Source organism: Macaca thibetana, chromosome 7, assembly GCF_024542745.1.
Source record: "Macaca thibetana thibetana isolate TM-01 chromosome 7, ASM2454274v1, whole genome shotgun sequence".
NCBI lineage: Eukaryota > Metazoa > Chordata > Mammalia > Primates > Cercopithecidae > Macaca > Macaca thibetana.
Genome location: NC_065584.1, coordinates 64,134,763 through 64,278,941, shown reverse-complemented (window position 1 = coordinate 64,278,941; position 144,179 = coordinate 64,134,763). Strand labels below are relative to the sequence as shown.

Below are 144,179 nucleotides of genomic sequence, written 5' to 3'. Positions count from 1 at the left end.
ACTGTCACTCATGAACTGGGTGGTCTTATAAAAGTTAACTTTTGTGACTCAGTTTCTTAAAAAAATATGGATGCAATATTGCCTACGTATAGGATTGTTATAAAGATTGAATTAAAAACTGAATTTAAAATGCTTAAGACAGAGGCAATTATAATATAAATGTTATATTTATTATTCACTCGAAACGCTTTCCTCCCAAGATAATTCAACTGGAGTATTAGACGTTCTAGTTAGTATAGACCTTGCTTTACCTGTATGCAGTCAATCCTCATTATTCATGGATTCTGTGAATTGGCCCACTCACTAAAATTTATGTGCAACTTCAAAATCAATACTCATGAATTTTCTCAGTCTTTTGCAGACATGCTCATAACCTCAAAAATTTTGAATCAGTAAATGTGCTTATTCTCAACTGAAATTGAACAAGGCAACACTCTGCCTTCTTGTTTTAGTTCTCATACTTTAAACAAGTGTCCCTTCTACAGTCTATCTGGTACTACATTTTGTGCTTTTTGTTGGTGATTTTGCTGTTTAAAATGGCCCCCAAGCATAGTGCTAAAGTGCTATTTGATGTTCATATATATCCATGTGTGCCATATGGAGAAAATATATGTTTGATAGTTTTCATTCAGGCATGAGTTATAAGCTGTTGACAGTGATCTCAATGTTAGTAAATCAACACTATGTACACCCAGAAAAATAAAGAGGAAATTAGCTCATCTATACATGAGGCTGCTCCATAAAGTGCTAAAATAACATCTACAATGCATGATAAAGACATGGAAAAGATGGAAAACCTGCCAAATTTGTAAATTCATGAGATGACACATATAAAAATGTGTAGTGAACAGCATTGTTGTCATGCTTAAAGCCAGATATATATATATATATATATATATATATATATATATATATATATATATATATATACACAGTCATGTTACTCAGGGTCAGGAAAACGCTAAATCCTTCTTGGCCGATGCTGACTGTCTTACATGTTTTGAAAGCAGCATGGTCTGAAAAATGTTAAACTTGAAGGTTTAACAGACAGGGTGGGTTCTACAGATCTGGAGACTTCAGAAAATAATTTAGAATGCCTGCTAAATATTATACAGGAGGAATATTAGGTAGAAGATCAGGTTTTCAGTGCTGATGATTAAATACTGACTTGTTTAATAAGGACATAGTCAAATTAACCTGTATAACACAAATGACATTTTGGTTGAGGAACACATTGTGACCCAAGGCTTGCATAAAATTAACCCTGCTTTTTCCCAGAAGCAGTCATTCAATATTTTTAAATTCTGTGTTCATGGTGACTTCATAAAACATAACTACCATGAGTAATGAGAGCTGACTACATCTTGAGGTGTTACCAGATCTACTGAGAGAAGGACGTAGGAATTCACACTGAAAGATAGTAGACCTGTACTATCTCAAAAACTGGCATAACAAGAAGAGTTTTATTTATTATTTTTAAATGAAAGTCTACCTTGTCACTGCCTTAAAAAAATTATTGACAAATTTAAAGTTGATTTTTATATTGGGAGTTCTGGTTTAAGGTAAGTATATTAAGTGCACATATTTGTGTTCTTATTTACATAAGGCAGTGTTAGCCAAGAATGGATAATTGGGTTGCAGGTATTGCTTTTGTGCCGGGAGCTAGTAAATGATAAAATACAGCACTCTGATGTCAATGGTAAAGAATTTCAACACTTCATTAAATTTAAAATCATACATCAATACATATTTTACTGAAAAGAAATTGGGAACGCCTTTTGCTGGGAATATTTTCTTAACAGCGATGAGATTTTCTACCCTTCCATTGAGAAATGTATCAGTCACTACTTTGATAAACAGTAAAATCATGTAAACCATATTCAGGGAAAACACTATAATTGGCTATTTTATTTTAAAAATAAGTTTGTATTTGTTGGTGTAATTGTGCTTGTGTCAAGTCAAGCACCTAAAGTCTTTATATATTAACTCATACTAGAATTTGCTCTAGCATTCACTAATTTGATGCTATGTCTGTATGAAGTGAGTTCAACCAAATGTACATAAAAATAAATTAAGTTTGGATTTACTTTAAATAACATGGTTTGTTTCCCAGTATGGCTTTTTCTTATGATTTGTTACATTTAGATTATGTTTTATTTCTTTCAATGCATGATGTGTAGAGTCTTTTCTTTTTTAGTGAATACATTTGATGTTAACCAATAAGCCATTACACTAGTGATCTCTTTCCTATTTTTTTATTTGTATGTAGATAAATACTCCTTGTCTCACATGACTCCTATAACATTTTGGTACCACTATAACTCATAATCAAATCCCCAATCTGAATATAATATAAATGAATATTGTTCTACATATCTTTCCATTATGCTATTGAGAAATAGCCTGCTTTGGGCTTTAGTTTTGGGGATTTGGTATTGGACATAATTACCTAAGTCTGCAAGAAATGCAATATTTGAATAATTTGTTTTATGATTTAGGAACAAACTGCCATATGTCAACTGTACTAAAATCTGGGAATTGTGGAGTACAGATATAAGTGGTCTTGAATTTTTAAAAATAAGGTCATAGCTTGGGGGAGAATTTTAAGGTAGTGGAAGAAAATATAACCTGTAAGCATTTCTGAACTTTATAGTGAGCAAGAAAATTTAGGGAGATCTTAAACAGTACTCAGATTCATGAAAACTATGACTAGAGAAAAATATGAAGAGGTAGTATATTTTGATGTGAAAATATTGGAAGGGAGGTCAAAATTATAGTGTTATCAATTTATTCCTGAATTAATATAATAAAGTCATGTCTTTTCTCTTGCTTCCCTGTTTCTCTTAGTTTCTGTTTATCTTGCCCAGCAAATTGCTACAAATGAATCTTTCTGAAATATCAATTTTATTAGTTTTATTTGACATTCCTATAGCTCAAAGCTGCCCTAATATGTCCTTATTGTGATTAAATTGTGTATGAAGTAGAAAAAAAATGTAATACATTGATCTAGGATTTATAGAAACTTTATGTTAATGTTATAGTATGGCAACCTATAAGTCATATATTACAGTTATTTCATTAGACATATAGCTTTAGTAATTTTATAAAACCATTGCCTTATTTTGGTTGTACTCTACCTAAATATTTTACCTAATAACTTTTCCAAAAAATCAACTAATTTCAAATCAATTTATAGTATTAAAACAATGAACAAAATAGAGACTATCAAAAAGGCAAAGTAGGTTGTAAGTATTTAGTTTTTAATTTATGTGTCCTAGTTTAATTGACAGACCTGTACATAAAATATAGCTCAGTATTACTTTAGGGAAACATTCTTGGTATTGTATTAATAACAAAGTATAAATCCAAGTAGAATTTCCAGAATCCAGGTTTATAACAGCTAGAATATATTTTAATCCATCTTTTTAAAAAACAACACATATTTCTCAACAGATCAAAAAACAAATATCTTAATTGTTGCTATTGTTGTACTTGTACATAAATCTCAATAAATCAACTGTTATTATACTTTTTGATTTCACCTAAGTTTGGGGACACTGAGCTGAATTAGGCATAATTCCAAACACTGTAAATTAATTGTTTCATATTTTCTCCACAATCTTCCTCTGACATTGCCATCTGCTGTCACTAGAGAGTGTGGTTAAAATAAAACAAAATTACCCAGGAAAATCATAACAGCCCTGGAGGAGAGAGCTGAACAAACAACATGGGTATATGTAGTTAAGGTATCATATACAGGAAAATCAATTGAAAAAAATGTTACAGTGCAAATCCACAATGCAGGAGAACTTAAGTGAACAAAAGTAATGTTTAAGGAGCATACAGGTTTTAGGTAAGAACAGAGAAACAAGGATTATCACTGGGGTGCAGAACTTCTGATAATCATCAACATGTAGTAACCTTATATTGAGGTCCAGTTGTCCCAATTTTTCTTGAATCAAATTTTAGGAAGAAAATCTACTTAGTACTTAACATTGGTAAATGGTATTTTTAATTTAATATGCAAAATAGTAGTATGAAAGGATAATACCTCTTGGGACTCCAAAATCACTAAACCAGAGAAAAATCAAGCTGGGAACTGCATCAGGCAAACATTCCTCCCATTTTATTAAGGAAATTTCTTGTGAGCCTCAAGATTTTTACTCTAAAAATAGTTTTGTTGAATTTCATCCTGGTAAATTGATAGCTTATCTTCACAGGTCTAGGACAGAAAGTCATCCCTCTGCTCACCTGAGATAAATGCATATCTAATTGCTTTCTCAGCCCTATTGTTTATGTAAAAATGCAGATTCATTGAGCCGGATTAAGGCATCAGTGACTATTCCTTTACCCTCCCCCTCAATGCCCACTGTCACATGTAAATTGCATATTCATTGAAAGGCTAATCAAATAGCCAAAAGAATGCAACCATTTGTCTCTTATCTACCCATTCCCTGGAAGCCCCACTTTGAGTTGTCCTGCCTTTCTTGACTGAATCAATATACACCTTACACATATTATTTAATGTCTCATGTCTCCCGAAAATGTATAAAGCCAAGCTGTGCCCCAACCACCTTGGGCAGATGTTCTCAGGATCTCCTGACGGCTATGTCATGGGCCATGGGCCAGTCATATTTGGCTCAGAATAAGTCTCTTTGAATATTTTACAGTTTGACTCTTTTTATCAACAGTAGAGATATTTTGTCCAAAATGATACAGTCTAAGGGCACTAAAAAAGTAAGCAGTGTTAAATAGAGTTTAGTCTAAAGCTGTATCATTACATATATTAAGTTCAGACTAAAGGTTTCTTTGTACATTGTGCACTAAAAGCTAAATGGAGTCGCAAACACGCTGTAGATTAATTTTGTACCAATCACTGAATATTGATCAATCAAAGGTGGCCAACAATTCAAAACGTATTCAAATAAGTCAATGCCGAGCTGTAATCAATCTAGCTGTTTCGATACCTCACTTCCATTTTCCATACACCACTTTCCTTTTTCTGGCCATAAATATTTTTCTACCACATGGTTGTGCTGGAGTCTCTGAGCCTCGTCTGGCTCAGCGGGGTTCCAGATTTGTGAATATTGCTTTGCTCAATTACACTTTTTAAAATTTAATTCAGCTAAAGTTTTTATTTTTATGGCGTCAGAATTGGGATCCAAAGTAGAGCTTCTAATGACCCCCATGAGCACTGAGTGACCATCCGAGGTACCCGCTAGTCTCACTGTGTCCTTTGGTCTCTTGGAGCAGCTGGGGATTATGGTAAGTTCTCTCTCAGATTCTGAGGTTGAATTGAGTGTGTTCTCTGAGTTTCTTTGAGCAAAATTCTGATCCAAACTGGGTTTGGAAGTCATAATAGAAACTGGACTGGGTCCAGGATCAGATTAGACCTGATAATTAACTGGCTTGGATCCAGTTAGAAGCCTCTTATGTCTGACTGGATTACAAACAAACTGGTAGTAAATGGCAATACTGCAGGGGGTGTAAAATTTGTCTTTTGGACATTTGTAGGAATTTTTGTGTTCTATCCACTTTGTTTCATTTTTTCTCATACACTTGGGTAGGGAAAAGTTGAGCTTTGGCTAATTGATCATTGGCCAATATTTGTGGTAAAAACAGGATCCTTAATTTCTAAAGAACTAAGTTTCTTCCAGCTTATACATGCATAGGTATTAGGCCCTGGATACAGCAAGGTCTTATAGAGATGACAAAATCTTACTAAAGATTAGTTACAGTGGAACATTCCAAATGAACAGCACTGCACTAAAGAAATGCATTTGAAAATGAGGGCTCCCACATTAGTCTCATGTAAGAATGACTATTGATATGCAGAAGCTTCTAAAAATATACCAGCATTTTCATGCAAAGACTTTATAAAAGACAAATAAGAAGCTAAAGTGACTAATTGATAAGAAAAATTAAATCTGCTAAACTTTTGACTTATTACTATCCCACCACAAAGGTGGAAAGCAAGCTATCCTAAGTGTTAATAAAATGTAGTCTCTCAGGTGAAGAAGGCTTGCCTCTTTTTCAGATCTATCCATGCTGAGTCCAGGCATAGAAAATGCTTCCTTGGCCCTAGTCCTTAATGGACTCCACCCTGAACTCAGTAATTTTAGATAAAAAACAGTAGCTAAGTTTAAAGGAACACCCTGTTAATGTAAAACACATGTTTCGGAATTTAATTGGTTATCCTGAAAAACTTTTGTAAAAGAAATTTACATCTATAAAGGAAATCTCCACTTTTAAGGATATCTGCCCAAGTATATTAGAAACTCGTAAGATTATTTTAAATTTACATAATAAGTCATACCTTTGTTTAAGGTGCTTTTCTGGCCATCTTGTCTTAAGTGACCTTTTGTTTGAGCCATGTTTTCCTTTGGTTTGGGCAAATGATGGTAAAATATTTAGGCTTAAAATATTAGCTCTGTGCTTACAAACTTACATATATATGTATTTGTTTCACCTAAGGGCTGTCCCTTTAGAAATCCAAATTGTTGCCTAGTTAACAATAGCTTAGGGCAAAGAAACAGGTAATTGGAAGACTGATAGACCAAATGGGGTGTAAGCATAGGAACTATTTAAAAGCCACCAAATGAAAATCCTTTATGAAAGCTTCTGCATGTTTGTATGTCTATACGTGTTATATATGTGTGTCTATATGTGTTATGCTATATGTTGTGTGTCTATATGTGATAATATTTAGTAAATAAAGCTAGTTTTTAAATTGTTGGTAAAATAAAAATGGCTTCAAAATTATCAGTTAAATAGAGATACTGGCTTCATTTTACTGTGAGCTTATGGCTTTGGTTTAGAGTCTCTGGATTCAGGGATCTGAGTAGGTAGTCATGATGAGGTATGAAGACATTTTCTTAGTGCCTATACCAGCCAGAATCAAGCCCAATATGGCTGCTTCCTCCTCTGTTTTTTCTGTTTGCCTCCTGGCTATTTTGGGACGGTTGGATTCTCCAGGTATAGTCTTCATGGCTCTGTTCTCTGTCCTTATGGATTCAGAAAGGCCTTGAATTTCATAATCCTCTTGGGTCCCCTGTGGCTATCTGAGACCTAGAATGCCTGAAGGAACATTAGAAAGGCTACCTGTGTCAATTTCAAGATTATTTTCAGTAATTTAAACTTTTAGAGTCATGTTATGTAAAATTAAGTAGCAGATAATTAGAAAATGTCTGAGTCATCTGTAAGCTGATATTGAAATATAGATATTGAACATGAGTTTAAGTCTATATACCTTCCCATGTTATTTTTACATGATATAGAAAAGTTAAATAGACTTCTCAATAAACAATAATTTGAGGAGCTACTTTTCTTAAAAAATATAAAATCGTTTTTATCTACAAATACTGATATAAAACCGTTCAAAAATACTTTCTAGGTTTTTCACTAAAAAATAGAGATAATAAAAGTTAGAAACTACTAGATATGAGACAATTCTGTATACAGAGTGTATAAATAAAACCAAGATATGTGTTCAATGGGGAAAGTTATAAAGGCATAAAAATGTGTGTTTAAAATATTGTCTGGTTTAAAATTACTTAAAAGTTTCAAGTTGAAAGAGTAATAAAATAGATAAAACACAATGAACAAAGAAAGTTGGGGGAAAATGTAAAACAAAAGGTTTATGGAAATCTTGTATGGTTAAAAGATGACAAATTTGATACATTAATTTATAAGGTTTTATTAAAATTAATTTTGGTATTGATAATACACTAATACAAAAAGAAAATTTGGTTTTCTCTTTTGAACAAAAATTTTGTGTAGTTTTAATAACACATAGTAAAATATTTTCATTCACCTTTTGAGTAAACTGCCAAAAAAGTGAAAAAGACAGAGGAAAGAAGAGTCAGATTCTGTCGCATGCTGTCTTAGGTCTTTTGATTGTTTGGAAAACTGGGTCTCTTTTATCAGAGTACAGGTTTTTGCCTTTAAAAATCTTTAAAATTATCACTTTGGTTAAATGAACAACTATTGTTTTATGGTGACCAGTGATCCTATTTTGTTCAATGTTTTAAACCTTTAACATATTTGATAGGCTTCCCAAAATCATATTTCAGCCTCAAAATTAAGTCTTCTTTGACCTCTAACTTTGGGATGCTAAAGAGCGCCACTGAAGCCCTCTGTAGGGAGGTAAACAGGATTATTTGACATGTTAATTTACATGGGAAGCATTGTCAAATAAGAAATAATGTTTAACCTTCTTCAGGTTATATTTAATGAATGTCATTAATATATGTTCCAAAATTATATGGGCTTTCTAAAATTCTAGTATGTCTGAGTATATGCTATCAATCATACTTATGGTTATAATGTTGTTATTGTAGACCACAGAAATAACCAATTTTTTTTTATCAACTGTGTCTTTAAAATTCTTGTTTAAAGTTATTTCCACAGTTAATTGCTTAATTTTTATGCAGTTTCTGAAAACTTCACAAGCATGCAGAATTCTAGAATATGGAGGCTTTAAGGAGGTTCATGAAAGAATGAAAACAACCCTAAAAAGCACTCTTGAGTGCAGGTTTCTATTAACTTTAGAATCATATCATTTGGTTTGGGTAAGAATTCCTAGGACTTTAATGAAGAGACTGACTGGTTTACAAAACTGCTAACTGAAGTAGAATAAAAATTAATTGAACACCGAGAAAATACTTTGGCAGATTTTCATGCTGAATCAGCCAGTACTGAAATTGTTTAGATATACAATCTGAATGAACTCCATGGTATAAGTCAGATTACCTATGATAACCCATCAGTTATCAGTGTTATACCCCTAAATTGGAAAAACAACTGGTATTCAAGAGGACGTAAGTACAATGTTAAGCATGGACTCATGGAGGACCAGGATGGCTGCCTTGTCCTTCCTGAGTCCTTAAAACTTTTGTTATTAAAAGTTCTGCATTTCATGACTGATCATGGAATAAGTAAAATGATCCAAATTAAATAGTGACTTCTAAATTGCTAAAATAGTTTGAATAGTTTATGACCAATGTTTGGTTTGTCAAACTCATATTCCTGGGAAGACAATCAAAATTTCGTGTACAATCTGCTACCTGATGGGCCACTTAAACAATTAATATAGAGGAGTTTCATTCAATTGTCTTTTTTTTTTTTTTTTTTTTTTTTTTTTTGAGACGGAGTCTCGCTCTGGCTGGAGTACAGTGGCGCGATCTCAACTCACTGCAAGCTCCGCCTCCCGGGTTCAGGCCATTCTCCTGCCTCAACCTCCCGAGTAGCTGGGACTACAGGCATCCGCCACCACGCCTGGCTAATTTTTTTGTATTTTTAGTAGAGACGGGGTTTCACCGTGTTAGCCAGGATGGTCTCTATCTCCTGACCTCGTGATCCGCCCCCCTCCGCCTCCCAAAGTGCTGGGATTACAGGCGTGAGCCACCGCGCCTGGCCTCAATTGTCAATTTTAATGCATGTTTTCTGGTTGTATTAAAGCTTTCTCATGCAAGAAGACTGACATAATAGCAGCTCATTATTCCACAGTGTATTTTCACCAGGTAAAGAGAGCTTTTCATGGTTTACTGACTGAGGACAATTGTCCCCTTCACAATCTAGAACGCAAAGACTGGATCTTTGGAGAACATCGGAGAATGACCACCCTTGCTATTCACACTGCAGCAAAACTTCAGGACCTTGAACCTTGGATTCATAATCTCTCAACTGAGAAGGGTCCCCCCACACTCTTGGAACTGTATACCCACTGGAAAACTTAAGGTAAAGCTAGCCAGGGAAGTTTCTCCCCAGAAGAATGTGACATCCTTGATTTGAACAGCTTTTTCCCAAGATCAAGAATCAAGATTTCTCTACTATCATGAGACTCTTATCTTTCTTTTTTTTTCTTTTTTTTTTTTTTTTTTTTTTTTCATTTGTGAACAATAGAAGTAAAAAGGGTGCTGTTGGATGTACTCATGGAATATATATATATAATGGAGTTTGCAGCCAGCTTTATGCATGAATAGCTTTATACCTTGATGGAAGATGAAGGCCTATGGTAGGTGAAAAGCTTTAATAGTACATATGTTGCCTAATAATCAGTCAGAAACAGAACATTGCTCCACTTCTCTTAACCTACATCATGCGTTAAAGAGAACATTGTCAGGAGGTCTTCACTATTCTAGAAGGGCATCATTTGTGTTTTTGTTTTTGTTTTTGTTTTTCCCATGGTTAGGAGTAAATGAGGCAATGATTGAAAATTTACCACTGATGATAGGCTTTACAGCAGATTCTACTCTAAAGGTTATGGTTACACAACACACTTTAAATTATCTTGTGAAAGTTATGCTAAATAATAGAGTTGCTCTGTTGCTCTAGATTACTTACTGGCTAAACAGAGAAGTATCTGTGCAGCTGGTGGCACTTCTCGTTGCCCATGGAGAACTACATCATAGGGCATATTATAGAGATTCAGTTGTACGGGATTAATGAAGAGACTGTTTAATTAAAGTGAGTAGAATCTTTAGCTTATTCTTTGATCTATTTGACTTTAGTTGGTTTGGTTTATGGGGACCCACTGTAAGGAGCATACTCCAAGCTCTTGGTATTATTCTCCCAATAGTCATAATAGTAATCTTCCTGATGCACTGTATTCTCCCAAAAGTATTAAATGTTTGCATACAGACATCTCTAAAAGGTCAAATGGTCTCTCTTTAATGGAAATGACAAGAGCCGAAAAAGATGTGTGATCATGAGGGCACTGTAATCTATGAATGACAGGCTGAGATCAGAAATCCAAAATGATGGTAACTGACAGTGGTGCTAAGGCCCTAAGTTTGAATCACACTCTCACATAAGTGAGAACCTGACCAAAAGGGGAGAATTTTTAAACAAAATAGTGGGAGCCCATTGTTTTGGACTAATCACAGGCACTAGACCCCAGTAGACCAGACCAAACCAAAATGGAGTCACTCATGCTAAATGTGACATAATCAAGCTAAAACTTTAAGGAAACATGTATATCCTAGAACAAACCAGGTTTTGTTTTCTCCTGTAAACAGGCCATTCCAACATAATGAGCTACCCTTTACTGTAACCCTTACGAAAAAATAACCTGAAGTCCTTGTTCCCCTTACCAAATCCACTGATCTGCTATTTCTCAGTGGGTTTCAAGATTGAATAAGTACATTTACAATGGCGAGAGTGACATTAATGATTAAAGTTTTGTTCAATCTCTCATAGTTGAAAAAATTGACCAAAGCGGGGGAATTACTAAATCAAGTATAGCCTAAAGCTGCCTCCTTACATATTTTAAGTTCAGCCTAAAGGTTTCTCTTTACATCATGAACTATAACCTAAATGGAGTTGTAAACACACCGTAGCCTACTCTTGTGCTAATCACTGAGTTATATCCAATCAAAGGTGGCCAATGTTCAAACTGTGTTCAAATAAGGCAAACATCAAGCTGTAACCAATCCAGCTGTTTCTGTTCCTCACTTCCATTTTCTGTATGCCACTTTCCTTGTTCTGTCCATAAGTCTTCCACCACTTGGCTGTGCTGAAGTCTCTGAGTCTAATCTGGCTAGGGAGGTTGCCCGATTCGCAAATTGTTCTTTGCTCCATGTAACCCTTTTAAATTTAATTTAGCTAATGTTTTCCTTTAATAGGAGAAAAAAATGATGGACATGAAAATATATCCCTAAAAGTGTTGTAACACACATAAATATATCAGGAAAGCCTTACAGATTCATGAACTGGTAACAAGGGAATAATTCCTATAAAATAATAGAACTCCGGTTTTCAATGTCTATACTTGTAAAACAATTTTAACTATCCCTTAGATACCATGCCTCTACTTCCTTCCTTAAATTTCTTAGGTCTACATGTCACGTATAATACTAAATTTGAACATATATTTGCACAACAGATTAAAAGATTTCATGTAATATTGTCATGCTTTTTTAATACTTAAATGATGAAGTTCAATGTTCAACATGTTAAACTTTCTAATTCTGGTAAAACTAAATTAATATTTCTCTTCCTATGCTTTATTATTTAGGGTTAGAAGCAGTTTCATGTGCAATTTCACCATACCTTACTGCACCCTAAATAACCCCATACCTTCAGATGAAATTAATAAGGAACCAGTGAAGCTTCAATGCAGATTACGATGTAACTTACTGTCTACTTAGAATTTCATCTTGCAATTTTTTTATCAGAAGAAATTGAAAAAAAGCTATTCTGGACAGAGCAATTTCACTTTTGCAAAATATTTCAGAAATGTGAGACTTAGAGCTTTATGGTAATTTATAGAATTTGAAAATAATATTTAAAAGAGCTTATAAAATGATAGTGACTTTTAAGGAAAATTTAGTTTTCAATCTGCATTTTGATTGCAGATTTTATAGGAAAAGAAAACACATAACTCCAAGTACTCTAAACTTCTGGGAGTTCTGTCCCCAGGCATGCTTCCATTACCAGAGCCATCTCCATATGGAGAAGAGGAGCAGCTCAGTTAGTATTTAATTCTTGTTAATTCTTGCCCTTCCTTTGAGAGTGTCATGGCTACAACTTTGTCAAGCTGTAGAGAGTAACCTCATCAATGAAAAATCAGAAAAAAATGACTATTTCCAGCTGTTTAAAAAAATGGTAAAGTGTGGCATGGAAAGAAAATGAGAAAACAAAATAAAATTTAATATATTTTTTGGAAAGCTCTAGACTTCTGAAAAAATTATACTTCTTTTTAATAAACATTGGGTTCTTTATTATGAAGTCTTATATATCACAGATTTTTATACTTCATGACTGCTCTGAAAATGTGAAAGCCACTTTTATGCTTTCTGCTATATTCCATCTTTTTTCTTCTTCAAAGATGAAAATATATTAAAGTTTGTATTATTTTTCCTATCATAAAACCTGAACCAGAAGAAATCTAATGGAATTTGAAGTTTTATAACAGGGGTAAGATTTTTGGATTGTCTTTCATCGAATGAAAAAATTAGCTATCTAATATTTTAATCCCATTGGTTTCCTAGCCTAGTATTTAAATATTATGCTATTCATGGGTAGTTATTACTTCTCTGATAATGTATATCATAGTTATGATTTTGCCTAAATTTTATAACTAGAATAAATATTTTTGCATTTTGTCTTTCTTATCTTTTAGTTTCACCTCTTCATTATTTTACAGTTATGCAATTATTTAGAATGTCTAATATGCAAAGAAATGAAATCAAAATGCATGCATAATTATGATAAATGTTGACATATATCTACATTATTACTATAAATATCAATGTGCATTACAGTAATATAGGTACTAGCCAGCCATTATATGTAAAAAATTTATGTAAATGCTGAATCTTCCTGTTAAAAATACCAAGTAATGATCTTCAAGAGTATGGTTCTTAAAAACTTTTGTCAGCATGTGCTTTCTACTAAAATCAGTAGTAATGAATTATTATAAATGTGTAGAAACATAACCTTGTTCTTTTTATTTGGTCCAAAATTTTTCTAATATAAAATAATTTCTGCCCTCCTTATTATTCAAGCATTTGAATCAAAAGAAATAGATACATTGATTGTGACCCCTCAATATTGAGTTTGTTCTCTTCCTTACTATGTTGATAACTACTAAAATATTCTCAGGGTTTTTAGACACCAAATATAATAAAAGGTAGAATGAAACGCCTACTGCCTTTTTTTCCCCCAAACTTCAGTCAGGATCATTAAAACTGTGTTTACACAATTGCACACACAAATATATGTGTAGATCAATAAATAGATAGATAGATATCTGCAGTAGATTTTTTTAATTGTTCTTAATTTTTGAGGTAAGGTCTTAATCTGTACCCAGGCTGGAGTGCAGTGGCACAATCACAGCTTACTGCAGCCTTTACCTCCCAGGCTCAAGCAAACATCCCACCTCAGCCTTTTAAGTAGCTGAGACCACAGGTGCACAACACCATGCCTGGCTTACTTTTTAATTTTTTTTTTTTAGAGACAAAATATTTTCTCTGTTGCTCAAACTCCTGTTCTCCGGGAATCCTCCTACAATTCCCTTATGGAGAAAAAGAAACCTTTATATACTATTGGTTGGGGTATAAATTGTTATAGCTATTATGATGGAGAGTCTTAAAATTTAAAAAAAAAAAACAAAAAACAAACTAAAACTAGCATATGATTCAGCAATTCCATTTCTCCATATTAACCAAAAGGAAATAAAATCATTATGTCAAAGAAATACCTATACTCCCATGTTTATTGTGGTATGATTTAGAATAGCCAAAACACAGAAGCAATCTAAATGTTCACCAATGGATGAATGAAGAAATTGTGATATATATATATATATATGTATATATATATGTACATACACACACACATACACACACACAATAGAATACTATTGAATCTTACAAGAAGACAATCTTTCCATTTGTGACAATGTGGATGAACCTGGATGACCTTTCACTAAGTGAAATAAGCTAAACCCTGTAGAACAAACACCACATGATGCCACTTACATGTGCAATATAAAATAGTCAAACTCATAGAAGCAGAGAGTGAAATGGCAGTTGCCAGGATCTGGCGAAAGAGAGAAATGGAGGGATTAGTCACAGGGTATGCGGTTTCAGTTGTACAAGATGAATTAAGTCCTAGAGATCTACTGTATACCATAAAGTCTGTAGTTAGTAATATTATTTTGTATACTTAAGATTTACTAAGAGGGTATATCTTATGTTAGGTGTACCTGTTATAAACCAAAAGGTATCTGATGCAGTTCTCAATCAATTTAGATGTTTTTCTGCCAAGGTTAAAGACCATGGCCTGTGACACAGCCTCAGTAGATCCTGAGAACATGTGCTCAAGTTAGTTTGGTTACAGCTTGATTCTATACATTTTAGAGAGACAGAACTTATGCTCAAAGACATAAAATCAACACATGTATGGTATATATTTGTCTGGCAGGGTGGGCTTCCAGGTCACAGGTGGATATTGGCAATTGGTTGAAAGACTTTATCTCTGTCTGAAGTGTTGAAATCAGCTTGAGTTAAGGTAAGGGGGAGGATGTCCATTCAGTTGTTCAGGGGCTTAGTATTTTATTTGTGGTTTACGCTATCATAAATCAATAATAATGATCATAAATTTAATAAATAGGGTGGGAGGAAACTTTTGAAAGTGGCATAGATTGTGGTGGTGATTTCATAGGTATATATTTATCTCCTAATTAATCATATTGTATACATTCAATATGTACACCTTTTTAAAAGTCAGTCATACCTCAACAAAATAGTTTCAAATAAAAGGCTACAACCTGTAAATTTATATTTATGTGGCCTCTTGAAAGTCAAAACTATGGAGGCAGAAAACAAAAAGAGTTTTTAGGAGCTGCAGTTGGATGAGGAGGTGTTGACTACAACGAGACATAGAGAATTTCTGGGGATAATGCAGCAGCTCCTACCTCGATTATGGTGATCGTTACACAAATGTGTGAATTTGTCAGAACTCATAATATTTTACTAAAAGATGTAAATTTAAGGTAAACAAAAATACTAACTTGTTTGCATACACAATCAAAGTTAATCTGCTCATGGTGTTGTCTCCTGGGATCTTTCACTCAGGCATAAATATAAATAAATCCTTATGTAGGGAAAGGTACCATATACAGAAAAGTTACTATAGAAAACAGATATGGGTACTGAAGGCTCAGCTCTATGCCAAATATTGCCCTTATGCTCCTTACACATTATATTATTACAGCAGAACTGTAGCTATTTTCCTGGTAAGAAACCGGCATCTTAAATAGGTTAAAGTAACTTTATAACTTCAATGGTTAGACAGTGGCAAGACAGAGACTGATGCCAACCTTACTGACAGCCTTGTTTTTATCTCCTTTACACAGCACATTTTCAGAAAATATCTTGCATGTTGTAGCTAACGGTTGAAAGAGAGAATGAAATGATCTTTTAATTTGGGAGGACTCCACTGAAATTGTGTTCATAAATAAACTGTTAAAACAAGACTCAAATAAATTTTTGAAAATTTCTTAATATGAAAAACAGAAGAGGGAATAATTAACAACATGGATTAAGTATGTAGTTACTTTTTTGTGTAAAAAAATAAGATTTTCCAGTGTGATCAATATTGGCTTTTAATGGAATTCACACAATATTTCCAACAGTTCATTAAATGCAAAACACGGGCAAAGATTTTGCACTTATCAGTTAGATTAGGGTAATAATAATATGTCAAGTCGATAAGCTCTTGAATAATGAGGGCGAAGTAGAGAGGATAGTGCAAAGCAAATTGCAAGAATAACAAACGCATATACATTCAAATGAAATTCTGACAGGCACTATAAGTGGATCAATATTGTAATTTCCAAATTTTATTTGTAACCTATTGGAAGCTTTCTATTTTTTTCTGAAAGATAAGGATTTGTTATTCATTGTTTGTAAACATATGCTTAAAATATAATTAAAAGCATGCAAGATTGGCCAGGAAAAGTCAAGGTTATCATTACAAATTACTATTATTAAATAAAGTTTATGATGCTGGAATGAAAAGTTTACATATCTTCATTTTCATTAGTAACTACTGTTAATTTTATTTAGTATTAAATAGATACTAAAATAAAATTCATACACATGCCTGGAGATAAATGGAATACATTTATTTTCATGACTAATATTTTATAATGTTTATATCTTCCTTTAACAAACATTAAAGAAATTATCTACAATGATATTTTCTCAGCCTATCATACATATGATAAAAAAAAAAAACATAGTTGGGCGTGGTGGCTCACGCCTGTAATCTCAGCACTTTGGAAGGCCTAGGAAGGTGGATCAAGAGGTCAGGAGATCGAGCCCATTCTGGCTAACATGGTGAAACCCCGTCTCTACTAAAAATACAAAAAAATTAGCTGGGCGTGGTGGCAGGTGCCTGTAGTCCCAGCTACTCGAGAGGCTGAGGCAGGAGACTGGTGTGAACCCTGGAGGTGGAGTTTGCAGTGAGCCAAGATTGCGCCACTGCACTCCAGCCTGGGCAACAAAGCGAGACTCTGTCTCAAAAATAAAATAAAATAAAATAAAATAAAATAAAATAAAATAAAAAATAAAAAACAAAAAAATTTGTCAAATAAATAAATGTTGTAGGGTAGTGAAGTGATCTAAGCTTTTACAGTCTTATACAACTTTGTATTTTTCCTAAAAATTGTAGCAACAGAAAATTTTTGAGGACATTAATAATTAGCTACTTTCCTCTAAATGTTTTCTTAATTATAGTAAAAATAAGCCTCAGAGTATTCTGACATCATACATTTAATTAACTAAATTTACTAGCAGGCAAGCACAATACTTCATGCAGCCTTTTCACTAATCTCAAGCAAATGCCAGCTCCTTGTCTTTTCAGGTGATATACTACCACTTACGTAAATGGTTACTCCACACCAACCCAATTTCCCAAGGCAGAGTTTGGCTACACTTCCTAAAAAGAATCAGACATCTAACAGGTATGAAGTGAAAGCTTACTTTGATTTTTATTTACATTTCCCTCATGATTAGTGATGTTGAGCACCATTTCATATACTAGTTGCCATTTTTACATCTTCTTGAAAAGTGTCTATTAATGCCCTTTGCTGATATTGTGATTAGATTATTTGTTTTTTGTCTTGTTTTTGTTTTGCCATTGAGTTGTGTGAGTTCTTTATGTACTTTGAATATTAGCTGCCTTTTCATTTGATTATTTCCTTTACTGTGCAGAAGCTTTTTTATTTGATGCAATCCCATTTGTCTATTTTTAATTTTGTTTCCTGAGCTTTTTGTGTAATATCAAAAATATAATGACAAAGACCAATATTAAAAATATTTTCTACTATGTTTGCTTTTGGTAGTTTTCCAGTTTCAAGTCTTGTGTTTGGGTCTTTAATCCATTTTGATTTGAATTATATATATATAAGGGTTTAGTTTTATTATTTTGCATGTGTATGTGCAGTTTTCCCGTCATCTGAAGAGGCTATCCTTTCCCCATTCTGTCTTCTTGGTACCCTTGTGGAAAATTAGGTCTGTACACGCTTGAGTTTATTTCTTGGCTCTCTATTCTGGCTCTCTATTCTGCTCCATTTGTGTATTTGTTTATTTGTCTCTCTATTTCTTGGCTCTCTATTCTGTTCCATTTGTGTATATGTCTATTTTTATGTAAGTACCATATTGTTTTAAGTACTATAGCCCATAGCTTTGCAATATAATTTGAGATCAGAAATTGTGATACTCCAATTTTGTATTTTCTTTTTCAAGATTTTTTTGGCTATTAGTGGTCCTTTTGTAGTTTCATACAAATATTAGAAGTTTTTTTTCTATTTCTGTGAAGAGTACCATTAGAATTTTGATAGGAATTTTATTGAATCTGTGTATCACTGGGTAATATACAAACATTTTGACAATGTTAAATCTTTTAATTTATGAACATGGGATATATTTCCATTTTCTTTTGCAATCTTCAATGTCCTTCATCAACGTTTTATAGTTTTCAGTGAACAGATCATTCAAGTACTTGGTTAAATCTACCTCTAAGAATTTTGTTTCTTTTTCATACCTTTTAAGATAGCAGCAAAAGACAACAAATGTTGGTGAGGGTGTGGTGAAAAAGGAACAGTGTACACTGTTGTTGGGATGTAAATTGGTACAGCCATTATAAAAACAGTATGGTGAGTCCTTGAAAAATTAAAAATAGAATTACAATATGACCCCAAATTCTCACTTTTGGGTATATACCCAGCCATAAAATAAAATCAATATATTAAACAGATATCTGCACTCTCATGTTTACTATAGCATTATTCACAATGGCAAAGGTATGGAAACAACATACGTGTTCAGTGTTCGTCTCAGGAGAATGGCTAAAGAAATTGTGGTACGTGTGTGTGCACACACACACATAATGAAATATTATTTAACTTCTATTTGTGACAACATGGATGAACCTGGAACACGTTATGTTAAGTGAAGTAATTCAGACATAGAAAGAAAAACACATATAAGTGATCTCACTTGTTTTTGAGAATGCAAATAAGTCAAAAATATGGAAACAGAGAGTAGAACTGTGGTTACCAGGGGATCTGGGGTGGGAGAGGAGAGAAAATGGGGAAATGTAGGTCAAAGGATACAAACCTGCAGTTGTGTAGGACAAGTAAGTCTAGAGATCAAATGTATATTTTGAAGACTACAGTTAATAATATTGTAATTTATTCTGAACATTTTCCAAAGAAGTAGATTTGAGGTGCTCTTACCACATAAAAAAGGTAACTGGGAAGGTGATAAATAGGTTAATTTGCTTAATTGTAGTAATCATTTTATAATACATATATATGTATAGAACAGCATGACATAGGCATTAAATAAACACATTTTTAAAAGAAAAAAAATTAGGCAACCCCCAGGATCAAGGGTGGCAAAGAACTTCTTAGAGGATTAGCCTAAGCCATTGTCTATAAAGGTAGTATCTATAGGTCTTGCTGTTGTATAATCTATTCAGCCAAGGGCAATGAAAATCTCTAAAATATTTTACCCAACTTTTTTTATTGACTTTATCAATAAAAACCCATTTTTAATACAGAAAACACCTATTAACCTGTCACTATTTGTACCAATAAAACCCATTTCTCATATTTACCATGTTAAGTAAGAAAGTGCTGAACAAGGTAGTCAAAATCCCTTTTTAATCACACCGTGTGCAATATGAACTATCTGATGGGAAAGTGTATTCTTTGGAATACTTACTGCTCTTTGTTTATAGCTTAACCTAAGGAACATGCAATATCATAATCTATGCTGAAGCGTCATAATATGGTGGGAAAATTAATATTAACCTAATATTAATCATATTTTGTTTTGTTCTTATCAACTGTTTTGTAACTTTAGGTCTATTCCTTTTATAAGCAATGGCTATTCTTATTCTGCATAAAATTAGAAAATCTTCCTGTCTTTAAAAAAAAGTTTGAACAACAAGCTATACTTACATAAGTGGACATGATAATATATCCAGACTATATATTGCATTACTTAAAAATTTCCTGATTTCTTCAAAGTATTATTTTTTTAATCTAAAAACTATGAAAGTAAGTAGATTTACCATGAACTTATACTAAAATATTGTTTAAATATGCATGATACATGTTCCAAACTATGTTTTATCTAATAAGCTGATTATTAATTTAAGACTTATCTAAGATAATCACTGGCATTTTAAGCTTTTGCAGTTTTTTGCAACTTAGAGAAAATATTAGAAATGGAAGCAGCTATTTTCAGTCTTTTATAGCAAATGATAAAAGAACCAGAGAAATGAATAGTTTCTTATAATAGAAATTTTATGCTAGTGTATGTAGCTTTACTGAAGGAATCACACTGCAGGAGGAAAGCAAAAACAAAAAATGTACACCTAATAAATAACATTTTCTCTTATAGGTTTGTGTAATTAGATCAACCACCACAAGAGGAAAATAACTTGGCAAAGGTATTCAATTCTTGATAATAGAAGAACAGCCAGAGGTGTAGTAAATTGCCCTAGATATATGTGCCCCAGTATTATTTCTTCGTAATTTCTAATTAGTTCTAAGTAATTCTCCAGTAGAAGCCTTAAAGAAAAGCACATATTCAAGTACAAGATGTGACATAGCATCATTAATGGCTGATTCATTATAAAAATCATCTCTCTAGACTTTAGTTTCATCCTTCGCTTAAAATATGAAATGTTGATCAAAGTAACTCAGGAAGTCCTCACTTTTCATGTACCCCTTCACTTCTAAACACAAATAAATGATTAACAAAATACACAAAAATAAAAAGACAGACATGGGCACAATATAAGATGAATAATACCAGACAATATGTGGAATCAGAACACCTCACAGTGATTAGGGCTGAAGACATGCCTGCTTTGCTCTCATTCTAGAAGTAGAGGTATGCGGGAATTCAATGAGAATGAGGACTAAAACCTCATCTCACTATTTGAAAACAAGTGGTGGGGAGTGAGATGAAAGAAAAGTTCCCATTTGTGAAAGAGGACCAAAAAACAAACAGATACTGCAAAGCACCATACTCCCGCAGGCCTGGGGTGGGGCCGTAGGACCGTGTCCTGCAGTGCTACATTAGAACCTGAAGCAAAAGGAAAAATATGTGCCCATATGTGCACTTAGCAAAACGTTGTCCTATATTTTGGACCTGATGAAAAAGTGAGTTAATATTTAACAATTAAAAAACATTATTAGTCTGGGTGCAGTGGCTCACGCCTGTAATCCCAGAACTTTGGGAAGCCAAGCACGAGGTCAGGAGTTCCAGACCAGCCTGGCCAATATGGTGAAACCCTGTCTCTACTAAAAAGTACAAAAAATTAGCCGGGCATGGTGGTGTGTGCCTGCAGTCCCAGCTACTCAGGAGTCTGAGGCAGAAAATCGCGTGAACCCAGGAGGTGGAGGCTGCAGTGAGCCAAGATCACGCCACTGCACACCAGCCTGGGGGACAGAGCAAGTTTCTGTCTCAAAAAAGAAAACCGAAAACATTATTACATATAAAGCCCCTTGTTGCTCAATCCATTCTCTAGTCACTGTCAGCCCTTATAAATTTAGAATTATGAGATTATTGGACAGACTGTTTACAATGCACAATAATTTCAGGTACACAAGTAAACAATACACTGCCATTATTTACAATTTTTATATTTTCTTCAAAAATATTTTGCATCAACTTTAAGTTTTGAAATGCTGCATTAAATATTTTTCTGGATTACTGATTTTTGGCACTTTCTTAAATTTCAGATTCAAGGAGCATGCCTCAAATTCTTCTACCAGTCCTAATTTTGGTGCATTAGTAGAACATAGATGCATTTCAACCATAAATTGTTGAAGTAGAGAAATCTTCAACCAGTTCTGAGACAGGAGCTCAGAAATGACCTTTCCATGACCTTATGGATCTCCATGGTGCAACTGCAGGCAGATCAAGTTTAGTGTTATAGTTGCATGGTTTCTGAAAACTAGGGTACTTCTAGTTTTTCAGTTACTTAGACTAGTATATGGCTCTCATTATCATTATACAAAATAGTTTTCTAGCTATCACATCAACGATCCAAGTAGCAGCCTAAGAAAAGGAAGAAGATGCATTTGCCTTTCTTCTTCCATTAAAGATACAATCCTCATATCCCATTGAGTAGAGTATATTGGTAAGATCACAACTACCTACAGGCTATGTGGCCACATATAGTCTACATTCCAGCTGACCATATGCCCAGCCACAATGTGGGAGTTGTATTGCTATATAAAAGACATACTAGATCTGTAGAACAATCAGTAATCTCTGCCACAAATTTTGAGCAAGTAATTAATAGATATGGTAAAAATTAAATTATATAAATATAAAATATTGTGTAAGAAACACTAAAAAATACTAGATGATACTAAACAGACAGAAGATTAAATTTGCAACATAAACAAAGTATCTGTGAGTTAAAGGGACTAACCTATTATTTTAAAACATGGAGGATTTAAGCAGAAAAATGCATGGATTTATTTTATTAACATATAGAAAATTATTCATCTCTTACATAGAGGATATGTATTACTTCCAAGGTATCAAGCAATTATCACAAAAAAATGACCACTTTCTAATTTAAAATGAATATATGGGTCATTTTCAGTTGGATGTTTAACATTAGAACAATTGAAAATAAATACTACTGTGTATGCTTACAAATCAGGATGTACATGCCTGAAGAAAGGCATGAATAATATGCAAATTTCAACTAAAACAAGAAACTTTGTAGTTAAGATAAACAGCTTTTTTGTCCCTTCTCCAAGAAGATGCCCAACTCCTAATGCTGGAAGCTTTGTGAATTTGTTAGTTTACATGCAAAGGGGAATTAAGTTTGCAGATGGAATTTTTTTCTAAACAATTGAAAATACAGAGATTATCCTGAATTATCTATGTGGCCTCAGTGCAATCATAACAAGTAAAAGTGGAAGAGAGGCACAAGAGAAGTGAGAATCAGTGAAAGACAGGTAAAAATGAAAGGAAGTCGGAAGGATGTTGTCTGGCTTTGAAATGGAAAAAGGAGCCAAAAGCCAATGGATGTGGACAGCTTCTCAAAACCAGAGAAAGCAATGAAATAGAATCTCCCCTAGAGCCTCCAGAAAGAAACATAGCTTTGTAGATGCTTTGATGTCAACGTGGTGAGAAAGGTGTTGGGTTTCAGACCTCCAGATCTGTGAGATAATAAATGTGTATTGTTTTAAGCCACCAAGTTTGTGTAACTTGTAAGTGAAGAAAATGGAAAGTTAATAAACTATTTTGAAATGATTTTAAATCAGTTTGCAGTATATCAATATTATTAATGATACCAAAGCAGTACTTAGGTAAAAACAATTAAATGTGGTTAAAAAAAGAGTGAAAAGGTAGATATTAAATGCATTGCATTTATCAACACAAAAATTAGATAAACTGTGATTTGAAGAAGGCAGCATTTCCTTTTCCTCTATAGACAATTACATAAAGATTATAAGAAAGCTGAGAAATTGAAACACAACTTGCATTTTTAGAAAAATTATGACACAGCTAAACAACCCCTGAAAAACACATTAAAAATTAGGTAAAACTGCAGCCATATGCAATGGGGCTCAAATATTAGTAATTGCTCTAAGAACTTGAAAAGACAATGGAAATTAGTCTCAGAAGTCACCAGAAAATAGGCTCCTTGATTTGGCCATGCGTCCGGTAAATCTCTTTTATTTAGTAATGAAAAAGCATAGCATATAGTGAGCATGGCTTCTTTGGAACCAGTTTTCTTCCCAGAAATGGCAAACAAAGGAATCATACAAGCAGGTCATATATTCAGGATAAAGCCATCTCTACATCAGGAGGGAATGAAGAGTTGCTATCCTCTAGAACTAGTGAGAACTAGGAATAAACAAATTTACCCTCAAAACCAGGGAGCAAAAGAAAAAAATTATAAGTAACTAGCATCTGGAACTAAGTGTTTTCCAACATGAAACTCCTTCAAACAGATTCCCTAAAAAAATGAAAGACAGTACAAAGATACTACAAGGAAAATAAGTATCCTTTTAATCAGCAACAAAACAGTTATTAGAAATGTTTTGTTGCATCTTGGTGAAATGCAAATAAAATAATATACTGAATGCAGTAATCACCTGTATGAATCAATAGAACAAAATAGAAGCATAAGAACTTAAGAAAAAACAGTAAAATGACAGAGACAGAAAAAACAATGTGACAGAATGAGCTCAGGACAAATTGAATTTAAATCTGTCAACAAATATGTTATTTATTATCAAACTTTTGAGAAGCTAATGTATGATAGGCACTATTTGAGAGATGTATGTTATATCAGGAAACAAAACAGACAACTACCCCTATTGTCATGGACTTTATATGATGAAAGGAAGGTAGACTGGATAAAAAAGTAAACATAATATTCATATAAATTATTATTATAGTTATATATTATATTATATAAGAATATCCAAAGTAAAATGGAAAAGTCAGTATATCAGGATAAGGATGAGGAACTGGCAGTGTGATTGAAGTATCATTAAGGCAAGATTTGCCTGCAGATGTCAAGGGAATTAGTGAATTTGCCAAGCAAATAGCCACAAGAAAAGCATCCTGGCAATGAAACAAGCTAAAACAAAAATCTTAAGGCAAGAATGTATCTGTGAGCTCTAGAGAGGCCTCAAGCTTCATACAGGAATCATTATCTCTTCTAGCAGTTTCACAACAGCTTCCAGGTTACCGAAAAAGGAGCATGCTCAACTACAAGAGTTACCAAGCTCAGGAAAATCCAAAGCTATGGTTTTGGATTTTATGGTTTTTATGGTATGATTCTTTTTTAATAGTATCTTCAGTCCAGAAGCAGTTTCATAATCAGTGTTGTTATTGTTGTTGTTTTATTTTTCCTGCTAAAACCAATGTTGCCTGGGAACACAGCTGACTTTCTACCTTTATCAGATTGCTAGCAACTAGAAGGCAAATTCAAGGTTTATGTATTTTTCCTGCTAGTGTGTATGTTTTGTCACTTTAAATTATTGACCCCTAATTATACATATTTACGGAGTACAGTTTTTCAACGCAGGTGTACATTATACAATAATTAAATCAAGATAATTACCATATCCATCCTTTAAATGTGCGTTCAAAATGGATGGAAGAGGAGAAAAGTTTGCTGTATTTCTCCTTACTCATGCCTATGATGCATACTTTGTATCTGTAGTTGTGTTAAAATGTCCTCTAGAGGGAGTACTTAAAATGCCCAGACCACAGAATTCCAGAATTAAAATAAGGTATCAAACCAAAACACAATATTTGGTTGGGAATTACCTTTTACTCTCTGGCATACAGGTGTCTCAGAAAAACATCAACTTCATTTTCTTCAGGACCTATCAAGAAAAATGGAATCAAGCAAACTTTTACTAGACCACCATCATGTTTTATTGAATATTCAGATTAGAAAGGTTCTTTTAGACTGAATTTCATTATAGGTCATCCATCAGCGTTTGCAGCATTTTAATGAACAGTTGTGATGATACACTCTGAAACAGATTACTCATGACACTAATGTAGCTTAAATTTCAGGACGTCTGATTTGGAAAGCTCCCTACCTAATCCTGCCTGAGAGATGACCTACCAACTGTGTGTTTTTGTCAGCCCGGCGCGGTGGCTCATGCCTGTAATCCCAGCATTTTGGGAGGCTGAGGCGGGTGGATCACGAGGTCAGCAGATCGAGACCATCCTGGCTAACACGGCAAAACCCCTTCTCTACTAAAAATACAAAAAATTAGCTGGGCCTGGTGGTGGGCGCCTGTATTCCCAGCTACCTGGGAGGCTGAGGCGGGAGAATGGCGTGAAACCGGGTGGCAGAGCTTGCAGTGAGCCCGAGATGGCGCCACTGCACTCCAGCCTGGGCGACAGAGTGAAACTCCGTCTCAAAAAACAAACAAACAAAAAAAGACATGTCCCCTAGTTTACACACGCTTCAGATCCTAAAATATTAATTCATCAATCTCATTCTTACTTTATTTGGGTAGAGATTTATAAGGCAATGTCATGAACAATAAATAAAATACCATGAGCTGTGTTGATTGGCTGCAGTAAAGAATACATCCAGAATAGAAGCTTCAGCTATACATCACTTGATTAAATGAATTATAATCCACGGTTATTTCGCAAATTCTATCACTATTCTATACAGTGTAAAAGTAAACTAAGTGGAGATCTTCTAGGGATCAAGTAACCTATATAGCATAAGATCTTTTCTTGCACAGTAGCCCTTATTTCACAAATCAGAAAGCTAATATGAACAACATACCAACTACTAAATGAAGTGATTAAAATTCTGTATTCAGGAACAGGGAAACTAATCAAAGGATGAATATGAGTTCCTATAAACCAACTGTGTAGCAATCGTGAATGAAAACTCATTCATTACATGCTAACCCTTTACCTCTATCCATAAAACATAATGTGTCCCCAGGAATTTGCATTCACTTGGATCTATGCCAAACAAACCCTGAAATCTCTAACAATTATCATGGCATACATTTGACAGGTATCTTTGGGAAAGGCAAAAATAAATATGTATAATATGCACTTATTATATTATTATAGAATCTTTTGTTTTTGTCAGTCACCTAGATTCTATTTCATAAAGTAGACCTGTGATTGCGAACTGACTCATTTCTAAGAACTGGGTGAGATGTTTTAAGTTTCCATCATATTGATTTAAGATTGCACTGTGCTTGCCATATCTATAATTTTTATTTCATGTAACTTTTTTTATTGTATTTATTTATTTATTTATTTATTTATTTGAGATGGAGACTCAACTTACTCTGTGCCCAGGCTGGAGTGCAGTGGTGCGATCTTGGCTCACTGAAACCTCCGCCTCCCAGATTCCAGCTATTCTTCTGCCTCAGCTTCCCAAGTAGCTAGGACTACAGGTGGTGCCACCATGCCTGGCTAGCTTTTGTATTTTTACTGGAGATGGGGTTTCACCATGTTTGCCAGGACGGTCTTGATCTCCTGACCTCATGATCTGCCCGCCTCGGCCTTTCAAAGTGCTGGGATTACAGGCGTGAGCCACTGTGGCTGGCCATTTTGTATAACTCTTTACCTTTTTACAATCCAACTTGGATTTTAGTGATTCTTCAGTCCCAGGAACTGCATAGTCAGTTAATCATTTTCACATTTAAGGGACATTTGGCTGCTGTGGACCCTGTGGTTACATCATCCCAAATAAAATTAAGGCAGTCCATTTAAATAGTAGAATCTGATAGCAACATCTCTGACTTTAAGAGAAACATCACCAGAATATATTTCAACAATGTTTTCATTCTCATCAAAAATGCAGTTCCTGATGCTTTCATGAAAGCAGTACCTTATGAACCATCTCTGGGGACATCAGAGAGGAACTCAGTGAAAGTAAATTGCATATCTTAAATCAACTTAAACATATATATCTTTTTTTTTCCATTTCTTCCACTACATTAGACCAAGAAATTTCCAGCATTTTATCCTTATTTTGTGAGAGAGAACTCTGAGTCCAAAGCTTAGTCAACAAACAACTAGAACTATTTCTGTTTTATCTAGTTATAATATTGAATCCACAATCTTTAATCAATGTGCTCTTTAAAAATCACCTTACTAAAATTACATTTCTTTGTACTTGGTCAAATACTCTCAGAATCTATACTCACAAATATCATTCATGGATTTTTTCCAATATAAATTAGCAAAGCTTTCCAATGCTTTCTTTTTTTCCTCCCCGGGTAACTTTATAATTGGCCCCCTGGGGGATGCTAGATTCTTAGTCCCATTATAGATCTGGATAAAATGGTGAATTTAAAGTTAGTGGAGGTGTTCATGAGAGAATTGACAGCTCCAGAGGTTTTTATAGTTTCCTAGCAAGGCAGAAATGGCCTCCTGAGACCGTGTAGAGGAGAGGATGCATCTGTAGATCAGGGAAGTATGTGGTCAGAGAGTTAAGGGAAAACTTCAGCAATCTTGTTACCTCCTCTTGCAACCACTTTTATTGTCATGTTCATATCCCTTCATATACTTTATTAATTATTTAAATTTAGCATGCGATAACTCTTATAACTAATAATGATGAAACTTAAGTACGTTTCAGAGACTGTTTTGAGAATTCACATATATTAACAAATTTACTCCTCACAATACCTTATAAAGCAGGCATTATTATTTAAATGAGAAAATTGCATTACAGAGACGGATAGTTGCCCCAAATTACAAAGCTAGAAATAGCTGAACTAGAACCTGCATCAAAGTAATCTAGCTTTATAACCCTTACATTTAACTATACTGAGGCTCAGAGATCAGTGAATGTTGTAATTCATAAACCCACAGGATCAAATTTTAATTCAAACTTTTAGGCATATTATCCCTAAAAATGTAATTGATGAGAAATTCTTTAAATTCAGTCATAGAAATGATATGACTTACTGTCCTTTACTTGGAACTAAAAAGTTAGCACTCTAAGCTCTTTATTCTCTTTAAGAGGACCAGTATAAATAAAGGAAACAGCTCATTATACATTACTCCAATTTTTCATGCTTTTTGAAATATATATTTTTTCTATTAAAATGTTGTCAGTTGAACTTTATTCCAGTTATCCACACATGGTAATTTAGTTACTTAGCCAAAGCATGCCATAGGCTATGTGTTACATATTTTAATTATACTATTAAATGACAGAATTCCAACCAGGCCGGAAAACTGTTAAAATAAATTAAATTTTGCTTAAGGTTGCCTCAGAACCTTGAATTCCTCCATAGTAAACTTCAACCTTAGTACATAAACCACTGCAATCTAACAAGAGCATAGTTTTGTAATAAAATAGCTGAGTCTCAGCCAATCACAATGTGTGAGCTTTACCCAATCACAAGCTTCCAACTGAGCAAAATATGTCCAAATAAGGGAAACTCTGAACTGTAACCAATCAAGCTTTTTATGTAGTTCACTTCCATTTTTTGTCTATAAATGCTTCTTGCCCACAGCTGTGCAGCACGGCTTTTTGAACCTTTTCTTGTTCTATGGACTAATTGATTCCTGAATTATTGTTTGCTGAATTAAATTTTGTTAAATTTAATTTGTCTAAGGTTTTTTTTTTTTCTTTTAATAAAGCCATTACCAGACTTTCCATAGCACCCTGAGGGTCAGCTTCTTCTATTTATATCTTCCCCCAATTCATAGAAGTTTTAAAGTAATTAATTTTAATAAAAACATATAGGTTCTGGCAAACTAAACAGCAAGTTAAGCTTCCAACTACAATGTTCAAAACAATGCTATCAATTTGGTCTCATGTGAAGATAACCGCAGCCACTGAAGTCACTCAATCACTTGACAAAGGCATTATCACCCCCTAACTGACACTGCCCCACCCATGCAACTTAAGTGTTATAATTCAACCTTTTGCTTCTGTTGTTACTGAAATCTGGGCATGTTTGCTGGCAAAATGAATTCCATAGAAATTGTAAATACTATGAATGAAAGTCTCTAGGAGTAAGTGTATTGCTGAATCCTTGGTCCATTACATAGACCTAGATCTAAGCCTAAAATGGGTCCCCACTAAATGATTTCATTTTTTAGATTCTAACATTGTGGGACATAGATATCACTAAAATGGGAATTTGCTCAAACTAAGCCATCAATAAGTAATGAGTCATCAGAAAACATGACATGACAAATACTCTGACAAAAAGGGCACATACTGATCTCTATAATGCAAGAGATTTCTGATAATATTCATAATTATGTTAATAAGACATAAAGTTATAACATAAGGATACTTTTAACAATAAAAACCATGTTTAGTTTAACAAAAGAAATGCTAGAATAATTTTTAAGTAGAAATGCTAGAAGCAGTGCTATTGAATTCAGAATTTAGATATATTTTTGGTCATTGTCATTATTATTCAACAATGTCTTGGAAGTCAGAGCTAGTATCATTGGGAAGGGAAATTAGAGATATAAAAATTGGAAAAAAAGAACTATAATAATTATTATTTAATAATAATTTCTTGATGATTAGAAAATCCAAGGAAATTAAGTATAAATACTACATTAGTAGTATAATACCCTACTAAGGCTATAATTCCTATAGCTTCCTCCTTTTTTACTAGAAAAAAGCAGGAGGCTATAGGAAACTGACTGGTTAAAAAAATAACAATATTCAGGAATCAATAACTTTTTCATATAGAAATAATCACCAATTAGAAGATACATTGATTCATAATAGTAAAACAACAAAAAGCATGAAAGACATATTAATAAATATAACTAGAATTATACATTATTTCAATGACTTTTAACACTTAAAATTTCCTTAAGTTGAGATGAATAAAGGCAAACAAAAAATAGATTTATAGACAAAAATATTTAAAGTCACAAAATGCCAATTCTTCTTATGTTAATTTATATATCTAATGTACTCTTAATAAAGGTGACAAAAGGAATTTTTAACTAGCAAAACTGATTCTACATTTTACAGGGAAAATATCCAGAGAAATTTTGAAAATTAAGAATAATAAAGCAACAGTACTGCTAACAGACAACAAAATATATTATGATGCTATAAAAATAAATCACAGGGTACTGGTACATGAACACACGACAAACTAACTACAAATGAAAGTTTTAAAGTATCTGCAGATGCATGAACACATTTAATATCTAATAAAGTGTTTCCAGTGTTTATGATCACTAGAAAATGACAGAATGTTAAAAAATGATGTAAGCTCATCTAAGTATTCATCTAACAAAAAAAAAATGTGGATCTATGCATGAACCCCAAACTAAGATACATTCTAATTAAACTAAAGTAGTATATTTTATAAATAAATGAGAGAAAGAGAAAATAAAGGAGGAGGAAGACGAAGAAGAACCAGAAGAGGAGCCAGAAGGGGGAAAAAGAAGAGGAGGAGGAGGAGGAGGAGGGAAGAGAAGAAAGATAAGAGGGAACAAAAGGAGGAGAAGAAAAGCAGGAGAAAGAGAAGAAGAAAGGTCAGGATTTTTTTTTTTTAAGGAGGCATGAGAAAATTAATTTCAGAATTAGTGAGTCTTTTCTAAGACAAAAACGAATAAAAATTCAATTAACCAAACTCACACCAACTTATTTGCCCTTGAAAACCCCAGCTTCTAGTAACCACCATGTTACTCTTTTCTTTTATGAGATCAACATTTTTTTGTTGTTGTTGTTGCAGGGTACATGTGCAGGATGTGCAGGTTTGTTACATAGGTAAATGTGTGCCATGGTGGTTTGCTGCACCTATCAACCCATCACCTAGGTATTAAGCCCAGCATGCATTAGCTCTTTTCCCTAACTATCTCTGCCCTCCCATGAGAGGCCCCAGTGTGTGTTGCTCCCCTCCCTGTGTCCACGTGTTCTCATTGTTTAGCTCCCCCTTATAAGTGAGAACACGCAGTGTTTGTTTTCTGTACCTGCATTACTTTGCTGAGGATAATGGCTTCCAGGTTGTTTATGTGGTTACTTCATAGCATCATTGGTCTGTGTACGTCATTGTGTTTTTGTAGTGGCTGGGAATGGTTTTTCCTTTCCATGTTTAGTGCTTCCTTCAAGAGCTCTGGCAAAGCAGGCCGGTAGTGATGAAATCCCTTAGCATATGCTTGTCTGAAAATGATTTTGTTTCTTCTTCACTTATTAACCTTAGTTTGGCCAGATATAAAATTTTGAGTTGGAAATTCTTTTAAGAATGTTAAATATTGGTCCCCAAACTCTTCTGGCTTGCAGGGTTTCCACTGAAAGGTCCACTGTTAGTCTGATAAACTTCCTTTTGTAGGTGACTTGGCCTTTCTCTCTGATTGCCCTTAACTTTTTTTCCCTCATTTCAACCTTGGAGAATCTGATTGATTATGTGCCTTGGGTTAGATGTTCTCATGGAGTATCTTACTGGGGTTCCTGGATTTTCTGAATTTGACTGTCGGCCTTGCTCACTAGGTTGCAGAGGTTCTGGATGATATCCTAAAGTGTGTTTTACAACTTGGTTCCATTCTCCCTGTCTCTTTCAGGTACTCCAATCAGTTGTAACTATAGTTTTTATACATAGTCCCATCGTTCTTGGAGTTTTATTCATTCTTTTTCATCCTTGTTACTCTAATCTTATTTGCCTTCCTTATTTCAGCAAGATAGTCTTCAAGTTCTAATATTCTCTCTTCTACTTAGTTGATTCAGCTATTGATACTTGTGTTTGCATCATGAAATTCTTGTGCTGTGTTTTTCAGCTCATCAGGTCATTTATTTCCTCTCTAAACTGGTTATTCTAGTTAACAGCTCCTATAATATTTTATTATGGTTCTCAGCTTTTTTTGCATTGGGTTGGAACATAATCCTTTAGCTCAGCAAAGTTCATTATTATCCATTTTCTGAAACCTACTTCTGTCAGTTCATCCTTCTCAGTTTCAGCCCTGCTCTGTGCCCTTGCTGGAGAAGTCTTGCAGTCATTTGGAGGAGAAGAGGCATTCCGGCATTTGCTATTTTCAGCGTTTTTGCATTGGATTTTCTTCATCTTCGTGGGTTTATCTACCTTTGATATTTGAAGCTGTTGACCTTTGGATAGGGTTTTTGTGGGGTCTTTTTTGTTGATGTTGTTGTTGTTGCTTTCTGTTTGTCTGTTTTTCTTCTAACAGTCAGGCCCCTCTTCTACAGGTCCACTGCAGTTTTCTTGCGGTTGATTCCAGTCCCTGTTTATCTGGGTGTCACCAGGCTGCAGAACAGTAAAGATTGCTGCCAGCTCCTTCCTCCAGAAGCTTTGTCCCAGCGGGGCACCAACCTGACGACAGATGAAACTCTCCAGTATGAGGTGTCTGGCAACCTCTGTTTGGAGGTCTCACCCAGTCAGGAGGCACTGCAGTCAGGGACCCACTTAAGGAAGCAGTCTAACTGTCCCTTAGCAGAGCTGGTGCACTGTGCTGGGGGAATCTCCCTCATCTGGATTGCCTGGACTCTTCAGAATCAACAGGCAGGAAAGATTAAGTCTACTGAACCCGAGACCACAGCCAGCCCTCTCCCTAGGTGCTCTGTCCCAGGGAGATGAGAGTTATATTTGTAAGTCCCTGGCTGGCATTGCTGGATTTCCTATAGGGAGGCCTTGCCCAGTGAGTGGGGATGGATCTGGGTCCCACCTAAAGAAGCAGTCTAGCCATGACCTGCCACAGCCACTGTGTTGCGCTGTGCAGAATACCACCCAGTCCAAACTGCCCAGCCTCCCTAGCACTGGGTGGGGAGAACCACCAATTAATTCCACAGTAATGGCGGTTGCCCCTCCCGCCTGGGAACTCAGTTGTCTTAGGCAGACTCCAGGCTGCTGTGCTGGCCAGCGGAGATTCCAAGCCAGTGTCTTAGGTTGCCGGGTTCTGTGGGAGTGAGCAAGGCTGTTGGCTCCCTGACTTCAGCCCTGGTTCCACTGGAGTGAATAGTTCTCCTGCCTCAGCGGAGCTCCAGGTGCCACAGGATTGTGTAAAAACTCCTGCAGCTCAGCCACTGTCAGAATGACCAAAACAGCTGCCATGGGTTTGCCTAGTTATATGCTTGAGACCCAAGGCCTTGGTGGTGTAAATTTACCAGGAAATATCCTGATCCATGGATTGTAAAAATCCATGGGGAAAAATGCAGTACACCGGGCAGGGAGCACAGTCCCGCAGTGCCTCCATTGGCTGGGAGAAGGAGGTCCCTTTGCCTTGTGCAGCTCCCAGGTGAACGGTCACCCCACCCTGCTTTTCCTCGCTCTCCGTGTGTTTAGACAACTTCCTAGTCAATCACAATGACGTGAACTGGGTACCTTAGTTGGAAATGTAGAAATCACTTCATTTTTCGTGTTTGTCTCACTGGGAGTTGCAGACCCGAGCTGTTTCTACTCCACCATCTTGGCCTGTCCTCGGAGATCAACTTCTTTATAGCTCTTTAGTAGTTTTCTTTCATGAAAAATAGACTTGTTACATTAAACCTAAAGTTCTCCAGGTTCATTCATGTAGTTGTAAATGCCAGAATTTTGTTCTTTGTTTATGGCTGAATAGGATTCTGTTGTATATTTATACCACATTTTCTTTATCCATTCATTCACTGATAGCTATTTGAAGTAATGCAGTTTTAATTAGCTAGATTTCACTATTTCACAATTTATATAATGCTTCAGAACATCCTGTTGTACATGATAAAAATATATAATGGAATTTGTCTGTTTATTTAAAATAAAAATTTCAGAAACTCTAAGATCAAAAAGCTCAATATGTAAGTTTTTAAAACTTAAAAAAATGCACAATACTTAAAAGACAAAAACTGGAAAATATTCACAATATATACTAAAATGGATAATTTTATTAAAAGATAAACAAATAGCTCAATGTGTGAATGTCCAATTGAAAATAATTTAAGTAGTAAACTTACAAAGAAAACAAGAGGTTCTCATATATGATGACATTCCATTTCACTTATAAGAGAGAAATACACATTAAAATTAAACTGAAATACTTTCAATCATTAGCGTAGCCAAAGATCTAATTGTTTGGTAGCACATTAATTTGGGAATTAAGTTCTCTCATACATTACTGTATAGCACAGTCTACCTACATGCTTTACTGTTTGATGGTACAACATCCATGGAAAACAATGTGACACAATTAAAAAAAAAACACATATCATTCAACCTAGAAATATTTCTTGTTGCTAATTGGCTATGTATATATTCGCCTATGAATAGGTTACATAGATGAAAGACCTTCCAAAACATTTTTGAGAATTTGAGAACATGAAAGAGAACTGATAGAATTAATTGATAGGGAGATTTAAAGACAAAGAAAAGGAAGAGGTATTAGTACTTAGTCTGTCAATTTAAAGTGATTTAAGGGATGTATAATATCACTTATAAGAATAAAGGAAACATAAAGATATCAACAATTTCATAAGAAAAGTTTTTATACCCACCGACCAGCTTTAACAAATCCATGTTATTGCATGTGACAACAGTTGCTTCCCCTTCATTGCTGTGTGATATTCTGTTATTTTGCCTTATCATATATTGTGTGTATATGTATTGGTATGTATTTGAGAGTGAAATAGCTGCAGGAAATGTTGCCTTTAGTAGACACAGCTTTAGTAGATACTGGCATCACCATTAACAATATCTGTGACATTGTGTATATTTTTAACTGTGTCTTTGCTTCCTCCTCTGGAGGAGAAAATAGAAATGGGAGATAATAGTACTTACCTTATGAAGTTTCTATGAGGATTCAATGAGAAAGTATAGGTAAAAATATTTAGAGCTGTTCCTGGCACATAGTAATTGTGTGTTATTTATTTAACACCTTCCTGATCTCCTATAAGATTGTTCTATAATTCCTTATGTAACATAAACATTTAAAATACACAAGAAAATATTTTGACATATTCTCTCATGATTATATCATTTTCAAAGAGGTATACTTTTATAGTATGTTGTTTTACAATTATTCTATCCAGCAATGTAACATTTTGATTTATTTATTTTATACTTGTTTTAAAATTTTCAAATAAAATTGTCTATATTTGTGGTGCACAACATGATATTTTGATACACATATACATGTGGAATGGTAAAAGAAAGCTAATTAACCTATGTAGTACCTTGCATACTTATTTTTTTGTACTGAAAATACTTACAATCTACTCTCTTAGCAATTTCCAAGTATACAATATATTGTTTGTAACTATAGTCTGTTGTACAATAAATCTCTTTATTTCTCTTAATTTTTTACATATTTTAATCAATATATTTTTAAAACCCCACCCTTCAGCCTCTACTAATTACCCTTGCACTTTCCATCTATTTTTTGTTACAATACCCATGGCTCTATCCTAATTAGCTATAAGAGGCCATGCATTTTGCTAGGTCCTTTGTTCATTTTCTCAGACAATCTTTAGGGAATGCCAACTTATTTCAAAGATGCTGCCTCTGTTTTTATTTCCCACCTCAGCCGGTAGTTGTGCTTCAGAACACAGGTCTACTCCTAGGCAAATCAACTACTTCTATCCTGAAAGGACTATTTCAGGCTGCGGGGATTTTTCTCTGGTTATCAGTATGGGTTTTAGATTTTTGTTCTATGACTTTTATAGATCCCTGAAATAGTATTTTGGAATGTGATTACTTATTAGAAATATAAAAATTAGGTAATGATTTAATGATACTACTAATTATTTACCTTTTATTTTATTTTTGAGCACCTACTAGCGTGTGGCATTTTGCCATCTATTGTTGAAGATTGTAAGACATATAAGTGTAGTTTCTGTTACAAGGGTCTTACAAGTCCCAAAAAGTCATCCAGAAGCTCAAGCAAAGTACTAATTTCAGAGTAGAGTATTAAATTTTCTCCAAATAATATATTCCTTCTCTAACACCTTATAAATACATTTGGCCTATTAAAATGAATATTCCATAATGACATAAACAGAAAAAATATTTTTTCAATCTGTTTATCTTTCAGAATAGTGTTAAAAGGGAACAATATTGTGTTAGTCCGTTTGCATTGACATAAATACATGAGGTTGGGTAATTTATAAAGAAAAGAGGTTTAATTGGCTCATGGTTCTTCAGCCTGTACAAGAAGCATGGTGCTGGCATCTGCTTATGGTGAGGTCTCAGAAGGCTTCCAGTCAGAAGATGAATGACAGCAGACATGTCAAAAGGCAAGAGTGGGAGCAAGAGAGAGAAGCGGGTCTCTAAGACTCTTTTAAACAACCAGATTTCAGGTGAATTAACTGAACTGAATCAGAACTCACTCATCACCATGGAGATGGCTCTAAGCCATTCATGAAGGATTCATCACAATGACCCAATATTTCCCACTCAGTCCTACCTCCAATATTGGGGATTACATTTCAGCATGAGATTTGAAAGGGACAAACATCGAAACCATATTATGTACCTCAATATTTACTTCAGTTATTTTTCTTTTGTTCTTAAATCAGTAACAAGAAGATTCAGAAGTGAGGCAATGAGCATGTATGGATCATGAAAGAAGGTGAGGTGATATTTATGGGGTATACCAGGCCAGGCACATGCTGGCAGTGAGTGATAAACTGGTGTCCTAAATTCAGTAAAAATAGAACAAAACCTACTAGCAAAAACTCTGCAGGATAAAATTCACCTTCCATGAAAATATAAGGCAAAGTGCTGAGTTTTATATCCAAACCTATTTGATGCCGAATTCCATCCTTCTTAAACTCTTAGGAACATGAATTGTAGTTCATTCCTAAACCGGTACCTTAGTAGACTACCTTGAATGTTTCTAAAATCCTCACCTGCCACACATTCTCCAGCCTTTTCTTAGAATGGTCTTAAGGAATGCTTATTACAATCAATAATCTTTTGAGTTTTGTTTTTCTCACAAATGTTTATTTTTAATTCCATATTCTGAGTGTTCCTTCTTGTGAGTAATATATTAAGATTGTAGTAATGTTAAAAAAAAAAAAAAAAAAAAAAAAGGCCTAGGCTGGGAGCAATGGCTCACTTCTGTAATCCCAGCACTTTGGGAGGCAGAGGCAGGTGAATTACCTGATGTGAAGAGTTCAAGACCAGCCTGGCCAAAATGGCGAAACTCTGTCTCTAATAAAAATACAAAAAAAAAAAAAAAAAAAAAAAAAAAAAAGCCTGTTGTGGTGGTAAGTACCCATAATCCCAGCTACTCGGGAGGCTGAGTCAGGAGAATCACTTGAACTCAGGAGGTGGAGGTGGCAATAAGTCAAGATCATGCCATTGCACTCCAGCTTGGGCAAAAAGAGTGAAATTCCATCTCAAAAAACAAACAAAAAAAGCCTCTTGTCAGTTTCCGCCCCTCTCCCCTACATGGATTTAAATATGTCTTTGTCTCTTGCCCTTATAATACTTCCTTAACCAAAATGTTATGCCACTTGTGTTTCATGAATAGTATGAATCAGAAAAACCAGAAAATGTATTGGTCAGATTTTAAGGCAGTCTATTTTAATAGAAAAAATAGCACAACCCAGGATAATTAGATCCTTTCCAAAGTAACTTTAAATATTATACAATAAGTTAGTACATGAGTAAGTGAATGATTAAAAGAATCCTGTCAGTCCTTCTTTTACTATTTAAGAGATGTAGATCACTGTCATTTTATCATACTATATCATTTATTCTTCAACTATAGAATGTTAATGTACTAGTGTAATGAGTTTTAACAAAAGTCATTTTATAAAGAAAATGCACAATTACATTTTTTCTATAAATACTGATTTGAAAGATGAAATATGATATCTTCATTTTTTAAAAATTTACTTTTTCTGTGCTAGTGTCAATAAAATGTAATCCAACTCAACCAATATTCTTACTCGGGAATTGGAGCCATAAAATATCATGTTATTAACTGGGTAGATAAAGCCTGTCTCTTTAGAGTATAACATTTTTAAGTGCTTTGGTGAATTGCAGGTTTTAAGAACACTTCCAGTAAGGTTTTTTGCTTAAGAAAGAAAAAATCATTGATTTTCTAATATATGTCAAGTATGCTGCTCAGAGTAGAAAAACCAGTTTAAAAAGACAGTAGCTGTGAAAAGTTGAAGAGAATGTGCGTGAGAGAAAAAGCAATTTATTTTACCTAGGAAACTTTGGAAACTGATTTAAACAGAATAAATGGTATAAAGAAATCAGACATTTGTCCAAAATTCTAAATATAGTAAAAGGAGGTTGAAGTGTCAAAAGGCAAACTGCTTGCAAAAGTAAAAGTAGAGACTAGTTATCAAATACTTTTTGTTCAAATTGGTCAAAAGGAAGTGAGAAAAATATTTCTGCTCTTTGGAACATTATAAATTTAACAATTTTCATTGGCAGTGAAAGAATATGATGTCTTTTCATACTTGCAGATTAACAATTACTTTACCTTTCTTTATACTTAATTAGTTCAACTATTTTTATTTAAATAAATTGACTTTTCTCTTGCCCAGGCAACGACTGGTTATAAGCACTGGATTTAGGGTCAAGCGGGACTCAGTCTGAATATTTGTCTTGTGATTTCTAGATGTATAACAAATAATTTTCTTGAGCTTTCTATACTTTCAATAATGTAGATATAATAATAGCTCCCATATAACAATTGCTTTAATAATAAAAATATATATTCATGCAAAAGTTTTATCACAGCGCCAGCAAATGGTAAGCATAGTAAACATTCAACATATGTCCACAAGGGTGAATATAATAAGGGTATTTATGAGTCACACTATAGCTCTCTCTCTCTATCCCCTTCCCTGTGTATATATCTGTATACAAAATAGTGACACCACACGGAAGTGTCAATACAGTGGATATTTCATATTTCTTGAGTTCCTCATCTGTGAACGCAACCAACCAGGGATTGAAAATATACCAGAAAAAGAGGAAAAAAAAAGAATAATTGAGGCTGTATTGAACATATACAGAGCTTTATTCTTGTTATTACTCCCTAAACAATACAGTATGACTATATACATTGCATTTACATTGCATTAGAAAACATAAGTAATCTAGAGATGATTTAAAGTATAAGGAAGGATTACGTAGGTTATGTGCAAATACTATACTTTTTAATATAGGGGACTAACAAGCAAAATGAGTGTTTGAGGCTTAAATCTTAAATTGTAGAGGTTTATTGAGGCAGCTTGAGGGTATGACCAGGGAAAACATGAGTCACAGAAGCATCTGTGGCTGTTTTTCCCAAAGACGTTTTCAGGAGGTTTAGTATTTATACATATTTCTTACAAGTAGTGGGAGAGGCAGCAGTGACACAAAGGTTACATACTTGTGAAAGACTTTAATTAGTGCCCAGTAAATCTACATTTTATATAACATAAGGTGAACATTTGAAGATAAAGGGAATAGAGGAAGCAGACCTCTCAGAGATATGTGAAGGAAAGATGAATTTCAACTTGTCTTTGTTCTGTACATGGGAAGATAAGCAAGTAGTTTTTTGAAAGGGCTGGTTTCTGTTTAGCCCATAGGGAAGAAAGCCTGAAGAGTGTTTTGGGGAAAACGCATGTATAATCAGGTATGTAACATCTTCCATCCCTTTAAGGCCTTGAATTCAGCTTCCAAGGTGTCTCTTGGGTTCCTTTGGCCAAGAGAGGGTCCATTCAGTCAGTTGGGGACTTAGAATTTTATTTTTATTTCTTAGTACTTAAGCATCTGAGGATTTTGGTATTTGCAGGGGGGTCTGGAACAACACCATGAATACTGAGGGGTTTCTCTCTCTCTCTCTCTCTCTGTGTGTGTGTGTGTGTGTTTGTGTGTGTGTGTGTGTGTGTGTGTGTGTGAGAGAGAGAGAGAGAGAGAGACTGCATGCACCATAGGCTAGAAAGCAAGAACGCTATCACTTATTGAGCACTTACTCTGTGTGATTCTGAGAGATTTAAAGTTTAAATAATTCAATTATAATCAACACACCAATACTATTGTTAGTCTCTGTTTTTAAATAGAGAAATTGAGACATACGGCCGTTAATCAATAGGTCGAGTATGGGCGTTGCATTAAGTGTTATCTGGCTTCCAGCATCTGTGGTCCTAGATGCTACTCTTTATTGACTTTCATGGAAAAATTTGAACTTTGAACCCATAAAGTGACATCAGAAGGAACCAGAAACACACTCTCTGTCTCTGGTTTTCAGCAGCTTCATCAGCATTCTTTTTACAAATGTGGCAGACAAATTAAAGCTTGTGCATCTCTAAATTCGTGTTTTGAAAAGAATTAGTAAATATTGTTAAAGAAATGTTATGGCCACATGCTCTTGATTTTCCCTTTTTAAAAGGCATTCAGCAATCTACAATTGAGGAATGATTTCAGAACATAAAGAGGGACAATTGAGTTTTCTGGCTTTTATCCCAAATGATTGCTTAAGAAACCTTTTTCTGTCATACTTGCCCAACCTTAAGCAATGGAAAATAAATATATTTTATATATAAAATAGAAACTTTTAAATGACTTTTGATCATCTGAAGGGCTTATAGAAATGATTAGAGAAATTAGATAATTCCAAACGGTATTTCTAAGGCTTAAATTACGAGAATAAACCTTTCCTGAGGGTCATTTTCTGGACAATTCAACACTGTGCTTTTGTGAAGAGTTAAACTCACCATGACTCTTATCCTTTAACTACTGAAATTTCAAGAGACTTGATTATCAAGCCAATGTGATTTTTACTATTATGTACCTCACACACAAATGTAAGGTTTTTAAAGGATTTTAGATTTTTTCTACAGTTAATAATGTTTCAGTTAACTTAGCAATAAAGAATATTTCCACTTATGAAATATTTAAAATAGAAATAAAATATTTTAAGGTATTTGTTACATGATAAGCCATCTTTTCTCATTGATTATTGTTTTGAACTGTTGAAGTATTTACTTAACTTGCACTCTTTGATTTTCTGAACTTTTTATATAAGCAGACTGAATGATATTTTTTTACATCAGAGGGTGCAATTTAAGAATTTGTAGCCTAAATCACGCTACCTGACTTCAAACTATGCTACAAGGCTACAGTAACCAAAACAGCATGGTACTGGTACCAAAACAGAGATATAGACCAATGGAACAGAACAGAGTCCTCAGAAATAATACCACACATCTACAGCCATCTGATCTTTGACAAACCTGAGAGAAACAAGAAATGGGGAAAGGATTCCCTATTTAATAAATGGTGCTGGGAAAATTGGCTAGCCATAAGTAGAAAGCTGAAACTGGATCCTTTCCTTACTCCTTATACGAAAATTAATTCAAGATGGATTAGAGACTTAAATGTTAGACCTAATACCATAAAAACCCTAGAGGAAAACCTAGGTAGTACCAATCAGGACATAGGCATGGGCAAAGACTTCATGTCTAAAACACCAAAAGCAACGGCAGCAAAAGCCAACATTGACTAATGGTATCTAATTAAACTAAAAAGCTTCTGCACAGCAAAAGAAACTACCATCAGAGTGAATAGGCAACCTACAGAATGGGAGAAAATTTTTGCAATCTACTCATCTGACAAAGGGCTCATATCCAGAACCTACAAAGAACTCAAACAGATTTACAAGAAAAAAACAAACAACCCCATCAAAAAGTGGGCAAAGGATATGAACAGACATTTCTCAAAAAAAGACATTCATACAGCCAACAGACACATGAAAAAATGCTCATCATCACTGGCCATCAGAGAAATGCAAATCAAAACCACAATGAGATACCATCTCACACCAGTTAGAATGGCGATCATTAAAAAGTCAGGAAACAACAGGTGCTGGAGAGGATGTGGAGAAATAGGAACACTTTTACACTGTTGGTGGGATTGTAAACTGGTTCAACCATTATGGAAAACAGTATGGCGATTCCTCAAGGATCTAGAACTAGATGTACCATATGACCCAGCCATCCCATTACTGGGGATATACCCAAAGGATTATAAATCATGCTGCTATAAAGACACATGCACACATATGTTCATTGCGGCACTATTCACAATAGCAAAGACTTGGAATCAACCGAAATGTCCATCAGTGACAGACTGGATTAAGAAAATGTGGCACATATACACCATGGAATACTATGCAGCCATCAAAAAGGATGAGTTTGTGTCCTTTGTAGGGACATGGATGCAGCTGGAAACCATCATTCTTAGCAAACTATCACAAGAACAGAAAAGCAAACACCGCATGTTCTCACTCATAGTTGGGAACTGAACAATGAGATCACTTGGACTCGGGAAGGAGGACATCACACACCGGGGCCTATCATGGGGAGGGGGGAGGGGGGAGGGATTGCATTGGGAGTTATACCTGATGTAAATGAGGAGTTGTTGGGTGCTGATGAGTTGATGGGTGCAGCACAGCAACATGGCACAAGTATACATATGTAACAAACCTGCACGTTATGCACATGTACCCTAGAACTTAAAGTATAATAATAATAAAAAAAATTAAACATAAAAAAAAAGAATTTGTAGCCTAAAATTTATGAGAATATCATTAACCAGTCTCTTCCCATTACCCCCACCCTCAGCCTCTGGTAACCACTATTCTACTGTGAGATTCACTTTTTTAGATTCCACATTTGAGTGAGATCATGTGGTATTTGTGCTTCTTTGCTTGGCTTATTTTACTTAACATAGTATCCCCTAGGTTCCTCATGTTGTTATAAATGACATAATTTTCTTTTTTTATGGCTGAAAGTATTCTATTATGTATATATACTACATTTTTAATAGATTCATGTATGATGAACACTGAAATTGATTCTGTTAATTGTCTGTTGTGAATAGTGCTGCAATAAACCTGGCAGTGCGGATTTCTCTTTGACATACTGATTTCATTTTCTTTGAATATATACCCAGTAGTATAGTAGGATTGCAGGATCGTATGGTAGTTATATTTTTGATTTTTTTGAAGAACCTCAATACTATAGATAATAATGACTGTACTATACATTCCCACCAACATTGTAAGTTCTACTTTCTACATGTTCTTACCACCATTTGTTATTTTTTCTCTTTTTGATAATAGTCATTCCAGCTAGAATGTGGTGATACCTCATTTTGGTTTTGATTTGCATTTTCTTGATGATTGTGGATAAATAGAAATAATTTCTGTCATTCTAGTGCACAAAAGATGACTACAGTCAACAATGTTGTATTTTATAACTCAAAATAGCTAAAGAGAGAATTTTTGATGTTCTCATCACCAAGAAATCACAAATGTTTTAGGTGCTGATTATGCTAATGACAAATTCAATTATTATAAAACATATATATGTATTGAAAATTCACATTGTACCCCATAAAAAGTACAATTGTTATGTACCAATTACAAACAAAACTTTAAAAACTAATAAAAATCATGACACTAGTGTATCAGTTTTATCACCTAAATGTCGCAGGAATAAATAGATCATTTACTAAGATTATTGGGCTTTTTGTTGGTTTCTTTGTTCATTTTTAATCTGCAATTGTAAAAGATTGTGTTACATAATTCTTTAGGTTGAAACATGAAATGATGAAAGAAGACTTCAACTTCCAGGAGAGATTTATTAGCTAGTGAATATTCAGTGCTCCCACCAAAACCACTGGAAAAAAAGTGTATTTAAAACAAATAAATCAACTAGTTCAAGGAAATAGAGAGCTGAAAAGGCAAAGAGACCTTGACAAAGTAAAACTGCAGATAAGGCAACACTTAGTGAGGTGAACTGACTTTTAAAGACTTTAACCTTGGACACATTTCATAATTCCAGGCATGTTTTAGGCAGAATAATAGTATTTAAATCCTGTAAAAAGGAATTAAGTTTGCAGATGTAAATAAGGTTGATAATCAACTGGCCTGACATAGTGTGGGCACAATCTTTTCACCTGAGTCTTAAAAGCAGAGAACCTGTCTTCGATATAGTCACAAGGGATGGGAAAATGCAAGGAGAGTCAAAAAAAGGTGTGATGTTGCTGGTTCTGAAGATGGAGGACAGCACAACAAGTCAAGGAATTCAAGGGACTTCTGGAAGCTGGAAAAATCTTGGAATTGGATTATCCCCTATATTCTCCACAAGGAAATTCAGCTCTGAGACAGCTTGATTTTAGCCTAGTGAGACCAACGGTAGATTTCATCCTGCAGAATCAGAAGATAATACACATGTGTTGTTTTGAGCTGCAAATATGTGTAATTTGTTATGGTAGCAATGGAAGATTAATATATTGCACAAACAAGAGTGAGGAAATTCATATTGTGTTACACAGGGCTGTTGCTGAGTAACAGACTAGCAGAAATGTTGACAGAGACTGGGCCTGTCTCAAACACATGTTTGTTTAGTCCTCAGAGAATGGAGGAAGTTGGACACCAAATATTTTATCAAAAAGGTTTTGAAAAACAAAGGGCAACAGCACTCCTGCCAGGAACAGAAAATAAATGAGTTTTTTAGTTGACAAGCCTGAAGGACAAGGGGTGAAGGTGAGGTAGACCCAGCCTTACCTGGACTGATACCCACGCTGAAATCAGTGCAGTCCTTATGTGCACTGAGATAAGCTGTTGGCACTCTCTCTCTCTTCTCTTCTCAAATCAATTACATGAATGTTAGAGATTTCAACTTTATCATTTCCTGTATTTTTAAATTATCTTTTTTCCCTGCACTTGTGTTTACATATTGTCTCTTAACCTGCCTTCCAATTTTCTAATCATGCTTTCTTCTCTTTCAGTTCTGTTAAAATTTCTATCTAACGGCATGTTACTTTCAGGCATTATATTTTACTTTCTAGATGTAAACATGTGGAATTCTTCTATACATTTCAGTTTTCAGTGAGATACTCCATGTTCTCATCTATTTTATTCACCTTATCTTATGTTTTATGTATTATATTGTTAAGAATTATTTAAAATTCCATATAAGTTACCTCTGTTATCTGAATAACAGTGTTTCTGCTTTCGAAGGCTGTGTTCTCTCCTCTAGATTCTTTAACATGTGGTTTTGCCTTCTGGCATGTCTATTGAAAAATGAGACTCCAGATAATGTTTTCTTCCTTCAGAAAGGGGATGATTTACTCTTCGGCTAGAATGGGAGAGATAAATTACAGGTAGGAAGGCATAAAGAGCACCAAAAAGATAAATATTAGATAAATATAATAAATGTTGGGAAGACATTAACTGTATAAAACAATAATAATAGTAATGAGTAATAGGGTTTAAAATATAAGTCTAACTGAAATTCATGAATAAAATAGTGTAGAATATGAGAGGGAAATACATGACTTTAACTTGTAAACCTCTGTAATATCAAGGAAATCATAACAGCAATATTTTGTAATAGATTGAAATAAGTCAAGGTTACATTTTTGATCTCTAGAGTACTTAGGAGAAAACAAAAAGAATGCTTCATTAACAAGTAATGGAGAAAAAATGGGCTAACAAAGCAATATTGAAGTAATGCAAATAAAGATCAGAAAAAAGGAACATAGAAGTATTTCATAGAGAAAACAAATAGGAAGATATATATATATATATATATATAATCAGATAGTTCAATAATTATGTTAAACATAAATGAGCTAAATAATCCAGTGGAAAGACTAAATTTTTCAGACTCAGTAAATGATGACAAACAGATATTTGGGCCTTCACCCATGGCATATTAATAGATTCACCATTTTTATTTACTAGTCTATATGTATATGTGCTCATAAATTGGGCATTATTATAGTTCATGGAGAACATTTACTATACACACTACATTTCTCACATGCAATTATGTATTTTCTATGATTACTATTTGATTTTTTCACACTATTACTTATAAATTGCAGCAATTATTGTCTAATAAGAAAATGAGATATGTTTGACTTAACAAAACTGGGTTTGGTATAAGGTAATTTATACTTAAAGATGTAAAGTAATTACCAATTTCTTAGACAATGGTGATGTGCCAAAACTTAAAGATTTCATTTTTTAAAAATATGTCATCCATTTATTGACAATTGCTTAAAAACGCTGTTCAACTGATAATGATGAAAATGTTCTATTTTTGCTCTATCAAATACATAGCAACAAGATTCTATTTATTTTGAACTGTACACCAATTGCTTTTAGCCACTATCAGGAACTTGCTTATAGTGATCATTACTGTGATGTTCTAAGCATGGACTTTTTTTTGTTTTACTAATTTCTTCTACATTTAGTAATCAGAATTATTCTGCAAGAAAGAGTTGTCCCTTCTCCCCATTCATAATGCATCAAAGTGAGTTAAAAATACTCATTTTGCTCATTAAGCTATGATACAATACTATGATTCATAATGCATCAGAATGAATTTAAAATACTCATTTCACTCATTAAGCTATAATCCAATACTATGATTATTTACTTTGCTACACAAATTGTTCTAGGATTGATCATTTAGACCTTCGGATGTCACAGGATCCTTGGGATGTTGCTTCATCAGCCAGAAACTTCTATGGCTGGTGACACCTTCTGCCTGAGTATTGCTTGCACCCATTGGGCTCATTCCACCCACTCAGCCTGACAGGCTGCACTTGTCTGGTGCTATCAGTCCAGATATCACACCTGCCAAGGGTGAGCCAGGTGTGGAGTGGTGAGGGGTGTGTGGGTGAGTATGCACAGGGTCTGACCACTGCGCAAAACCAGGCATGCTGGCTGCTGTGGTGGAGAGGGCAGCCCCAGGTTCTAGCATGGGTGTCAGCTTTGTGCAAGTCTGCAGCTGGACCAGATGTACTGCATGCCACTTCTGCTGCAGGAACCCACATCTGGTTGAGGGGAATGCATTGGCCGAAAGCTTTCAGATGCCAGAAGCCACAGAGCCCCAAAGAGGGTGTCACAGCCCTGGCTTGGTGTGCTCCTAGGTCTGGGCTCCCAGACAGGCTGCAGCTCTTCTTTCCTCCTTGCCCACAACATTATGAAAGGGAGTGGGAGCAGGGGTGTGTGTTTCATCTCTGTGTATTACAGCTCTTTCAGTTCTGACATTCGGCGGGTCCAAGTTCTCGTCATGTGTCCAGGAAAAATGAGGTACTCCAACAACTGGAGGGTAAGCAGGGTGAAGAGGTGCTTTATTGAGCAAAAGTACAGCTTTCAGGAGACCCAAGCCTGGTAGCTCCTTTCTATAGGCAGGTAGTCCTGATGAGTGCAGCTCTTAGCTCAGAAGAGACCCAGAGTGGATAGCTCCTGTCCACATACAGGTTGTCTCAATGTCTCTGTGAGTCTGGCCGAGTCCAGGGCTTTTATGGGCTTCCTAAAGGAGTAAATGAGTGCTAATTGGTCCATGGGCAGCCATGGATGGGCCTAGAAAAAGCACCATAAGTTCTTACTCTGGGCTGCAGTCTCCACTGGGAACTGACAGACTAGCACCCATGCTTCAGGTCGTCCCTGGCTTGATGGTGGATCTTTACCAGGGACCCGCCCATTTCTACCCAGGAGCCTGTCTGCCTCCTGCCACCATCAATCATGTCATCCACAGCATCCAAGCTGTTTGTGCTGAAAGACACCTTCAGGCCCACACCAAGCAGCCCTCACTGCCACTTTGGCCTCCCTCCCATGCTTGTTGGGACCCAAAGTCTGAAGGGGGTCGAGGCAGCAGGGAGCTGGCCTATTAGCGCTGCCCTGAACACATGCACACCCAGCCAGGTGGTGACAGAACCCAGGCTTGTCCTCAAATTTGCTACAAAATCAGATACGGCACCAGGAGTGGAGAGAAGTCAGGCAGCAGCAGCAGTTTCTGCCATCACAGATAATTTCCTGTGTACTTTTGGCATGCCTGCATTCTTTTTCTTTTTTGAGTAGTCCCTTGTTTTTTGGCAGTAGCAGATGATCTAGATTTATCTTGATTTATCTCTACCCCTGCCCTAGAAGTAACCACTTTTCAGGGAACTCTGATGTTTCTTTTATAGAAGAATATTTAGAAACCAAGATCTGGGCACTAGATATACAAATTGCTACCATCATGATATTTCTAGAGTTTTCTTAACACACAGACCTGGAAAATTAGAATTTTTCACATACATGCACACACACATACAGACATGTATAATATGGATATATGCGGGTGTGTTTGCATATGTGTATTATTATATTGGCGTCTCCCACTTGAATCCAGAGCTAGCCTTCCCCTTTCTAATTTATATTTATTTATTGAGACAATGCCTCACCCTGTTGTTCAGGCTGGAGTGCAGTGGCACTCCTTTTCTTATTTATAATTTCACAACTTTCTTCTCTTATGCAGAAAGGCCTAGGTCTCCTTACCTGCAATAATATATGTATATGTTTGTTCAATCATATTACAGATATAAATTAGTTTTAGAATTACTAATCCTCACTTCTGGAAAACAAATTTAACTTTTTAAGTATAGAGCTTGTGTACCTGTCTTTTTGTCCTTAGCCTTCAGAATCTCGTACAAAGATTTTTAAAGTTACTTTGGTCAACTCTTTTCTTCCCAAGGCCCATAAGGGTGGTATGTGGTTTATTTGTAATACATATAGATTTATTTGTCTCTTTCTCCACTCAATGTTCAGTACTACAACATCTTGATTGCTTCAAAAGAATTATGTCAATTAAAATTTACTTTTTGTGGTGTAAAGATATATGTGGTTTTTTTTTTTAAATGCATAGAGCCATACATCCACCTCTACAATTACAGAACTTTATAACATATTTGCTTCACAGCAAGATTTCCTCATGTTGATACTTTGTAGTCAGTTCCTGCCTCTATATTCCAAACACTGACAATTAAGGATATTTTAATACATCCCTTTATTTTTTACCTGTTCCAGAACATCATATAAAGACAGTAAATATAATTTTGTATTGTATTTGAGAGTTTGAGGTCTGGGTTCTTTCGAACAAATTATTTTTAAGGTTTATTCATGTGTGAATTAAGTTTGTTCTTCAGGTGTTGCTGATTAGTATTCTATTGAATTGATTTAGTTGTTAGTCCATTAACTAGTTGAAGGACATCTGTGTTTTTTGCACTTTTCAGTGATTAAGAATAAAGATGTCATAAACATTTGTGTCAAAGTCTTCTTATGAGCACATATTTATTTCCCAGGGGTAGATATCTAGTATGCATGAAATTGCTGGGTCATGTCTTTCTCTGAGATTGTCTGTTTTGTAAAATAGCTGATCCATTTTTGCATTCTCAAGTAAAAGAGTATTGTTTCACGCAAGAATATGCTGGCCATAATTACTCTGGATTTTATTTTAAGTGAAATGGAGAGGCAACAATGCTTTGGCGCATGAGATTACTATGATATAATTTATATTTTGAAATGATCACGTTAGTTTTATATTAAGGGGTGAAGAGTAAAAATCTTAGTAAACTTTTCTAGAAGTACAGTAAAAAGATTATACCATACATCCAAACTCACAGAAACACACAGTCTGCCTTACACACACACACACACACACACACAAAATGCACATGATCTTGTTTCAAAAATGATTCCTGGGTCTTCATGTAATGTAAAAACAGTAATTATAACTGAATGATATATTTATATTTTACAAATGTGCAGTATTATACTGTTAGGGATACGTCAAATACCTATCTATATTTATATACACACGTATCTGTGTGTGTGTGTGTGTATTTGTGTGTGTATATGTATATGTATATGTATATGTATATGTATATGTATATACACACACACACACATCCCCACCACCCACATGGACCACACAGCAGGGGTCCCCAACCTCTGGGCCACTGACTGGTGCAGGTCCATTGGCCTGTTAGGAAACTGGGCCTCACAACCAGATGTGAGCAGCTGGTAACTGAAAATTACCACCTGAGCTCTGCCTCTGGTCAGATCAGCAGCAGCATTAAATTCTCATAGGAATGAGAACCCTGTTGTAAACGGCACATGCGAAGGAGCTATGCTCTCCTTCTGGGACTCCAATGCCTGATGAACTGAGGTGGAGCAGTTTAATCTGGAAACCAGATCTACCCCTATATCTATGGGAAAATTGTGTTTTAAAACACCAATCCCTGGTGCCAAAAAGGTTTGGGAACACAGCCTTAAAGGGTTTTAAAAAATTATTATTACAGAAATAAATATGAATATCAGAGAGAATAAAACATATAATTTAAAATCTAGAATAGTAAGCCATTTAAATTCATAAAATTAAATACATATATGTTTAATGCTCCCAGTGAAATCATATTAATAAATATTATATAGATATGTGCACAAAATAATTATCTAAATTATATTTTAATGATTATTATTGTTTTATATACTTGGTTTTATATACTTGCAATATTGATGAAATACACTTGTTTTATATACTTGCAATATTGATGAAACATTTGATTCCAGATAACTATACCACAGAGTTAAAACTAAGCAGATTGTTTTAAATACCTTCCAAAAAAATATTGGCTATCCTCTTAAGTGATAGTCAACAGCATGCTTTCTATTTTATATTCTATTCATGGATTTCTGTTTTATGTATTCCATACAAAAATAGTGGCTATTAGATGCATGCAATAATATATTCAAAGATGAAGAAAAAGTTACCTGTCACATAATTTCAGTTTCTGATACATTTGTAGAAACTTAAATTTTATATTTTTCCCCAAAGATAGGCCATTTATTTATTATTTTGTTGTTTATGGCTGCTTACCAGAGCGGTGGCCTACTGACTGTATCTTTCTGTTATTGAGACAGAATCTCATTCTGTTTCCCAGGCTGGAGTGCAATGGCACAAATACAAATCACTGCAGACTCCACCTCCCCAGCCTCAGCTATCCTCGCACCTAAGGGAGGGAGGCTAAAATGGTTGGCTAATTTAAAAAAAAATTTTGTAGAGAAAAGGTGTTGCCAGGTCACCCAGGCTGGTCTTGAACTCATGGGCTCAAGTGATCCTCCAGCCTTGGCCTCCCAAAATGCTGGCATTACAGACATAAGCCACTATACAGACCTGATTTTCAAAGTTTCTGTTGTATGTATTTATTTTGAAAGAAAATCATGTGTAATTTATGTTTGAGCAGGTAAACCAAAACAGCTTTAAGGTTCACAAATGTTAACTAATATGTAAACATTTATTAATCTCATCATTTATTCTAATTGGTTTAAAAACTCTATTTTATGTCCTTTTGTCAATGTATCTTCTAATTTAAAGTAATTTCTATCGTCCTGTTTTCTAATGTTATATATTTAGCTATTATAACTACCCTGTAATATGTGAGTAGAGTCAGGTAAAGAAAAGTGGAAAACTCAGTTTAAGTATTTTTGCAAATATAGATTTTTTCTTTTTTGGCACAGGTAGGACTACAGACTACAACCTAACTTTCTTTTCTTGTTCTCCTTAAATTTTTATTCATTTAATTAGTCTAAGGTTTTGTTTTGTATGTGTGTGTGTGAGAGAAAACAAAAGAGTATTCTGAAAAAGAGAAATGTAGGTTGGGCACAGTGGCTCATGCCTGTAATCTCAGCACTTTGTGAAGTTGAAGTAGGTGGATTTCTTGAGCCCAGGAGGTCAAGACCAGCTTCAGCAACATGGCGAAACTCCCATCTCTACAAAAAAAAAAAAAAAAAAAAAAAAAGAAGAAGAAAGAAAAGAAAAGAACTACATTAGCTAGGCTTGGTGGCACACACCTATAGTCCAAGCTACTCGAGAGGCTGAGGTAGGAGGATCACTTGAACCCAGAAGATTGAGGCTTCAGTGAGCCGTGTTTGTGCCACTGAACTCTGCATGGATTACAAAGTTAGACCATGTCTCAAAAAACAAAACAAAAGACAAGAAAGGAAAAAGAGAAATGCAATAGGATAAATATTATATGTAATATGTAAATAAAAATTTACATTCCTATAAGGATGATTCGAATACTTCTGATTAATAATTGTATATATTTTTAAAAATACAAAACATCCATAAATAACGTTTAATGATATTACAAAACAACCTTCACAACAATTCAACTTCTGTGTACTGATACACAAGATAGATAGAATTTTGAAAATGACTGACAAGTTATTTTTCCTGTGTCCTCCAACCATGAATCTGTCATGTTTATTCTTGTTCAAAACAAGTAACAGAAGATGAGAATAAATTAAATGGCCTTTAAAAAAAAACACACATATGACAGACACCATATGGCTTTTTTTTCCATAACTGTGTTGAATATATTTAGAAAAGACTAGCAAAAGAGGAAGTGAAGTGAAAATTGTTTCAGAAATAGTTTACGTTTTAAACAATTGTACAACTGTCATTTAACATTCGGTGACCCAATATAATCTAGAGCAATAAATTATAAACCCGATATACATTAATGATAAAGAGGCATTGGTTAATAAATCTGCATTAAGGAAAATTTACATATATTAAAAAGTGGAGAGACAGAAAATATAAACCCTAGTACACCCATTGCATAAATCAAAAAAGTTTTTCAACTCATAAACAATCATCTATCTTCCTATCCTCCCCCAAATCTAAATTATTTTGAGTCAAGCCCAATAATTCATACCTTTATATTTTAAAATGGCCCAGCATGTTTCTCCAAAATATATTATTTATGAAGTATGAGAATATCCTATTGTATATAAAATTAATAAAATACACTTAATGTAATTTAATATGTTATAAAATAGAAGAAGAGGAAATACATTGAATTTATCTTAACAAAGCTGATATTATCTTGATACTGGAGAGAGACAAACATATTTAGAAAATGAACCCCAATATTTCTCATAAATATATGCACAGAAGTTCTTTAAAAATTATAGAATTTCTACTATCACCAAATGGTGTTTATTCTAGTGATGCAATGCTGGTTTATGTAGAAAATCAATCAATGTAGTCCACTATATTATTAGACCACAGAAAAGCATATGATGATTTCAATTGATACAGAAAAATTCTTTTATAAAATTCAACATCTATTCAGAATAAACTCCTCAGGGAAAAAAAATAGAAATAGAGTGGAACTTAATTTGATAAGAAAGCATCTATAAAAAAACTACCGCTAGCATTATATTTAATGGCGAAAAGACTGAATGCATTACTCAAAATTGGAAGTATGGCAAATATATCTTTTCTCACTGCTCTTGTTCAACTTAGTGCCGGTAGTTCTAGCCAGTAAAAATAAAATAATAAAATAAAATAAAAGACATACAGATGTGAAATATAAAAAATCTGTTCTTATTATCAGATGACATATTTGTCTATGTAGAAAATCCTAAAGAATCTAACAAAAATTAATCTACAACTAATAAGTTTGGAAACATTTCAAGATACAATATGAATATAAATAAATCAATTTCATTTCTATATATTAGCAATGAACACATGGACACTTAAAAACACTGTATAAATAACAGCAAAAATTAAGTACTTAGATACAAATCTAACCAATTAACTATTCACATATAGTATCAACCTATATACAGAATACTACAAATTGTTGAAAGAAATACAAGATCTGAATAAAATAGACATTCTATATTCATGGATTCAAAGATTCAATAGGGTTAAGACATCGATTCTTCCAAATATGTTCTATAATATTTGTGAAATCCTAACAAAACTAGGCAAAACACTATAGATATTGATAACTTAATCTTAAAATTTCCATGAAAAAGTGAAATACAGAATAGCCCACAAAATAGCCAACAAAAGAATAATGGAGGACTCACATTGCCCAATTTCAAGAGTTGCTGTGTAGCTACATAAGGCATGGTATTGGTGAATGAAAGACACCTAGATCAGTGAATAGAATAGAAAGTCCAGAAATAGACCAACATGAATATAGTCAATTGATCTTTGATGAAACAGAAAAGGCAATTCAATGGACAAAATGTATCTTTTCAACAAATGATGCTGGAACTGGATATTCACATAAAAAATAATAAATAAACTTAGACTTACAACTTTCATAAAATTAACTCAAAATCAATCATGGATCTAAATTCAAAAAAAGTAGGAGAAAGTCTGTGTGTCCTTGTGTTTGGTGATGAGCTTTAGGTAAAATCCCCAAACTATGGTTCATGAAAGAAAAAACATTGATAAAATGAACATTATCAACATTAAATACGTTTGCTCTGTCTTTATGAGACATAAAAACTCTCATTCAAAAAAACACCTGTACACATATTCACACAGCTGTATTCATGATAGCACAAATCAGAAACAACTCAAATGTCCTCCAAGTCAATGGTTAAACAAATTATGTACATGAATAACAACAAATGAACAAATTATAGACACAAGCAACCACCTAAGTAAATTTGCAGAGAATTATTCTGAATGAAATAAAGCAATCTAAAAGATCATAGGTTGTGTAACTGCATTTATATAACATTCTTGAAATGACACAGTTATAGAAATGAAGAACATATTAATGTATGCCAGGTGCTAGGGAGTAAGTGGGAGAGGGAAAAAAGTGAGTGTGGCCACAAAAGGGCTACTAGAGGTATCTTGGTGGTGATGAAAATATTTTTTCTTGACAATGTTAATATGTTAGTGTGAACTTGCCCTCCAGTTTTGCAACACATTACCAGTGGAAAAACTGGGTAAACGGAGCACTGTATCTCTCTTAATAGTTTCTTATAACTGCATGCAAATTTATTATTATTTCAAAATAAAAAGCTTAAATAAATATGATAACACTTCATTCCTGAAATATCTAGTACTGCTCAAATTCACTCCATGTCCTCATAAACCTTTTTTTTTTTTTTTTTTTTTTTTTTTTTTGAGACGGAGTCTCGCTCTGTCGCCCAGGCTGGAGTGCAGTGGCGCGATCTCCGCTCACTGCAAGCTCCGCCTCCCGGGTTCACGCCATTCTCCTGCCTCAGCCTCCCGAGTAGCTGGGACTACAGGCGCCCACAACCGCGCCCGGCTAATTTTTTGTATTTTTAGTAGAGACGGGGTTTCACCGTGGTCTCGATCTCCTGACCTTGTGATCCGCCCGCCTCGGCCTCCCAAAGTGCTGGATTACAGGCGTGAGCTACCGCGCCCGGCCACTCATAAACCTTTTAAAATTTATTTCTTCAAATTAGGATTGAAACAGTCTTATAAATCACAATTGGCTGATATGACTCTTGAATCTCTATCCCTCTGTCTTTACAATTTATTTATTGAATTATTATCAATCACTTGTTCTTCAATTTCAAAATCTGGATTTTACCAATTGACTGTGTTTTACTGTAACATACACTGTTGTTCCTTAAATTTCTTGCAATTTACTAGCTATGTCTACTTTCTTATTATGACTCACGTTAAAAATATTTTTCGCCGGGCGCGGTGGCTCACGCCTGTAATCCCAGCTCTTTGGGAAGCTGAGGCGGGCAGATCACGAGGTCAGGAGATCGAGACCATCCTGGCTAACATGGTGAAATCCTGTCTCCACTAAAAATACAACAAATTAGCCAGGCGTGGTGGCGGGCACCTGTAGTCCCAGCTACTCGGGAGGCTGAGGCAGGAGAATAGCACGAACCTGGAAAGCAGAGCTTGCAGTGAGCCGAGATCGCGTCACTGCACTCCTGCCTGGGCGACAGAGTGAGACTGTCTCAAAAAATAAATAAATAAACAAATAAATAAATAAATAATAATAATAGTAATATATTCATTCTGTGCCTCTGACAGGATACACAAAAATGTCTGGGTAGTTTATGTTTTGAGACATTAGCAATCACTGATGAGCATTGCCTAGATTAATCACTCAATTGCTTGTGAAAAAAAAATGGCAAAGTTCTAACTCAATTATTCCTTTTTTTATCTATTAACCAGGTACTTTTCTAACAAACATTTTCCCTTATTGACTAAATTCTTACATGAATGTATAGATAAATGCTTGATTATTTTTCGTTATTTACTAGTTTTGAAAATATTGATTTGACTACTTAGCAACATATACAGATAAATATGAGTTGTTTCTTTCTTTCTTTAAAAAAATATATTATGCCCTTATGGATTTTGCATATTTTAAGTATTCAATCCATTATGGTTATTATTCTTATTAGTATTAAAAGTACCCCATCTTTGGACAGAAAACCATTTCAAAATGTTTCCCGAATCAATTTGTCAAGGCCGGAACAGTCTTTAATAGCACCCCTGCTTTTGGCAACTGAAAAATATTTCAGGTTTATCTTGGATATTTCCAGGCTCAGCCTTAAAATTCAGCCAATTCCAAAATGAGATTTTATTTTTTTAAAATAGAAATGATATTTAAAGATATCAACATGTGAAATAGATGTGCCTTTTGTGACAATGCTGGCAAACAAGAAAGCTTACTTTGAAAGATTAAAATGTATTTTTGCCAGTGTAACCTTGTAATAGATTCCAGGAGTAAGATTTCTGGGTCAAAGTCAATGTCTAAGTCTGTCTTCTAGATATTGGTCAATTCCTCTCCACAGGAGAAGTTACCATCTTGTATTATCATCAACAATATTTAAGAGTGTGTATTCTCACAGTGACTCATCAACTGAGTACTTTATCAGACTTTGAATATAGGTCCAGATTTAGGTGACAAATAAAATATCAATGTAGTTGTAATTTTTAATGTTCTTATTTATATGAGTTCAAGCATATTTTTCTAGGTTTAAGGCTACTGGCAATTATTTATTGTAAATAATTTCTATTTCCTTCCCATGTTTCTACCAGACTATTTATTTTTTATTCTCTATTAATATAAAATGTATATAACAAGTATTATGTGTTTCATTTCATTAATAAATATTGATTGTATTTCATATTTTGTCATTTTAACTTGACTGTGTATCATGTTTAAGCCTTCCTTTTATAAGTTATCAAATATATCATTTTTTTCCTGTTTGGAGAGTTATTTACAATTAGAAAAACTTTCTGCACTTGCAAGTGATAGAAAAAAAGTAACTATAGAAAAATATACTTTAATATAATATACAGTCAGGGCTTTCTCTTCAATAAATGGTGTTAGGAAAACTGGATATTCATATGCAGAAGAATAAAATTGGATACTTATGTCAAGTCATATACAAAATTCAACCAAAAATGTATCAAAGAGTTAAAAGTAACACCTGAAGCTATAAAAAAGCTAGAAGAATGCATAATAGAAAATCTTCTTGACTTTGTTCTGAGCAATAATTAATTGTTATAAATGGAACCCCAAAGATTAAACAGACAAATGGTATTGCACAGCAATGGAAACAGAGTGAAGAGACAATTTAAGGATAGGAGGAAATAATTGCCAACCATACATATGAAAATGGGATAATATCCAAAATATATAAAGAACTTAACCTGATAGCAAAAAACAAACAAACTCATTAAAAATGGGCAACGGACATGAAAAAACAAACAGAAGACACACAGATGGCCAAGAGATATATAAAAAGATCTGTGCTCCTATGATTATTGCAGGATTATCCTAAATGGCCAAGATATGGAAACGACAAATGTGTCTGTCAATAGAAAAATGGATACACACATGATGGACACACATATAAACACACATATGAATATTGTTCACCTTTAAAAAAGTAGAACATCCTGGCATTTGTGACAACACGGTTGAACCTGGATGACATTATGATAAGGGAAATAAACCAGACACAGGGGGACAAATAATCCTTGATGTCACTTATATGTGGAATCTACAAACCTTGAACTCATATATGCGTTGTAAATTGGTGGTCACCAGGAGTTGAGGGGCTGGGAGGGAGATGTTGGTCAAAGGTTACAAAGTTTCACAAAGCAACATGAATAAGCTCTGAGGATCTGTTTTACAGCATAGTGAATATATAGTTAACAATTATGTATATATAGTTTAAAATGGCTGAGAATACATCTTAAATGTTATCAACAGAAAAAAATAAGTATGTGAGATAATGGATATGTAAATTATCTTGATTGCATTATTTCATACTGTACACATATATCAGAACATCACATTGTACACCTATAAATACGTACTTTTTTGATAAGTATACCTTAATAAAGCTGGGAAAAAATAAAAGAAAACATACAAAGTAATGAATTTGTTTTAGATAAGATGTTTTTGTTTACTATCGACAGATGGCTATGGAAATGTTCAGGGGGTCTGTCTCTTAACAATAATGTTTTAATACATTTATTTTTACATTAAAAAATTTCATTGTGAAATCTGCCCTTTTCTCTGCCCATGCTTCCTCTTTCTCTTTTCTTTCTTTCTTTCAAACACTTTTATGCACTATTTAAAACTTTTATTCATATAGACAATAATATATGTGTGTATACATTATTTTTCTGACATAGTGACTTCACTGTAGCTTTATTTGTTTCATCTATTCTCAAAACTGTTTGGTTATATGTCCCTTTAGACTCTTAAAATATATTGAGAACCCCAATGTGTTTATGTCAGGGTTATATTTATAAGCATTTACTATTACTACATTAGAAATGAAAACCAGTATATTTCAAAGTTTAAAACATCAATATATTCATTTATTTTAAACAGCAATAGTAGATGCATTTTATATATATATACATGTGTATAAATTCAAATATGAATAAGTATATCACATATTTAATTGAAAAATAAATCTATTTTCAAAAACCAAAAGATAGGAAGACTCATAATACTTTACCTTCTTTCTTATTTTCTTTTTTTAGCCAATCTTTTAATATCTGGTTTAATAGAAAACCAACCACTATATTTCCATATAAGTGTATTAAATTTGTTGTAATACTTTTTGGTTGAGTATATAAAGAACATCTGGTTGCACAGTTACATAGTTAGAAAAGTACAGATTATATTAGTAGCCTTTCCAGATAATTGTGGATATACTTTGATACTATAGCCAATTAGGGAAGTGGTCATTTATTAGTAGCTATTACAGAATCAGAAACTATATTGATTACATTTGTATTATCTCTTCGTTTACAACCCATTGGTTTATCTTGCACTTTTAATGATCTTTAACATAAGTTCTATTGTTCAACATCATGCATTCATCATTTGGAAAATATTAGTTCACTGGCTTATACATATAGAAGCAATAATTTTATTGAATAATAAATATGTGTTTTATATTGAATAAAAATGCTGACATAGATCATAATTGAATATAGAATAATCATATTTGTTGAAATCACTGATGATCTCATTTTAAAACAATATAAGGATTGGTAGACCTTCCAGCAAACAATGCTATATCTGTTTTCCAAAATTTTAATTTTCACTTGAAGTCTCCAATTTTATTATCGGCAACAAAGAGTACCAAGCTTTTACCTGTAAGAGGCACTGGTTAGACATTTTCTGGAATATATCTGCCAAAATCAGATTCTGAATAAACATACAAAAATAAGCAAACAAATTCAGCTAATGAAGCTCACAACTCAAATAATTGCACAAGCCTTTTTCCTCAAAACAAAAAGAAGTGCTCTATATTTTCTTACCATTTCTTTTACAGATCATTAAAAACACCCTCATACTGATTTGTTATTCAGGAAGATTATACATTGTTCTAAAAGTAAGAAGAAAACTAGAATTTCTGGAGTTTGTCATCCTTCCTCAGCATGAGTCTCCAGTGTTTACAAAGATGAAGTACAGCCTCACTACTATGTTTTATTTTATAATATATATTTATTAATATATGCATTTAGTTTTTAGCATGTAATTTGTTATATTTGTTCTAATTTCATTTGTGTGATACAATATTAAGTTATATAAACCAGTTAAGTTATGACAAGTAGACCTTCAGAATCTATTGGAAATGTATCCTCTACTTTTGATTATAACTGAGAGTGATGAATAACTTCTACTGCATTTTAATGAACTAGATGAACCATTTCCTGTAACTCATCAGTTTTCACTATATACTGCTTTTCTTGTTAATTATGTGGATGAACTGTGTGGCCATGTTCCATAATATGAAATGTAAACATAAAGAAACAGTATGGCATTAATTTTAGTGTTTAGAATTCAATAAGTACAGATATTTTCTAGAGAACTTTTACTACACACACACACACACACACACACACACACACACACACACACACACACAGACACCTTTAAAGTTAAAACAGAATTAATTCACCAAAAGTCTGAATTTAAATTAGCGGTGGTTCCTGAGTGTGATTACCAGCTGTCTAGTCAATTAATCAGTGACAGTAAATTCACCATTAGTTTATAAAACCCAGTAATTAGAGAGTATATTACCAGACCTCTTGACTCAGATATATTTCACAGATGAAGGAACATATAAACTTAGAAAAGAAGACTGGCCCAAGGTCACAGAATATTTTATTTATTTTTGCCAACACAGTGAATTAGAATAATGGTCCCAATCTTGTTTTGAATATTTCACTACAAATTTATTATAACATATTTAAATTATTTGTAAATATTTAATGACGCAATTGCATAACTTCCCCATGACACAAAAATAAATGATATTTTTGTCATTTCAGCATACTAACTTTTTTGTTCTTTCATTATTTAATTGAGTTTTATACACTTCCATTTTCATTACTGAGTTTTAATGAGGCAAACTTTAAAATATGCTGGACTTATATTTTTAGAAAATGTCTTTGATCATTGAAGATCAGTTTTCTCCCCTAGGTAGATTTAAAAAATAAGCCTGGTCCTTTCATATGATGAAATCTCTTCAGATTTCTTATGTTAGAGTTATAAGTTGCAAATGATTTCCATAAATTACATAATGTTATTTTCACAGATGATAATAACATTTTGAATTGTTTGATTAAGATTAGAGATTATAGCCTTTTTCAGCATGACTTAATTTGGCAGAGCAATTTCCATTAAATTTGTTTGTTTCCAAACTACTATCTCAACATTAATCAGACTCGTTTTCCTACATATTAGAAAATACTTACATAAAGTTCCAAATTAATGCTTCACATTACATATTTCTAGTAATGGAATGAACATTATTCATCTTGTAATAATGAGTATTAACTTTTTTTAACATTTTGTATTGTATTCTCACATTATATGAATTTTCATAAACTTTGTCAAATATGAATATAATCAAGATAATTATTGGCAAATGTGAAGTGTGATGATAAAGAAAATGACTGTAAAATATAATTTTTAATCTATTAAAGACATAGATTATATATGATTATCTATGTGTGTGTGTCTACATGTGTATATACCTATTTGATGTTTGCTAAAATATGGAATGATATTTGAATCAGTTACATTTTAATGTTTTTATAATTTCAAAATAAATTTGTCAGAATTTATTTGCTATAAGATTTATATTTAAGATGGTGAAAATTAAAGGACAAATGTTTTCATTTTTTATTTTGTGATTGATAGTATCAAAGTGAACATAGTCCAGAGTAGTTTCTTTACAAGTTTATGCCAAAATGACAGAATATTTCCAATTCAAGAATATTGTAGTTCTGGTATAACTATTCCAATTGTTTGCCATCACACATTTATTTTATTAATTTCCTAGTTTAGCAACTTGGATAACATGGACAATATTTATTCATATTTGTATATAACATTTATATATGTTTAACATCACATTGTAAGTTTACATAAATATAATTTGTATTATATTATATAATAATGCATTACATTGTATTTATAAATATTACATATTTCATTTATATGAATTTTACATTTTAATTATAATGATTGTTCAGTTAAAAGTATTATTATATGGTGCTGTTTGTGAAATAGTTTTAACCATTCAATTAAAATTATAAATTTTCCAGAATATTAAGTGTGTCCATATGTAGGATTTCAATAATTGTAGAGACAAACAACATTAATAATTAAATTTTTCATGGAAAGAAATAAAAGACAAAAATATTGATGGAAACTTCTATGTTACAGGATAATACATTTGTTTACAATTCCTTTTGTGCTTTTCACACACTGAAAAGTACATATGTGAAAAGGTATTGATACTCTTGCTATAAAAATTTTTTCTGCAAACATATATTTTATGGTATTAGCAGACACCCAATAAATGTTGATGGAATATTTAGTTATTTAAAATTATCTTTTCTTCAGGTCCAGATGAGGTTATATGAAAAATATTTCTGACCATGATTTTTAGAAAATTCAGTTTCATAAATTTGATTTCTTTCACACTAGTTTATTTTTCTTTTACTTAAGTTAGCATCTCTGTTGGATATTTTGAAAAAGATAGAATCTGAACATATAAATTTTAAAAATTTGAGTTGAATACATACATTCTGATGACACAAGATAATATTTGAGAATATACTTTGCAGAGTCCAAAGAGATATCTAAAAGAAAAATATCATTATTATGTTTTATTATTTACAAAATTGTAGACATTTTCAACATTATTAGTACTTTTAAAAATTATCTTAAAAACCTACTTGGATATCAACAATAGCTTGAGTTTGATGACAATAAAAACAAATGACTAAGGAAACATAAGAAATATTGTATCATAAAAATTTTACTTAAAATAGAAACATTATGTTTTATAATTTCACTGTAGAGTCCTAACCCCTCAGAAACGGTGTTTTATATTGCTATATTGGGTCTAGCTGGACTGTTAGTCCATAAATCCTCATTTGTGAAAAGTGATTTCCTCAAGTGTGAAAAGTGGTGAAATGTACAATTTTTAGTGTGAACTTTCTTTATGACTTATGCAAATGCTTCAGTCATGTCTTGTAAAACTTTATCATCCTGTATGTTGCTATATCAAATAGTTCCATTTCCTCTCCAATATATAGAGGAACTCTAGAATATCATTTAACACAAAATGCTTATTTGATAAGCTTTATATGTTGCTATAAATAATATTTTCATAGGTGAATAAAATACATATCTTGTACGATATGTTACATATATAAATGTGTGTGTGTGTGTGTATATATATATATATAAATTTATCCTCACTCTTTATTTCCTTCATTTAAGGAAAATACACAATTCCTGGCAGAACAATGATTTGAACCTTACACATCACTAAAAAAATTATAAAATTTATGTTTATTTCTAGAAGACATTTAAAATATTCTGTTGATAAGGTTTTCAGAGAGAATTAATTTAATTAGAATCTAGTTATAATATTTTACATATATTACTCTACTAATACCACAACACAAAAGAAATTAGTGATTAAAGTAGTTAAGTAAGCATTGATAATTTAATCTTCAAAATCACTAAATAAAATTTTTTTATCAATTAAAAGATGAAGACACACAATCCTATTGCAGGAGCAAAGCAACCAACAGTAACAGTGACTATCATGCATTGAACACAGGATAAGTGATTTTGGCAGGCTCATCTTTCCTTCAGAAAGAACTTCACCACAAAAGGATTTAAAAGAGAATCAAAAGCTAATTTTTCCTTAGGAACATTGCTATTCTCCAGTCCACATCACTACCTGGCTTACCATAACAAGAAGCCTAAAGGACATATATCAATTATAGAGAAATGTCTACATTCTTTTAAAAATAGAATCAAATAATTATTACTGAAGATCAAAGAAATCCTTCAGTACATTTTTGTTTTGAATTTCTACATATATAATAAGCTAAATTCCCTCTCTCTATATATGTATACATGTATATATGTAATTGAAACTGTTTTCTTTCTGAAATCTTTTCATACAATGCTTTCTTTTGATCCAGTCACTTGGGCACTTGCTATATGGCATAAATTTAAGGAATATTTTATATTCTCATTATGAGGAAAGTAATTTTGCACATTATTGAATTGGAAATCACTCATCTAAAGAGAGATCATCTGTGCATTAGCCAGCATAAATTTATTTTATAGCCTTCATTATACATGAGGGAGTGAAGTGATCATGGCTAGTATCATTAAACAGATGTCAGTGAATTTTTTCTCTCTTCTCTGTAACTCAGAAGGAGTGTCCTTTCTTATTCTACTTCAAAATTAAGTTTAACCTAAAGAATAATGAAGGGTCAATTTCATGTTTTTTTGTTTGTTTTTAATTAGACTGTGGAACTTTACCGATAACCATCATTTTGTTTGCCAATAATGTCAGATGATTTTAAAAAATACATCTAAAATCAATCATGTTGACAAGGCCTCAAAAAAACTCACAACTAAATGAATTATATATTAAACAATACCATACCTTTCCAATACATAAGCAATCTATGGCTGATTTCAACCCTAGAAGATCAACAGGAAGAGTGAATAGAACATAACTAGGTGTAAGGAAGAATCATTCCAACTTTTAACCACTTTACAAAGGTTGAAGGAATAACTTTGAATCCCTAAAAGCCACGGTTACACAGTGAGCCAGCAGCCACCTACCATCTTTTCCATTGACTCTTCCAGAATACCTTACATTACGTAGGCTGGGGACTGTGCAGGAGAGCTAAAAGGTTTAATACTGAACCAGGATATCGCTGAAAAACTTTGAGGGCATAAATTTAAATAAAGAACAAATGAACATAAAATAAAAAACTAAATCAATATATTCAGAGATGGAAATTAATAGTTTTAGTATTGGATATGAATTGGTAAAATCTCTGATTAATGGCATTTTAAAAAATATTATCAGAATTAGTTAAAATAAAACAAATATATTTACTTGGAGGGCTACAAAGTATGGATACTTAGTAGTAATGAGTATTAAAATTACAATTACCCTTTACATTACTTAATGTATTTTGTGTTCTCTAATATTGCACTTTTCACATGAATTAAATATTATTCAAAATGTTAATGTAATTCTAGGTCTTAGGTCACAGATTAGCATTTTGATATTAATTAAGTTTATTAAATAGCTATAAAACTATTAAGACATTGTTCTCAAAATGTTTGACAATAAATATTTTCTGTGACATTTTCTGCATTTTCTATGACATTGTCCTTTTCTAAGTTTACTGATTAATTGGAATAATTTATAGTTTATTGTTATTTTTACTTTTATCTTTAATTATGGCCCATACTTCATCTCTAATTTGCTTATTTCTTTTTATGTACCATCATTGTGGTTTTTCTAACCTATTAACTTCAAGGGTAATAGTTTAAATCTTGTTTCTTTGATTTTTATTTATTTCATAATTTTTACTTTTTCTCTACTTTCATTAAGTTCTCTATTACACTTTTTCGAAATTGACTTTAGCTCATTAATTTTAATTTTCTTCTTATTTAATATGTACACTTATGGCTTAAATTTTCCTCTAAATACTTACTTTTCTGTCTTCTACAAGTTTTTACATGGAATGATTTCAAAGCCCATTGGTTGAAAATATTTTCTAATTTCCATTAAAATTTCTTATGTAAATCAGCTGTTACGGAGAAATATTGTAATTTAAATTTATAAATTTGTATACATATAGATGTTTAAAGTTTTTTTTTTTAATTGAGGTGTATATTTGTGTTTGCAGTCAGGGAATTCATACACTATTGATTGATCAATATCTGCTGAGACTTGTTTATTAGCTCGTAGTTGTAAATTTACCTAAACATTGTACTGGGCTGAACAGATGGTAGATTGTATGTTTTCTCATATATATACACACACAATATACAATATATAGTATATTTTCTGATATATAGCTATATATAGCTATATATATATCAGGAAATATATAAATATATGTATATATTTATGATATATATATTTATGTATACACACTCAGTCTAAATTCATTCATGTTGACCTTACTGTCCTTCTTAATTTTGGTTTCCAGTTATATTAATTTATAAAAGAGGCTTGTTAAATTATTGTAAAATTTGATTGCAAATGTAGAAATATAATGGAAATAAAAAAATTCCTGCAACTAAGAAAATTTATACAGTCCTTTAAAATGAGATCTTCCTTAAAAAGTAGAGTAAAAGATCATTTCTACATTTAAAAAATTTAGTTTCTTTTAATAAAAAAGACCAAGATATATAATCACTGGGATACATTGTGGGCTAGAAGAAACTTAATTATATGTAATCAGAGAATACTTTTCTTAATTTGAAAGATATGAAATTGTCATGAAAAGTATACTCACCAGAATAAATAAATAAATATTAATTTAAAGTTAATGCTTAAGGGGTAGAATGTATACAAAGACATAATTCTTAAAGTATTATTGCACAACTATAAGTAAATGAATAAATGAATTATATTTTTATATAATTCAGATCAAAGTCCAATGTCTATCCATGATAAAAAAATTCCCAGTATTCTAGAAATAGAAGTGAACTTCATCAACTTAACAAAGCATTTCTACAAAATTCCACAGCTAACATCATACTCAATGGTGAGAAACTTGCAGCTTTCGCAGGAAGATGAGATAAAGGGAGGGATGTTCCCTCTCACCACTGCCTTTCAATTTCATGCTAGAATTCCTAGCTAGCACAGCAAGACAAGACTGGAAGTAAAAGGTATACAAACTGGAAAGAAAAACATTAAAAGTGTCTTTATTCACAGATGATATAATCATCTTTGAAGAAAATCCTCAAGAATCAACACAAAAAAATACATGAAACTAATAAGTAAACACACCAGGTTTTCTGAATAAAAGGTAAATATATAAAAGTCTATTTCTTTCATATATGCTAGCAATAAACAAGTGAACTGATATTGATTTTTTGGATTAAACTCTCAAAAGCACAGGCAAAGCAAACAAAAATAGAAAAACGGTATTATATGAAATTAAAATGTTTCTGAACAGCAAGAAGCAATCAACAGACTGTAGAGACAACCTACAGAATGGGAGAAAGTATTCACAAGCTATGCAACTGACAAAGGGTTACTATCCAAACTACATAAAGAACCCAAACAACTCAATATCAAAAAATAACAACACTCTGATGAAATGGGCAAAAGATCTGAACAGACATTTCTCAAAAATAACATACAAATGCCTACAAGTATATGATAAAATATCAACATCAATAATCAAATACATGAAAATTATTACCACAATGAGACATCACCTCATCCCAGTTAGAATAGCTATTATCAAAAAGATTTTAAAAAATCAAATGTACATGAGGATGTGGAAAAAGGCAAACTCTCATATGCTGTTGTTGAGAATGTAAATTAGTAGAGCCACTATGGTCAACAGTATGGAGACTCTTCATAAAACTAAAAATAGAACTATCATGTGATCCAACAATCCCACTACACACACATATATAGTAAATATACATAGTAATGAATATATCAAAGAGATATTAGCACTCCCATATTTATTGCAGCACTATTCACAATTGCCAAGATATGAAATCAATCTATGTGTCCATTAACAGATGAATAGATTTTAAAATGTGGCATATATACACAAAGGAATACCATTCTGCCATAAAAAAGAATGAAATTCTGCCATTTGTGACAACATGGATGAACATAGAGAACATTATGTTAAATGGAATAAGTCAAGCAATGAAGGACAAATGTCACGTGTTCTCACTCAGAGGTGAAATCTAAAAAAGTTTATCTCATAGATTTCACCTCTGAGTGAAATCCATGTTGTCACAAATGGCAGCTCTTTAACTCAAAATGGATGATAGACCTAAATGTGAAACACAAAACTAAAAAAATCCTAGATGATAACACAGTATAAAATATAGTTGACCTTGTGTTTGGCAATTATTTTTTAGGTATGACACCAAAGGCCTCATTCATGACAGAAAGAATTGATAAGTTGAATTTTAGTAAAAGTAAAAATTTCCACTTTGCAAAAGACATATGAAGAGAATAAAGATAAGCCAAAAACTGGGAAAGAATATTTATAAAATACATATCTGTTAAAGAACTATTCTTCAAAATATATGAAGGACTCTTAAACCTCAACAATAAGAAAACAAACAAACAATTAAAAAATGAGCAAAAGACCTCAATAGCCCCCTCACCAAAAAAGATTTACAGATGACAAACATATGGAAAGAAAACTGGAAAACAGGAAAATGCACTCTGAAATTAATTACTACCACATACCTCTGGTAATGTCCAAAATCTAGAACAGTAACAATAAGTGCAGGTGAGGATGTTGAACAATAGGAAGTCTCATTCATTGTTGGAGGAAATGCAAAACGGTACAACCACCTTGGAAGACAATTTGGCATTTTCTTACAAAACTAACTATTCTCTTCATATTCAATCAAGCAATTATGCCACTTAGTATTTACTCAAAGGAGGTGAAAGCTTCCTGCATACAAATCTTTAGCAGCTTTATTCATAATTTCCAAATCTTAGATGCAACCAATATCCTTCAGTAGGTAAATGGACAAACAAACTTCAGTACATCTGGTGATGGATTGTTATTCAACACTAAAAATAAATGAGTTTTCAAGGCATAGAGGAAACCTAAATGCATATTATAAAATGAAAGAAGCCAATCTGAAAAGCTATGTGTTGTATGATTGTAACTGTATGACATTCTGAAAAAGAATTATAGCAACGTTGAAAACGAATTGTAGTTTTCAGAGATTGTTAGGTGTGAAGAATGAATAGACAAGCACAAAAGATGATTGAAGCAGTAAAATTACCCTGTATAATACTATAATGGTGCATATATGTCACTGTACTTTGTCCACACTCATAGAATATACAACAAAATAAGTGAACCTTAATGTAAACCATGGACTTTGAGTAATAATAATGTGTTAATGTAAGTTCGTCAATTGTAAAAATGTACCATTCTGGTGGGGGATAATGGGGAAGACTATGCATATACGGAGGCACTTGGTTTATAGGAAATTTCTGTACCATCCTCCGAATTTTGCTGGGAAATCAACTATTCTAAAACATAAACTCTACTTTAAAAAAAAAAAAAAGCATGAAATTGTGCTGATGAATGCATAAACTGAAAATCAAAATCTACCAAAACCTCATATACAGAAGCCTTTAATACAAAGAAAATCAACAACAGGGTAAAGATCTGGACTATACTTGATGGCTTCTCCTATAGCAACTAACAGGATGACTGCAAATACATATGTGCCACTAGATTAGGAAAACACTGTTTTGTCATAGCATGGTAGCAGATATTCAATTGAGGCCATTTTAAAACTGTTCAACCAATCAATAACAACTTGGTGCAATGAATTTGCCTTCATGAAACAAGAAATCGGTTTTAGCCTCTACCTTCTCTACCTTCTTAAAATTAGATAAGAAGATAAGGATGTATTATTTCAATAAACAGCCTTACAGTAAGGCTTTATAATATCACCCAAATTACCACAGTTTTATATATGATGGATAACTTTATTGTTCCTGAAAATCCACAAGTCTTTTAATTTTTTGCTGCTATGGAAAAGCATTAGCTCTTAAAAAAAAAAGCCATTATGAGATTATTTTTGTAACTCTGCTCAAAAATACCATATCTAAGTAGAATGTCTTCTCTTCACTAACAATAATAATTCTGGTTTAGTGTTTTTATTATATTAACAATTATACATTAGCAGTCTCATCATCTGTTGAGATTCTATTCCATTTAATATTTTAGCATCTTTTAAGACTTAATTCGTGTATGTCAAAGAATGTTAAGATTACCTCTAAGTATCTGAAATAAAAAGACAACCCAAAGCTATTACTGATTATCATAAAAGACAACGATATTCATCAAGTACAGTCTCTCTGAGTAGAACAGAATACTAATATTATGTAGAACCTTGATACAGAGTTATTGGCAGGTGTTCAAAATTTTAAGTGTTTTGACATCACATACAGAAATTCAGATACTCAGAAGAAACTGTTGTTGATTGTGTGGCAATGAGAAACATATATGTTGGAGTTCATTTCATAAATTTGTCGATAATTTGAAAACCTTGAATAAATTGATTGATTAAATAATTGAATATAAATTAAACAAAATAACACAAAAGAGATTTTAAAATCTTCAAATGGCACTAAGCCCAAATTATTTTACAGGTGAATTCAGCCATATATTTAAGAAACTTTAACTCAATGCTATACTAGTAGCAACAGCTACATGGGTATGGAGAATAGAACACAATGTTTCTTATATATTCTATTTCAAAAATAAGTAAATCTTGATATGAAACTAGTAAATATAGTCCTAAAAAGAAATAATAGACCAGGGTAATCTACAAATGTTAATAATACAAACCTCAAATAGAAATAACAAAACATAAATCAGATCTTTAAAATAGCATTATATCAGGTCAACATGGTTTCTTGTTTGGAATAAAATGCTAATTAGGAGATATTCCTATATTAGAAAATCTAGCAATATAGCTTGCATATTAAGAGACTAAAAGAACAAAAATAAATTAATTTTTTCATAGATACTGAAGTTGCATTGGTTGAAGTTAAATACCTAGTTTGTTTGTACATATAATTCCTAATAAAATTAGAATACAATATTTCCTTGCATTTTTATATGCATATAAATGTATAATATGCATTATACATTTGTCCAAACTCATAGCATGTACAACATAGCAGGTAAATATTATATATTATATGTTAATATATAACATATATAATAAAATATATAATAAAATAGTAAGCACCCCCTTCACACCTGATTTTTAACATTAATTGGATTTAGCTAACAACATAGACAAGATAAAATTATAATTGGTTTTGGTAGACAGAACAATGGCCCCACAAAAATGTTTATAGTCTAATCTCTGAAACAAATGAATATGTTATAGCACGTACACAGCAAGGAGATGTAAGGCTGAAAACACAAATAAGTTTGATATTTTACTGACCTTAAAATAATGATATTATTCTAGATTATCTTGACGGGTTCATTGCAATCGGAAGACTTTTTTGTTTTGTTTTGCTTTTTAATGTGAAAGAGGGAGGCAGAATAACTAATGTCAGAGTGATGCAAACAATGAGCCAAAGAACTGGGCAGTCTCTGGAAGCTGGAGAAGACAAGAAGATGGATTATTTCCTAGAGTTCCCGCAAATGGAACACACAGCTGGCAACACCTTAGTTTGGCCCAATAAGAACATTTTGAATGTCTGACCTTCAGAAATGTAAGATAATAAGTTTTGTTTTGCTTATTTAAGCCACAAAATTTGTGGAAATTTATTACTGCATTTACTAATAAAAACTAGTAAAGTGCATAAAATCCTAAAGCAGTTGAAAGGTTTTATTATCTACAGATAGTATACACAGAAGGAAATGTATAATTGGAAAACCTGAGTGCATTGGAAATTTTTCAAGAAGTAAAAACATTTACAAAAGAAGCTAGAGAGAATTAATATGTGAAAATCATTTTTTTGCTTAGAAAATATATAGAAATAAAATTATACTTAAAAATAATAAAATACAAAGAAATAATTTTAAAATTAGCTTGAAATATTTATGTAAAATTTTTAAAGATTGACTTACATTCTTGGTTTTTGTTCTTAAGAAGGAGTCTCCTTCTGTCTCCCCGGCTGTAGTGGGGCAGTAGTCTGATCTCGCCTGCCTCCCTGGTTCCAGCGATTCTCTTGCCTCAGCCTCCTGAGTAGCTGGGACTGCAGGCACACCACCATGCCCAGCTAATTTTTGTATTTTTAGCAGAACAGGCTTTGAAACTCCTGGTCTCAAGCGGATCTGCCCCTCCTGAGCCTCCTAAAGTGCTAACTTGCATTCTTAACCATGCATTGATGAGATTAAAAACACACTCAGATAAAAATTTAATTCACAAATATTAATTAGTACACTATATTAATTTGTATATGTTCCCTAATTAAAAATATGCAAAACTGAGGCTGGGCACAGTGGCTCGTGCCTGAAATCCTGGCACTTTGGGAGGCCCAGAGGCCGAGGGGGTGGATTGCTCGAGCCCAGGAATTCCGGACCAGTCTGGGCAACAAGGCGAAACCCTGTCTCTACAAAAAATTAGCGGGGGCATGATGGTGTGTGCCTGTGGTCCCAGCTACTTGGTAGATTAAGGCAGGAGGATTGCTTGAGACAGGGATATCGAGGCTGCAGTGAGCCATATTGAGATCACTGCACTCCAGCCTAGGTGACAGAGTGAGACCCTGTCTCAAATAATAAATAATAGTAATAATAATAATACTAGTAATAATAAATAAGCAAAGCTAATGTAAACAATCAAAGTATATAAACAAAGTTTAACAAGTGATTCTGAAAAGAATGAGATGATGGTAGTTTTTTCAGATGTTAGAAATAAGCCATATTTGATATTGCCGTAATATGGCTCTGTAAATGCAGTAGAGGAAAGAAACTAATATAGAAACTCAGGAAGACAATCAGGTATGGCAAATAATACACAATAAATCTTTGCAATTGCAAATGATTTGACATAATTGTCAAAAACATAAGAATTTACTTTTCATAATCTTTTCTCAAAATTAACCTTGTTAAAGTCCCAACTCAACATGCGTAATAAAGGGATAGTGTGAGTTTCATAATTTATGACAATGTATCTTATAAACTATAGTAATTTTTAAATGGCTTGAGCAGTGCTAATGGTGAAAAATGTTAGCTGAAAAAATATTTCTTTAATTATGTGCTAATTCAGAAACTTGCTGTGTAGAGAAATATGAGACTTTCTGGTAATTGTCATTTTCCAGATTAAGTTTCTATGAAAGCTAGATAAAATTTCCCAGTCCAGTCAATACTAATTAACATTTTAATTGGCTCATGGCACATTTGGGGGGTAAAAAGTTCCACTTAAAAAATCTAATGGCTTTTTTGTTTTGTTTTGTTTTTTAGGCACTTTTTTCAAGCTTTTCTACATTATTAATTATACTATTTGCATAATTTGAAAGCATCTATGAAGTTAACACTTTATAGACGTACTTTAAACACATTTCATTTTTATTGACTTGCTCATATGTCTTTTCCACTAACATCTGCAGTGATATCATTTTGTGTACAACTGAGAAGCAATATTCAAATAAGAAAAATTAAATTGCAGAGAGAGTACATTTGATAGAAGCATAATAGTTATTAGTAAATTATTCAGTAAAACTTGTCCCATAAGAACTACATTTAAGCTCTGTAGCATACTTTCCATCAAAAAAACATGACAATCTTAATGAATCAAATCTAAAAGTCATATTCTCCTCAGGTGAGTAGGTTAATTATCTATGCAATTAGTTAATTGCAAAAAACTTCTGTTATTGCTACCTACTTAAAAAGGATTGTTGACATGGTCTTTTAGATACATATTTTATGAAAAATGCTATCTGTAACAAATTTTGTTCTTTCTGCCTCTGAACAATTTTTAAAATATTGATAAATTTCTCAATTCATAAAGATGAAATGTAAATGTTTTAAACAGGAATTTTCAATCTCCTGTCATTTTGTACTTCCACATATTAGATCTCACCTATTTGCTTAAGCAAAGTCTGTATATGATACTATATTATTTACAAAGTGTTCTAAAGTAATGTTATTTCCAAATCAATTTCCTTTTTAATAAGATTGAGGAAAATAGACCTCTTAAGAAAGCTTTTATCTGTAGCAAGTTAGAAGATACACCACGTACAGACAATGCTACGGAGCAATTGATTGGGAAAAGTCAAAATGTTCTTGTGTTTTATTTATTTTTGCCTGTCTTTTGCAAATTATTGTTTTGAGTGTTACTTCTCATTAATTTGTATTATTTTGAGTGTTACTTTGCAACCCAAGAAGATTGTTCCCGATAGCTTTCAGGCACCCAACAATAAGTTATTAGAGCTTCACAAATAGTGGAGGAAAAAAGGTATATCTTTCTTATATCTAAGAAAGAGCATACTGAAGTTAAATAGGTCAAAAAGTTGTTTGTTAAAATTTGATGTTATTGTACTACCAATGAAACAATAAACATACATACATTTTATGTATGTTTGTATACACACACACATATAATATATATGTTACAGTTCTTGCCTCAATATTTGAATATGTCTGTAAACATTGTGAAGCACTCAAAAGGGCAGACTCAACTCTATTTAACAAGAGGATTGAGGGTGAAATAAATTCTCAACAAATGGAAGTCAAAACAAGCGAGCAAACAAACAACAACAACAAAAAGCAATGCACCTGATAGTTCCTTGCAGAATCAGGGATTAATTAATAAACAGTCTCATCCCAAGATAAGGAACTTCATATTACTTGTCGAGTGAGATGTGAAAATCTGTGATTACTGTATTACACCCATTCTTCCATTTTCTGGGAACGTCTTTCTACTGGTGTTTCCATGTTCCACCATTACACATTGGGGGTATATAGAGCAGATGTTTTGCCTCATATTTAGTGCACAGTTCCAAAGACAAACATAAACATACATGGTGAAGAGACAAGGGGAAACTCTTCTGCTTTCCGGGAATTTTGAACTCTTACTGTATAGGATTTAGGTCTTCCATAGGGAGCAAGTGAGTGTGTTCAGTGTGTCAGAAAGAAAGTGAACCAAATAATTTCTTGTGAAAATAAGGGACTGTGTTAGACCTTAATGGTTATTGTTAAATATTCAGTTCCTCTCACTTCTGAAAGGGCTGCAAAATTTAGCAACTTTTTAAATTTAAATTAAAAAAAAAAAACAAAAAGGATAGATTTTTTAAATATATCATACTGTTATACTAAAACTATGTTTTTCTGTAAAATTAAAATTTAACTAGGCATCCTATATTTTACCCAACAATTCCACCCTGTGCCACATGACAGACTCTGCTACTAAGGCTCAAGAACAATCAAGAAAAGCCATTTGGCTAGTTTCACTAAAAGCTTTTGAAGGGAGATGATGCATGTCACCTCTAGATAAAACTATTTAATTGTCGCTATGCAAGTCTTTTTACATTCTCCTAGCTCCAGGATCCAAGAGATAGATCCAAGAGATCTTCTATCTCTAGGATCAATTATACTTGAATTAAAGTAGACTTAAATTCAAAAGAGATTATACTTGAATTAAAGTAGACTTAAATTCAAAAGAGATTATACTTGAATTAAAGTAGACTTAAAAACAAGATGCTGGAATAAGATGGAAGCATCCTGTATTGCTAATTCACTGGCCTCTAAATGAGCAACAAATAAACATGGGCTGTTTGATATAACAGATATCAAATCATCACTATGACATCCAGATTTTTCTTTTTCCTTTTCTTTTACCAGAGCCTCCTACCATTTAATATTATCTTACTGAATCTCTTACCTCACTTGCTCTCCAACCATCCTGTACTTTTGCTACAGCATGCATAGAGACTCATAGGCCAGAGGCATAGTCTCAAGATTTTAAAAAAATGAATAAATAAACAAAAACAGCTATTATATATTTGAGGTAGGAATGGAATTACACTGAGTTATAGTACTAGTCTAATTTCCATGCCCAAGCTCTCTTTCACTCAAATAAAATGATGGCTTCTTATGAGAAATTAGCTGCAGATCTAGAAAAGATTTATTCTTTTTGAAGAACATTAGTAGATTGAAAGATGAAGAAGTTAGAGAGATTATTTCATTATAGTAATCTCTACTTTTCTAGAGACAAAATATCTCTCTTTATCTTATTCATATAGATAGGCTAAATTTACTGTCAATGGGATCCAAGATACCTTGTGTCAACATGTCAGATTGAAATAAAAGCAGTGCAGCCCTTTAGCACTAGGTTGAGGAGACAGGATCTTAATAAATGTTGACATTGGGAAAATTCTGAATAGGCATAGAAGAAGTCACAATAAAGAAAATAAATTTGAGGAAGTAAAACAATAAATTGAGCATCTTTGGGGGAAGAGAAATTACAGGAAAGCCAACAATGTTCATTTTGTCAAAAGCTGTTTTTGTTTTGTTTTGTTTTGTTTTGTTTTGTTTGAAACTGGGTTGCTAATTAGGGGCACAGACATAGTAATTTTTCATATTGAAAAGTTCCAGGGAAAAGCTACTCCATGTCAGTAATTCCTTGGAACAAGAGGAAGTTATCTCACCAATTGTGAGAACCCAGAAGAGAAAGCAGCTGGGTTGCCTACTCCAGTACAGTAGAAGCACAGAAATGGTTAAAACCAGTCCCTAATAAGAATGGAAGCTAAGATATGCATCAAACTTTGATCTTTCTCATTTTGCTAACATAATGACATAAAGAACTATTTGCAGAGACCAGTCAATTTTGTTTTGATGTGACACTTACATGTGACATTTCAAAAATCAGATTAAGCGTGTTGAACTACCTACTGTGATATATGCCATCAACAAAATTGACACAACTCATACAAAACAAAATCTGCTTATTTCTCAGATTAATATATTTGAATTAATTTGATCACAAATGTAAATAATCAAGTAAGTCATTTGAGATCTGTCCCTGTTCAGAATAAAAATTAGAGAGACTCAATTTTTTAACCACTCATTCCTTAAAGTTGAGTGCAGTTGATAATGCAGAATTATCAATCAATATGGCATTCTGTAGAAACAATTTTGTTTTAATATTATTTGTCAAAGAACACACTCACAACCTGTTAAGGCAAAATCTATTTTGAGATTATAATTGATGTGTACTCATAATTTAATAGTATCCTTTTAAAAGAAAAGAGACAAACTCATTTACTTGTGTGTGTGCATATGTGCTTCATTCCATCTTACCCTGGTTCAAAATATATACCAAAATACTTAGAGGCAATAGAGATATTTAAATCTATTAGTGTATTTTTGAAATATAATCTTGTTTCTCATTGAATTTATTTTTAAATAGAAAATTAATTGTAGACAGATTACTGGATTCCAAGATAAAATTTTCAGGTGCTACCTAAAGGAAATATTGTATATTATGAAAAACAACAACAACAAAATACAGTTAGAAAGTGAAAAGTTCTTTTAAATATTGATTCAAAGTAATGATAAAATATTTTTTAATTTTGAATTTAAAATTGTAGTCTTATTACAACCAGAGCCTTCAAAATATGACAGTTTTTATATCTTTTAATACCAATATCCATCTGATCAATATTGTTAATAATATAATGCCATTATTAAGAAGATTGCATATTTTCTGTACTTTTCCTTAATACAGAGTTAATTGAAACACATTTATTTAGATATGTTTGCTTGTAATATGTAAGCTGAAAGGCCAATAGCTTTCATCTCACTACCTTTGTACAATTAACACATATCTAGTGAATTGGGTTGTATTTCCGAAAGTTCTAAATGCTGTGCATCATTATCATAAAACTGCAAATGATTACATGTATTGCATATTTAAATATTTTATTTAGTCATTTACTAGAAAACATTTATTGAATTATTATTATGCACCAGACTCTGTAACAAAAAATATAAGTAGAGAAATTTTGAAGCATACAGTTTTAAGGTGTGAGAACAACCTATAGTTATAACTAATTTTATAATATCTTTCTATTTAAGCACATGAGCAGATTAGATGACATTAAATTGTCTCATTGAAATTCATTATATGATTGCCCAAAACAACACACAGAAATACTAAAATTAGCCAAAAACCTGGGAAATTTAAAGGAAAAAAAATTTGTTAAAATCTGAGTGGGTTTGTAGTTTTTGAATTATTGATAGCAAATAATTAAAGATTATATATTTAGACACAATTTAATAATAGTTTCTCAAAAAATACTGGACATGTATTAATTAATACCACCATGTCCAAATAATATACAGGATTTTATGTGAGTAGCATGGCGATCATGTACAATATCACCATAATGTAGATAGAAAAACTAATGTAAAATGAATGAGAAAGAAGTTGAGTTATACACAATAAATTTGACAGGTCTTAGAAAATTAAAGATAAAGTGAATATATTCTAAGAATATAATATTCCTAGAAATTTAGGAAATTTTTTTAAAGTATGTATAGAACATATTAACATTATCATATATTTTATTATATATATAAATTCACACACACACACAAATACTACAATGTTATGTGTAGTTAATGTTACTATCAAGTTTTAAAGTTTATTTCTTATTTTGAATCATCTATTTTCTGTAATACAATATAATATAGGTCTAAAATTAGACTTTTTTTATTTTTAGAATTTTTAATATTTTAAAATGTATTTTATTTTTAAAGTTAACTTTTGTTGTAAGATTTAAAAGTTATATTAATAATAAGTATTTAAATATTGTTTTCTATACTTTCAAGCTTGATAACATTTACAGTTTTGTTTTTTTTTTTTTTTTTTTGAGACGGAGTCATGCTCTGTTACCCAGGCTGGACTGCAATGGCACCATCTTGGCTCACTACAACCTCTGCCTCCCAGGGTAAGTGATTCTTCTGCCTCAGCCTCCCAAGTAGTTGGGATTACAGGCATCTGCCATCATGCCCAGCTAATTTTTGTATTTTTATAGAGATGGAGTTTCACCATGTTGGCTAGGCTGATCTTGAACTCTTGACCTTAGGTGATCTATCTGCCTCGGCCTCCCAAAGTGCTGGGATTACAGGTGTGAGCCATCACGCCCAGCCTACAGTTGTTTTTTAAAACTGCAATCTTATTTGGCTCGTTTCTATTTTGATTCCCAAAGATAAGCACCAATAAATGCCATTAATTTTCATGAATATAAAAATATTGTTTATAACCCTATCAACAGTTTGCTGAGGTAATGTTTCCTTCCTTGTTTGGTTCCAATGCCATGTCCACAATATGTCTAAACACCTCTCACAGTGCCTGCCACATGATAGGTACTCAAAATGATTTGATGAAAGAATAATAATTACACCTAAGTTTAGACATGATAAATATAGAACAAATATTTTAAATTGTAACATATTTAATATGAGAAAAATATCTGAAACATATGGTTTAGAGATCTTATTTTGTTGTTGAATAAGAAAGAGATATCGACTACTGAGACCACTTAGAACCTTTTCTTTAAAAAGAACATGAAGGTGAAGATTAAAAGAACAGGAAGAAAGTAAATAAACTGCAGCCATGTGAAGGTTGTGTAATATAATGTGAACTTCTATTGTGATAGCAAACAACTATGTAAAGGCAATGTCAACTGAACTTTCTCGCCATTGTTTTGACAGTATGCATACCAATTTCATATTTTTTTCAATCAACATCTATCATTACAATTGCCAAGAATACCAGTTACAAGTTGCTAAGGTATTTCGGTCATGTGCCTTACAGTCTATTCGTGGAATATAGTAAACATGTAAGTAACATAATAAATATTTCAGGCAGTGATAAATTGCTTGGTGGAGGCAAAACAGCATATAATTACAGAGATTAACTTTACTGAGGATGTGGCATTGCACTGATGTCTGAATGGTAATTCTGTTCTTATCAAGCTAAGATTTGAAGGAAATAGGTGTTCAGTCAATGGTAACAGTTACTGCAAAAGCCTTAAAGCTAGAGTAGATTCAGTGAACTAGAGAAGAAAGAAGGACTTTGTTCAAGAAGCAGAGTGAAGAAAATTACAAGGAAATTGCTGGTACTTAGTGAGTATTTTTGAGGGCATGGCTCACCATGTTAACACATTAACACAAATACAAGAGAGGAATAATTTACAGGTATATGACATATCCTTTTAATTTATACAATATCCTATTTCACTTTATAAAACAATTGCCATATAAATTTGTTGCACCTAAATAAACATTAATATATGGCAAACAACTGTAATGACAACCAGTTTTTAAGATCTAATATATTTTATTTTTATCAACTGACTGAAAGGTTCAAATTAGTTTTAATATATATACAATTGGAAAGTCAAGAAGAAAATTATCTATGTATATGTTGTTTCACACCATCTTAGAAAATATTAATTGTATTCACCTGAAGAAAGTTTGTAGACTGTCTGCAGTGACTAAAAGATTATTGTATCACAAACGAACATTTCTAAATTTACTTTTAGTTTTTAAATGCACGGCAATACACAAATCCATTATCTTCTGAACTAGGGAGACCATTAGACTGTGGAAAAATTTTAAATGCCAAATATTAACCATCCTCAGATTTCAAGACGTTAATATACAATATCATGAATTTTTCATGCAAAGCTATCCTTTTATCACATTTTAGTTCAGTGGTCTAGAAAATCTTCTACAAAATGCAGATGTTTTAATCAGGACTTCAAATAAACATTGTTGCAAGGATGTCGAAGGAGAAAATAGAAGTAGTGGCATAGACAGAGATAACACTTCACCAAAATTTGGGGTCGGTGGACTGATGTGCTTCTTAATGTTTTTAATGTTCTTCATCCTTTAATGTAAGAATTTCTTAATAATAATTATTAACATGATTTTGAAAAAAAATCTCTTCCACTTTTAAAGAAATTTCTGGAGAGGAAACATCTTGGTCATAAATACAATTGTTGTTTATAAAGTAATCAGAGGTATTTGCTATTTAAAAAGTCCCAGATCAAATAGAAAAAGAATTAATGCTTGATTCTTTCTATTTATCAGTTTTCAATGTGTGTGCATGTGTACAATTAACTTATGAATTTAAATACATTTGATGAATTACAATTAATTATAATCACTATGCCTATTGCAGCTTCATATATCCCATCTTTGGCCAGGGGAAGTATCTACCTGCAAGGCAATATCTTGATAGTTTTGTTATCTTAGAAATCTCATATATTTTCTTTTCTATCTGATATTTTAAGATACTTAAGATTGATACTCCATATTGATATTAGTTTAGTACTACAGAGGTTTTACTCGTTTTATATAGTAGTTTCTCTTTCCTTTAAAACACAAAGAAACTCGGATTTTCAGAAAATTAGGAAAACAGGTTCAGAATACTCTCTATTTATTTGCTTTGACATGTTACGCTCGTAAGTGTCATGATGTATCAATACGAATAGTAGCAATTATTATTAGTTTCTTAAAGGGATATTTTTGCACAACTCATGTTTAAAAGTCTACTACAAGTAAAATGCCATAATAGACATTGCATAATATACTCTATAATAGCCTCATTTGTTCTTGTTTTACAAAATCTATACATTTCTTAATCATTACCAGTTTTTATGTTGATGTTTCTTTAATAATTTTACTCATGGGAAGATAATTTTTGGCAGATTTCCCAGGGGTGATTCATGCAAATGTAACTCCCCACGTAAAGTTGACTCATGGATTCCACATGTGTACATCTCAGTGATGTACAGTAAGTCGTAAATATTCATGGGTTATGTGTTCATGGATTCAGTCATCCACAGACTGAAAATATTGGGGGATATGTCTACACTAAATATGTATAGACACTTTCTTCTTGTCATTATTTCCTAAATACATTATAACAGCTATTTATATACCATCTACATTGCCTTAGGTATTATAAGTCATCTAGAAATGATTTAAAGTATATGGGAGTATGTGTATAACTTATATGCAAATACTATGCCATTTTACATAAAAAGGACATAGATATCCATGGATTTTGATAGCAAGGGGTGTTCTGGAACCAATTCTCCATGAATATAAAGGGGCAACTGCACATGCGTGTTGGCAACTTTTTTCCAGCCATTTTTTCTTGAAAATCAACGTTTCAAGTAAATTCTTGACTCATTTTTTCATACAGCACAGAGTAATATTCTTGAAGTTTTTACTGTAACATAATTTTCTATCTTTCATAAAAATCTCAATCTTTTACACTAGGTATATAGGTTTTTTGTTTTTTAAAAAACTTTGTTCTTCAAAATTAAAAAATGTTTCATGTTATCTATTGCATTGTATGCTAAAATGCATTGTCATATTTCAAATTTCAGGAAGTGTTTCATAATATTTTTTGCATTGTACACTAAAAATGCAGTGCTATGTATATTTCAAATCTGTTTAAAAAATTTAGGAGAGTTTTTGAAATTATGGTTTGTAATATTTGTTCTATTTTATTTTTTCAGTTCTCTATCTCAGAAATTTCTGTGAAGCATATGTTGGGTCCTTTTTGGATATCTTTAATATTTTTCACTTTCTTGAATGCTTTTAATATTCCTTTCTTCATTTCTTTTTACTTTTAAAATATCTTTTTTTTTTTTACTTTGCTTTTCTCTTTTCTTCATTTTAGTCTTAGTTTCTGATGTTTTTTATTTTTATTTTATTTTTTATTTTTTTGAGACGGAGTCTCGCTCTGTCGCCCAGGCTGGAGTGCAGTGGCGCGATCTCAGCTCACTGCAAGCTCCGCCTCCCGGGTTCACGCCATTCTCCTGCCTCAGCCTCCCGAGTAGCTGGGACTACAGGCGCCGCCACCACGCCCGGCTAATTTTTTTGTATTTTTAGTGGAGATGGGGTTTCATTGTGTTAGCCAGGATGGTCTCGATCTCCTGACCTCGTGATCCGCCCGTCTCGGCCTCCCAAAGTGCTGGGATTACAGGCTTGAGCCACCGCGCCCGGCCAGTTTCTGATGTTTTTTAAAAAATTTCCAATTATTCCTTGAATTCTTTAATGTTACATCTGAGTTTCTCTAATTCTAATATATATATATTTTCTCTTTGGTATCATTTACTTAAGCCTTTCAACTGATTTTGAAACAATTTTGATCTGTTCTGTGTTCCTGTCTTTCTGGCATTGTTTCATTGTCAGCAGTACAAAAAAGAAAAGCAATCCCTGACATCTTCAAGCTGGTTTGGTATTATCAGCAAACCCACAAGTGTTTTGAGAAGTTAACCTGACATTTGTCAGTAAGTTTTAGCCCACCTCTGCAGAATATAAACGATTTTACAAAGCCTCAACATCAGACAGAGCCACCTTTGACCATGATGCATCAAAATTAAAATAGTAAATAAGATCTTTCAATTATTATGACTCACACACACACACACACACACACACACACACACACACACACACACACTCCAAACCATAAAAATTAACAAGCAACCCTCTACCTTGGCTACTATGAGTGACTGCTACTTCTTTAACAATTAGAGCTTTAAACTTACTGTAGTCTTACTTCTAGATATTTATTAAGAAAGATTCTCGGCCGGGCATGGTGGCTCACGCCTGTAATCCCAGCACTTTGGGAGGCTGAGGCAGGCGGACCACAAGGTCAAGAGATTATGTTCATCATGGCCAACACGGTGAAACCCTGTCTCTACTGAAAATACAGAAGTTTTCTGCGCGAGGGGGCGAGCGCCTGTAGTCCCAGCTACTCGGGAGGCTGAGGCTGGAGAATCGCTTGAACCTTGGAAGCACTGGTTGCAGTGAGTCGAGGTCGCGCCACTGCACTCCAGCTTCCCCCCCAAAAAAAAGAAAAAAAGAAAGAAGGAAGGGAAGGGAGGGAGGGAGGGAGGAAGGCAGGGAAGGAGGGAGGGAGGGAGGGAGGGAGGAAGGAAGGTGAGTTGGTTCTCATCATAAAATTACCCATTTCTGACACTATCCAATTTCTAAATTCTAAAGTTCCACTTCAGTAAATGCTACAACATGAGCCCAAATACTACGAGTCCTTTCTAACATGCTCTTACTGAAACACACTACAGTTTTCCACGATGTGTAGGCTCCCTTATTGTAATGAGCAATAGAGCAACTTGTTCAACAATAGGTGTGTGCCTGATTTGGGGCTTAAAGATATTATCACTAAGGATGATGTTTAAATTGTCTTATTAATTGGAGTAACACCAGAGGTTCGTTGTCTCACGACCATAGAGAACAAGGACACAGACACACAAAGAGTGAGGTTGATAGCAGAAGTTTAATAGGCAAAAGAAAAATAATAGCTCTCTGCTGCAGAGAGGGTCCTGGAAAAATGGGTTGCTGAGTCCAGGGTGAAATGCAGGGGCATTTATAGATGTCCTGGTGGGGAGGTGGTGTCTGATTTAGATAGGACACAAAAAACTGGTTGGACCAGGTGTGCCATTTGCACAGGGTGTGAATCTCTGGCCATCACCACCCCAATCTTTTATTATGTAGGCAAGTTCTCTGCTTGAGCTGCACCATGTTGCTCATTTCTTTAATGTGGTACACGTAGTAACAAAAGGAAAGACGGATCCTCCATGTTGGACCTGCCTCTCCCCAGGTAGCCTTTTTCTACTGACACAGCTACCAGCATTCCCCGCTGCAAGCTTCCAGCCTCTTTATTTATGTTTGCAGCTTGATTTTTCAGCCTACTATTTGTTAGAAAAGAAATGATTTTGGGGGCTGCTTTTTCTTAGAAGGAAAATTCCACCAAGGAATTTTTTGCCCTATCTGCCTAAGTAATATATTTCTACCTCCTGTATCAATATTGTAGTCCTTGGTCTTTCATTAGTGAAAATAAAATGAAAAAAATGATAAAAATGTGATTTTTATGATTTGGGCTTGTGTGTGTGCGTGTGTGTTTCAGACATAATAAGGATATGTGTTCTGACGGCAACAATTTCTGATGTTAAAGTGTAATGGTAGGGTTTTTATTGTAACTTTTAACAGGAAAGTGTAGTTTAGAATACCTTTTTAAAACTTTAAGGAGGTTCTTAATTCTGTTGTTTTGTCTCAGCGCTCAAAAATATGATGGTTTGCCTTCTGAAGTTCTTACCTGTATCCCCATGACTCACCTTTATCTAGATTTGCTTATTTCTTCATATGTGGTGTCTCAGTCATTCTTAATTTTGTGTCTACTCTCAGAAGTTTACCTTAGCATAGGGCCATATCTTGGAAGGAGAAATCTGGTTTATGAAAATTAAGTTTAAAAACCTTCATGAACAATGTTGAATAAAAGTCAGATACTGGATCTTCAAGTTTCATTATGTCACAGATAAAAAACAATCATTATTTCACCTTTTAATACGTAATTTGCTGAAGTTACTTCCTTTTCATATTTTGTCAAAACCATTTTATCATCAATTAGTTTTGAATTACATTGAATAATATGTTTGCATCTGTCAAGATAATTATATGGGTGTTTTTCCTTTTAGCTGTCAATTTTATGAACGATTGGAGATTTTCAAGTAGCAATCTGCATATGCATTCACAGATCTCCTTGGTAGTAATGTATTGCTGTTCTTAATAAAACCATATGTATTTACTAATTTTTTTCATTTGTGTGTGAGAAAGATTGGAAATTTCTGCCTCTAATGTCTTGGTTAGGATTTGTTATCAAACATACGATGGACATATCAAAGGCATTCACACACAGGTGTTCTATGTTTTCTCCAGCCCCGGAATGACTATAATATTCCTTTAAAATTAAACTTAGACTTTTAAAAATAAACTTTTAAAAGACTCAATTATTTTTGGGTACACTTTTGAAAATTATTTTTCAATACATTTGACAATTTCATCAGTTATCAAATTTATCATCATAAAGTTTTTTTATAACGCTCTTTTACATTCTAATATTTTAAAAAACTATATTAATTAAAATTTACATAAAATAAAATGTACCAATTATAAGTATACAGTCTAATGGCTTTTCACAAATGTTTACACTCCTTTAGATTTACCACCATTAGATTCCAAATATAAAACTTTTTCACTGATCTTCTTTTATTTCTAAAGTCTATTTTTTTTTTCATTCCTGGCCTAAAGAAGCCCCCGATCTCCTTTCTATTACAATAAATGAATTAGACTTAACTGTCCTAGCATTTAACAAATATTGTATCACTCAGTAATTCCTATTTTGTACATATTTGATTTCTCTTAGCATGCTTTTGAGGTTTATATGAGCTGCTACATTGATAATAATGGTTTATAATATTTGTGAGAAGTATTCCATTGAATGCATAAGGTATAATATATTTATCTATGCACCTAGTGATGGTCATTCAAATTGTTTTCAGTTTGCAGCCCTATGAATAAAACTTCCATAAAATTAATGTAGAAGATTTTATGTAGATATGTATTTGATTTTTCTTGTGTATATACATATGGATACAGTTTCTGGACCATATGATAAGCTTAATATTTAAGTTTATTAGAAGTGACATATGGTTTGCCAAAGTGGTTGTACAATTTTACATGTCCCTCAACAAATTATGAAAGTTCCCTTTGCACAACCTCCTAATATTTGGCATTATCTTTTTTAATTTTAGAATTTACAGGCTGTGTGATATAAAAGTTGCATGATATCTCATTGTGATATTATTTGATGACTAACAAGCCTTGACATCTGTTTATGCAATTATCGGAGATTCATGTGCCTTATATTTCCCTGAAGTGACTGTTGAAATACGTTGGCAATATGTAGAGGGTGTACGTTCTTTCATTGTGGAGTTGTAAGTGTTCTTTGTATATTTGGGACACATTCTGTGTCAGAAATATGCATTGCAAGTGACTTCTCCCAGCCTGTCACATATATTTTTCTTTTCTTTTTTTTTTTTTTTTTCTAAATTTCAACTTTTATTTTAGGTATAGGAGGTATATATGCAGGTTTCTTATATGGGTATATTGCACTTAGGTGGTGAGCAAAGGATCCAATAGGCAGTTTTTCAATCCATGCTCACTTCCTGCCTCCTAGCTCTATTTGTTCCCAGTGTCGATAGTTCCCATATGCTCAATGTTTACATCCCACTTTTAAGTGAGAACATCTAATGTTTAGTTTTCTGTTCCTACATTAATTTGCTTAGGGCAATGGCCTCCAGCTACGTCCATGCTGCTACAAAGGAAGTGATCGCATTCAATTTTTAAGGCTGTGCCGTATTCCATGGAGTATATGTACCACATTTTCTTTATCTGACTCACCATTGATGGACATTGTTTACATGTCTTTGCTCTGGGGAATAATATGGCAATGTCCATATAAGTGCATGTGTTTTTTTGTATACCAAAAGGAAAATAGATCATTATATTTTTGTTTTTTTAACAATGACTTTGGCAGGGTGAATTTTTCCTTTTGATGAAGTGCAATTCATCAGTTTTATTTTTCTTTAATGTTTCATGCTTTATGTACCCTACATATAAAATTTTGCTTACCAATTAGTGCGAATAATTTTTACTATACTTTTTAAAAGTGTATATTTGTATTCCTGTATTTTAGGCCTGTAATTTCATATAATAAAAAATAATATCAATTTTACACAATCTGTTGCAGAGATAATAAAGTCTGTTTGGATTTTGTTACTTATAATGAGAATTGCAGTATTCTTTCACTGTTGATCAATCTTGGAAGGAGTTATAAAGTTTATTTGTGTTTATGAAAAAGCTATTTTTAACATTGCTAATCTTTTCTATCAATTTTTTGTTTTCCAATTCATTTATTTTTGCTCTTTATAATTTTCTTCTCTTTCCTTTGGGCTGATATTAATTACCATGATGTTATCAATGCTACTATTCTTATATATTTTTCTTTTTTTCTAATGTATACATTGAAAGCTATCAAGTATCTTCTAAATTTTGTTTTATCTGCACCTTACTAGTTTAATATTTTTCTCAAATTCTATTAGCTCATTTTCATGCTGCTGATAAAGACATGTTGGGGACTGGGTATTTTATAAAGAAAAAGAAGTTTAATGGACTTACAGTTCCACGTGGCTGGAGGGGCATCACAATCATGGTGGAAGGTAAAAAGCATATTTTACATGGCAACAGGGAAAAGAGAGAACTTGTGCAGGGAAAGTCCCATTTTTAAAACCATCGAATCTCACAAATCTCATGCAACTTATTCACTATCATGAGAAAAGCACTGGAAAGACCCACCCCCATGATTGAATTACCTCCCATCAGGTTCCTCCCATGACATGTGGGAATTGGGGTAGTTACAATTCAAGATGAAATTTGGGTGGCAACACAACCAAACCATATCACATATCTACCTATATTTAAGAATATATTTTATAATTTATATTGTGATTTACATTTTGAATCATTAGTTCATTATAAGTAAAAATTTTTTTAAGTAGTTGGAAATTTTTAACTTTATGTTATTGACTACTATCTTAATCATCTTATGATAAAAATTGATGTATTTTAAAAATATATTCACAGCTGATAATGGTTTGTGCTCAGTTTTGATAAATATTCCATGTGTACCTAAAAAAATGTGAATTACCTTGATTGGGAGTAGATTTTGTTTACTTAGATTAATTGTATAGCTTGTGTTTTCAGATCTATTATACTATTACCAATTATTTCTCTTTATTATATTAGCTATTAACAGTGGTGTATAAATGTCTCTCATTATTTGAATATGTATGTATATATAGATAGATGTGTGTCTATATGTAAAAGTGTGCCTATGTTTATATATGTGCATATATTTATATGTGTTTTTTAAATTACAAAATATGCCTCCATTATCTAGTGATTTATTTTTTCTTAAAATGTACTTTAATTATAATTAGTACAGCTGTAATATCTTTTCTTGTTTTGTGTTTACATTATATTATATTGTATCATTTTGCTTTTTAAGCTTTCCATGTCCTTATCTATAAGAAACTTATCTTTAAAGAAACATGAGGTTATGTTTCACATTTTGTTTTCTGAAAAATCATAGTATTTTTCTTGAACTATTTTATTCATCAATTTTTCATATTCATTTTTCTTCATTTTAATTGCTCTACAAAATAATGATTCCATTTTCTCAGTGAATAATTTGTGAGTTATGCATATTTAAAATTGTATTAGCAATTTTTAAATAAATATAGCAACATGAATATTTTAACAATATTAATTCTTCTAATCCATGAGCACAGGATATCTTTCAATTTCTAATGTTTTCTTCAATTTATTTTATCAGCATTTTATAGTTTTCTGTATATACAAATTTTACCTTTTTGGATAAATTTATAATTAATTTTTTATTAGTTAATGAAGAATTAATATTGTTGAAATAATCATACTACCCAAAGCGATCCACACATTTAATGATATCCTTATCAAAATGTATTTTCATTTTTCACAGAAATAGAAAATCCATGAATATGTACAAAACCACAAAACATCCTGGATAGCCAAATCAAGGTAATCTTAAGCAAAAAGAAAAAGCTGAAGCCACCATACTCCCTGATTTTAGAATATGTTATAAAACTATTGTAATCAAAAGAACATGGTGCTGGCATAAAAACAGACACACTGATCAACTGAAGAGAACAGAACCCAGAAATAAACCTAGGCTTTTATGGCCAATTGAGTTTTGACAAAGATTCCAAGAACACAAAATGGGGAGAGGACCATTCCTTCAATAGATAGTGTTGTGACAACTGGATATCCACATGCAGAAGAAAGAAAGTGGACCCTTAACTCACAATATATAAAATAACTAATACAAAGTATACTAAAGACTCAAACATAAGACCTGAAACTGTAAAATTACTGAGAGAAAACATGGGAGAGAAAGTGACACAGTATGGGTCTATGCATTAATGTTTTTAGATAGTACCCCAAAAGCACAATCTATGAAAGAAAAATAGACCAATGGAACTACATTAAACAAAACGTTTCTGCACCGTAAGGAAGGAATTAGAGTTTAGAGATGTCCCGCAGAGTGTGAGAAACTGTTTGTATACTATGTATCTGATAAGGAGCTATTCCCTGATATCTAAAATATACAAGGAACTCAAGTAAGAAAACAAATTATCCATTTAAAAAATGGGCCAGCTGGGCAATGTGGCTCACGCCTGTAATCCCAACACTTTGGGAGGCCGAGGTGGGCGGATCACCAGGTCAGGAGATCCAGACCATCCTGGCTAACACGGTGAAACCCCATCTCTACTAAAAATACAAAAAAACTAGCCGGGCGAGGTGGCGGGCGCCTGTAGTCCCAGCTACTCCCGAGGCTGAGGCAGGAGAATAGCATGAACCTGGGAGGCGGAAGTTGCAGTGAGCCGAGATCGCGCCACTGCACTCCAGCCTGGACAACAAAGCGAGACTCCGTCTCAAAAAAAAAATAATAAATAAATAAATAATGGGCCAAAGGCCTAAAGATACATTTCTCAAAAGAGGATAGATAAATGGCCAACATATAGATGACAATATGTATAACATAACTAATCGTGAGTGGAATAGAAATTAAAATTACAATGTAATATCACTTCACACTTGTTAGGATGGCTATGATCGAAGAGAAAAAAGAGTTGGTAGGTTATAGAGAAAAGGAAATCCTTGTATACTGTTGGTGTGAATGTAAATATGTACAGGCATTTTGGAAAACAGTATGGAGGGCCCACCAAAAAAGAATTAGAGTTACCTTATGATTTGGCAATTCCACTTCTGGGTACATATCCAAAGGAATTGAAGTCAATAGGTTGAAGAGACATACGCTCTCATGTTCACTGCAGCATTATTCACAATTACCTAGATAGAGAATCAACCCAAATGTCCATTGTCAGATGAATGGATTTTAAAAGAATGTGGTTTATACACATCATAAAATACTCTTCAACCTGATACAAGAAAATAAATTCTTTTATTTGTGACATTATGGATGAACCTAAAGGAAAATGTGTCAAGTAAAATAAGCCAGAAACAGAAAGACAAATACTGCATAATCTCACTCATATGTGAATCTAAAATAGTCAAACTGTAGATATAGAGAGCAGAATGGTGGTTACCAGAGGATTGATGTAGGGAATAGTGAGGGAGGGGACCAGGAGATGTTGGTGAAAGGACATAGAAGAAAAGTTTTTGAGATCTTTTGCATAGCAGGATACCTATAGGTAATAATAATGTGCTATATATTTCAAAATAAAGAGTAAATTTCAAATGTCTGACCACAAAAAAATGACAAGTGAGGTGAAAGATATGTTAATTAACTTGATTTAATCACTATATATTGTTTACACTTATCAAAACATCACATTGTACTTATAAATGTATACAATTAAAATTTATGAATTAAAATAATATTAATGAAAAATATTTCAACATGAGTATTAATAACAGTTTAAGGCAAATAAATACTTTTCCACTTTCCCAGCCATACTAAACCATTAGAATACTTACATTTTAGCAACTAAACAGTTTGAATAATTTTTATGAGTTTTTATTTCTAATATATTTTCAACGTCACCAGACAATTCTATTGCTTTTTTGGGCTGGCAATAAGCTTCCATTTTATCTCTGCCCTTCTAGCATGTTCAACTGAGAAGCTTTTGTATTTTCTAGAACTTATTCTTACAGTTCTAAACCTTAATAATTATCTCTCAAGAATGCTGAAACTTCTGTTCTGTTTAATAGATTTTTCTGTTAGGTTATTTTAGCCTCTCATCCTGAACTATTGCGAATGTTTTCAGCATAAAAGTAGCAGGTTTAGAGATTCCTCCAAGTCTTCAAAAGCTTTGCTGTTTTTTTTGTTTTGTTTTGTTTTGTTTTGTTTTGTTTTGTTTTTCTTTAACTAAGCAGGAGTCTTTTTCAGATGCAATGTCTTCTACCTGTGCATAGAAATACCAAAAAAAAAAAAAAAAAAAAAAAACTTTCTGATGCTTAAAAACTGCCACTAAGATAAAAGGAGCTATACATGTAAATTTACCTTTCTGAGACTGCCCATGTTCTAGAGTTCTTAGCACCTCTAGTTTTTATTTTCTCAATTTTTTTTCTGCCATCACAAAGATGATTTCTGTATTTAATCTGTATTCTACTTATCAGAAGAATTGATCTAGTTTCTCCAATCTACCTTCATCTGTATATTTAAAGTTTAAAATGTATTTTTTAATTAATTATTTTTCATTGAAAAGAAAATTTTTCTTTTATATAATTTAAAATGAGATAAGAATTAAATTCCAAAAGCACTAAAAACTTCAAGAAAAGTATTCATAGACGAGCATTAGGACTTGAAACTCTCCACAGCACAGGAAAGAATAGTTGTCTGTGTTGGTCCTTCAGGGGACATACAGAGTAGAAGAGACAGATGTTTGCTGATCATCTAGAAATGAACATAATGGTGAATACTTTCACTGAGAACAGCCTGGAAAACAATTATTTCCCTTATTGTAGACATATGTAGAATTTTCTCATAACAAGTCCCAAGGAATTTCCAATTATCATTAAAATTAATCAAGTAGCACAAATTTTAGGTGAATGTTTAATGTATGAGAGAAACATGGATTTTGATAATAGAGTGATGTGGGATGGAGTCCTGACACCACCACCTGTTCTAATTTAGCTTAATATATTTGTTTCTTCAGTCTTGAGAAAGAACATCATAATTTGGGATCACTGTTCATAAAGAAGATTAGATGAGATATGTCATCAGGAAGAATGAAATTTGTGTAGTTGTCATATACTTGCTTTTTAAAAAATATCCATGCCTTTATTCCTCTTATGTTTTCCCTTCTTCATTGGTGCATAGTAGTTGTACATATTTTGGAAGTACATGTGACACTTTGATACATACATGCATACAATGTGTAATAACCACATAAGGGTAATTGAGATATCCACTTCTTCAAACATGGTGTGTGTGTGTGTGTGTGTTTGTAACATTCTCAATTTTTTTCTAGCTATTTTGAAGTATACCATAAATTATTATTAATAATAGTCACCCTACTGTACTATCAAACACTAGAACTAACTCCTATCTAGCCAGATTTTTGTACCCATTAACCAACTTCTCTTCATTACCTCACTCCTCTACCTTTCCTAGCCTCTGGTAATTATCATCCTATTCTTTATTGTCTATGAGAAGAGTCAAACTCCTCGGAAAATATTTGAAAATATTTATTCTGAGCCAAATATGAGTGTTCATGGCCCCGTGACACAGCCCTCAGAGAACCCTGAGAACATGTAGTCAGCCCACAGCTAGATTTTATATATATTAGGGGAATATAAAACATTAATCAATACATGTAAGATGTACACTAATTTTGTCTAAAAAGGCAGGACAACTATAAGCAGAGGGGCTGAGTCAGAAGAATAGCATCTGGAGATAGAAAGCCTTCACTTCAGCCTCCAACTGGTCACAGGCCAAGTCTTTATTTGCATAGGGTGTAACTTTACTTCAGTCTCTGATTGGTTGCGAGTCAAGTGTTCATTTACATAGGCTGTAACCAATAGGAAACCTCTTGAAGAATACTAAACTTCAGAAGATTTTGCAAGCAGGCCTCTTGAACTACTTGCTCAAGCCCTTGAGTCCTTGAGCCTACTCTTGCACTGTGGAGTGTACTTTTGCTTCAATAAATCTATGCTTTCATTGCTTTGTTTGTGCATTTTGTTCCACATGACAAGAACCTGAACAACTCCTACTCAAGACTCCCCACCCTGCACCAGAAACAGAGCTTCCAAGTTATAGGCAGATTCAAAGATGTTCTGATTGGTACTTGGTTGAAAGAGTTTATTTAAAAACCTAGAATCAACAGATAGGAAATGTCTGGGTTAAGACAAGAGATTGTGGAGAATGAAGTTCAGATGAAGCCTCCAGTAGCAGGTTTTAGAAAGAATAGATTGTACAAGTTTCTTATCAGACTTAAAGAGGTTTCAGACTCTTAGTTGAGTCTTTCCTGGATCAATAAAAAGGCCAGGAAAAGGGAAAGAGATTCTCTATAGTATGTAGATCTTTCTCCACAAGAGACAACTTTGTAGGGTGATTTCAAGACGTGGCAAAGAAATATATTTGATGTTAAAATATTTTGATTTCCTTCCTTATCTCACATGTGTTGTTATGCTAGAGTCAGGTTGGAGCATGTTATATAGGGTTAAATAAAAACCCTCTGATGAGACTTTATGGTTTGTAGGGCATGACTCCCTGGGCCCCTTAGATAGGAATTCGGAAAAGAGAAGAAAAAAAGGTCAAAGTTTATCCTCATTACCTACATGAGATCTGCTTTTTTAGTTTCTACTTATGAGTGAGAACATGCAATATCTGTCATTTTGTTACTGGCTTATTTCACTGAAATATATTTTCTACCAACAAAGAAGAGTTGTAACCTTAATCAAAGCATAATGCTAATTTTATTAGGCCAATGGAAGTTTAGAGTAAATTACTAATTTCCTGAAAATGTAAAGCCAAGGAATTGCATGCTTTTTTTCTTCTTTTATTTGTGTCATTTGAAGTATGCATTTAAAATACCTTATTAAACCCTTGTTCCTCATTGCTGAATATACAAATTTAAAATTAATTAATAGTTTTGTTTCTCAATTTTTTTACATGCATTGCAAAATGAAGTTAATGTCTGTTTCATTTGTGCTCTAATTTATAAAGAACACTTGTTTTCAAAAATTGAAGCACACAATTAAAATTTTTTCACTTTAAGTATGCCCCTTAGATTCCCAGATTTATAGGTGCTTCCAGAGAATTTTTCTCCCTATAGTCAAACAGCTTTAGACCATATATAATTTACAGCCTTTTATTCATTTATTTTTAATTTATAAAATCCATTAAATAAAATCCTGGAAGCTCTGACAAAATAAGCAACCTGATATGCATTTGTCTCCTAGTTGTTGTATATATAATAATGAACCAAATAATCATAAACTAGTGCACTTGAAGTCTGATAGTGAAATAAAGATGAGGGAGGACTTTGGAAAAAAATCAGCTTACAGATAGAAATAGTTACAAATTCTGCTAAGTACAATGAAAGAAAATACAGACACCAAGTTATGTCAATGGTAGTGGTATTTATAGTATATTTCAGTGATAGAGAAGACATTACTGAAAAAAATGACACATAATTTGACGGATAGAGGATGAGTAGTAGGTAATCACTGGAAGGTTCTTTAAAAGGGATTTATGGGTAAATCAAATAGCATGATCAAAATTCCAGATTCATGAAAGTATTTGGCATTTTAAAGGAACTCATATCTGGCTACAGCGTAGAAAGTGAGACCTAGCATTATATGAAATTAAATAGAACACAAAATATCTTGCAAGAAACTGCTGAATTTTTTAGATAAAGAAATTTTTATATAGAAAATTATGGGACCACAGAAGTTTTTTGTTTGTTTGTTTGTTTTCAGCAAAAATCTAAAATAATGCAGCACTCAGAACATTTTCTACAAAATTTTCTTATAGTTGCAACTTGGGTTAGTTACAAAACATAGCCAGATTAATATTTGTAAATCTTTACATGTAAAATTAGCTGGTGCTAAGTGTTTACAAGATCCATATTATGCAAAAAAATGCTTTATTTTGGTTATATTTGATAAAATGCCACTAAAGATTTATATTTTATAAGAATGTAGACATAATTATGAGATAATGAATACAAATGTTTCTAAGGATTATACTAAATTGTCATGTAGCATATGACACTAATAGCAGTAAAACACTTTGCAATTTAATTGATGAATGATAACTGTATTTTTAAATCGACATGGCTCAAATAAAGCATTTGTAAACCAAAAGTATGTGAGAAAAATCTCAATCAATTTAGAAAGTTCATTTTGCCTTGGTTAAGGATGTGTACACAGGAGGCAGGTCTACGCCTTCTCCAGGGAGGATTTTTGGGGCTTCAATATTTAAAGGGGAAGGGTGGATATTAGGGCAAGGAAAAGAAATTTTTTTAATGTATGGGTCAGTAAGAGACAAACGGTTGCATCCTTTTGTTCCTTTTGAGTCTCTGTTCAGTCTTTCAATGGATATACAATTTACTTGTTGGGTGGGTAGTAGAGGAATAGTTACTTATGCCTTCATTCGGCTCACTGAATTTGCAGATAACATAAACCCATAGTACAAAATAAAGAACCTGATACGCATTTGTCTCAAGTGAGCAGAGAGATGACTTTGAATTCTGTTATTTGTCTTCCTCTAACAAATTAGATTATAGACACTGTGTACAGAATGGAGTCTTTGAAATTGAGCAGATTTGGTTTTATAATTCTAACTCTGTCAACTTCATAGATTTCTCTTTCAGATACCTCATTTACATAATTAGAACAAGAACATTTATGTCGTATGTCACAGACATTTTAGTATACAGGAGGTAAGAAATTATCAATATTAGTTTTGTGTTTATTGAGCAATGGTTATATAACAGGAACTATTCTATATACTCATTTAATCAACACACTAAACTTATGAGAAAGATAACTGTAGTATTAGTATTACATGAATGAGGAAGCTAAGAATATGTCCAAGATCCCTTAGTTAATTCATGGTGGTTAAAGGATTTCAAGTTCAAGTTTTTAACAACATACGTTTGCCTTAATTAAAAAGAGATGATTGATATATAGAGAAAACATTGCTGTGGAAGTGACATATAAACTGATGAAAAGTAGGAGGCAAAAGCTTGAAAATTCTTTAGAAAAGGCATATGGGGCTCTTACATTTTGCAGTCTCTCAAGACAGGGAGTGGTGATTATAGATATAAGATATGTTAGTGCATATATGTTCTTATTATTATCACAGAGTTTATTGTAATACATTCTGGATAAAATTCGCTGAATGTATAAGTAAAATGTAGCTGAATATTTACTTCAACCCTTTTCTTGGTTTGGTTGCCCTTGTTAGATATTCATTATGTCAGGTTTGATTCTATTTTACAACTAAAGATTATGGCATAACTCTAAGACTGAAATAGGCATGATTCTGATTTAGTTTCTAGCAACTGGAATATTTCCTGTTTTATATATTCCCTTTTGTCTTAACACTGCATATGAAACATGATTTTATATATATTTAAATATGGACAAATTTTATTGACATGTAACATATAATTAATTAATTAAACGCTAAAAATCTTGACCCCACACCTCCTTCTAGTTTCAATACTATCTAGTTTTAGCATGTTTACCGTGAAACAAATTGCCGACATATTCTAATGTGTTGTGTACAACTCTCAATCTATTGTAATATATGTACTAGCTTTATTATTTTTTGAAAAGCTACTCACTCGTGTAAATAATGGACAAAATTCTGTAAAAACGAAGTTCTTATCTTTGTTTTCCTTCACAGCATTGGAAAGTATCCATCTAGACATGAGAGGATGTGACTGAAGGAAGACAGCAATGTGGAAAGGAACATGGCCAATGATTAGGAAATTACAGCAATTCTGGAGCACAATCCATGATTAGTACCAAAGAACTATGGGTAAGTTTGTCCAGATAATCAGATCTCATATTTCCATTCATGTAATCTAATGCAATGTCTAAAGAGCTACATAGGCAGTTTGTCTAAACTAGTGGTTTCTAAGCCTGACAGATAGCATTCTCCCAGTTGTAATAGCTTTTCAGCCTCTGTGATCAGAAATGAATTTAGAGTAAGTGTTAAACAAGACCATTAACAGTATCAGCTGAAGGACAGAATAAAGACAGACATTTAATTATGTGGCAGGTGCATCTGAATGGACTGACAGAGCACCATTAACTCTGATGAAGAGATCAAAATATATGTTAAAGCACAAGGATATAAGATTCATTTTCGATATGTTGATAGTAGGCTTCCAATAAGACAATCAAGTTGAAATTTTGATATGTGAATCTAGTCTTCAAAAAACAAGATGTAGATAGGAGAAATAAGTTTTATATATACTAAAAGAGCCTTTGGAGGGTAAGATATCATTGTGAGAGAGGGTCTAGGTAGAGATGGTGGGAGGATAATGAGGAAATGCATGCTGATATAGTATATACCCTGTTGCCTCAGTTACAATAGAGAAAAACCAACATTGTAATATGATGAGTGCCCAGATAAAACTATGTGTTTTTCAAAAATGACAACTAATTATAAAATGCATATGGAAATGCAAAGGACTAACAATAACAAAAATTATGAAAATAAAAAACAAAGTTGGATGATTCACACTGCATGATTTTAAGGCTTATTACAAAGTAACCAGTAAGATTATAAAATGTTGCTGTTAAAATAGACATACAGATTAATGGGAAAAAAAAGACAGATCAAGAAAAAACCCTCAAATGTATAACCAATTAACTTTAAATAAAAACATAATGGCAATTCAAAAACAAACAGAAAATATAGTCAACTAATGGTTCTAGAATAATTAATATTCCTTCATCTGTAAGAAAAATGAAATCCCACTCTTGCCTAATATCACATAAAAAATTAGACTAAAATAAATCATAGATCTAATCGTGAGCACTTAAATTACAAATATCTCAGAAAAGAAACATGAGAGAAAATCTCTGTGACCTTAAGTTTAACAGAGATTTCTTAAATAGTACACACAAATTTTATAAATTACATGAGTTCATCAAAATTTTTAAAACTAACTCTTTTAAACAAACTCATAAGAAAATAAAAAGGCACAACACAAGCTAATAGAAAATGTTTTAACAGTACGTATCTAATAGATAATTTTATACAGATTCTAAACCTACAGATGGCAAATAAATGTTTGAAAAGATGGTCAACCTTATTAATCATCAGAGTAATAAAAATTAAACAACAATAAAATGCCATTGGCATAACCGTTAGATGGCTAAAATTTATAAAGCTAACCATAAAAAGCATTGGTGAGGAATAATAGAAATTCTCATTTGTTTGTGGAGATACAAAATGATACAAACAGTTTGGAATGCAATTCTGCAGGTTCTTTTAGAGGTAAACATAAAGTTACCATTGGCCCAGCCATTCCACTCTTAGGTATCTATCTATGAGTAATGAAAAGATATATCCATAATAAAGACATGTTCTGGTAGATTCATAGAGGAATTTTTCATAATTGAGAAAAACTAGGACCAATATAAATATCCACCAACTGGTGAATGAATAAAGAAATAACGTATTAACATAAAATGGGATATCATCCCATAATAAAAAGGGACCATGGATATATGCAGGAACATCAGTGAATCACAAAAAGCATAATGCAGAGCAAAATAAAACTTATAAAGAAGATGCCACACTCTAAAATTTAATTTATAACATATGATATAAAATGAAAACTGTAGTGAAAGAAATCCAGTCAATATGTGTCATTGGCAACAGGAAGGGACTAATTGCAAAAAAGCAGAAGGAAATTTTGAGGGTTATTGGAAATGAGCTACATAATGATTATGTGGTGACTATATAACTTGATACTCTGAAAAAACTTACCAAATTGTATCTACAATATTGCTGACAAATGAGAAAAACTAAAACTATGTGAATATTTGAGGAATCAATGGCAAGACATACCAGAAAATCTGTAGTATTAATATATCATGATATATAGCACCTATTGGCATATACATTACAAGATCTATTGTAACAGAAAGCAATATAAACCTATGAATGAGAGTTTTGTTTAGGATAGTAAAATGATGTTTGAGAAGGTTACATAAATAATATCATAAAATATATTATCTGGATCATTTATAGACAAGTTATTGCATGAATGTTCAAAAGGTAATTCATGAAGACCAACAGTATAACATTTAGGTGGTTGATATTATAAAATTAAAATTTATTATTATAAAGAAGATTTTTATATTTTATAAAAAAGATTATTATTTACCTTAAACCATGGAAAGTATAGATATTACACATTGACATTTATGAAAACATTAATTGTTTTAATTTTGCTGCCATTTTTTTCTGAAAATAAGTGTCTGTTTATAGTATGCTACCAGCCTATCTATATTTAAGGGGTGGAAGAAAGCAATTGATACCTTCAGGTTAAAGTGTCATTTAAAAATGTCCATGAATATTCTGATGCTTTCTGAATCAAATGTTACTTTTAAAAAGTATGTTTAAAATTATATTAGAAATTTTATAAATGATTTTATGATTTTGTTGTAAAATTAATGTATGTGTATCACCTGCAAGATTTCTAATAGCTGTGCATTTAAAGTATTCAATACAGATTTATTTTTATTTTTAAATTTTATTTTAGGTTCAGGGATACATGTGTAGGTTTGTTATATAGGTAAATTACATGTCATGGGGATTTCATGTACAGATTCTTTCATCACCCAGGTAGTAAGTATAGTACCCAATCAGTAATTTCTCAATCTTCACTCTCCTACTACCCTCTACCCTCAAGTAAGTCCCAGTGTCTGTTGTTCTCTGTTTGTGTCCATATATACTCAATGTTTAGCTACCACTTATAAGAGAGAACATGTGACATTTTATTTACTGTTTCTGTGTTAGTTCACTTAGAATAATGGCCTCCAGCTCCATCCATGTTGCTGAAAAGGATGTGACTTTGTTCTTTGTTATGGTCCCATGGTATTCCATGGTATATGTGTATGTCTGTACTACATATGTACATATTTTTTTCTCTCTCTCTTTTTTTTTTTTTTTTGAGTTGGAGTCTCGCTCTGTCACCTAGACTAGAGTATAGTGGCACAATCTCAGCTCACTGTGACCTCCACCTCCTAGGTTCAAGTGATTCTCCTGACTCACCCTCCCAAGAAGCTGGAACTACAGGCTCAAGCCACCATGCCTGGCCAATTTTTGCATTTTTAGCAGAGATGAGGTTTCACCATATTGGTCAGGGTAGTCTCAAACTCCTGACCTCAAGTGATCCACCTGCCTCGGCCTCCCAAAGTGCTGGGATTACAGGTGTGATATATATATAATATATAAAATATATAAAATTTCATACATAATATATATAACATATATAATTGCATATAATATATATAATTACAGGCATATATATATAAAATATATATAATTGTATTGCTAGGCATTTAGATTGATTCCATGTATTTGCTATTGTAAATAGTGCTATGATGAACATACATGTACATGTGGCTTTATGCATTCCTTTGGGTATATACTCAGTTAATGGGATTGCAGGTTCAAATGGTAGTTCTGTATTGAATTCTTTCAGCAATCGTCAAACTCCTTTCCACAATGGCTGAAATAATTTATATTCCCACCAGCAGTGTATAAGCATTCCCTTTTCTTTGTGACCTCACTAGCATCTGTTATTTTTTGACTTCTTAGTAATAGCCATCATAATTTGTGTGAGACGTCATTTCACTGTGGTTTTGATTTGCGTTTCTGTAATGATTACTGATGAGCAGCTTCTTAGCTGCATGTATGACTTTTTTTGATAAGTGTTTGTTCATATCCATTTTCAATTTTTTAATGTATTTCTTTGTTTTTTGCTTGTTAATTTAAAATTCCTTATATTCCTTATAAAATTCTTTATAAATTCCTTATAAATTCTGGATATTAGACCTTTATCAGATGCATAGTTTTCAAATATTTTTTTCTTATCTGTAAGTTGTCTGTTTACCCTGTTGATAGTTTCTTATGCCGTGCAGAAGCTCTTTATTTCATTTATGTTCAATTTGTCAATTTTTGTTTCTGTTTTAAATACTTTTGGAGGCTTCATGACAAAAACTTTGCTTAAGCCTATGAACATAATGGTATTTCCTGGATTATCTTCCAGGGTTTTTATAGTTTTGGGCTTTACATTTAAGTATTTAAATAATCTTCAGCTTATTTTGTATACAGTGTAAGGAAAGGACCCAGTTTCAGTCTTTTGTATATTGCTATCCAGTTATTCCAACACTATTTGTTGAATAGGGAATCCTTACTCTTTTGCTTGGTCTTGTCAACTTTGTGGAAGATCAGAGAGTTGGAGGTGTGTGGCATTATCTCTGTGCTCTCTATTGTATTTCATTGGTGTATGTGTCCATTTTTATACCATTTGCACACTATTTTGGTCATTGTAGCTTTGTAGAATAGTTTGAAGTTGAGTAATGTGATGCCTCCAGCTTTGTTGTTTGTGCTTAGAATTTCCTTGGCCATTCAGCCTCCTTTATGGTTCCACATAAATTTTAGAATCGCTTTTATTTTCTAATTCTGTGAAGAATGCCATGGTGGTATGATAGAAATAGCATTGAAATTGTAAATTACCTGGGACATTTTGGCCATTTTAACAATATTAATTCTTCCAATCACTTAGCATGGAATTTCTTTTTTTACTGTTTTGTGTCCTCTCTGAATTATTTAACAGGTGTTTTGTAAGTATCATGGTAAAGATTCTTTACCTCCCTGGTTTTCTGTATTCCTATATGGTTTTAATCTTTCTATGGCTATTATCAATGGGATTACATTATTGATTTGGCTCACAGCTTGGATGCTGTTGGTGTACAGCAATGCTACAGATAAAGGAGATTTTGGGCAGCGACAATGGATTTTTTAAGTATATGATCAAATCAACATAGAAGAGAGATGATTTGACTTCCTCTCCTCCTGTCTGGATACATTTTATTTATTTATCTTACCTGATTGCTCTGGCTAAGGCTTCCAGTACTATGTGTAATCGTAGTGGTGAGAGGAGTCATGCTTGTCATGGTCTTGATTTCAAGGGGAATAATTCTAGCTTTTACCCATTCAGAATGATGATAGCTGTAGTTTATTTTTTGAAAATAGCTCATTATTTTGAAGTATGCTGCTTCAATTTATAGTTTGTCAAGGGTTTTTAACATGAAGCAGTACTGGATTTTATCAAAAGCCTTTTCTACATCTATTGAGATGATTCTTTTTTTTTTTTTATTTTGTTTCTATGTATGTGGTAAATCACTTTTACTTATTTGTATGTTGAACCAAACTTGCATTCCAGGAATAAAGTCTACTTGATTGTCACGGATTAGCTTTTTGATGTGTTGCTGGATTCAATTTGCTAGTATTTTGTTGAGGATGTCTACATCTATGTTCATCAAGGACATTGGCATAAAGTTTTCTTTTTTGGCTTATCTCTGCCAGGTTTTGGTATCAAGATGATGCTGGCCTTATAGAATGAGGTAGGGAGGAGTTCCTCCTATTCCATTATTTGGAATAGTTTCCATAGAAATGGTACCAGCTCCTTATACATCTGGTAGAATTTTGCTGTGAAGCTGTCTGTTTCTGGGCTTTTTCTTATTGATAGGCCTTTTATTAAATATTCAATTTGGAACTTATTAATGGTCTGTTCAGGGATTCAGTTTCTTCCCAGTTCAACCTTGGGAGGTGTATGACTCCAGGAATTTATCAATTTATTCTAGGTTTTCTGACTTGTGTAAATAGAAATGTTGATAGTAGTCACTGAGGAATTTTGTACATCTGTGGGGTCGGTGGTAATGTTCCCTTTTTCATTTCTGATTTTGTTTATTTTGATCTTCTCTCTCTTTCTAGAGCTAGTAGTCCATCTATCTTTCGAATAACCGACTCCTGTAGTGGTCAGTCTTTCATATAATATTTTGAGTCTTAATTTCCTTCAATTCCATTCTACTTTTTATTATTTCATGTCTTCTGCTAGCTTTTGGGTGGGCTTGCTCTTGTTTCTCTAGTTCCTCTAGTTCTGATGTAAGGTTGTTAATTTCAGATCTTCCTAACACATTGATGTGGGCATTTAGTATTACAAACTTCCTTCTTAACATTGACTTTGCTGTGTACGAGATTCTGGTATGTCGTATTATTGTTCTCACCAGTTTTGAAAATTTATTGATCTCTGCCTTAATTTTATCATTTACCCAAAACTCATTCAGGAGCAGGTTGTTTAATTTCTCTTAAATTATATGGTTTTGAACTATTAAAATCTTCTAATAAATACTTCTACATTTTCTTTTAACAGCACATGGAAACATTATACAGTTAAATCAACTGGTTAAAAGTCAATATGAAACATTGGGCTAAAGATATTTTGAAATTCAAAGTTTTTGGTGTTGAAAAAGATAGTACTTGCATATATCATCCATTATGGAACCCTCCCAGAAAAGTTTATGAAAGCACCCAATAATTTCACACTAATTTTTCTGCTGCAAAGGATATAAATGTATACCCTAAATGAGTAAATAAATAACTGATATAGTCTCATATGAGATTAGAGTTAGTCACCAACAGAACTATGAAAAAACACAAACCTTCAGCTTTTTGTGTTTCTGACTTTAGGACAAGACTCTGTGAATAAGTGTAACACTGTCAGAGGATCCTCAGGGTGTTGCTTTTCTAGCCAGATGCCTCTGTGGCTGGTGGCATCTTTGCATGAGTCTTGCTTGGGTCTGCTGGGCTTGTTCCACTCACTCAACCTGGCAGGCTGCACTCAGCTTGTGCTACCAGTCTAGATCCCATGTCTGCAAAGCAAAAGACAGGTGCAGAGTGGCGAGGGGTGCATGAGCAAGTGAGAACTGGGTCTGGCCACTGCGCACAGCCAGGCACGCTAGCTGCTGAAGTGGGGCAGGCAGTTTCAGTCATAAGCACAGGCACCAGCTCTGTGCAAGCCTGCAGCTGGATCTGATGCACACCAAGTGGCTTCCACTGTGGGCACTCGCATCTGGATAAGGAGATCATGGTGGCACCAGGAAGCTTAGAGACACCAGAGACTGCAAAGCCCCAAAGAGGAGTCACAGCCCTGGCTGGAAGAGCCCATAGTTCTTAGCTCCTGGAAGGGTGGCAGCTCTTTTCTCCTTCTCATCACTCACAACATGGAGAGCAGGGGGGCATGTTTCAGTCCTGTTTGTGTGTATGGCTCTTTCAGTAATGCCACTGAGCATATCCCAAGTTCTTGACCAACATCCAAGAAAAATGAGGTATATGGACAACTGGAGGGTGAGCAAGGTAAGGAAGTGCTTTATTGAGTGCCAATACAGCTCTCAGAAGACCTGAAGTGGGTAGCTCCTATCCACAGGCAAGTCATCTTGAAGAGTGTGCAACCCTCAACAGAGAAGAGACCACAAATTGGTAGCTCCTATCCACAGGCAGGTCATCTCAAAGAGTGTGCAGCCCTGAGCAGAGAGGAGACCCCGAGTGGGTAGCTCTTACTCACATGGCAATTGTCCCAACATCTCTCTGCAAGACTGGCTGAGTCTGGGGTTTTTATGGGTTTCAGAAGTTAGGAAGTACATGATGATTGGTCCATGGGTGGCCATGAGTGGGCCTGGAAAAGTACCATAAGTTCTCACTCCAGGCTGCAGACTCCAACTGGACCTGACAGCCCAGGCCCCATGCTTCAGGCCATCTCTGGCTTCAAGGTAGGTCTTCACTAGGGACCAACCCCTTCCACCCAGTAGCTTGACTGCTTCCTGCCACCATCAATCATGTTGTCCATGGAGCCCAAGTTGTTTGTGCTAAGGCATGCCTGCAGGCCTGCAATGGAGCTGCCGTCAGGTGTCCCTCAGCCTCCCACCCATGCTCATGGGTGCCTAAAGTGTGGAGAGGGCTGAGGCAACAGGGGCTGGCATGTCAATGCTGCCCCTGGTACACACACACCTGGCCACATCACAATAGCACCCAAACTCAGCCACAACTTTGCTCCAAAATAGGAGTGGGTGCTGGGAGCAGGGAGAGGCCAGGAAGCAGGAGCAGGCACTTCTGAGCCTGCAGAGGCAGGGGGGCATTCTGGGACCCTGAGAGTGCAGGAATGCCCAGGTCTGCAGCTGCAGCCAGGAGGGCAGGACTCCTGCACCACCAACTAGGAAGCAGCTCCTGCCTGTTCCTGGCTCTTGCTGGCTCCATGGAATGCACAGCCCTGGTAGCACCTCCCTCACTGCGGCCAGTGTCTTTGCAGTGGCAGCTCCAGAGAGCCCGCTGCTGCCATCAATACAAATGTATCTTTGTCTCTTAAGCACATAACAAGATATTTTACTTTACATTATTGTGACTTATCATGACCTATATGTAGTGATTTCATGATTAATTAATGTAATTGTAAATTTTGTATATCTGAGATAACATATTCCAAGTAGAATACAAGTAGTCTGAGACTATGTGACCAAAAATAAGAACATTATCTTCACGTTTCCTTATAGTGTTTGTACAATATCCCTTTTTTCTTTCACTATTTAATGTTGGAAAATATGTACCTTGCTGTATCAGTTTTCAGTTTATTTTATATAAAAAATAGATTTAAGATCAAAAACATTATTAGGTGATTTTCACTATCATATCAGTTTGACCTTTTCAGTATTCCATGTCTTGATTGAGTAGTCATTCAGTTCACTCCCTGAATGTTAGTGTAGACATGGGAGAACCAGTTAATCAGAATACATTGTTTCAAAGGTCACAGAGCATTTTTCAATATATTGCTTTACATTAAATATTAAAAAATACATAAAAAGTAAATGCTAATATTTGCTTCACTTTAATATGAGTAGGAAGGAAATATTTGAATACATAGATACACTAAATGATAGTATAAGCATGTGTATATGTGTCCACGTGTTTCTGTATATGCAGTCTGATTACATTAAACTGAATAGAAATATACATTGAAAGCTCTATGAATGATAAATTAAATAATATGTGAACTACTTTCTATATTTAAAATATTCAAATATATTAAGTATGTTTATAATAATGTAGTATTAATTACTACTGCACTATGTATTTCTCCTCATTTGCTAGAGACTATCATTCAACGAAACAAGGGGGCCTAGACTACTGATGAATTTCAGTTTTAAAATGAGAATGTGAGTGGATAAGCCAAACTAGTAAACATTTTTAAGCATTCAGATATTGCTAATAAGAATTGTGGAACAATGCTGACAATGTGTCCTTTGTAGGGACATGGATGCAGCTGGAAACCGTCATTCTTAGCAAACTATCACAAGAACAGAAAACCAAACACCACATGTTCTCACTCGTAGGTGGGAACTGAACAACGAGATCACCTGGACTTGGGAAGGGGGACATCACACACCGGGGCCTATCATGGGGAGGGGGGAGGGGGGAGGGATTGCATTGGGAGTTATACCTGATGTAAATGACGAGTTGATGGGTGCTGATGAGTTGATGGGTGCAGCACACCAACATGGCACAAGTATACATATGTAACAAACCTGCACGTTATGCACATGTACCCTAGAACTTAAAGTATAATAATAATAATAAATAAATTTAAAAAAACATATAAAATCACATATTGAAGCTTGTATTTGTTCGTAGCATTTGTAATGAATTTTTAGGTTTGCTGTCTTGGAGATAATTGTTCATGACAGTCAGTGAGTTGGAAAGCTCAGAAAATTTTTTGGAAAGTACATCCAGGATAGGAAGAGACTCTGGAGAGGGAGACTAAGGGTATGAAGCCATATCTATATCTCATGTTGCATGGTTATTTTAGATAATAAACTTTATGGAGGCTAGCTAACTATTGACAGACTCTAGTGCTAGAAAAGAAAATACCTACCAAAACACAAACTGCTTTCATAGGCTTTTATTTTGTAATATTCTAGATTATCTTTATTATGAATGTTCTTTCAAGCACATGTTGATTTAGTGTTTATATGAGATTCCAGACTCTCTACAACTATTTCATACTGAATCCAGGTTATATTTAAAAAGATTAACTATATTATAAAGAAAAAGTCTTTTTGGTAGTGTAGTAGTATACATTTTAGAAAAAAAAATCATGCAACTGTAACTGTCTCTTTGTTGCCATTGTGCTATATATAGAATGTGTATACTTTGGATATTTAAATTACAACAGTAATTCATGTATTTATAATAGGTTATTTGAATATTTATGCATTCAATATATATCTATTATTTTCCTCCATGAGTTTTGGAGTCTAATAAAACTGTCACAGTATTCTCAGCTGAAATGAATAAATAAGTGATTGCTCAAGATCTTTTTCATTCTGTAAATAAGTAAAGAACATTAAAATTTTTAAGATTTATCTTCACCCAAAAAGAAGCTGAAATTCATTGCTATCCTAATATGATGAGATTCTCAAGTTTGCTGTATCAAATTCATCAAGACTTGATCTAGTATCACTGAACTGTATGTCTGGAATTTGTTTTATGTAAAAGAAAACTAAATAAATGAGTAAATTAAAACCCAAATGCTTTTATTTCTGCTAAGTGACCATTGCAAAATTAAAATATCAGACATTAAAATGAATTCAGTTTATTCGCCTCTTCTTAGCAACTTAAATGTATCCAGAAATAATAAACTGTCAAGCACATTTAGAATAGGAGTGTAAAATATCTGATAATCTCCTCCATAAAAGCTTGAAGAACATTGAAAAAAATGTGTGAACATTAAATTTTTCAGAACTCCAGGAATTTCCCAAATACTGGTAATAATCCAAGAACCATTAATTGAATAAAAATGGCCAATTCTTTGTTAGAAAGCTGAATCTGGTAACATTATAATAAGCCCTGTCTCCTATTTTTCCTCACCTCAGCTACATAGTAACCCTTGCAAACCAGAAACCTAACACAAGAGGGAAGAAGATGGGTTCGGAGCTCCCTGGAAGCTCTGTATCACAGAATAGAACTCCAGTTCTGTCTGGAGCTTCATTCACCGGGCTTATATTTCTTTTTTCTAACTTGGATACAGAGCTAATGGAAAAGCCTTATTTATAGAGCATTTCTCAAACCAGTGGCAAGTGTTTAATATTTCACCAGCTTGAGGTGGCAATACCAGTTGGGGCAACAAAGAAATTGGTCAAAACACTTAAAAGAAAAATCTGGAGAATAAAATGTTCATGTAATCCCTGAAAAAGCTCTCAAATATTCCTAGGACTGTAGAAGTCAATGAATACTTGCAGAGAATACCTAGGAAGGCCCTAATCTCTCAACTCTGGTTGATTTAAAGCCCTATGTGACAAGAAAATAAAGGCCAAGGCAGAGTTATAAACTTTCAGAGAATGAAAGTTTTGCCTTAAAACATACACAGAATCCCTTGGCAAACACTAGGTGACTTAGTGTTTCAAGATGAATAAGAAAATCTGAGGCCGGGCGCGGTGGCTCAAGCCTGTAATCCCAGCACTTTGGGAGGCCGAGACGGGCGGATCACGAGGTCAGGAGATCGAGACCATCCTGGGTAACACAGTGAAACCCCGTCTCTACTAAAAATACAAAAACTTAGCCGGGCGAGGTGGCAGGCGCCTGTAGTCCCAGCTACTCGGGAGGCTGAGGCAGGAGAATGGCGTGAACCCGGGAGGCGGAGCTTGCAGTGAGCTGAGATCCGGCCACTGCACTCCAGCCTGGGTGACAGAGCTAGACTCCGTCTCAAAAAAAAAAAAAAAAAAAAAAAAGAAAATCTGTCCACTAATTAGTTGCCACTAAGTAAGCTAATCAATCAGAGGTTTCAGTAGCCACAAATGGAAAAAAATACAGTCTTTACAGAATTATTGCAGGATGTTCAATATGCAAACTACAGTAAGAGCAACAAGAAGAATAAACTATAAGAATAACAAATCCTGGAAGGGACTTGATCTGATTTACAGATTTGCTACATTCAATTTGTTAAATATGCAGTTTTCAACACCAATAAGAAATTATTAGGCAAGAAAAAAGAAATCAGGAAATTATGCTTCATATACAGGAAAGAAAAATTTACCCAACATGAAGAAAGCCAGGTTTTCTATTTATTATACTAATATGTTGAATCAGCCATGATAAGTATGCTCATAGAATTAAAAGAAAGCATAAGTACTAGAATAATGTTTCATCAAATAGAGAATAACAAAAAGATATAAATATAACCAAAACTATAGAGTTTAAATTTAAAATTATTACAATAAAAAGTCATTAGACAGACTTAAGAGCAGGCTTAAGATTTCAGAAGTATCAGCAAAGTAAAAAAAAAAAGTCACTCGAAATTATCTAAACTGAGGAACAATAGTAAAATAATGTAGAAAAGCAAACAGAACCTCAGCAAACTGTGGAAAACCATCAATTGCACAAAATGTATGCAAAGTGTTAAAAAAAAGAGAGGGAACAAAAACAGTATTTGAAAAAATAATGGCCACAACATTTCTAAATTTGATGAAAATTATGACTATAAACATCAAAGAAGCTCAATGAACTTCAAGTAGTATAAACTCAAATAGATCCATCTCTAAACACATCAGAGTGAAACCATCAATAGTCAAAGGCCAAAAGAGAATCTTGAGAGCAAGAAGAGGCAAACAATCCATCACATACGAGGAATCACTAAAAATATTTATACCTGAAATCATGTAAAAAGTCATGGAATCTAGAAACTAATGGTATAACATATTAAAAATACTGAAAGGAAAAAAAAGCATCTACCTAGAATTGCATAGCTAGAAAAACTATAGTTTAAAAATAAAGAAATAAGAAATTTCCAAATAAGCAAAAACTGTGAAACTTTGTTGTTGGCAGACTTGCTTTTACAAAATACTAAAAGTAACTCTTCAAATTGAAATGAAAAGACACTAAACAGAAACTCAAATCCACACGACGACATAAAGGACATAGGGACGTGTAAATAAACAGGTAATTAAAAATAAAGTATACACATATTTTGGTTTGTTTTACTGTTTGCCTTCATCTTATTTAAACGACAACTACATAAAAAATAATTACAAATGTTTTTATAGGCTTATACATGCATCAAATTACAATCTTTTTAAAGACAATAAGATGATGTGGGGGAGAGATCTGAACTATAATATGTAAATATTTTCAATACTATTGAGATTGTTAGTATTATTATGAACTTGATTGTTTTAAATTAAGATGTTAATTGTAATCCCCAGTGATACGACTAAGAAAATAATTCAAAAATATGCTAAAAGAAAGACAATGGGGCTGCGTATGGTGACTCATGCCTATAATCCCGGCACTTTGGGAGACTGAGATGGGCGAATCACTTGAGGCCAGGAGTTTGAGACCAGCCTGGACAATGTGCCAAAACCCTGTTTCCATTAAAAATACAAAAATTAGCCAGGCATGACGATGCACACCTGTATCATCTACTCAGGAGTCTGAGGAACAAGAATAGCTTGAACCTGGGTGGCAAAGGTTGCAGTGAGCCAAGATTGGCTACTGCACTCCAGCCTGGCTGACAAAGTGACACTAAAACAAAACAAAAAAAGGGAATAAACACGGTGAAGTGGGGAATATTTATTCTAAACAAAAGACATTTGGCCGAGTGTGCTGTTGTGTGCCTAAAGTCCCAGCTAAATGGGAGGCTGAGGCAGCAGAATCACTTGGGCCCAGGAGTTCAAGGCTGTAGTGAGCCATGCTCATGCAACTACAGTGTGGGCTACAGAGAAAGAACTTGTCTCAAAAATTGAAATAAAATAAATAAATAAAACCAAAGAATGCAGCTTTCATGTTCTAATTGACTCAGTTTTGCTATGATAATATGAAACCTCACTATTAGCTGAACTAAATACAATTTTAAAAAGAGGGTCCCTGAAAAATTACTATCAAATGAAATACAATTTGACTCCATTGACTATGTGAATTTGATTCTGTCATCATGATGCTAGCTGGTTATTATGTAGACTTATTTATGTGGTTGCTTCACAGTGTCACTGGTCTGTGTACTTCATTGTGTTTTTGAAGTGGCTGGTAAAGTATCTTCCTTTCCATATTTACTGCTTTTTTCAGGAACACTTGCAAAGCAGGTCTGGTGATAACAAATACCCTCACTTTTTTGCATTTGCTTTTCTGTAAAGGATTTTACTTCTTTTTCACTTATGAAGCTTAGTTTGTCCAGATATGAAATAAATTCTAGGTTGGAAATTATTTTCTTTTAGAATGTTGAATATTGGCCCCCAATTTCTTCTGACTTGTGGGGTTTCTGCTGAGAGGTCCACTGTTAGTCTGATGGGCTTCCCTTTGTAGGTGACCTGAACTTTCTCTCTGGCTGTACTTAACTTTTTTCTTTCTTTTTGACCTCAGAGAATCTAACAATAATTTTCCTTGGGGATGATCTTCTTGTAGAATATCTTACCGAGGTTCTCTGCATTTGTTGAATTTTAGTGTTGGCCTGTCCTTCTAGGTTAGCAAAGTTCTCCTGAATGATACACTGATGTATGTTTTCCAGCTTGGTTCCATTCTCCCCATCTCTTTCAGATACCCCAATTAGTCATAGATTCGGTCGTTTTACCTAATCCCATATTTCTCCATGGGTTTTTTCATTCCTCTTCATTCTTTATTCTCTATTATTTTCCACTTGTCTTATTTCAGAAAGAGAGTTTTCAAGTTCTGAGATTCTCTCCTCTGCTTGGTCTATTCTGCTACTGATACTTGTGATTGCATTGTGAAGTTCTTGTAATGTATTTTTCAACTCTAACAAGTCAGATATATTCCTCTCTAAACTGGCTATTTTGATGGTCAGCACCTGTATTGTTTTACAATCATTCTTAGCTTCTTTGAATTGTTTTGCAACATGCTCCTTTAGTTCAGGGAAGTTCATCGATACCCAACCTTCTGAAGATTACTTCTATCAGTTCGGCCATCTCAGCCTAATGCCAGCTCTGAGCCCCCTGCTGGAAAAGTACTGTGGTCATTTGGAGGAAAAGGGGCACTCTGACATTTTGAGTTTTCAGCCTTTTTGTGATTCTTTCTCATCTTTCTGAGCTTATCTACATTCAATCTTTGAGGTTGCTGATCTTTGGAGAGTTTCTGTGTGTGTGTGGGGGGGGGGGGGGGGGGCGTTCTATTGTCGTGGTTATTGTTTTAGGTTCATTTGTTTTTCTTCTAACAGTCTGGCCACTCTTCCATAGGGTTGTTGCAGTTTGCTGGGGGTCTGCTCCAGACCCTAGTTGCCTCAGTTTGTCCCATACCTGGAGGTATCACCAGTGAAGGGTGTGAAACAGCACAGATGACAGCATTCTCCTTCCTTTGCAAGTTCTGTCCCAGGAGGGTACTGATCTATTGCCTGCCTGAATGCACCTGTAGGAGGTGGTTAGAGACCCCGGTTTAGAGGTCTTAGGAAGAACAGGGTCAGTAACCCACTTAAAATGGTATTCTGGCAGTTTTTTCAGGGAGAGCAACTTTGCTGTTTTGGGGATTCCTTCATCTCGTGAACAATTTGGATTCTCCAAGGCCCACAGGTTGAACGGGCTGTGAAGCCCCAGTGGTCTAGGAGGTGGCCTTCTCTGCCCCTCAAACACTTCATCCCAGGGAGAAATATGAGCTCTGTCTGCCCCACAGAATACAGATCAGGTGGCTGGAGGCCCCTACTGGGAGGACCTGGCTGGGAGAACCCACTCCACGAGAAGGAGTAAATCACTTAAAGGAGCAGTCTGTCCATGCTTCAAGAAAACAGCTGTATCGTGGTGGGGGAACTGTGTCATGGTGGGGAACCTCCTCTGCCCCTGTTGGGGATGAGGTTGGTTGGAACAACTGAGTCATCCAACCAACCCAGGTGGCCACCATCCCCTGCCCCCAGGCACTCCTTCCCAGGGAGAGATCAGAGTTCTGTCCCTCATACGTGCAGGTGGACATGGCTGGAGGGCCTGGCTGGGAGGTTTCACCCAGTGAGCAGAAATGGATCGGGGTCCAACTTAAAGAAGCAGTCTGGCCATGATCTGGTAAATCCACTGTACTGTGCTGATTGGGGGGCCTTTCCTTGTCTGGACCATTTGGACTCTCCAAATGCTGCAGGCTGGACAACTGAGTCAACCAAATGGCAGAGATGATACCCACGCCTCCCTCTGGGACTCCATCAGGTCTTAGGGAGGGTCCACACTGTTGCTGGTAGCTGGCTGGAATTTGAAAACAATGTGTCTTACCTTGTGAGGTACTGTGGAATTGAGACCAGAAGAATGATGCTACTTGGATCCCTGGATTCCACCTATTTCCTAGGGATAAGTGTGGGCCTCCCGCCTTGCCTGAGTTGCAGACATGTTTCCTGAGGATCTCAGGGCCAGATAATGTAAAGTTCCTGAGTCTCCGTGCATGCTTGAGCAGCAGCTCTGCCAAGACTCCACACAGCTCTGCGTGTTGGACCAAACACTCTGGTAGGGTTGCTCACAAGGGTATCTCCTGATCCATGGGTTGCAAAGATGTGTGGGAGAAGCGTGGTTTCCTGGGTTTGCACAATCACTCACCACTTTCCTTGGCTCCATGTCACTCCTGGGTGTGCTATCTCTCCACCCTACTTTTCTTCATTTTCTGTGGGTCAAGTTGTTTCCCTAATCAGTCTCAATGCGAGAACGTGGATATTTCAGTTGAAGATACTGTATTCATTGAGCCATTTTGTTCCTGTCCTTGAGTGCTGCAGACTGCAACTGCTTCTAATCAGTCATTTTGGCCCCTCCCCTTCTATTTTTCTTTCTCCTTTTTGTACTTTTGTTCTTTTTGCATACTTGGTTATTTTTATTGGTTGTTAAACACTTGGTTTGAGCATGTGTAGCATTCATTTGAGGATCTAAATGATGTTATATTCTTCCCAAAAGAAGTGATATTTTCTTTTGGCCAGGAGTTATGGTAAGGTCACATTAACTTTTTTGAATCAATAATTGAATTGATTTAAATCTGAAGTTTAATGTTTGTTAGTGCTGTGCTTTTGAATGGATTACTACCCACTCTACAATGTGGCCCTTTTTGACATATCCTGAACTCTAATTTTTATTTTCTAAGCCCCAGGTGATGGTTGAAAGCCCTATTCAGACTTTCATGCCCCTGCATTCATGCTGGCAAATGCAAGGAGAAAAGCCACATAAATATTTTACATTCCCCCAAGTACACTCACTTCTACTCTAGTTTATCTTAACTCACCATATTCTCCCCGTTTAGTCTTCTGATATCTTCCCTATACTGATTTCACTTTCAAATATTCTTCATGTTTCCTAGCAGATTCTTCTAGGTGGTAAGACTGAAGTAAATAACCAAAAGCAAAACCAAAATCACATAAAAAATAAGTTCAAACCTGCTATGAGAGGAAACTGGTATATGAATATATCATTACATTAATATAATGAATAGACCATCGGAATAACATTTTATATTTCATTTATATTAAACTATCAGTCTTAAAATATGCCATTTGTAAAAATAAACAAATATTTTAAAATATATCTTAATGTTTAAGGTGAGCCAAGAAAATAGATAATTTTATATGCTTTTGGGAATTAAGCATTCTATATTCTTCAAGATCTATGCCCAGAATTAAACTGTACTTTATATTGGACTGCCTTCATAAAAATAAGTACTCAAATATGTGCTATTATCTTAATGACATCATACTAGTATACTATAATGAATTCAATGGAATGATATACATTCATAAAGTTATATTTCTATGAAACTTTAAATGTAATCAGAACATTCTTATAGAGTGTTTATTGGGAAAAGAACTACCTAATGTGTATAATGTACACTACTCAGGTGATGGGCACACTAAAAATTCTAGATTTTACCATTGTAAAATTTATCCATGTAACCAAGAATCACTTGCACCCTTAAAGTTACTGAAATAAAAAAAAATTAAGAAATTTATAATTGCAATAAACATAAAAATATGGCATATTACTCTAGAAATGACTATATAATAACATATTAAATATTCTCCACTTAATATGTTCTCAAAATGTTAATAATCTCTTATCAATTCAGGCTATTCTACTGCAGTGAGAAGAATATTTTATTTGTTAAACAACTCTAATATATATATCAGACCTTGGATAAGGAATATTAATATTTATATTGATTTTTCAACAACTAAAATCAATATTAAACATATTAATAGATAATAAATAAGGTAAAATATGTTCTAGTAACTTAGAGTAAGGGCAAGCTGAAAAACATTGTGCCAAACGTTTATTCCATTTGAATCCTCAATGGCTTTATGTTACAAATTTATTTTAAATATTATATATTATCTAAACTGTATAATTTATTGTCTTAGATTTACACGATAACTTTAATTTTAAGAGCTCAAAGTCATATATATACATATATATGATTTTCTATAAAGACTAAACTCTTTCTTCAAATATTATATTACATTTTTTCTTAGAAACAAATAAAGTACCATTTCCATTTATTTCTGTTCTTAACAGGTGAAAATGACAGCAAAATCAATAAAGAGAATTGTAAGGTCAGTATGAAAAACATTCCCAGTTCAGATCTTAATTTCAAGAACAATTTGCCATGACATCTGTGTAGTGTCTTCATGGAAGTTGAGCAGATCTGACAGTTAATTAATTATAAAGCAAGACTAGAGACTGGACACAGTGCTAGCAGAGAAGAATTCATCTCTTATGTCAACACGTTTCAGTATATTCATTTTCTTAAGCCTGAAAGACATACCCCTAGTAAATCATTGTTTATCTTTAAGCTCTAAAAGGAAATCGAACATGACATAAACAATTACCAAGATATTCTCAGAGAAATGCATTCTCAAAAGAAACAAGAATAAATTAGAACTAGGTGACATCTAAGATTTCCCTGTTTTTTGTGTAAATTTTTCAAAATGTCTAAAATTACTTCTTCAAATATCATGAGAGAAATACAAAAATACCAATAAGAATCTAAGTACATATGTGTGTGTATATATGTATATAAAATAATGAATTAAATATGGATACAAAAACATAGATTATGATTTAAAAACACAAAGTTCAAGGAAATAGTATTATCAATTAAATAGAAAAACTTTACTGATAAGAATGTATTCTCTATTGTAAGTAATTCAGAATTGTTTATCATTTGTTAAAACTCTATATTTAAATATCTATGCATAAGTTAAAACAAAACAATAAACAAAAAATTGTTATGCTCAGTCCATTTTTTTTAGTACTATATTCTGTTAAAAATAAAGGCACATATTTCCAGTTTCCTGTCCATAGTGTAAGCAGGTTGGTAGTTGCCACTTTGTCTTAAAACTAAGTAAAAAGTGGAACTAACTAAAACAAACAAACAAAACAAAACAAAAAAGAAATGACTTTTCTAAGATACCTTAGAGAAGGAAGGTCACAGGACAAACTGCTGGCACCAAAATTGGAGATACCAACAGTTGAATACAAAGAATCTCAACTTACTGGAATGGAACTGACCAGCAGAAACTTCCTTTGAAACTAGTGCCAGGGTAAGAATGCCTATACAGTAATCAGTAAATTGCTGGAGGTTCTGTGTGGACAAGTCTGGGGGATAAAATCTCTAGTCATGAGGAGACACCCAACTTTTCATGGTTTTCCCCCAAGAGCTCTACCAGTTTCTCACAGTGAATACCAGAAAAAAGTTTCCTCATGCTTCTGGCAGGGGGCAAAGGAGAAAAAAACCATTTTGAAATCTGCTGCAGCATTCTGTTTTTAACAAAGTCTGCCCTCAAGAGAAATCATTTAACCAGAGACAAATCTGATGAGGATTTATTAGTTCCTAAGTGACCTGGGAGGATGAGAAGACCCAGCTCTAGCAAACTCTAGCCTTCCATGTGAATGAAGAAAATATACAACTCCAGCCCACTCTAGCCACCCTGTCCTACTCAAGTTGGGTGGGAGAAACTGAGAAACACTGGTGAAGTTCATGGTCCAGAGGTTAAAGTTTATTAAGTGACTGAGACCTAATCAAAACGCTATGAAATGATTCACTTCCTTCCACATGTTATCACTACATTAGTAAAGACCTACTTACAATTTTCTTTTACTCAGTACAGCATGTCTGGCTAGCAAGAACAAACTCATGAAGCACACTGAAAGGCAAAAACACAGTTTGAAGAAACAGAACAAGCACTACAATTAGACTCAGATACAGCAGATATGTTGAAATTACCAGATAGAGTTTTTAAAACAACTATGATTGCTATGCTAAGAACCTTAATTGATAATGCAAATAACATGCACAAACAGAAAGAGTAATGTAAGCAGAGAGATAGAAATTCTAAGAAGAAATAAAGATGTACTAGAACTAAAAAACAGAGTAAAAGAAATAAAAAATGTCTTAGATGGGCTTACTAGTAGATTGAACAGAGCTGAAAAAGAATCTCTGAAGTTTAGAATATCTCAATAAAAACTATTCAAACTAAAATTCTAACAGAAAAAAGCCAAAAAATAAATAAATAAATAAACAAGCCCACCAAAACAGAATATTGAACAACTATGAAATAACTGAAGACATAGTATATAATTAATTGAAATAACAGAAAGAGAAAAAATAAAAAACAGAAGAAATATTTGAAGAAATAATGACTGAGAATGTATAGAAATTAATGTCAGAAACCAAACCATTGATCCTGGAAGAGCAGAGAACACCAAGCAGAATAAATGCCCACCCCCACCAAAAAACAAAAAAGAAAAGAAAAAACACCACCTATGCATCTCATATTCAAACTTAAGAAAATCAAGATAAAGAAAAAAAAATCTAAATGTAAGTCACAGTGAGGAAAAAAAATCATACATTTAAAAAAGCAAGGCCAGGTGCAGTGGCTCACACCTGTAATCCCAGCACTTTGGGAGGCCGAGGCAGGCGGATCACTTGAGGTCAGGAGTTCGAGACCAGCTAGGCCAACATGGAGAAACCCCATCTCTACTGAAAATACAAAAATTAGACAGGCATGATGGCAGGCACTTCTAGTCCCAGCTACTTGGTAGACTGAGGCAGGAGAATCACTGGAACTTGGGAGGCAGAGTTTTCAGTGAGCTGACATCGTGCCCTTACACTTCAGCCTGAGCAACAAGAACAAAACTCTGTCTTAAAAATAAAAATTTAAAAAAAAGCATAAACAGGAATTACATTCAACTACTTCTGAGAAATTGTGTAAACAGAAAGAGAGTGGAGTGAACTACTTAAAATGTTGAGAGAAAACAAAAACAAGAAAAGCCTACCAACCTAGGATTCTATAACCTGTGAAATAACTGGTTAAAAAATGAAGGAGAAATTAAAGATTTCCTCAGACAAACCACATTGAGGAAATTTTTGTGCTAGTAGATAGATTAGCCTTTCAAAAAATATTTAAAAATTTCTTTGGAGAGGGAGAAATAACATGTATATATATAAAAATAATTGAATCTACACAAGGAATTTAAGAACATCAGAGAAGGAATAAGGGAAGATAAAATAAAAAGTTGTATTTTTTTCTTAATTTATGGAACAGTAAAATATGTTCAAAATAGTAATAGCAACAATGTATATGATTGTGTATGATTATGCCTCTCTCTATATATATATGTGTGTGCGTGTATGTTTATGTCTAGATAAAAAGAATGACAGCAATAATATGAGAGATAAGAGAAATAAATTACAATTATTTTTATAAGATAATTACACTACCCATGAAGTGGCATACTGTTATTTGAAAGTTAACTTAGATTATTTATAAATGTATATTGCAAAATGTAGGGCAACTACTAAAAAAAGTTTCTTAAAAGACAAACAAATGCAGAGATATTTTATCACCACCAGGCTGCCTTATAAGAGGACGCACTAAACATGGATAGGAAAAACTGATACCAGCCACTGCAAAAACATATCAAATTGTAAAGACCATCGACACTATAAAGAAATTGCATCAACTAATGGACAAAATAACCTGCTAGCATCATAAGGACAGGATTAAATTCACACATAACACTATTAACCTTAAACGTAAATGGGCTAAATGGCCCAATTAAAAGACACAGACTGGCAAATTGGACAAAGAGTCAAGACCCATCAGTGTGCTGTATTCAGGAGGCCCATCTCACATGCAAAGACACACATAGGCTCAAAATAAACAGATGGAGGAATATTTACAAAGCAAATGGAAAGGAAAAAAAATCAGGGGGTGCAATCCTAGTCTTTGGTAACACAGATTTTAAACCAACAAAGAAGAAAAAGACAAAGAGGGGCATTATATAAATGGTAAAGGGATCAATGCAACAAGGAGAGCTAACTATCCTAAATATATATGCACCCAATACAGTAGCACCCAGATTCATAAAGCAAGTTCTTAGAGATGTACAAAGAGACTTCAACTCTCACGCAATAATAGTGGGAGACTTCAACACCTCACTGTCAATATTAGACAGACCAACGAAACAGAAAATTAACAAGGGTATTCAGTTCTGCACCAAGTGGATGTAATAGACATCTACAGAACTCTCCACCCCAAATCAACAGAATATACATTCTTCTCAGTAACACATCGCACCTATTCTAAAATTGACCGTATACTTGGAAGTAAAAAAATCCTCAGCAAATGCAAAAGAACGGAAATAATAACAAACAGTCTCTCGGACCAAAGGGCAATCAAATTAGTACTCAGGATTAAGAAACTCACTCAAAACCACAAAACTACATGGAAACTGAACAACCTGTTCCTGAATGACTACTGGGTAAATAACGAAATTAAGGTAGATATAAATAAGTTCTTTGAAACCAATGAGAACAAAGACACAACGTACTAGAATCTCTGGGACACAGCTAACGCAGTGTTTAGAGGGAAATTTATAGCACTAAATGCCCACAGGAGAAAGCAGGAAAGATCTAAAATTGACACACTAGCATCACAATTAAACAAACTAGAGAAGCAAGAGCAAACAAATTCAAAAGATAGCAGAAGACAAGAAATAACTAAGATCAGACCATAACTGAAGGAGATAGAGACACAAAAAACCCTTCAAAAAATCAATGAATCCAGGAGTCGGTTTTTTGAAAAGATCAACAAAATTCATGGACTGCTAGCAATATTAATAAAGAAGAAAAGAAAAAAGAATTGGATCAAATAGACACAGTAAAAAAATGATAAAGGGATATCACCATTGATCCCACACTAATACAAACTACTATTAGAAATTACTATAAACAACTCTATGTAAATAAACTAGAAAATCTAGAAGAAATGGATAAATTCCTGGACACATACACCCTCCCAAGGCTAAACCAGGAAGAAGTCAAATCCCTGAATAGACCAATAATACATTCTGAAATTGAGGCAGTAATTAATAGCCTACCAACCAAAAAAAAAAAAAAAAAAAGTTCAGAACCAAACGGATTCACAGCTGAATTCTACCAGAGGTACAAAAGGAGTTGGTGCAATTCCTTCTGAAACTATTCCAAACAATAGGAAAAGAGGGACACCTCCCTAACTCATTTTATGAGGCCAGCATCATCCTGATACCAAAACCTGGCAGAGACACAACAAAAAAAGTGAATTTCAGGCCAATATCCCTGATGAACATCTATGCAAAAATCCTCATTAAAATACTGACAAACTGAATACAGCAGCGCATCAAAAAGCTTATCCACTATGATCAAGTCAGTTTCTTCCCTGGAATGCAATGCTGGTTCAACATACTCAAATCAATAAATGTAATTCATCACATAAGCAGAACTAATGACAAATACTGCATAATTATCACAATAGATGCAGAAATGGCCTTCAGTAAAATTCAACAACCCATTATGCTAAAAACTCTCAATAAATTTGGTAATGATGGAAAGTTTCTTAAAATAGTGAGAGCTATTTATGGCAAACCCACAGAAAATATCATACTGAATGGGCAAAAGCTGAAAGTATTCCCTTTGAAAATTGGCACAAGACAAGGATGCCCTCTCTCACCACTCCTATTCCACATAGTATTGGAAGTCCTGGCCAGAGCAATCAGGCAATAGAAAGAAATAAAGGATATTCAAATAGGAAGAGAGGAAGTCAAATTGTCTCTGTTTGCAGATAACATGATTGTATATTTAGAAAACCCCATCATCTCAGCCCAAAATCTCTTTAACCTTTAAGCAACTTCAGCAGCCTCAGGATACAAAATCAATGTGCAAAAATCACAAGCATTCCTATATACCAATGATAGACAAACAGAGAGCCAAATCATGAGTTAACACCCATTCACAATTGCTACAAAGAGAATAAAATACCTAGGAATTCAACTTACAAGAGATGTGAAGGACCTCTTCAAAGAGAACTATGAACCACTGCTCTAGGAAATAAGAGAGGACAAACACAAATGGAAAAACATTCCATGCTCATGGATAGAAAGAATCAGTATCATGAAAATGGCCATACTGCCGAAAATAATTTATGGAGTCAATATTATCCCCATCAAGCTACCATTGACTTTCTTTACAGAATTAGAAAAAAACTACTTTTAATTTCATATGGAACCAAAAAATAGCCTGTATAGCTGAGACAATCCTAAGCTAAAAGAACGAAGCTGGAAGTATCACGCTACCTGACTTCAAACTACACTACAAGGCTACAGTAACCAAAACAGCATGGTACTAGTACCAAAACAGGTAAATAGACCAATGGAACACAACTATCTGATCTTTGACAAACCTGACAAAAGCCATATTTTTTAATGTGTTTAATCTCACTGCTTATAACCTATTTTCCCCCCGTATAAACACCACTACAAAGCTGCTGAGTTTCTGATAATATGATATTTATAGCCCATGACATCTCACAACAATGTCAATTTCTATTTCACATGAAATTCACACAAATCTGTAGGTTAAACACAAAAGTATAAATTACTAAAGTGGTTTGTCAATAAGAAAAACATTGCCCACTAAAACTCAGTAGCAGAAAGAAAAAGCAAGAGACAAAACCACTACCTCAAACTATTTATGTTGTTTTTTAAATTGCTTTTCTTCTGTCTTTGTTTTACCCTGCTTAAAAATAAGGTGTCTTTAACTTGATTCTTTAGATTACTTTGCCCTCTTATTTGTTTTGATAATATATATATTTTTTAATCCCATTGTTGGTAAACTATTACTTGCAAAATTAAATATATCTTTATGCAAAATTTCATATGCATATACAATAATAAGACAGAAATTTATAATGATATTACTCAAAATTCTGAATATAATTTGTCTTATTGTTTTGCATTTTAGTCAGCTCTATTGTATTTGTTTTGTTTTGCCTAAATGTCTTTTCTTATATGGAGTCCCACACACATGACATTAATTTTTTCTAGGTTGGGATTAGGCTGGGAATTAAAGTACATAACCAAATGGCTTTCTGGATTTATACATACTTATATTTAAATCTCAGTTCAACAATCAGTAGATATGTAACATCAGGCAAATTTAAAATTAAATATAGAAATACCATATATACCAATACATATAAATTGAGATCAAAATATCATGGTTATCTCTGAATTCCCAGAAATAAAGATATATTTTCTTATGATAGAAACTTAACAAATGGCTGGCCACAGTGACTCACACCTGTAATCTCAGCACTTTTGGAGACTGAGGCAGGTGGATCACTTGAGATCAGAAGTCCAAGACCAGCCTGGTCAACATGATGAAACCCCACCTTTACTAAAAATACAAAAATTAACTGGGTGTTGTGGCAGGTGCCTGTAATCCTAGCTACTCAGGAGGCTAAGGCAGGAGAATCGCTTGAGCCCAGGAGGAGGAGGTTTCAGTAAGCCAAAGTCGTGCCACTGCACTCCAGCCTGGGAAACAGAGCAAGAGTCCATCGCAAAACAAACAAACAATCAAAACAAACACAAACCAGAAACTCAACAAATGTTTATTAAACATTGAGTTACTACAGAATTTGTCATTAAAGAGCTGGAAGATAATTGAAAAAACAAAAACAAAAAAACTCTACCAGTGTTGTTTAAGGTGTTACTTTTCAAGTGGAGATTTCAACAAAGCTCAGAGAATATTTAAAGAATACCATTAATTTCTTTGTGTATATACCCAAGGAACATTCACCCCTGAACTTTTTTTAAAAACTTTTATCTCAGAGTTGCACTCTTAAGCACAAATTGAAATGAAATTTAATATCATGAATTTATTCCCTCTTTACAAATAAAATTGAGGCTTGGGAATCTTCAGGTACTCGGAATGATTTATTTGTGTTAATTTGAGTAATTTATAGACAGATTTTTGCAATCCTCCTGTGGATAGATAGGTTAAGCATCATTTAGCACAAGGCACTGGAAAATAAGTAAAACCCGCAATTCACTTCTACTGTAACATTCTCCTCATTTGGCCTAGTGGATAGAAAACAATCAACATGTGTACCTTTGGAATAAAAAACTTATGGTACTTATGTTTAACTCTTCTCCTGGGCTATGGTTGCCCATTGCTTCATCTCTTGCACCCTGGAGAGCTGTAAGAGCAAGGTTAGGGCTCAGAATATCAGGTTAGTATAGCAGATTTGATGCCAGTGCAGCAGTGCCATTGTTAGATTAGGCTCTGAAATGTCAGAGTTATACAATGTATAACTGCTCATCCTGCTTAAACTCCATTATCCCTGTTCTTCTAACTTGCACAGATTTTTCTAATGTCCACAGTTCTTCCCTGAGAACATGGGTCAATGAAGTAATTTCTCCAATCTCTTTAATTGCTTTTCAGGATGAGAAGAAGGGAGATAACGTATGTTTAGCTCGACTCTTTCACATCATTTAAAGATATTGGTTTAATAAATGAAAAAATAAAACTTTCCTCTTTCTAGGTCATCTTGACCAGCATAAAATTATTTTTGCTTCATGACACATATTGAGCCAAAATACACTTGCTGTAAGAATGTTAAACATTAAAGTGACCTTGGCTCTTCTTTCACTAAGGAAACCATCTGTAGAGGAAAATTGCATATGCAGACTGAAATCAACTTCAACACCCTGTCTTTTCCTAAATTCAAATTTAGATAATCACAAACTTTGAAAACAAATGTTTTATGTTTTTAAAATTTGTTAACGACATCATTCTATGCGTCCACCTAAATATTTTCTAAACAGTATTCAGCCATTTTATTTCATTTTAAACTTTGTACACCATATTTTATTGAGCATAAAGAACCCAAACTATTCTCACATAACAAAATGATATACAATCTATTCATATGCTAGCCCAGTTAACTTTGACTAATGAGAATAAAGAACCAAAAGTATTCCCAAATAGCAAAATAATACACAATCTATTTTTATGCTAACCCAATTAACTTTGGCTGGGAATATCTTTCGAGTGTAAAAGAATATAACCCTTAAACACACATGGTGTTACTTTAAGTTTAACATGACCATGAAAATGTTGCTATCAAATTATAAAGGCACTGGTCTATTTCCTCACAATCTCATTGATTCTTATTATGAGATTCTTCTTGTATAAAATTCTGCCAGATGATTGAGGGTATCAAAAGGATGTCCAGCTTATAGTTTATAGTTTCCTGTTGACTATCGTTGAGGAAAATAGTATATTTTGCCATGCAAAGTCATTCTATTGTTTCAGAAACTTAGATGTATCTTTTCCTACAAAATTTAAGTAAAAAGTGAAAACATACCTCCTAATTTCAAGTGTTATTTATTAATCACTTATGCTATAATATATACGTCTTGTTAAAATATTGAAAATGTAAGAGAATTTTAAAGAAAAAGCATAAAATGTGCTTATCTAAAAATATAAGTAATATTTGTCAGAAGGCAGGGAATTTAAAATGACTTAAAGAAACATCTGATGTCATTTTTTAGACAGTACGTCAGCAAATTCTAAGAATTGATGCTACAATAATTAAATAATATGATTAGTTGAGGAGAGAACCTTCACTATGACTTTTAATGGAAGCCGTATTAATTAGGGTCCAGTGAATAAAAAAGACTACTAATTATTTTAACAGGAAAAAAATGTAATATAAGGATTTGGCAATAAGTATTTTGAAAGTAGGCAGAGGCCAAAAAGAATACTGAGATAACACTGAAATGCTAACTGCAGAGAGCAGCTTTTACCTCTAGTTTAGGGAGTAAAGAGAAAATGTCAAATTATTGAATTTAATAGGAAAAATTATCTGGAGGTAGACACAGACCTCTAAATAACAGGTGCTACACGGTTGCTTCTGGTGCCTCTGGACAGTGTTACATGGTTAGTTATTCAAGTGCTACTAAGTAACTGGATATGCAAATCAGTCAACACTGGAACTAACTGCTACAGTCAATAAGCAAACTAACAAGAAAACGCAAATCCTATTTTACCCCCTCTGCCCTCTAATCTTATGGTACTCCATATTGGAAGAGCCTAACAGGAAGCTAACTGACAAATCAGAAATATATTAAGAATTTACAGAGTTCTCCCAGCACTTTGGGAGGCCGAGGCGGGCGGATCACAAGGTCAGGAAATCGAGACCACGGTGAAACCCTTCTCTACTAAAAAATACAAAAAACTAGCCGGGCGCGGTGGAGGGCGCCTGTAGTCCCAGCTACTCGGGAGGCTGAGGCAGGAGCTTGCAGTGAGCCGAGATCGCACCACTACACTCCAGCCTGGGCGACAGTGGGAGACTCTCAAAAAAAAAAAAAAAAAAGAGTCCTACCCTTTAGTACCCCAATCAGCTGTACAGGAGTGTGGGTTTGGAGTTGATCTTACAGCAATAGTTTAATAATCTTCATATAAACTGTAAAGAAAAAAGCACATACCTCATTATAGTGTTTTTCAATAAATTTAATTATTTTTCCTGCTTCCCAAATGCAGCTGATATAGTTCAGTCTTCATCATTACTTTTTTAGAAAGCATAATAGCCTAATTGATCTTCCTTTATTCTTTCTCACCATTCCTGATCCATTCTTCATGCCAATGTCAAATGTCAGAGTAATCATTATAAAATACATGCCTGTCCATATCATGTCTCTGCTCACATAATTCCATGACACAAATTTCCCATCAAACTGTGTACCCTTGCCAAATGTGTATGTTTCATTTCAGTTCATAACTCAGCATTTGATTTGCTCCTAATCCATACTCTAGTCATATTAAGCCATCTTTTTCATGTTTCACACCCCCACATGTTTTCTGTGTGTTCTTTCTAAAACGTATTTCTTCTCCTTCTGTCCCTTAACTTATACGCTTTCAGTCTCAGCTTAGTGATCAGCTCCTCCAAAAAGTCTAACTGTGGTCATCGGTTGCTTAAAAACTGGGATACTTTCTGAGAAATGCATCACTAAGGGGACGCTATTTTGGGGCAAATATAGATTTTACTTACACACCTAGATAGTATGCTCTAATACACAGCTAAGCTATATGGTATGGTCTATTGCTTCTATGCTACAAACCTGTATAGCATGTTACTGTGTTACATACAGTAAGCAACTACAACACAATGGTAAGTATTTATGTATCTAAACATAGAAATGGTAAAATAAAAGTGTGTTATTAAGATTAAAAAATTGTACACATATACAGGGTACATACAATAAATGGAGCTTGCAGGACTGAACATTGCTCTGAGTGAATCAGTAAGTGAGAGGTAAGGGAATGTGAAATCCAAGGATATTATTGTACAGAACTGTAGGCTTTATAAACACTGTATACATAAGCAATAATAAATTTATTTTAAACATTTTAAAATAATAAATTAATCTTTGCTTCCTATAACATATTTGCTGTATAAACTTTTTAATTTTTATAATTTTTAAACTTTTGAACTTTGTAATAACACGGCTTAAAACACAAACACATTGTACAGCTGTAAAATATTTTCTTTCTTTATATAATTATTCTATATTGTTTTTATATTTTTAAATTGTTTTTTTTATTTTTATTTTTTTGCTTCCTAAAATTTCTTGTTGAAAACTAAGACAAATTCACACACATATGCCTAGGCCTGCACAGGGTCAAGACTGTCAATATCACTGTCGTCCACCTCCACATCTTGTACCACTAGATGGTCTTCAGAGACAATAACACACATGGAGATCTTATCTCCTATAATAACAGTGCCTTCTTCTGGAATACCTACTGAAGGACCTGACTGAGGATCTTGAGAGGATAACCTCTTGGCAGAATATGACCATTGTGGTTTGTTTTATTTCTTTCTTTGAATCATAGATTTCGCTGTAAGCAGATAATATGCCATGAATAGTCCTCTCTATTAATGAAAAACTTTCTGTGTTGGGGTCCATGTTTTCAAACTTTTACGGAAGTTGGTGAGTACTGCAAAAACTTCTGCTAAACAATTTGCTGTGAATTTTATCAGGGGTTCTTATTTTTCTTCTATTGCAGTTTCCTTTTCTCTTACCTCTTGTTCAGCATTGCCTTCCTTTTCCAGTTCCAATAACTCCTCAATAGTCAGTTCCTCTGAAACCACCTATAGATGCTCCTCAGTGTCATCCTCATTCACACCTGAGTTAAAGTTGCTTGCCATTTCAACCACGGCCTTGTTGATTTTTGCAACCTCCTCATCCTTAGAAAATCCTTTGACATCTTAGATAAACACCTAAGTGTCTTCTTTCAGATGCCATTTGTATACTCCTTGATGACATTAACCTAAGCCTAAGCAAGGTTTTTGATGTAGTCATAGATGTAGTAATCCTTTCAGAATTACATCAACATCTTCGAAGTGTCTTCTTCAATTGCAGAAATAGCCTGGGCAAAGATACTCCTCAGGTAGTAGAACTTAAATGCTGTTGTAACTCCTTGATACATTGGATGGATCAAAGAGGTGGTATCTAGAGGGAGAAACAACACTTAGATATTGGGATGAGATCACCAATTAAAGAAACATGTGCAGGAGCATTATTAACAGTAAGCAAACTCTTGAAAGGTATGTTTTTCTCTAAACAATACTCTAATAGCCATTCAGGAAAACATCTTGGAAGAGAAACTGGGTCATCTCATGACTTCTTACGGCTCCTGTAGCTGGCAGTGTGTGTTTATTTGTATGCTTGAAGGCCCTAGGGTTTGCACAGTTCCAGATCACAAAGGGTTTGAACTTGTAGCCTGAAACCCTGCCCCCAAGCAAGGCTTTTATCCTGTCCTCAAAAGGCTTGAGACCTGACATTGACTTGGCCTCCTTATGGATGAATGCGTTTTTCAGCATCCATTTCCAGAATAGGGAGTGTTCATACACATTGAAGATTTGCTTTGCCAAGTAAATTTCCTCCACAGTTAGCTTATCTGGGGTTTCTAAATTCTCCAGCTGCCTTAACATTAGCACTCACAGGCTCAGCACTCACTTTCACATTATGTAATGAATAATGGTTCTTGAATCGTTTAAACCACCCAGAGCTAGCAGTAAATTTAACATCTGACATCATAGTCGGATCCAGCTTTTTTTTTTTTTTTCAACATCACAAACTTTTTGCTTTGGTCATGATACTCAGGGTGCTGACAGGGATATATTTCTGTGTCTGGTATTCAGTCCAGGTCATGAGAAGTTTCCCTGTATCTGATAGAGGCCCTTTTCAAATTTGTGTTATTCTTCTTACCTTCAGTGAAGAAGTTCTTTTAACAGTCTCTGTCACTGTGTTCTTATTTTTGAAGATTACAGCTATGGTGTAAGGGTGCGCACCTGACTAGTGAGCAATAACCATTCTTAATTTTCTATCTTCATAATTCTTAATCAATTTAACCTTATTTCCAGGTCAATCACTAGATGTGGCCTCAAACTAGTAATATTAGGGAGGATTTTGTACACTTAGGGGCCATTATGAACAAAACAACAGAGATTAAATTTAGCACAAGAAAGAATAATTCAATCAAGAAATGCAGTAAACACAAAATGTGTGAGGGTGCAGCGGTATAATAGGACAAGCTTTCCAGTAAACATTTTGTAAAGTAGAATGAGTATGCTCTAAGATAATGATAAAAGTATAGTATAGTAAATACATAAACCAGTAACTTAGTCATTTATCATCAGTATCAAGTATTATGCACTGTACATAATTGTGTGCTCTATACTTGTATGACTTACAGCACAGTATGTTCATTTATACCAGCATTACCACTAACATGTGAGTAATGTGTTTCACAAGATGATGTCTTGGCTACAACGTCAGTAGGTGATGGGAATTTTTTAGCTTCACTATAATCTTATGAGACTACCCTTGCATAGGCAGTTCATCCTTGACCAAAAGACAGTTATGCAGCAAATAACTTATATGTCAGACTACCTAGTACTCTCTCTGTCTTAGCTCTGACTACTCTAACAGAATACCATAGACTGAGTAGTTTAAACAACAGACATTTATTTCTCACAGTTCTGGAACCTGGGAAGTTCAAAATCATGGTATTGTTTTATTTAGTTTCTGATGATGTCCCTCCTTTTGGCTTGCAGACTGCAGCCTTTTCCTGTGACCTCACAAGGTACAGAAAGAGGGAGGGAGGGAGGAAAGAAGAGTGGGAGAGTGAGAGGGGGAGAGAAAGGGGAAGTGGTAGGGAAAAGAAAAGGGTGAGGGTGAGGGTGAGGGAGTGGGCACCTGCACATGCCCTGGCATTTCTTCCTGTCCTCTTGTAAGGACACTAATTACATCATGGAGACCCCACTCATTACTTTACATAAACCTAATTACCTCCCAAAGGCCACCCCTCTAAATACAAATACATTGGGTACTAGACTTCAACAGGTGAATTAGGAAGGAACACAAATATTTGGCCCATAGCTGTCTTTGTGTACATTTTTTTATTATAATGTACTACATATTTCTTCTCACATAACATAAAGGTATTTCACAGCCCACAAAATTTAAGGTACAAAATTTGTCTTTAGTTTGCCATGACTTAACTCACAGGAGAAAGTTAATTTAATCAACATCAGTTAAAACATTCATTTCTGTAGTTTCTCAGTCATTAGGATTTACATTTAGCCAAGCTCAATATTTTATGTCCCTTCATTTACCTTATTCTTAGTGTAAGAACCAGGTAACAAAGAAAGTGAAGAAATTAGTCTCTATTCACCAATAATATCTGAGTCTTACTTGATTATACCATTTTCCCTACTGAGATGAAACATTTGCCTTTGCATCTTTATTCATCTAAATTCATCCCCACTGACCCCTCTGAAGCAGACATATTTGCAAATAACTTCTGGGTACTTGTGGCAACTGTGAAACAGCATTGTACCTATTATACCCTAACATCAACTCTCCTTCATCTTAAACCATATAGAAAATAAAAATAAAACCAAAATGATTGCTCCCATTTCCTACTGAGACACTATTCCTTCTACAATTATGCATGTTCACTTTTCATGATAGCATACAGGGCTGATTCCATTCTATTTTCCTGTGCTGTGGTGTCACCAGATGTTTTGATGCTTTTGCAAAACTTGTGGATCTACATTTGGAAAATGAAATATAGATTATAGATCCCTTTTAGACTTTGTCCTTTAAATTTTTATTGAGGTATTCTATGCTCATGTAAGAGGATTTGGCCCAAGGTGAATTTAATTATCTTTCTAACACCTAATGATTTTGACTTTTCTCGGTTATCTTATCTACATTTGTCTTAATCGGCCCAAGTAAAAAAGTTTCAGCAGATGAGGAGAAAAGAAAGTTCACCCGGCATTAATAAAAATGTTTGCCTTTTTTTCATAGTTTATATTTTAAACCTGCAGGCCTCTAGAAGGCAATAGCTTTATTCTGTTCTTCCAGTCACAGGCCTTCCTGAGGCAATATATGCTTTGTTCCTTGTAGCAAAGGGGAAATCTTTGTGAAAATTATGTTTGTTGGGGTAAAGTAATATGAAGAAAGGCATTGATAGGGAAAACACCTGCTTCCCACAGCTTATATTGTGAGTTCTGTTGTCAAAAGATGACTAGTCCCTCCTTATTCTCTCCCTCATTCATAATCTGATTAGTGACTTTGGAAAAGTCACCAGATGTAAAACTGGGGTTGGACTTCTCGGCCCCTTCCTCAATCTTTCTTTACTGGAAAGGAGTGTGTCATAAACTGGCTAAAATAAACTGTTTTCTGTTTCTCCCAACATTAATTTTAAGGAAGCAGCTTTGTTCTGGTTCAGTGCTGGACTGGATGTTTAATTCTATTCCGCTCTGTGGTTCAGCATGAGTCTACACATGGTAGGTTCTAAAAAAAAAATGCTGATGGCTGCACCACCATAGTTAAAATTTTTAAAAACCCAGCTGTCTGAAAACAGGTGTGTGTGAGAGTGTGTGTATGTGTGTGGGTATATGGATAAACATGTATGTCTATGTGCAGGTGTGTGTGTGTATATGTATTCCAGAAAGTGCTAGGTTTTCACTGGCAAGCAGATGTGTGTCACATTGAAGGAATTTTTAAGCATCTTAGAGACATAAAACACAGAGAATAAACATGTGCTCAACTTCTTAATTATTTTTTCTCTTTGTTCTTCCATTTGTTATTTCTGTTCTGATTTATACTATTTGAAAATAGAGTTGTACTGGAAAATAAGGTCAAATAGGTTCAGTTTAACACCTCACTAACCACATTGTACCAAATAACATAAATTATGATAAGTCAATTCAGTCTTCCTAGTAAGATGCAGAGTTCCAGAATGGATTCCAAAGATAGGGATTTTTTTGTTAATTAGCCAATTAGAACTAATCAACTCCAATTCAGATTAGCCTTTGCCAAAAGAGTGGCATTAATTTTATTTCTGATAATTAAAAAAAAACTTGAAAAGAGCAGATTTAAATGATAGCATGGAAATAAAGCAGTATAAGTTATACAGAGAGATTTTTGTACCTCTTTTTTGATTTACTTTCTTTTAATTATCAAATTTATACAAATTCACTTTAAGAATTGCCATCAATATAGAACTATTGAGAAGATTGAGATGTAAAACAAGAAAATTTAAATGTCCCTTTCATGTAACTGTTGTTCAATAATACTACTTTGTATTAGTCAGTTTTTACACTGCTATAAAGATCCTACCTGAGACTGGGCAATTTATAAATAAAAAAGCTTTAATCAACTCACAGTTCTGTAGGCTGGGGAAACCAAGAAATTTACAGTCATGGTGGAAGGCAAAGGGGAAGCAGGTACCTTCTTCACAAGGCAGCAGGAGAGAGAGTGCACAAAGGGGGAACTGCTAAACAGTTAGAAAACCATCAGCTCTCATGAGCACTCACTCACTATCATAAAAACAGAATGGGGCAAACCGTCCCCGAGGTCCCATCACCTCCTACCAGGTCTCTCCCCTGACACGTGGGGATTGAAATTTGATAAGAGATTTGAGTGTGACACAGAGCCAAACCATATCATACTTCCTCCGGTTGTAAACATTATTAAATTTATTTTTTGCAGAGACATCACCATACATTTATATGAGCATGAACACACAAACACACATGCACATACACACACACACACTCTCTGCTTGAAATGTTTGTATTGCTTGTATGAGTGTTGGTGTATATATTTGTATTATTTTCTTTTTATTTTACTTAAATAGTATTGGATTTTATATATCTTTGAAAACAATTATCTATTCTCATTACATAACATTTCATTGGAAAATTCTCTATATCTAATAATACAATATTCTATAGTGATGTAAAATCAATTAGAATGATTACAACATTGATGCAAAATTAGTATAAAATATTTTTATATTATGAATAATCCTAAAATGAACATTCTTGTAAATATGCATTGTATATGTAACTGCGTGTGTGTGTGTGTGTGTGTGTGTATCATCTGAGGGGAACTTAGACAAACAATTACCTGGACAAATTATATGCAATTTTTAATCTTATAATTTCTTTCAAATGGCATTTTTTAAAAGTTTTACTACTTTTCACTACCTAAGACAACATAAAAGTAGCTATTTCCAAACCCCAGAATGTACTGTTTTAAATCTATAGTTCTAAATACATTTGGCAAAACTGATGATGACATAATGTTCAAATTTACTTTCCCTAATTTTTAAGCATGTTTATCATATTTTTTATATATATATATATTGAGACAGAGTCTTGCTCTGCTGCCCAGGCTGGAGTGCAGTAACACAATCTCAGCTCACTGCAACCTCCACCTCCCTGGCTCAAGCGATTCTCATGCCTTAGCCTCCTGAGTAACTGTGATTACAGGGATGTACCAGGACACACGGCTAATTTTTTCTTTTTTTGTATTTTTGGTAGAAACAAGGTTTCACCATGTTGACCCAGCTGGTCTTGAACTCCTGACCTCAAGTGATCTGCCTTCCTCATCCTCACAAAGTGCTGGGATTACAGGCGGAAGCCATTGCACCTGGCTCCAAATGCCATTTTTAACAGCTTTATTAAGGTAATAATAATAACACAATACATAATAAATGACACATATTTAAAGTGTTTTGAAAACAATGAGAACAAAGACAAAATGTACCAGAATCTCGGGGACACAGCTAAAGCACTGTTTAGGGGAAAATTTATAGCACTAAATGCCCACAGGAGAAAGCAGGAAAGATCTAAAATCTACTTTTGATGCAGAATAAAATACAAATATGCAAAATGTAATTGTATTGCTCTACACTGAAAACAAGCAAGTACACATGGAATATTTTCTTTCTTTTTTTTTTTTTTAATATAGAATTAGTAGTTTAATTAGCAGCTCTGCTGTTTTGTTTCATGCTCAGTTGATGGGAGAAAAGAATATTTTCTTTTTTTTTATATTTTTCTTTTTTTATTTTTTTATTTTTATTTTTTTAAATTTATTTATTATTATTATACTTTAAGTTGTAGGGTACATGTGCATAACGTGCAGGTTTGTTACATATGTATATTTGTGCCATGTTGGTGTGCTGCACCCATCAACTCGTCATTTACATCAGGTATAACTCCCAGTGCAATCCCTCCCCCGTCCCCCCTCCCCATGATAGGCCCGGGTGTGTGATGTTCCCCTTCCTGAGTCCAAGTGATCTCATTGTTCAGTTCCCACCTATGAGTGAGAACATGCGGTGTTTGGTTTTCTGTTCTTGTGATAGTTTGCTAAGAATGATGGTTTCCAGCTGCATCCATGTCCCTACAAAGGACACAAACTCATCCTTTTTTATGGCTGCATAGTATTCCATGGTGTATATGTGCCACATTTTCTTAATCCAATCTGTCACTGATGGACATTTGGGTTGATTCCAAGTCTTTGCTATTGTGAATAGTGCTGCAATGAACATACGTGTGCATGTGTCTTTATAGCAGCATAATTTATAATCCTTTGGGTATATACCCAGTAATGGGATGGCTGGGTCATATGGTACATCTAGTTCTAGATCCTTGAGGAATCGCCATACTGTTTTCCATAATGGTTGAACCAGTTTACAATCCCACCAACAGTGTAAAAGTGTTCCTATTTCTCCACATCCTCTTCAGCACCTGTTGTTTCCTGACTTTTTAATGATTGCCATTCTAACTGGTGTGAGATGGTATCTCATTGTGGTTTTGATTTGCATTTTTTAAGTCTAGTGGCCCTTTAGGATCATCCATGGAATTTTCAAATTTGAAAATTATGTTTCTGAATAAAGACATTTTTTCTTAACGCTTTCCAATTTAGAGGTATATCTTTTTCTTGCCTTGTTCAACTTGCTGCAATCTCTATACAATGTTAAATAAAAGTGATGAGAGTAAAATCTTGCATTGTTCTTAACAATAGAGGTAAAACATTACTTTTCTACCACTAAGTATAATGCTAACTGTATTTTAAAGATTCCCTTTACCATGTTGAGAAATTTGTCTGCTGTTATTAGTTTAGTGAGAATTTTATTAGGGATGGAGGTGGAATTTATACAATACTTTTAGTGCATTCATAGATGTGACTCTAAGTGTTCAGTTTTTTAGTCTATCAATATGAAGATTTACATTCATTGGTTCCAAAATGTTGAATCAATCTTACATTCCTGGGATAAACTTCATTTGGTTATAATATTTTATCGATTTATATATTGTTGGTAAAGTTGTATTAAGAATTTTGTCATTTATGCTCATAACTTATATTGGTTTATAGTTTTCTTGAAATTACTTTTAGTGAGCTGTTTATACTATTTATATTTAATGTAAACATTAATATATTTTGTTTAAAATATATTGTTTATTTATTTATTTTTTGTTTTGCCCATCTGTTCTTTTCATCTTTCCCTCTTATTTTCCTCTTCTGGATTGAGAAATGTTTATTGATTTATTTTATTTATTTTTTGGATTTGTATCTATAGTTTTCTGTTATGGTATTCTATTGATTGTCTTAAGTTATATGTTAATGTTTTGAAAATAATTTTAACTTTTAGATTCAGAGGGTACACGTGCAGGTTTGTTACATGGGTATACTACATGATGTGGAGGTTTAGTATACAAAATATTTCATTACCCAGGGAGTGAGCATAATACTCAGTAGACAGTTTTTCAAACATCACCCTCCATATTTCCTACCCTCTTTATTAGTCCCCAGTATCTCCTGTTGCCATCTTTATGTCCAAGAGTACCCAATGTTTAGCTCCAACTTATGAGTGATAACATGTGGTATTTGGTTTTCTGTTTCTAAGTTAATTCACTTAGGATAATGGGCTCCAGCCACATCTTTGTTGCTGCAAAGGACATGACATACATTTTAACTTGTCACCGTATACTTTCAGGTAATGTTCATCTGCTTCATATGTAATATAAGCATTTTTTTTTCTGGTGGCTTTCACTCTACAGTTGTAACACATTAGTTTTCCTGGTTTTAGTTTCAGATAAATGATGAACTCATAGAATGAGTTGGACAGTACTGACATCTTTTCAATCTTTTGGAAAAAATACATACAGAATTGGTAGAATCCCCTCATAAATTTATCTGGACCTGAAGGCTACTTTGTGGGAATAATTTTTACTACAAATTTAAGTGCTTTATTTAATATGGGAACATACATGTTAATGTTTTCTTCTTGAGTGAGTTTTGGTAACTTGTCTATTTCAAACAATTTATCCTTTTCACTGCTGTTGAAATTGTGAGCATTAATTTATTTGTAATGTTGCCATATTATTCCCTTAGTACCTCTGACTTTTAAATGTAGCCCTTTTATTATGACTCTGAATGTAGTCCCTCTTGATAAATGTTAATGAACACTTAAAAAGAATGTATGTGGTGACATAGTAAGGGGGGGTGTTTTAGAAATGTAAATCACCTCAATTTGATTGACAGTATTGATTAAAGCTTCTACATTATTAAAGATTGTCATGTATCTGTTCTATCAATTATTGAGAGAGAAATGTTTAAGCCATTGACCAAAATTATGAATTTCTACATTTTACTTCACATTCTTTTCAGCTTTTGCTTCATGTATTTTGAAGCTCTGGTCTGAGGTTTGTAATTATTTAAGATTTTATGCCCTCTTGGTGAATTGAAATATTTATCGTTAATAAATGACCTTCTATTCCCTGTTAGTATCCCTTGCTATGAAATTAATTTTGCCTAACATTTTAATTTTTAAAAACAGCTTTATTGATATATAATTTTTGTATCATACAATTCACCCATTTGAAGTGTGTAATCCAATAGTTTAAAGTATGCTGACAGCGTTGTCATGATCACCACAATCAATTTTAGAACATTTTTATCACATAAAAAAGAATCTCTACAACCATTAGCAGTCATTTGCCCTTTCTCCCCACCACGTCATCTATTTCTCCTCTCACAAATCCCTGCCTCCAGGCAGTCACTTATGTACCTTCTGTCTTTATATTTATGCTTATTTGGGACAATGCTTTAAAATATTTCTCTTATCTAACTGTAATTATATATTACTTAAACAACATCTCTCCTCCCCTCTAACTACCTATTCATCTGGTTACCATCATTATAATTTCTACTTCTATGAAATCGGCATTTTTAGATGCCACATATGAGTGAGATTACATCGTATTTTGCTTTCTCTTCCTGGTTTATTTTACTTAACATAATACTCTCCAGGTTCATCCATGTTATTGCAAATGACAAGATTTTATTCTTTTTAACAGCTGAATAGTATTCCATTGTATTTGTATACCACATTTGCTTTATACATTCATCTGTAAATAGATACTTAGGTGGATTTCATATCTTAGCTATTGTTAAAAGTGCTGCAAGAAACATAAGGGTACAGAGATCACTTTGACATACTGATTTCACTTTCTTTAGATATATGCCCAGTAGTGGGATTACTGTATCACATGGTAGTTCTATTTTAATATTTTCAGGAACCTCTATACTGTTTTCCATAATGGCTATTTTAATTTACATTTCCACCTTCTCTCCATATCTTTACCAACATTTGTTACCTTTTATATTTTTAATGATAGCTTTTCTAATAAGTGTGAGATTACATCTCACTGTATTATTGATTTGCATTTTTCTGATAATTAGTGATGTTGGGGATTTTTTCATATACCTGTTGGCCATTGGTGTGAAATGCCTATTCAGGTATTTTGTCCATTTTTAAATTGGATAGTTTATTTTCTTGCTACTGAATTGTTTGGGTACTTTATAAATTTAAGATTTAACCTACTATAAGATGTACAGTTTGGAAATATTTTTTCCCATTTTGTAGGTTGTGCCTCCCCTTTGTTGACCATTTCCTTTGCTCTGAAAAAGACTTCTGATTTGATGTAATATATTTTTTCTACTTTTGGCTTTGTAGACTTTCTTTTGTAGTAAATTCCAGTAAATTATTGCCTAAGCCTATGTTATAAAGAATTTCCCCTATGTTTTCTTCTAGTAGTTTTATATTTTCAGGTCTTACATTTAAGTCTTTAATCCATTGAGTTGATATTTGTATATGGTGAGAGATAAGCATGCAATTCATCTGCATGTAGCTAGCCAGTTTTCCTAACACCATTTATTGAAAAGTTTGTCTTTTTCTCAGTGTATGTTCTTGGCACTTTTGTCATAAACTTGTTGGTTGTAAATGTGTTGATTTCCTTCTGGGTTCTCTACTCTGTTCTATTGGTCTAAGTGTTTTTATGCTAGTACCATGCTGTCTTGATTACTACAGCTTTATATTTTGAGTTCAAATAGTGTGATGCCTTCAGCTCTATTCTTTTGCTGAAGATTCCTTTAGCTATTCAGAGTCATTTGTGGTTCTGTGTACATTTTTTCCATTTTCTGTATGATCTTTTTTTCCATTTCATTTATGTGAAAAATGTCATTAGAATTTTCATAGAAATTACACTGTAGATTGCTTTAAGCAGTATGAACATTTTTACAACATTAATTATAGTGCATGAACATGTAATACCTCCCTGATTATTCGTATCTTCAATTTTTCCATCAGTGTTTTATAGTTTTCATTGTAGACATCTTTCACTTCATCATTTAAAATTGTTAGTTATTTTATGTATTTGTCACTATCGAAATGGGATTGTTTTCCTGATTTCTTTTTCAGAGAGTTTGTTATTAACACATAGAAACACTATTGATTTGTGTATGTTTATTTTGTATCATGGAACTGTATTGAATTTGTTTATTAGTTATAATAGCTTTTAACTGGAGTCTCTCAGGTTCTTTGTATATAATATATGTCATCTACAAACAGGGACAGCTTAACTTCCTCCTATTTAATTTAGATGACTTTTATTTCTTTATCTTGCCTAGTTACTCTGACTAGGACATTCAGTACAGTGTTGGGTAGAAGTAGTGAAAATGGACATTATTGTCTTGTTCCAGAGCTCAGAGGAAAAGCTTTGAATTTTTCCTTGTTCAGTGTGATGTTAGCTGTGGGTTTGTCATGTATAGACTTTATTGTGTTGAGGTACATTTCTTCTGTTCCTAATGTTTGAAGGTTTGTATTATAAAGGCATGTTGAATTGTGTCAAATACTTTCTCTGATTCTATTGAAATGATTATATAGCTTTGTCCTTCATTCTGTTAATGCTATGTATCATGTTTTTCTATCTGTGTATGTTGAATTATCCTTGGATTCAGGGATGCATCTCATTTGATTATGGTGACTGACTTTCTCAATGTACTGTTGAATTTGGTTTGCTAATATTTTATTAGAATAATTTGTGGATCTGTGTTCACCAGAGATATTGACTTATAGTTTTTTGTTGTTGTTTCTTTGTCAGATTTAGTACTTTTGTCTAATATTAATTTCGCTAATCTAGCTTTCTTTTGGCTAGTACTTGCATAGCATATCTTTTTCATCCTTTAAATTTAAATATATTTGTGCTTTTGCATTTAAATTTGCTTTCCTATATGTATCATGTAGTTGGCTTTTGCCTTTTTATCTACCATGACAATCATTGCTTTTTAATTGGACTCTTTATAACTTTATATTTAAAGTAATTATTTACACATTTGGGTGTGATAACCTCATGTTCTGTCTTCTATCAGGAAAATAATGACCGTAACTTCAGTGTGGAGGAGAAAGTTAGAAGCAGTGTTAGAAAAGAGGTAGCTTAGCTGCCATGCTGATAACAGAACAAGACAGATGTTTGCTTATGTGGTTTTGATTTAAATAAACTATTTTATTTTATTATTTATTTAGTTTAGTTTAGTTTAGATTCAGGAGTATATCTGCAGATTTACTCTATAGATAAATTACTTGTCTCAGGGGTTTGGTGTACATATTATGTTGTCAACAGGTAATTAGCATACCACTCAATAGGTACTTTTTGATTCCAACCCTCCTCCCACCCACCACCCTCTAGTAGGCCTGGGTGTCTATTGTTCTCTTCTCTATGTCCATAAGCTAGGCATTGAATAATAAGAACCATCTATGCAAAACCCACAACCAATATCATACTGAATGGGCAAAAGACAGAAGTATTTATCTTGAGAACCAGAAAAAAGTAAGGATGCCCACTCTTTTTTTTTTTTTTTTTTTTTTTTTTGAGACGGAGTCTCGCTCTGTCGCCCAGGCTGGAGTGCAGTGGCGCGATCTCGGCTCACTGCAAGCTCCGCCTCCCGGGTTCACGCCATTCTCCTGCCTCAGCCTCCCGAGTAGCTGGGACTACAGGCGCCCACAACCGCGCCCGGCTAATTTTTTGTATTTTTAGTAGAGACGGGGTTTCACCGTGGTCTCCATCTCCTGACCTTGTGATCCGCCCGCCTCGGCCTCCCAAAGTGCTGGGATTACAGGCGTGAGCCACCGCGCCCGGCCAGGATGCCCACTCTTACCACTCTTGTTCAACATAGTACTGGAAGTCCTAGCCAGAGCAATTAGGCAAGAGAGAAAAAAAAAAAAGGCATCCAAATAGGAGGAGAGGAGGTCACACTATCTCTGTTTGCTGATGACATAATTTTATACCCAGAAAACCCCATAGTTTTAGCCTAAAATCTCCTAAACTTCACAAACAACTTCAGCAATGTTTCTGGAGATGAAATCAATTTATTAAATCAGTAACATTTCTATGCACTGATAGTGCCAAATCAAGAATGCAATCCCATTCAAAATAGCCACACCAAATAAATAAATAAATAAATAAATAAATAAATAAATAAAATATGTAGGAATACAGCTAAGTAGGCAGGTGAAAGATCTCTACAACAAGAATGACAAAAAACTTCTGAAAGAAATCAGAGATGACACAAACAAATGGAAAAACATTCTGTGCTCATATATAAGAAGAATCATATTTTTAAAATGACTATACTCCTAGAATAATTTAAAACTTCAGTGCTATTCCTATAAAATTATCAATGACATTCTTTTTTAAAAAATTTTATTATACTTTAAGTTCTAGGACACATGTGCACAACGTGCAGGTTTGTCACATAGGTATAAAGGTGCCATGTTGGTTGGATGCATTCATCAACTCATCATTTACATTAAGTATTTCTCCTAATGCTATTCCTCCCCCTACCCCCAACCCCCCGACAGACTCTGTGTGCGATGTTCCCCACCCTGTATCCATGTGTTCTCGTTGTTCAACTCCCACCTTTGAGTGAGAACATGTGGTGTTTGGCTTTCTGTCCTTGTGATAGTTTACTTAGAATGATGGTTTCCAGCTTTGTCTATATCCCTGGAAAGGATATGAACTCATCCATTTTTATGGCTGCATAGTATTCCATGCTGTATATGTGCCATATTTTCTTAATCCAGTCTATCATTGATGGACATTTGGGTTGGTTCCAATCTTTGCTATTGTAAATAATGTCACCATAAACATAGGTGTGCATGTGTCTTTATAGTAGCATGATTTATAATCCTTTGGACATATATCTAGTAATGGGATTGCTGGGTCAAATGTTATTTTTAGTTCTAGATCATTGAGGAATCACCACACTGTCTTCCACAATGGTTGAACTAATTTACACTCCTACCAACAGTGTAAAAGCATTCCTATTTCTCCACATCTTCTACAGCATCTGTTGTTTCCTGACTTTTTAATGATCACCATTCTAAGTGGCATGAGATGGTATCTCATTGTGTTTTTGATTTGCATTTCTCTGAAGACCAGTGATGATGAGCATTTTTTCTTATGTCTGTTGGCTGCATAAATGTCTTATTTTGAGACATGTCTGTTCATATCCTTTGCCCACTTTTTGATGGGGTTGTTTGCTTTTTTCTTGTAAATTTGTTTAAGTTCTTTGTAGATTCTGGATATTAGCTCTTTGTCAGGTGGGTAGATTGCAAAGATTTTCTCCCATTCTGTAGGTTGCCTGTTCACTCTTATAATAGTCTCTTTTGCTATGCAGAAGCTCTTTTATTTAATTAGATCCCATTTGTCAATTTTGGCTTTTGTTTCCATTGCTTTTGGTGTTTTGGTTATGAAATCTTTGCCCATGCCTATGTCCTGAATAGTATTGCCTAGATTTTCTTCTAGGGTTTTTATGCTGTTAGATCTTACATTTAAGTCTTTAATCCATCTTGAGTTAATTTTTGTATATGGCGTAAGGAAAGGATCGAGTTTCAGCTCTCTACATATAGCTAGCCAGTTTTTCCAGCACCATTTATTAAATAGGGAATCCTTTCCCAATTTCTTGTTTTTGTCAGGTTTTTCAAAGATCAGATGACTGTAGATGTGTGGCATTATTTTTTAAGGCCTCTATTCTGTTCCATTGGTCTATATATCTGTTTTGGTAACACTATCATGCTGTTTTGGTTACTGTAGCCCTGTAGTATAGTTTACAGTCAGGTAGCGTGATGCCTTCAGCTTTGTTCTTTTTGCTTAGGATTGTACCAATGGCATTCTTTACAGAATTGGAACAAAAAAACTATTCTAAAATTTGTAGGAACCAAAAATAGCCCAAATAGCCAGAACAATATGAAAAAGGAAAAAAAAAAAAAAGCTGAAGGCACATTGCCTGACTTCAAGCTATATTGCAAAGCTACACTAAACAAAATAGAATAATACTGGTACAAAAACACAAAGACCAACGAAACATAATAGAGAACCCAGAAATAAATCCACACACCTACAACCATCTAGTCTTTGACAAAATTGACAAAAACAAGTGTATTAGTCTCTCCTTGCATTGCTATAAAGAAATACCTAAGACTGGGTAATTTATATAGAAAAGGGGTTTAATTGGCTCACAGTTCTGCAGGCTGCACAGAAATAGCTTCTGAGGAGGCCTTGGGAAATTCTGATTCATGGTGAAAGGTTAAGGGGAAGCTGGCACATTGTTCATGGCCAGGGGAGAAGAAAGAGAGAGAGGATGGAGGTACTACACATTTTAAATAACTAGATCTCATGAGAACTCACTCACTATACAGTACCAAGGGGAGCTGGTGGTAAACCATTTATGAGAACTCCACCCTCATGATCAAATCACCTCTCACCGGGCCCTACCTTCAACATTGGGGATTACAATTCTACATGGAATTTGGTTGGGGACATGGATCTAATTCATTTTGACCATCAATGGAGAAAGAACTCCTTTATTCAATAAATGGTGCTGGAAGAGCTGGCTAGCCATATGCAGAAGACTGAAGCTAGACCTCTTCCTTACACCACATTAAAAAATCAACTCAAGATCATTTAAAGACTTAAAGGTAAAACCTAAAACTATAAAAACCCTTGGGAAAAAACCTAGGAAATACCATTCTAGCTCTGACAAAGCTTTTAATACAGACAAGCCAAAAGCAATTGCAACAAAAACAAAAATTGGCTTGAGGCCAGGAGGTCGAGGCTGCAATGAATCATAATCATGACACTGCACTCCAGCCTGGACGACAGAGCAAGACCTGTCTCAAATGAAACAAAACGAAGTTGACAAATGTAATCTAATTAAACTGAAGAGCTTCTTCACAGCAAAAGAAACTATAAACAGAGTAAATAGACAATCCACACAATGGGAGAAAATATTTAAAAACTATGCATCTGACAAAGATCTAATATCCAGAATATGCAGGAAACATAAACAAATTAACAAGCAAAAACCAAACAACTCCATTAAAAAGTGGGAAAAATATAGGAACAGACACTTTTCAGAAGAAGATATACACATGGCCAACAAGCATATGGAAAAGGACTCAAAATCACTAAACACTGAAGAAATGAAAATCAAAACCACAATGAGATACTGTCTTACACAAATCAGAATGGCTATTACTAAAAAGCCAAAAAATAATGTGCTGGAGAGACTGTGGAGATAAGGTAATGTTTATACACTGCTGGCGGGAATTTACATCATTTCAGCCACTGTGGAATGCAGTTTGGTGATTTCTCAAAGAACTTAAAAATGAACTACCATTCAACCCAGCAATCCCATTAGTGGGTATACCCAAAGGACTACAAATTGTTCTACCGTAAAGACATATGCATGTGTATATTCATCAGACACCATTCACAATAACAAAAACATGTAATCAACCTAAATGTCTATCCATGGTAGACTGGATAAAGCAAATGTGGTACATCTACATCATGGAATACTACACAGCCATAAAAAGCATAAGATACTTTCCTTTGAAGCAATATAGATGTAGCTGGAGGTCATTAACCTAAGTGAACTAATGCAGGAACAGAAAACAAAACACTGTATATTCTCAT

General features: G+C 33.7%; 1 long non-coding RNA gene across 2 annotated transcripts; it reads left to right on the top strand.

Annotated features, from left to right (window-relative positions):
* The first annotated feature begins 36,918 nt into the window (after positions 1–36,918).
* LOC126958206 (uncharacterized) lies at positions 36,919–127,782 on the top strand. Of its 2 annotated transcripts, none has more exons than XR_007727146.1 (6): positions 36,919–37,049; positions 78,495–78,569; positions 89,066–89,124; positions 96,989–97,123; positions 115,684–115,721; positions 127,388–127,782. It is a non-coding gene; the product is annotated as an uncharacterized LOC126958206 (long non-coding RNA). The 2 variants fall into 2 exon arrangements; XR_007727147.1 differs by lacking the exon at positions 36,919–37,049 and adding an exon at positions 71,006–71,387.
* The last annotated feature ends 16,397 nt before the right edge of the window (positions 127,783–144,179 follow it).